We start from the raw sequence: 113947 nt of genomic DNA, 5'->3' as shown, positions 1-113947 counted from the left end.
GTTTTTGTTTTGTTTTTTAACCACCATCAGCAACAGAAGAGATCAAGTCCAGGAAACCCAGATCTGACGAAATATTCTGCTGAATAAACCTGGCTAATATAGACAAGGCATGGAAGTTTTTGAAGGAGTGTGAGTGAATGAGAATGCGAGCAAGGGAGGAAGAACGCAGATCACAGCCTTGACTAATGGCACAGCCCACTATGTTCTTCTACACACATCCTTTGGGATGAATCCAACTTTAGTCCTGCTCAGGGTAAGCCTTTTGATATTGATGGACATAACTAATGTTCAGCCACTGATTTCAATTGGTATGCTCTGGGCAGAACTAAGGCCACATTCACACCATACATTTAAAGCACTAGGGTCCCATAAACAGGCATAGCTCCCTCTCCAAAAGAATTTTGGGAGCTGTAATTTGTTAAAGGAGCTGAGAGTGATTAGCAGAACCCTCTTTCCCCCAGCAGTGGCGGAGCAAGGCTCCGCGCTACCCGGGGCGGCAAAGGAAACGCCTCGGGGGCGATTCCGGGAGTGCCGCCGCCGCTTCTGCAGCCCCCTTTTAAGCCGAAGAGCCCCGTTTAAGCTCTGCGGCTCAAAAGGAAGCTGTGGAAGCGGCAGTCCGACGATGGAGTGCGCCTGCGCGAAATGTCGCGCAGGTGCACTCCGTCGTCGGGCTATGCGCTGCTGCTCTCAGGGTAACGGAGAGAGCAGCAGCGCGTGGAAATGGTGGGAGGGGCTGCCGCTTGTCACCCCCATGTGCCGCCGTTTGCTCCGTTGCCCCGAGAGCAGCAGCACCGCACACACCGTGGGCTGCTGCTCCCGGGGGGACGGAGCGAGTGGGAGCACGTGGGGGTGACAAGCGGCAGCCCCTCCCGCCACTCCCCATGCACCGCCGGTCACCCCAGGAGCAGGAGTGCTGCACGGACGGGGTGCTCCCTCAGCCGTGCGCTGTTGCTCCCGGGGCGACGGAGCGAGTGGCAGCGCGTGGGGGTGACAAGCGCCGGCCCCTCCTGCCACTCCCCACGCTGCCGGTCACCTCGGGAGCAGCAGCGCTGCACGGACGGGGTGATCGCTCGGCCATGCGCTGCTGCTCCTGGGGTGATGGAGGGAGCGGCAGCGCTTGGGAATGGCGGGAGGGGCCGCTGCTTGTCGCCCCCACCCGCCGCTTGTCACCCCCGCCCGCCGCCTGTCATCCCAGTCACTAGGGGCATACTGCCCCCCATCGCCCCTCCCTAGCGACGCCCCTGTCCCCCAGAACTAGTTTTAGAATCAGTCCCTCTCCCCGAGGAACACTGGGAATTGTAGTTCTCTGAGTGGAGGAAGAGTCTCCTAACGGCTCTCCCAGTTCATCCACCTGGGAGATGATCAGTGTTCTCCAAGTGGCATGTGAGAAGAGCCTCCTTCTGTGCTAATAATGTTCTAAGATTCGGAGCAAGCAGGCCAGCATGTTCTGGTCCACTTGACCACTGCAACAAGTGGATATCATAACATGCACAACTACACACAAAGTTGCCCCACACATGCACAGAATCTGCATCTAGGATCAAAGAACACTGAGCAAGGCTCAGTGGTGGACTCTGAAGTCACTTCCACACCACATATTTTAAGCATTATTATACCACTTTGAACAGTCATAGAACTGTGGGAACTGCAGGTAGTCGAGGGCACTGAAAGTTGTTCAGGGACCCCTATTCCTCTCACAGAGCTACAGTTTCCAGAGAGGTTCAACAATCAGTCCTTCTTCCCTAGGAACTCTTGGAATTGAAGCCCTGTAAAGGGAATAGGGGGTCTCCTAACAACCTTTAAGCATTGTGGGTGTTCATTTCGCTATTGCCTTGCAGGGTGGGGAGGTCTGCATCCTAGGATAACATCGCCATGCAAACTTTTTAGAGAAGAGGCCTGTTGTTCTCTTTTTACGACAGATCTGGCAAATGCTAACCCATTTTTTATGGCCCCTCAAAACGTTTCTGTGAGAAATATGAACTAATAAAAGGGAAAACACAAAAGCTCTGAATAGACTCCAAATGTTTAAGATCTCTTTTCTTCTTAAGTGTCAGGCACTGTCCGGCATGTGCTGTGCAAACTCACGGATCAAGATGGATGCTTCTAGGAGCAGGATCGAAAGGCAATACCCAAGACAAATAATTCCCTGGAGCGAAATCTAGGGAGGGTTATATGAGCTTTAAGTGCCTGTAACAGGAGACTTAACAAGTCTTTGTTTTCTCAAACTATTTAGTCCTCTCCAGCAATTTAGTACAGGTGTTGCTTAAGGACTCTTCAGCCTTCTTTGAGGACTGCACACAGTCACAAGCCCTCTTCAGACGGCTAGTTAATCTGTTGACTGAAAAAGCAGAGAGCCACTCTGACATGAATCAAATGTATGTCCAACTGGAGCCTCTACAACATGCCTAGTTTTCTGCTCAAAGGGGGGGGGGGCTTGCAAGTTTTATGCATACCCTCCAACATTTCTCCAATGAAACTAGGGTTGTCTTTAATAATAATAACAATAACAATAACAATAATAAGAATGGGTTCCTCCAACCACTGGGTTCCTCCAACCACTCTGGATGGCTTCCAACATATATAAAAACATAATGAAACATTAAACATTTTAAAAACTTGTATATACAGGGCTGCCTTCAGATGTCTTCTAAAGGTTGTATCTCCTTGGCTTAGGAATCGCATAACTCCATATCCTCCAACATTTTTCTTAGGGCATCCTAAGAAAAAGCAGAACGTTCTGGGATCAAATCAGAAATTGGGATAGCTTCTGTAAATCTGGGACTGCCCCTGGAATATAGGGACACTTGGAAGGTCTATTTTATGTGCATAAACACCAAAAATAATACAGTGACATCAACAGGCAAGGAATTCCAAAGTGTAGGTGCCACCATGCTAAAGTACTGATTTCTTACAAGTGCAGTACCTGTTCTGCAGATCAAAGTGGTCAAGCGGGCACATGCAGGGTAGAGCAATCCTGCAGTGATATGGGGCAGCCACAAAGGCCGCCATAGGAAAAGTCCTCTTTGCCACAATGAGCCCCCCTGCCTCGATGGAAGCGCTGTGCCAGGTGCCCCGCCAGGGGTTGGATGTCAAAGCCGAGGGGAATCCATTGTCACTTTTTGCCAGCACCCTCCCCCCCATGATGGACTGCCCCCTGCTTGTTTAGGTTTTGTTTCCAGCCATGACATTCGACCAAATTATTCTCCGGCAAGGGCTTTAAAGATTCCCAAGAGCCCGTGAATGCCGGGAAGTTCCGATAGTGATCCTATTTCTCAGCTGAGTGCCTGCATTCAGGCTGAGGCCCATTGATATGCAAAGTGCCCAAAGGGTCCCAGCTCTGAAAGATGGTTTGTGTCTCTGCCTTGTGAAAAAGGGGAGTTGGGGCTCGAGGGTCTTTTTTCCTTCCCCCTCCCCAGCTTGACAAAGGGAAAGGCCTGAATCTCCAAAGCCACACAATGCCTTATAGAGTGGAGCTTTTCAAGCATCTGACGTGACCCCAAAACGCATTGAAAGCGAGCATTTGCCTTGCAGACTCATTAAGAGCTCTCAATGGGCTCTTGGCAGAGGCCGGGGCTGAGGCTGGCCGCCCGGATTAAGACTTTTGAAGTGTTACACGAACCCCCTGCTTAAACTAATTGCTGCCCCACCGCTCAGGGGGTCAAGTATTTGCATTCATGGCATTGAACAGGCACCACTTGTGGGGTTGACCAGGTGAAACCGCTACTTCATTAGATGGGGACAATAAAAACAACCCCTCGTGGGGGGGAGGAAGAGGGGAAAGGTAGCTGAAAGGGGAAACGGTCAGATCTTTCCAGAGAATCCCCGCTGCATTCAGAAAAAGCCCTGTTACTGCTGCGAGCTCGCTGGAGTTAAGAGTTGCAAAATGGAGCAAGCCATTTTTAAGTGGGGGACGGGCCAGGCACTTTTGTGGAAGATCTGTCAAGCTATTTGGTAAATCGCCCGCTGGGCCTGTTTGAAAAGCAATGTGTTTTTAATGGTTTGCCATCTATCCAGATCATTGTGACTGTTAGCCTGGGTTCTAATCTCCAAACAGCCAGGAGCGAGGACTGTGTTCTGCAGGAGGGCAATGTGGTACAGAACCCAGCTTCCTAAGAAGTGCAGTTTTCAAGGATGTGGAGTGTGCGCGCCGTTTTTGTTTGTTTAAAAACAAGTTCCTAGTCCCTATGGATGCAAATGGAAGGCTGCAGGGCAACTCCTGCTGAATCTCAGGTGCCAGAGTGAGACTGGCTAGATAAGATTCCCCATGGTCAGAGGGAAGGGCTTCAGTGTGCTCCTCCCCAAGCAGCATAAATAATGCAAAATAAGTAAAAATGAGACCATTATACTGTACAACATAAGAATAATTGTGCAATTGGCTTGATTTGCATAATGCACCACCCAGTTCAGAACTTGATCTTACAAACTTTGGGTTGGTTGCAGGCAGAAGGGGATGTGGAGAGCTGGCATACTGGAAGCAGTACCAGGCTTTCTGGAGCTCAAATTCCCACAAGCCGAACCAGACATTGCATCTCAGCCTAGCGTACCTCATCCTAATGTATGTTACAGGATTGCTGAGAGAATGAAAGTGGGGACCTTGCCCTGCATTCCATCCTAATGAATGGTAGGATTAAAATAGCATTCTTCAACCTGGGGTCCTCCAGATACTATTTGACTACAACTCCCGTCATCCCTGACCACTGGCCATGCTACCTGGGGCTGATGGGAGTTGCAGTCCAACAACATTTGAAGGGCACTAGGTTCCCTAGCCCTAGTATAGATTGCATGCAGAGCCCAGAGAGAAAATAAACTGATAATACTGAACTGGGTAAACTGTACAAAACCAGTCAGTGGTTTTCCTTTATTTACAAGCCTTTTTCATAGCAGGGAGACATGCAACTACACTTTCAGGGAGGGGAACTCCCTCAGAACTAACCAGCCAATCAGAGAAGAAGTTACCTCAGCAAGAAACATGATGTTCTGACTGATTGCGAGGCAACACCTCTAGCACCCTGTTGACTATCTGACTATCAACAAAATTAGCCCTTAGGTACTAACTGAATGATTCTTGCTGTTGTACTTCCAGCATATGTGGTATCTTATTCCTTGGGTCGCATTGTCTATTCCAGTCCTTGACAATATAGTGAGCAGTTTATTCCAGCCCAATATGTCAAAGGCTTTTTCTAGATCAGTTAACCCTAGTTGTGATTCCTTCTTAATTTCTAGATATCTATTGGTCCCTATTTGGATTACAAGCATGGCTTCCCTGGATCCCCCTTGCTTCCTAAATCCAAATTGTATCTCAGTTGTTCATCATATTTCATCCCAACCTTTCTCTGCATAATCTTTTGCTGGTATTTTGGAAGCACAGGTTAATAACTCTGAGGCTCTTTGCATTTGCCTTCTGCCTGTAAGAACACAGCTGTCCATGGAGGCACAGGTCAGTTCTGTGTCCAGGGCGGCTGTCTACCAGCTCCATCTGGTACGCAGACTGAGACTCTACCTGCCCGCGGACTGTCTTGCCAGAGTGGTGCATGCTCTAGTTATCTCCTGCTTGGACTACTGCAATGCACTCTATGTGGGGCTACCTTTGAAGGTGACCCGGAAACTACAACTAATCCAGAATGCAGAAGCTAGACTGGTGACTGGGAGCGGCCACCAAGACCATATTACACCAGTCCTGAAAGACCTGCATTGGCTCCCAGTATGTTTCCGAGCACAATTCAAAGTGTTGGTGCTGACCTTTAAAGCCCTGAATGGCCTTGGTCCAGTATACCTGAAGGAGCGTCTCCACCCCCATCGTTCTGCCCAGACACTGAGGTCCAGCACCGAGGGCCTTCTGGCAGTTCCCTCACTGTGAGAAGCAAAGCTACAGGGAACCAGGCAGAGGGCCTTCTCGGTAGTGGCACCCACCCTGTGGAATGCCCTCCCATCAGATGTCAAAGAGATAAATTACCTGACATCTGAAGGCAGCCCTGTTTAGGGAAGTTTTTAATGTGTGACATTTTAATGTATTTTAATCTTTGTTGGAAGCCACCCAGAGTGGCTGAGGAAACCCAGCCGGATGGGCGGGGTACAAATAAATTATTATTATTATTATTATTATTATTATTATTATTATTATGGCCCAAATCAACTGGTATGTTTTGCCACTCCTGTCCATTTCTCTGATTAATTTAAACAGATGTTCCTTGCCAGGGGTCAGTAACCTTTTTCAGCCATGGGCTGGTCCACTGTCCCTCAGACCATGTGGTGGGCTGGACTATATTTTTTGGGGGGGGGGAAGGGGAATGAACGAATTCCTATGCCCCACAAATAACCCAGAGATGCATTTTAAATAAAAGCACACATTCTACTCATGTAAAAACACCAGGCAGGCCCCACAAATAACCCAGAGATGCATTTTAAATAAAAGGACACATTCTACTCATGTAAAAACATGCTGATTCCCGGACCATCCACGGGCTGGATTGAGAAGGCAATTGGGCCACATCTGGCCCACGGGCCTTAGGTTGCCTACCCCTGCTTGAAACCTTCTCCTGCAACTTTCATGAGTTCAAGTAGGAAATTATTTGTTGTTGCTGTTATTGTTATGTCTTCCTATGCTCCTTTTAGTATAAAGCCACTTCCAGGCTCATTATTTTGTGAGGATGATTCAGGAGAAAGTTTTTCTCCTGTCTATAACTTCTCTGAATGCTATTTCCATATTTCTGCAGTCTTTTAGTCTTCTGTCAACAAGATCCGTTGCTCACCTCCTCTCACCACTTAACATTTGTTTACAATCTGATAAACCTTAAGAACGCAGGGAGCTGCCTTATAAGAATATAAGAGGAACCCGCTGGATCAGACCAACGGCCACCCTTTCCTCACACTGGCTGACCAGATGCCTGCGGGAAACCCGCAAGTAGGACCTGAGCAGAAGACCCCTTTCCCCTCCTATGACTTCCAGCAGCTGGTAGTCAGAAGCATATTTTCTTTTATCTTTCCAGAAGTGATAGCTCAGCTGCCAGCGCATGAGACTCTTAATCTCTGGATTGTGGCTCCGAGCTGCACGTTAGGCAAAAGATTTCTGAATTGCAAGGGGATTGGACTAGATGACCCTCAGGGTCCCTTCCAACTCTATAATTCTATGAAAAATCTTCCAACATTCAGCTTCTTTGAATGCCTGCGAGTTTAGTGACATGAGAGAGGGAGAAAACGTTTTTCCATCCGCTTTCTCAATGCAATGTATAATTTGATAAGTTTCTATCATGTCACATCTTACCTTTTCTTTAAAGAAAAATGCCCCAAATTCTGCAACCTTTATTCATAGGGGAGTTGCCCCCGACCACCCCCTTGATCATATCACTTGCCCTTTTCTGAAACTTTTCCAATATCTTTTTTGAGGCAGCATAACCACAACTGTGCGCAGTACTCCAAATGCAGTCACAACATAGATGTACAACTGGTGATGTGCAGTGGGAGGCATCTGGCTCTGACAACTCAAGGGAAGATGCCTGTGAGGGTTTGGGCTCTGGCCCTACAGGCTTTGGTGGTATGGGAGGTTACTCTGAGGAATCCTGTACAATGGTCTCCCTGCCTTGGGTGGCCAGCTCTGAGCACTGAACCTGATCCCACTCCCCATCTGGTGCTTCTGCAGCCTCCCACTTGGTGTCCCCATTACTGCTAGATTCAGGGGTCACGAGAGCTAGGGCGTCAGAGCACTTGAATCTGCTTCAATTGCACATGCCTGAGGTCCCAGTATGCATGCAGTAGTTCCCAGGTTCAATCCCCAGCAGCCCCAAGTAGGGCTGGGAGAGAACCCCCACCCCAGAGAGCCCCTGCCAGTCAACATAGACAATACTGATCTGGATAGTCCAATTGTCTGACTTAAGAGAAGGCAGCTTTCTAAGCTCCTACATAATATTGCCCTTATTGAGAACTATAAGGACTAGAATCTTACATAATGTTTAGGGATAGGAACATAGTAGTAGAGCTTTTGCCTTGTGTGGTGAAGGTGATGAAGGTCCTAGGTTCAGTCCCCAGCATCTCCAACTAGGGCTGGGAGTGTCCCCTGCCAGAAACCCTAGAGAGCTGCTGCCAGCCAATGTAGACAGCATTGAGCAAGTTGGGTCAGTCATCTGACTCTGTACAAGGCAGCTTCCTAAGTTTCTATTGAAATACTTGTGAATGTTTTCAGCTTGATCGCCGGGAAGGAGCTGCAAATCACCCCTCTGCTGGCAACACTCTCAGCCTGAGACAAAAAAAAAAGGCACAGAAGCATTGTCAAGAAATAAATAATGAAGGAAGGGTCACTCACTCTCCACGGCTGCCCCAGCTTCTTTTCCCCAAAGCTCTTGCAGTTTTCTGTTGGGATTCCCACTATTTAAACATTTGGGGCTAAAGTGTCAGCTATATTCACCCTTTCTGGCAGGGTCAGCAAGCGATCATCTGACCTTGTCACTCACCCATCGTTGATTCCATCTCGCCGGCTTTCTCGTCATGTGACCCTGTCAAGTGTTTGGACAGAGGGCAGCGTTCGCTGTCGAGAGAGATTAACTTGCACAGAGAAAGTTGCCCATATGGAGATGAATGTTTGGAATATACACTGGGCTTCTTGACTTCTGCTCAAGCCAGTTTCCTTCAGTGGCGACAGAGGTGGGTGGGAGAATTGCAGGGGAAATGCATTCATTTTCTTAGATGGGTAGCCTACCCTACACCCAAGACAGGAGGTGGGCAGCAATATTTAGATCTGGTTCATCTCTTTAACTCTTAAACATAGAATGGTGTGGAAAGAAGCCTCCTAGTGATTGTAGTGATTGCCAGTCCCTCAAGCAGCTACAGGAAGCATGGCAAGGAAAGAGTGCCTAACAGCAATCTATAGCCTTATCCTTCCTTCATTTGTCCAGTCCTCTTTTGAAACTTTATGAGGAATGGTTGAGGGAGTTGGGGATGTTTAACCTGGAGAAGAGAAGACTGAGAGGTAATATGATAACCATCTTCAAATATCTGAAGGGCTGTAACATGGGAAAGGGTGCAAGTTTGTTTTCAGCTGCTTCAGAGGATATGACCTGAAGCAATGGATTCAAATGACAAGAAAGGATATTCTGACCAAAACATTAGGAATAACTTTATGAGGGTAACAGCTGTTGAGCAGTGGAACAGACTCCCTTGGAAGGTGGTGGACTCTTCATCATTGGAAGTTCTTAAACTGAGTTTGGATGGCCATCTATCAGGAATTCTTTAGCTGTGATTCCTGCATTGCAGGGGATTGGACCCTTTGAGTCCCTTCCAATTCTACAATTCTATGATTCTAACTTGGTGGTCCTCATTATACCTTGAGGGAGCCCCTTTGACCCAGAGGACTCCATCACAGAAGCCTCTGAACAACTTAGTTCATCTGGGTCCTGGATATGCAGGCACATGGAGACCAAGATTAGTTTTCAGAACATCCTTTTAGGAACGTACGTGTTTGGCTGCTGAATCACACCAGAGGCCCAACTAGCCAAGCATCCAGTTCCCAATTGTTTAACAGCAACAAGGCCTTCTAAATTAGGCTGTTGTAATGAGGAAAGATTGGAGGAAGGGAATTAAGTGGGGGGTGGGGTGGGGTGGGGGGAGACAGTTATCTGGTACTGGAAAAGAATCCAGAGCCTCAATCCTTCATTTTAAGAGCATGTTGTGTCTGCTCCACTACTATTTTGGTCCTGGTTCTAGTTAGTGGATTTTGGGATTGTGGGGCTAAAAATAAATAAAACAGACCACCACAAGCATAATAACTGTCCATCCATGGTCTAATGGGTCAACCATTGCTCAGGAAACTACTATTCCTTCATTCATTCATTCAATTTATATCCCACCCTTCATCTTTAAATAACACATTAACAACAACAACAACAACAACAACAACAACAACAACAACAACAACAACAACAAACCATTCAAGAAACAGTTGAAAACATTATCTTAATCAGTGATTTCATGGTTACCAGGGACAGTTTCTTTTAGCCATCATATGCCTGGGTAAGCAGGAATGTTTTCAAATTCCTCCTGAAAGTTCATATTGATGGAGACAGACACACCTCACTAAGAAGGGCATTCCACACATGGGGAACCACCATGGAAAAGGCCCTAGTGGGTCAATGCCAATGGAAAAGCCCCCAGTAGTGGCAAAACCACTTTCCATATTCACAGAAAGGCAGTGTTAGGGAAGTGAATCTTGGTTTGAGAGCAGAATTTTACCGGTTGCAATCGCACACAGATGCTTGTAGGTAAGACAATAATAACATTGTTTATTGTTTACACCAACCTGGTGCCCTCCAACTGTTTTGGACCAGAACAGCCATGCTCGAATTAGTCCCATCATCATTCACCCATGCTGTCTTGGACTGATGGGAATTGTAGTCCAAAACATCTAGAGGGGACCAGATTGGCAAAGGCTATGTCTCTATGGCCACGCTAGCTGGGGCAGTTAGGAGTTGTGGTCTAAAACATCTGGAGGGTACCATGTTGGTGAAGTCTGGTCTAGGCACATATCTTGGGTCTCAGATGAGCTGAGTGAGAGCTCTTGGAGTGCCTTTTTCATACCTGTTTATTAATGATTCAGGTAGAATTTGGCATAATAAGGGTATACAATCTGTACATTCCCAAAAGGAGGAGGAGGAAAAAATGGTTTCAATTTTGGCACTGGGGCTTCTTCCCATCCATCAAAAATATTCAAGGAATTTAAGGCAGACCTCAAGCCAGAGAGAACCAGGATGGGGAGGGGACAGAAAGGGAGGAGAGAGAGAGAGAGAGAGAGAGAGAGAGGAGCAGCAGTTATAAACCCGCCAAGTTCAGCAGCTTGTCTGCTGGTTTGAATTGCTGTGTAATCCTCTGACATAGAATAAACTCGTGCCATATTAAAAAAAAAATGCCCAGGCCTCGGGAGAAGAGAGTAACTATAGCCACATGTCTGTGGGCTGTTTCCAAACCTTGTCAAGTTGAAATATGTGAAGTAAGTCCATTTAACCACTATCAAATGGTGCCATCTTAGATGAGTGTATAAAGAAGAGAACTGAACTGGAAAACGAAAACCAACTGCGCGTTCTGGGGCTCAAATAAGTTCAGGCACTTTGCCTTAATGTCTGCCTAATTACTACACAAGCTGGTGTGTGTGTGTGTGTGTGTGTGTGTGTGTGTGTGTGTGTGTAATGGAAATCCAGCTTTCTAATGGAGCCAAGATCATGTTTTGGTAATTTGACTTCCTGCCCCCACCTCCTGCATTTCCATTCTCATTCTTCAAATGCATTGATGATTTGACATTATTTGCCCAGCAAAACAATGGTGGCTAATATATTCCTCTGTAGTCCACCCATAGACCATCTGCTCCAAAGATCTGAAATTTCACTGAGGCTGCGGGGGGCTTGGTGGGATGGGTCGGGCTCTGTCCTGGTCAGGCACACAGAGCTTGGCATTGTTCTGCTCCCTCTTTTCTGCTTGATGGGAAGTTCAAAGCTGCCTCCCTGAAAGCTCTGTCCCTTCCCTGTCATTATTACAGGAGGCCTGCCGTGTCTTTGTCAAAAATCTGTTTATCGACAATTTTTTAAATTTTTGTTCTTATGCATGACCTGAACTCTTCCTTGAAAGGCTCGAGAAACAACAGCAACAAAACAAAAAATCCTTATAACATGAGGGAAATGTTTGAATGGGTGGATGGGTGGTGAGTGGAGGTCCAGATGCATTTCTACCTCTGCTGTTTAAATGGTCACCTCACCTCAAAAAGGATGTTATAGAGCTGGGGGGGATGCCCCCTCTCATACCACTAGAAGTCATGGGCATCCAATGAAGCTGAATGTTGGAAGATTCAGGACAGATAAAATAAAGGACTTTACACATATCTTTTGAAGGTGACTCAGAAACCACAGCTAATCCAGAATGTGGCAGCCAGACTGGTGACTGGGGAGTGGCTGCCGAGACCATATTACAGCGGTCCTTAAAGACCTACATTGGCTCTTTTCCAAGCACAATTCAAAGTGTTGGTACTGACCTTTAAAGCCCTAAACGGCCTTGGCCCAGTATACCTGAAGGAGCATCTCCACCCCCATCGTTCTGCCTGGACACTGAGGTCCAGCTCCAGGGGCCTTTTGGCGATTCCCTCCCTGTGAGAAGTGAGGTTGCAGGGAACCAGGCAGAGGGCCTTCTCGGTAGTGGCGCCCACCCTGTGGAATGCCTTCCCATCAGATGTCAAGGAAATAAACAACTATCAGACTTTTAGAAGACATCTGAAGGCAGCCCTGTTTCGGGAAGTTTTTAATGTTTGAAGTTTTATTCTGTTTTTAGTGTTCTGTTGGGAGCCATCCAGAGTGGCTGGGGAAACGCAGTCAGAGGGGCAGGGTGTAAATAAAATTTATTATTATTATTATTATTATTATTATTATTATTATTATTATTATTATTCCACGGAACTTACTCCCACAGGAGGCGGGGATGGCCCCAAACTTGGATAGCCTCAAATTAATGAAGGAAAATAAAGCTACCAATGGCTTCTAGCCTTGATGGCTATGCTTTCCTTCTATGGTCAGAGGCAGCAATGCTTCTGACTACCAGTTTCTGGAAGCCACAAGAGGAGAGAGTGCTCTTGTACTCAGGTCCTGCTTAGGGGTTTCTCATTGGGACATCTGGTTGGCCACTGTGAAAACAGGAACCTGAGCAAAATGGGCCACTGACCTGATCCAGCTACTGGGAATCACACGTTGCTGGGAATCACATGTGGGGAGATTACCGTTGCACAGCCAGGTCCTGCTCATGGTCTTCTGATTGGTTAGCTTATGTGCAAACAGAATGGCTCAGCAAGATCGACATTTGGCGAACTGATTCAGCAACCAGGTTCTTCTTGCTTATCTTTCCCAAAGGTATAATGTGTCTGAACCTTGAGGTTGCACATAACTAAATGATACCTAGTTAATCAGTTGCTGGGAATCACAAATGGGAAGAGCATTGCTGCTGCTCTCAGGTCCTACTTGGAGGCATCTGGCTGGCCACTGTGAGAACAGGAAACTGAGCTAGATGGCCTTCGATCTCTTCTTATGATGCTCCCAGCCCTACCTGGATAGATGCCAGGGATAGTACTTGGAACCCTTTTGCTTGCATATCAGATGTTCTGTCATTGAACTGAAGTAAAGGGAGCTTCCAGAAATGAAATGGAATTAAAGGTGAGAAAATGGAGAAGGGGAAGTATGGCATGAGTTGGTAAACAATAGGAAAACTTTCACATGATGCCTACTCAGGCAAATTCTATTTTCATGGACCTAACTCCTGCCATAACTGTGCATCCTCTGGCTGCCCACCACGGTCCAAGGTGTATTTGGAATGTAAAAAGTTGAAGACAACAAGCTCATCACCAAATGTAGCTTTATGTATACCTAAAGGGCAGCCCATTCATCACACTTGGGAGGAAGGAACACAAAGCCAGCATCTTACTGTGTACAGTTGTCATGCTGCATGAACTGAGCATGTCTGTTCAATTAACAAAGCAGCCTTGGAATTCCTTCTTTGATTAGATACAGAGACATGTGGCTGAGCAGAACGTGCCAATTTATCTTGACTTCTTAAAAAGAAACAGGCCTCTTCTATCAAGAGTGTGATGGAAGAGACGCAAACAGGGGCGTGAGTCCTCTTCCTGAAACACAGCTTTGTGCAAAAGGAGTTCAGCCTCTGTTCATTTTTCGCCTTGCAATCGCAGAACAAAAGGTTGAAACTGGGTAGGGATAACCTAAAACTCTTAACTTACATTTCCCACAGAATAGAAAAGCAACCAGTAGCGGTTGAAAAAAATGTTTCCCCGTTTCCATCTCTCTTTAATTTTTCTAATTGACTGTGTTTTGCCTCAGTAATGTAAACACTTAGCCAAACCTGACTGGTTGCATAGCATGCTATCCTATTCACTGTGTGATCCCTGACTGGCTGCATCATCTGACCAACTTTCTTGTTCCTGAATTAAAACAGCAATTACCAAGGAGGGCAGGGCAGATTAGGGATGCCTGATTGTCTGGAGTGTCTGGATTACAAAGTGGATTTAGCTGATCCCTGCATCCATATGGATCAAGATGTGGCCTGCATTTCCATCAGTAGTATTGCCTAATTCTATGAGGTGGTCTGGAGGGACGTGGGTGGTGCTGTGGTCTAAACCACAGAGCCTAGGGCTTGCCGATCAGAAGGTTGGCGGTTCGAATCCCCGCAACGGGGTGAACACCCATTGCTCGCTCCCTGCTCCTGCCAACCTAGCAGCTCGAAAGCATGTCAAAGTGCAAGTAGATAAATAGGTACCGCTCCGGCGGGAAGGTAAATGGCGTTTCCATGCACTGCTCTGGTTTGCCAGAAGAGGCTTAGTCATGCTGGCCACATGACCCGGAAGCTGTATGCCGGCTCCCTTGGCCAATAAAGCGAGATGAGCGCCGCAACCCCAGAGTCATCCGTGACTGGACCTAACGGTCAGGGGTACCTTTACCTTTATGAGGTGGTCTGGGCGCTGACTTTGACACAGACACAGAGGTGGGCTCAGTTGCCCACTATATATAACCATTCACTCATGCTCTCATTTCAGGAAATGTGGGTCACTGAGTACAAGGCATGTGCTCTGCCACTAAGCTGCAGCCCTTCATAGAAGCTGCCTTATAGACAGCAGCTCTCCAAGGTTTCAAATGGGGGACATTTCCAATCCTACCTGGAGATGTCAAGGATTGAAGCTGGGACCTCCTGCAGGCAAAGCAGATGATCTACCAATGAATTATGGCCGTTCCCCAACCTCATTGCTGAACACTCAATCAATCAGTCAATCAGTCAATAGTAGTTGGGGACAAGGTTCCATAGAAGACAGCTGAGGTTACATCACCCACTTGCTCTTCTAAGGTGCAGCTGCTGGACAGTGTTGCTGGATAATATTCTATGTGCACAGCATAAAGAGAGTGGACAGAGGAAAGTTTTTCTCCCTCTCTCCTAACATGAAAACGTCTGGACTTGAAGATTCAGGACAGATAAAAGGAATGCTTCGCGCAGCACATAAATGATGGAACTTGCTCCCCCTTGGGCAACCACTTGAAAGGTTTAGAAAGACGAGACAAATTCAAGGAGGAGAAGGCTATTAATGGCTGCTAGCAAGGATGGCTATACTCTGTTTCCATGATTGGAGGCAGCAATGCTTCTGAATTCCAGTTGCTGGAAACCACAGGAGGTGAGGCTGCTGTTGTGCTCAGGTCCTGCATGTGGGCTCTTCATTAGGGCATCTGTTTGGCCACTATGCAAACAGGATACTGAACTAGTTGGTCATTGTTCTGATCCAGCAAGACTCTTGGCAGGGGGTTGGACTGGATGGCCCTTGTGGTCTCTTCCAACTCTGTGATTCTATGATTCTTGGAATCTGTCCTGAATTAACTCTCAGAGGAGGATAGGGAGGAAAGGAGACAAGCGGTGTCAGCAACTTGAACTTTGGATGGATGGTTCAGATTTGAAACCCTATTCCAGGAGTCCAGGAGTCCACTCCTGCAACAGAGCCACTCCCTAAGACTTCTAAAGCCAACCGGCACACACACATCGCTGTGGGAGAGATAGAGAGAGAACAGCCGGTGTGCTCTGCAAAGGAACTACGCTTGAAAGTCAAGAAGGAGGAAATCATTTGTCTCACTCTTTTTCTGCCGTGAATGGAAAAAATTCTGGGACCACAAAACCTCAACACTGCTGCCTTTTCTGTGCTTCCCGACATACTGGGGACAGATGCTGAGGAGGAAGAAAGGCCCAGGAACAAAGCAGAGGGATTTGCAATGATGTTCTGGTTAAGAGGGTGGAAATAAAAAAAATAGGATTGGGGTGGGGGGAAGGAGGCCTCCAGAACAGGCGGCCTTTAATTAAGGACCTTGGAATCCATTCCCAGCTGGTTAACATTGCTGCCCCCATATTGCAATGGTTTAGGAGTAATGCTTTGCTGAAGTAATTCTTCTTTGCTTTCATCATGTGCTCACCCTTTCTTTATTACACACACACACACACACACACCAATCTTTTTGCCCTGGGGTATCAGGGAGGCCTGCATCCAAGTTCCTCACAATATCTGGTTTATCTCCAGGTTGCAATAACACTTACAAATGGTGCTCTTCTGGGAATTCAGGTCAAGAGCTCTGCCACCCTTGCTGGGATAGTCAGAGGATGCTTCTTGAGCCAGACACTGCCCCACATGTCTTAACATATCAGGGTTTAGTGAACAACAGTAAAATGGCATTGGAAATAATACCAGCAGTAATTCAACGGACTGCATGATTAATTTAAACAGACCCAAAGAGCTGCTGGCTTAATAATGGCCTGGAAATCCATAGTGAGGGTGTCTCTGCTGAATCTCTCCTGGAAGAATGTTCCACAGCATGGGACTGGTGGCACTCAGCGCCTACATCCTAATGGAGGCCAATAAGGCCTTTGTAACTTGAGGGACAGTGTGGTGTAGTGGTTAGAGAGTCAGACTGGGACCTGGGACACCAGGATTCAAATCCCTATTCAGTCAGGCATTGCCTCTCAGCTTAACCTACCTCACAGGGTGGCTGTAGTGATTAAATGAGAAGGGACAGTACCAAGTATGCCACCTGAAACCCCTTGGAGAAAAGGGTGGGATATAGATATAGATAAAACATGAGGGACAGCCAGCAGTTCTCTTCCGGTATATGTGTGTTTGTGTTTGATATATAGATCTCTCCCCCCCCTCTCTCTGTCACACACACATTTTCTTATAGCTTACTCTAGTCCCAAGAGGTTTTCAAAGTGGCTTGCAAAATATTTGCATAATGTTGCTAAAAAAATAATACTATTCAAAACACATTTTGTACAAATAATCACAACTAGCCACATGATACCCAGTTTGCTTTTTTCCCCATTGACCCTTCTCTCATGCCTTTGTAATTTGGTGAGCATATCGGGTGAGATGGTTGAACAAACCATGGCTAAGGAAGGGTGATGGCTTTGTGTTACATAGTTAAAAAGAAGCCAAGGTTCATCAGTCAATAACAAACCATGATTTCAGACTGTGGGCTCTTGATAGTAAAGAAACCCATGTTAAGCTGCTGGGCCGGTTTCACACAAAAGGCTAAGCCATGATTTAATGAATCATAGTTTAATGAGCCACAGTTTAGTGTTATGTGTGAACCAGGGCATTGAATTCAATGAACTCAACAGAGGAATAAAAGCCCCAAAGACAGCGAACATGTACAGGTAGAAGAATCATAAATACAGTATTCTTCTCTAAAAAGTGGTCTCCACTATTAAAAGTGATTGGGTGATTTGCCATTGTTGAGGAATTGCCCCCTCCAAACTTGACTCTGTCTCTGTTCCCCCACCCCTTCCACTCTTACCCTTGAAGTACAAAGCCCAAATACTGCTTCTGCCCAAATATGCAACCCAGACCCAGATTGGAGAACAACTAGTGGATTTTACTAGATTAAAACCAACACGTTTTCTTAATTGCTACCAGACACTCAAAGGGCAACTTATTTGCTCTGCACTGGAAGCAAGGGAAGCTTCCTTTCTTCTTCATACAGAGGGAGCTGGTGTGATTTGTTTATAGCTGATCAGCCATCTTGTAAGGATTTGCTACATTTGATGTTGGGGGCAGGGAGCAGTATCAGTGATACTACCCATAGGTCTATAGCCAGGATTGGGGGGGGGGGCAGGCTTCATGTTAGGGGGATGATAAAACTTCAGTTAGATGAGTATTTTTATTGATATATTTGATCTGGGGGGGCCATCTGCCTCCCCATCCCCCCTTGGCTACGCCCATGATACTACCCACCCCTTAACACCTTGAAACATGGCTAGGTCTCCTCTTACCAACCTGCAAGAAGGGAAGCAGAAAAGGGCTGAGAAATTGGACCAAGGCAAACCCGGGAGACAGCATCTCATTAGCAAGGAGTGAAACTGCTAAATTCTTTGTTTTGTTCCAGTTTCTATTCAAGCTTCTGACCAAGAATTGCTTAGGTTCAGCAAGGGTTCGGCAAGCAATGCAACACAGTCTGGAATTTTTTTGGTTTGGGTTCCCACCAGAAAGGAGCAATTAAGAGTAGCAATTTGTTACAACAAAGCATCAAGCATAACCCCAAATGAATATGGTGAAGTATGCATGAAATAAAATTTAAAAATAATTGAAAAGCTGAAGAATGTGGAGACTTGGAAGCGGTAAGCTTGTTTTTGATTTGTGCTGTTTAATTAACATTTGATTGTACCCTCCACCCTTAAAGCAGCAAGTTCCCTGTGTGCTCGCTGATGCTTCCCATTTCCCATGGCAGGGATGAGGAATGTCAGTGGCCCTCTAGTGCTGGACTTATGGACACATCTGCAAAATCCCATACCCTCCAACCAGGGCCGTCTTAAGTTTATCTGGCGCCATGGTGCAAGGATCCCTCCGGCGCCCCCACCCGCACGTTTCCCTCTGGGTGGCTCTTCCGACGGGACAGAGGCTCCAGCCACGGCACAGCATGGTGGAGGTGGGCGAGGGTGGCGCTGCTGGAGGGCGGCTCCTCTGGCAGGGAGGAGACTCCGGGCGTAGCGCGGCATGGCAGAGGTGGACGAGGGCGGCGAGTTGATGCTGGGAGGCACCTCGTCCAGCCTCCGCCTCTTCCCTGGCGCCCTCCAGAACATGGCGCCATGGTTCCCCGTACCACTAGCCTCTATGGCTAAGACGGCCCTGCCTCCAACATTTATCCAATGAAAATAGTGACGTCCCATTCCATAATGGTAACTTTACTATTTATACCCCACACATCTTCCTAGGCAGCTTCCAACATATATAAAAATATAATAAAACATTAAACATTTTTTTAAAAAAACTTCTCTATACAGAATTGCCTTCAGATGGCTCAGGGGCTGAATAACTCCATACCCTCCAGCATTTCTGCAATGTACATAAGAACATCCAGGTGAAAAGTGGGACATTCTGGGATCAAATCAAAAACATGGATGGCTTCTCTAAATCAGGGACATCCCTGAAAAATAGGGACACTTGGAGGGTCTGCTATCCATTTAAGGCATTATCATACAGTCATGGCTTCCCTAAAAGAATCCTGGGGGCTGTAGTTTGCTAAGGGTGCTGAGAGTACCCTATTCCCTTCTCTGAACTGCAATTCCCAGAGTGGTTTAACAATCAAGCCCAGAGAATGCTGCAAGTTGCAGTTCTCTGAGAGGAACAGGAGTCTCCTTACATGGGCCGGCCCATCCGTGAGGCAAACTGAGGCAGATGCCTGAGGGGGCAGAATCCAAGAGGCGTCTCCCTCCTGCTGCCGCCAGAGAGGTGAGGAGAAGCAAGATCATGCAACAGCCCTGCGAGATCATGCAGAGGCCTCCAGGGGGCTCTGCACAATCTTATGGGGGTCAGGTCTCGCTAGATCTCACCAGAATCCAGAAGCCAGAGCCATGTGACCCTGGTAAGTGAGGATTCGGCAGCGGTAACAAGAGAGGTGGCAAGGGAGGCAGGTGGCACACGGCGCTTGTGCAGGACAGCACCTTCCCGTTTTGCCTCAGGTGGCGAAACAGGACAGGCCACTCCTCCTCTTAACTGCTATCTCAGCACCCATAATAAAGCACAGTACCCAGAATTCTTTGGGGGAAAACCACAACTGTTTAAAGTGGTATGATACTGGTTTAAATGTATAATGCAGATGGAACCCAAATTCCTGACCAGTGGCTATACTGGCCAGGGCCAATGGAAAAAGGAGTCTAACTGCATATGAAGGTCCACCCCCTCCCTGCCTTACAAAGACTGGTGAAGGAAACCCATCCCACCCCTACCTCCCAAAGGATGCTAGAGGCCTCCCAGACATCAGTCTGACATGTATTCGTATCACCACATCTGAGTGTCATTGCTTTTTAGCCAAATCTTCATTTCAAATTAGTAGCGTGAATTTACTTTATGGCTCTGTGCCAGTTCAGACTCAAGTTGCATTCCATTTAAAGTAGGAGGAGTATTGGGGTTTGGCTTTTCCCTCACATATTAGATTTGACTCCCTATTTGTTACACCAAAGGTCACCAACCTTTTCGAAGCCAATGGGTGTTTTTGGAGTTTGATGTAAGTGCTGTTGGTGTCAGATACAAAATGGCTGCCATGTGGGGGAGGCATGGCATGGCATGGCACAAAATGGCAGGCACACCTAGTTACCCATGATAGGTAAATAGAACCTCCCCTGGTCCCATAGAGTACCTATAGCTCAGGGAAGGGCTATAGTCTTCATCTCCTACATCTGCCTGGACATTATTGGAGATGCTGGATTAGTCAGATCTTGATCTGATCCAGTAAAAAACGTTCTTCTCATTCCAACAACTGTGTAACTCTACAGCATGATGCCATAAATCCTCTTACTGCATTTTTCAAGTGTATGTTTCTGTCCCCCATTCATTTTCCTTCTGGAGCGAGCTGCATATAGAATCATGAAACTGCAGACTTGGAAGGAAACCCTATGGTCATCTACCGGTAGTCAAATGCAGGAATCACAGCTAAAGTATCCATGTCAGGAGGACATCCAACCTCTATTTAAAAACCTCCAAGGAAGGAAAAGTCCAACCCTTGTTAAGAAGGTCCATTCCACTGTTGAACAGCTACTACTGTCAGAAACTTCTTTCTAACGTTTATTCAGGATCTCCTTTCTTGTAATTTGAATCTATTGGTTTGAGTCCTACCCTCTGGAGCAAGAGAAAACAAGCTTGCTCCATCCTGGGTGTGGTAGCCCATCAGATATTTGAATATGGCTCTCATATCACCTCTCAGTCTTCTCTTCTCCGGGCTAAACATACACTCCCTCAACTGTCCCACATAAGGTTTGGTTTCCAGACCCTTGCTCATCCTTATGCTTCCTCCTTTCTCAGAAGAGAAAAAGAGAATTCATCACACAGACACACCCTCCCTTCATAGATTTTCATCTATCCGCCCATTGTAATGGCAGGGAACAGTAAATGGATGGTGAGGGTGTTGCTCTCAAGGAACTCAGAAAATGTGCTGAGCCACCAGAAGAAAAAATCAAACATCAGCAAAAATGGGCCACCACTTCCTGGCAGGCAAGGCAGAGAAAAGCAAATCTGTTGCTACTATATGACCCACGCATCTCCTACCTGGCCAAGCCAAAATGTTAGCTCAATCCATCATGCAGGCCTAACATGACAGCCTGTGGAGCTGTTGCATGTTTTAAGGAGAGCAGGAAAGGAACAAGTGGGTTGGAGTGAGGACATAAGGAGAGCCCAAGGGAAATCTTCAAGCAGGACTGGAGCATAAGACCAACCCTCTGCCGCCTGTGGCTGCTTAAAGGAGATTCTGATTCCTCCTGGGGAAAGCGACACACTCCCCTCAGAGGTCCCCAGAAGGTGGGCTGTTAATCACTTTTAGTGCCCCATTTCTGATGAACATTATGAAGGCTATAAAAAGTTTATTACGTAAATGCCACCTGAAAATGATCTGGCTCCTGAGGAGGGTTGTAAGAAAAACATACACACACACACACACACACACACACACACACACACATTTCCTTCACAATTGGAGCTTGTAAAAAAGCCGCTGTTTCTGCACAGGGCTCTGAGGTGGTTTCCTTGAGGGCTGGTTATTTCTTTTCTTTTTAAGGAAGTTGTGGGTGGATTCATAGGAATCCATGGGAGTGGTGAGCAAGGGAATTGGTTGCCCTCTCCTTTCCACCAGATGAACCATTGCCCCCCCCCCCGATTCCCAGCTTTCATGTTTTACAAATAGTAAATTTAACATGCAGCACCTGAAAAATGAATATTTGTTTCTCATTTCTTTAGTGAGAAATTTCCCTGTTCCCACCTTTTGGTTTGTTTGTTTGTTTGTTTGTAGTATTTACTCAACAACCACCACCACCACCACCCAAAAAAATCTGTGTATGGTCATGAATGGATTACAGCATGTATCTGCAATTTTGTATGTTAAAAAAATGGAGCTCTACCTCACCTTTCAACTGATAGGTCTTTTCTGAACTCATTTATAGCTCTGGTGACAGAGAGTTCCACAGTCATAGAATCATAGGATTGTAGAGTTGGAAGGGACCCAGAGGGTCATCTAGTACAACCCCCTACAATGCAGGAACCACTGTTGAGTCAACCACACTTTCTGAGGGTTGAGGCAATTAAATTGTACTTTCCTTGCGGAAAAGACACATCCTTTTCTTTATAGTGTCCTGAAAAGTACTACATGCATTGCTAACGCTGTAAAACTTTCAGACAACATGCCTACGGAATCCACTCATGCAACAACATTAATAGAAATTGCAATCTATGATGCCTGCCTTAACAAACGCACTATAAATAGTAAACATGCTACATTGGGACCTAGGAAGCTGCCTTCCGCTGGGTTAGATCATTGATCCACCTAGCTCACTGTTGTCTACACTGACTGGCAGCAGCTATGGAAGGCTGCAGATAGTGGGCATTGTGAGCTCGACCTGGAGATGTCAGAGACTTGATCTGGAGTCTTCTGCAAGAAGGTAGGCAAGATTGAAAGATGGAAGATACACAGGAAAGCACAGTATCAAGGGAGACAAGAGCATTGTGGCAAGTAACATCTGTACTCCTATGAAATACAAGTCAGGAAAATAAAGCAGGAGTAAACATGGACAGGGTCATCTTCCAGCAAGTTGACACGGCTTAAAAGGCTTCATTAAATCATTCAAATTTACAAGCAAGAAGCAGCCTGAATGATGAGCAGATAAAAGAGTCTGCTTGCTCACTGCTTCCACTTGTGCTTAAACAGCATTGCAGACACAAAGCAGAGAGCAGTTTCCAAAGAGGCTCTTTCTAAGAAATAGAGCTCAAAAATCTGACTTTTTAGTGCTCCATGCTGTCCAGGAGCAGCTTGTGGGTCAAACAAGGCTACGTAACAGAAAGCCAGCATTGTGCAGTGGCCAGAGCGCTGGGCTAGGACCTGAGTGACCTGGGTTCAAATCCTCACTGAGGCATGAAGCTTATGGGGGTGACCTTAGGCAAATTGCAATCTCACAGGGCTATTGTGAGGATAAAATGAGGATGGGATGAACCAGATGCCAGATCTCACCATAACTTGCTGACTCTGCTGGAAACATGGGTGCAGGGCAGCCTTCCCACCCCAGCTAGGCTCAAGGCATTCAGTTGCTGCCACTCAAGAGCCCTTGGGTAAGGGCCATAGCTCAATGGCAAAGAATCTGCCTGCATGCAGAAGGCCCCAAGGTCAATCTCTGGCATCTCCAGGAAGGGCTGGGAAAAGAATCCCTGCCTGAAACCCTGGAGAGCCAATAAACAACTTTATTATTTTCTCCCTTATAAACATCTCTCTCTTTGTGATTGCAACAACCGTACCCTATTTAGTCAAGATTTGCTAGCTAAACACCGCTTGCTCTGTATACAAAAGGGTCTCAACAGGTAATTGACCCAGTTATCCCAATAGTGAGCACCTTGTATTCAGCCAGAAATGACTCAGCAGCCAATGCAGCTGTTTTGAAACAGGGGTTATATGAGTTCTAAAGGCAACCCCAGCCAATAATCTGACCTCTGCATTTTCGACAAGTTGAGAGCCGGCACGGTATAGTGGTTAGAGTGTTGGACTGGGACTGGGGAGTCCCAGGTTCAAATCCTCACTCTGCCATGAAGCTCACTGGGTGACCTTGGGTCAGCCATACTCTCTCAGCCTAAACTCCTCTGCAGGGTTGTTGTGAGGATAAAACGAGGAAGAGGAGAAATGTGTGTGACACATCCTCTGAAGAAAAGTGGGATATAAATCTTATAATAATATTCCTGAGTCATCTTCAACGGCAGCCCCATGTAGAGTGTTGCAATAAAGATCACTATATTATCTGTGGATCCTGCCTAATACCCAGCAGAGATATCTTTGCAATATGCTCGCTTTTCCCTCCACTTGCACGCAAACGTCATAAAGACAGGAGTTTCACCGGCTGCTGAGAACAAAACTCTGTTCTTTTATTTCAGACCTTCTCTGTGTTAACAACCGTATCTGTGTCAGGGGCAAATATAGCAATTGTAGCTCAGTTGTATGTATCCTTCATATAGGAACACAGGTGTGTGTGTGTGTGTGTGTGAGAGAGAGAGAGAGAGAGAGAGAGAGAGTAAGTGAAAGAGAGAGAGAGAGCATGTGTGTGTGTGTGCAGGTATAGCTGCAGCAGGAGGGGGGAGAATCAATAACCTGATTTACTGAACGGTGTTTTAATCTTCCTGCCGACTGTCCTGCCCCCCACCTACCCAGAGACTGACACAGTGACATTTGGCACAAAGGCGAGCCACCTAATGCGAACATGACTTAGTAATGCCAAACAAGGGAGAGGGGCAGGAGGGAGGAAATCGATGGCCAGCGATAAGCACCAGTAATAAAATATTGATGAGCTGGCTGTTTGGAAATGGCAACAGGAGGCTGTGGTAGGAAGGTGACTTTTTTCGTCATTTATTTATTTAGTGCAAATGAAAAAGATGGCATACGCTTCAATGCAGAGCACACGAGGAGGTAGTAAGAAGGAGGGGTGGGTGAGCAGGGATTCAGTTTGCATCTGAAGGTGAGACCAGCTGATTTGCACTCACTGAAACAATAAATGAATGAAAATGCAGCCAGCTCCTGAAATTTGCCCATCTCCGAATTTTGCACACGGCAGTTCTCTGGCCGAGTAATGTGTACAAAAATGCATATGCTACGGTAAAGTGTGCAAGTCAGTGTGTATATTGGGTTAAAAAAAAGGCATTATGTTAGAGGAAATTGCTTGGCAGAAATATGCATATGAAAAAATTGCAGAGAAATGTGTGTATATGTGGAGAAAGTCACACAAAAATGTTGATGAATTTTCATGAAGAAAATTATATTAAAAAATTGCAGGCTGGTGTGGAAATATGGAGAACTGAAGACTGGAAAAATGAGGAACAGAGAATCCAAAATTGGCTGATTCATGCATTCCTTAGAAGAGGCCTGCTAGATCAGGCCACAGAAAGCCGATCTAGTCACAGAATCACAGAATGGTAGAGTTGTAAGGGACTCTGAGTGTCATCTAGTCCAACCCTCTGCAATGCAGGAATCTCAACTAATACATCTATGACAGATGGCCATCCAACCTTTGCCTAAAAATCACTGATGAAGGAGAGTCCAGCATCCTGTTCTCACAGTGGCCAACCAGATGCTCCAATAGGAAGGACCTGAGTGCAACACAATTATTCCTACCTGCGATTCCCAGCAACTGGTAAAGTAGGGAGCTATATACAACCTCAAGATTTAGAAGCAGTGTACCTTTCAGGAAGATGAGCATAAGAAGAGCCTGGATGTTGATTCAGGCCCAAGACCCCTTCTAATTCAGCATTCTATTCTCACACTAGGTAACCATCAGAAAAGGAGAACCCAAGTGAAACTGAGAACAAACTGAAATTGATAGATTTGCCCATTCCTAGAGCTGTGCAAGAACACTATACATTTCATATTGGGGGGGGAGGGTCTGCACAAAAGCAATTCCAGGCAGAAAGTGCTCCTCATATATGTGCCTCTCTCTCTCTCTCTCTCTCTCTCTCTCTCTCTCTCTCTTTCATTTTCTCTCTCCTCTCCTCTCCTCTCCTCTCCGCATGCTGGCGTTTTTCAAGGAAATAAAACCAAATAGCCATTTGGTTAGCGGATGTTCACTTATTTGAAACATCCCTCCCCGGCGTACTGTGCCTTTTTAAAGCATCCTGGCAGGATCCCTTTCTGCTTTGAAGATGCAAATTGTGAAATATCATTGTCATATCTGCTTCCCAACCCCTCCCCAAATGTGCTTCCTGTTTGAGATGGGATTGTTGTATTTATTTGTTTAGGAAGGGGAGGGGGGCTTTGTTTAAAATTCTCCCAAGTTCCTTTTTATTGTGAATTCATTTGTCCTCTTGCTTCTCTTCCCTTTCATTCTGGGTTCATTGATATATCCTTGACACAAGACAAGACATCTGTTTTCTCTGATGATGGCCCTTTGAATTACTCCTTCAGTCTCTCTGTCCTCATGTGCTTTTTTCTGCTACTAAGCAGTAACAAGGCCCTTTCAGATCTTTGCATCTTCCCGGCGAGTTTTACATATGGAAATGGCACCATATGCTCGAGGAGGAAATGTACCAACATCACTGTGTATTTCTAAACGCAGAGCTTCTCTTAATCTCCTGAAACTACATGTTACCCTCATTGCTGTTGGTGCTGCTATTACTTCTTGAGTTGGAGGTTGAAAAAATCCACAATGGATTGCATCCAACTGAGTTCTATGAGTCACTCCATGGAAATGAATGAACCCAAGTTAATCGTGGTCATTCATGTCAATGCAGTTCTTCATGCAACTCATAGTGAAACTATGGAACTGGCTCTCACAGGATGCAGTGGTGGCCACCAATTTGAATGGCTTTAAAAGAGGATTGGACACATTAATGGAGGAGAAGGATATCAATGGATACTAGCCACAATGGCTTTGCTGTGCCTCCATGGTTGGAGGCATGTGGTGCTAAACACTCCTTGCTATAAACCACAAGAGGGGAGAGTGCTGTTGTGCTCGGGTCCAGTTTGTGGGTTTCCCACAGGCATCCGGTTGGCCACAGGATACTGGACTAACTGGGCCATTGACTTGGTTCAGCAGGTTCACCTTATGTTCACGTGGGTCTACTTTAAGTATGACTAATAGCTGTCAACCCTCCCTGCTGTGCCCCACTGCTATATACATAGCTGTCAACCCTCCCTGCTGTTTCCCAATGCTATAATAAGGGAATTTCCCGCAAAAAAGGGGAAAGGTTGACAGTTATGCACAGCACATTTGTCCCTGTTGGGTGGATGCTTCCCTGATTTTGTGTCTTGTGCAAACTGTTGCATTTGCTTTGGGTTGTGCTTTGTGTGAAATCCACTGACCAGCCCCTTCCTCAGAGGAGTGTCCCTCCCACTTCTCAAAGATGTTTCTCAGGTGCAACTTTCCCCAACCTGGTGCCCTCTGGGTGTGCTGGACTGCAACTCCCTTCAGCACCAGCCAGCATGGTGGTAGGATGTCAGTACCGATGGCAGCTGTAGTCCAGAACCTCTGGAGGGCACCAGTTTAAGGGAGGCTGTATCGTGTCTTTCAGTGAAACCCCTCTGACGCTGCACTCCAAATTTACTTTGAATTTAACTTTTAGCAAAATGTTGCAGGTGGTACTGGCAGCTGTGAACTAGGGCAATGGGTTTCACATTCTTAGCAAATGCCATTTTGGCAATGTATGGACCACCTTTTGCCCAGAACCACTCAGTACCTGTTATCCCTCAGCCCCTTCCCACCTGTGACAACAACCTTGCTTCGACCCAGAGCAAATCTCTTGGACTGCAAGAAGCATCAGCAAAGCTGGGGGAAGTGTTCTGTACTCTTCTCCTTTGCTAACAAGATTTATGAGCACAATGAAACAAAGGAAAGTGCACCATGTATCAAAGTCACACGGACCTGCAATCAAACCCCATAAATAACGCTGGGAGTTCGTTACTACTATGTTTAACAAGTCACAAATTTTCTTGCCTTACACAGAGGCTGTCTTGCTCATGCAACTATCCAAAGACTGATGAAGGGTTACTACAGCTCTGTCATGTTGTAGTAACCTTCTCTTCTAGCCCCTGTAGACAGGCTCTGACCCACAGGACTTCAGAGGAGCTCAGATTTAAGCACAAAGCATAGGCTGATAGATTAAGAGACTGAAGCATTAGGTGTCTGATCGGGGAGCCAGCATATACCGGTAATCCTTTGTTTGTGGGATGTGCACTTGCTGCCAATCTGATACCCAATCAAATTCAGTGTGCTGATACTAATATATATGTCCCTATACATTCCAGGACTAGGTAATTCGAAAGATTGCCTCATTTGTTAGACACCAATTAGATTACTGCTGACTGCAAGAGTTTCTCTTGCAAGGTTCAAAGATCTCAAAAGTCCACTCTGCAATTACTTGGAGCAGGGCTTTTAGTGTGGCTGCTCCTGTTCTGTAGAATAGCATTCCTATGAAGATGTGACAGACTCTCTGCAGTTTCTGGAAAGTTGAAGGCATTTTTGTTCCAACTGGCTTTCCCAGCTGGATAAATGGGAAAGTGTTTATTTTCTATTGTTTTTATTTTATGTGCTATTTCTTCTAGCTGTTTTTATTGTGTACAATGTCTTGAGAAATGTGTGTGGAAGGTGAATAATAATAATAATAATAATAATAATAATAATAATAATAATAATAATAATAATAATGGTAGTAGTAACAGATGGAGCTGAGGCTGACTTTTTTCTTACTCTATTAAGCTTCTGTGGTTCTGGTGTGCTAGCATTTTTCCCACCTGCAATTCCCAGAAACTGGAATTCAGGGGCATACTGCCTCCAACAGTTAGAGGTAGAACACAGCCATTGGTACTAGTAGCCTTTGATAGCCTTCTCCTCTCCTTGAATTTGCCCAATGCTCTTTTCAAGCCATCCAAACTGGTGGCCCTGTAGGAGTGAGTTCCATAGTTTAACTATGCACTGTGTGAAGAATGACTTACTCTTGTCTGTCTTGAACCTTCCAACATTCATTGGATGCCCATGAATTCTAGTGTTATTATGAGAGGGAGAAAAACTTTTCTCTATCCACTTTTCCGCACTATGCATAATTTTATATGCTTCTCTCATGCCCTTACTCATCTTTTTCGCTAAACTCAAAAGCCACAAATGTTGTAACCTTTCCTCACATGGAACCTACCCCAGACATGATTACCAGGCACCACCAAGCCTCAAGGTGAAGTCATGGCTGTAAGATCTTACATTTGAATGAGTCTTTTTTAATGTGATTACAGGGAACATTAACATGCTGACAGTATAAAAGAAACTTTTAAACTCTGTCCCTCCTTTTATATAAGCCACATCTATAAAAAGTGCATTAAAAATTGGCCCAATCACTGTAATATCACTTATACCACCTCCCATTTAAGTAAGACTGTTTCAAGTCCTTGGTTAAGAAAGACCAGGCCTATATTTATTAACACTCACTGCAATAGTCCTCCAGGAAGAGATTGTCGAAGCCTGTGCAATCATCAAAAAGAAAAATCCACCTCAGATGGGGGAAATGACATCAGCGATGGGGGTTCCTGGCTCTCCTATCTTCTCCATGGAACAGCAGGCAAACCCAGCACTGGTCACAGAATTGTGGAGTTGGAAGGTACCCTGAGGGCCATCTAGTCCAATTCATGGGTGTAGCAGGGGGCAGCTACCCCAAAAAAATCAGGGGGGAAATACTTAACTAACTAACCAATTGTATCACAGATAACTCTGTCCCCCCCCCCAACATAAAGTCTGCCCCCTAAAATAAACCCATGGGCCAACCCCCTGCAATGCAGGAATCATATCTAAAGAATCCCTGATAGGTGCCCATCCAGCCTCTGCTAAAAAACCTCCAAGAAGGAGAGTCCATTGCTTTCCAAGGCAGCTGTTCCACTATCAAACAGCTCTTTGTGTCAGAAAGTTCTTCCTAATGTTTAGTTGGAATATCCTTTCTTGCCTTCTGAATTCATTGGTTGCTACCCTCTGAAGCAACAGAAAACAAGCTTGGTAGGATAAAAGTTAGCAGACTAGGTCTGACTTGAAGTCTCCGGGTTTGCCAGGTGGCAGATGAATCTCCAGATGCGTTGAAAGTGTTTTTAATCAAGAAGAAGAAGAAGAAGAAGAAGAAGAAGAAGAAGAAGAAGAAGAAGAAGAAGAAGAAGAAGAAGAAGAAGAAGAAGATTGTGCATGCAGCTTACAAAATTCAGTCCAGCAGATGCTGTCTGAAAATTATAGCATTGATATTCTGGGTGGTCTGATGCCCTCCACTTCCCTTTCCCAATTAATCTCAGTCTTCAGGGTGCTGATTGGGGTGTTATTGTTTTGTTTGGATTATGTCTTTTGTTTTTTTATCTTGTATTTTTTTGTTTTGAACCGCCCTGAGATCTATGAATGATGGGCAGTATACAGTTTAATGATGATGATGATGTTTGCTAAACTATGCATTTTAATTATGTTCAATTGTATTTTTAAAATTGTTCTTATTCTTGTTATGTCACTGCACGTTTTTATTTGTTTTTGAACCACCATGGTGTATCTTCTTAAAATGAAAGGCCGTATATGAAATATTTTTAATAATTTCTCTGTGTGATAATGTACACATCTAAGAGTTTTGGCTCAAATCTCCATATGCCTGTGTGCATTCAAAATGTTGGGTTACAGCCAATGCTCATTCTATTCAGAGTGGACTCATTGAAATCAATGGACATGGCAAATTTTAGTTTACTGATTTCTGAGTAGCCCAAAATGCCATTATAGCTCCTAAAAAGCTGTCCTCCATTCAAACTCTTCCTCTTTCCTAGATCTGCTCCTTTCAGAAACCTTTTGGAGGGGAGGCAGAGAAACTGAACAAAAGCCAACCAAGTTACCCATGACAGCACTCGCTCCCGGCAAAACCCAGTCTCAGGAAGTGGCCTTACTCCACCCCAGCGCTATGCCCTAGTGGAGGGTATTTTGCTACAAATGATGAAATCCCCAACTTAGTTCAGACAGAAGATGTGTCTTCTCCCTCCTTCCTGCCTCCAGCCCACACCCCTCGCATGAAACGGTCCCCTGATCAAAGCTGCGGGAATGACTGGCACACAGTAATGAATACCCATCCATCCCGAGCTGAGAAAAAGGGGCCCGCATCGAAGGCAGGGCCTTTTCTTCGCAAGAGGTTTTCCCAGCTTGAAACTCCACTGTCTGTCAACTCCAATGATATGGCTGGCACTGGGGCTCTTTCCACTGTATTGCATTCTTTTATGTTTGTAAGAGTGGGGGTCGGATAAGAAATTCTGAAGAAAGAACTGAAATGAAACTTTTAATACTGTAACATTACAGAAGCCAGTGGAGGGCCCAGGGTGAGGGTGCAGCAGCATGAGAATAAAAGGGGGAAAGTGGAGTGGGGAGAAAAGAATGAGATTAATAATATGAAAACACACATGCACCAAACAGAAAAATTCTGTACTATAGTCAGAAACTTCTGGAGCATGGCAGGAAGAATCTTGCTCACAACACCACATATTTAGAAGCTGCAGGCAGGCTGAAGATTACATTTCCCCTTCCAAGCTCTGTAGCAACAAGAGGAAAGACTGGGGGGAAATATTTGAGGAAGATTTCCTCACTCTATCATTGTAACACAAAAAATAAGAAGATCCTGCAGGATGATGCCAGTGACCCATCTACTCCAGCATCCTGCTCTCACAGTGGCCAACCAAATGCCTCTGGGAATCCCGCAAGCAGGATCTGAGCTGAACAGCACTTTCCCTTCCTGAGGTTTCCAGCAACTGGTATTCAGAAGCAGCCATCATGGATAGAAGCCATTGATAACCTTCTCCTGCATGATTCTCTCTAATCTTTTAAAACCAGTGCTTTTTTCAGGGAATACTCAAGGGTACGCAGTACTGGCACCTCTTTTTTTTCTTCTTCTTCTTCTTTGTTAAAAAGTGTGGCACTTACTGTAACAACTTCATGGTGAGTACCGGCTCCTCTTTTTCTAGTAAAAAAAAAAAAAAAGCACTGTTTAAAACCACCCAATTTGGTGACCATAACTGCCTCCTGTTGGAGCAAGTTCCATAGTTTAACTATGTGCTGCATAAAGAACTTTATTTTTATCTGTCCTGATTCTTCCAACATTCAGCTTCACTGAATGTCCACAATTTCTCATGTTATGGGGGGGGGGACTTTTTCCTATCCTCTTTCTCCATGCCATGCATAATTTTGTCAACTTCTATCATGTCACTACGTACTCAACATAGGAACAGAGGAAGCTGCATTATAGCAAATCTGAACATTCGTCCATCTAACTCAGTATACTCTATGCATTCCAGTGTTTGGGGCAAAGAACATTGCCAGCCCTAACTGGAGATGCCAGAAATTGAACCTGGGATCTTCTGCATGCAAAGCAAATACTTTTCCACTGAGCCACAGCCCTTTCCCAAGAGCCCTCCACTCCTTTGTGACATTCCGGAAACTAGACATCACCATTTCATTCCGTTTGCTAGGACTGGCATTACCTGTAGATCCAGCAGCCAGGACAAATATGCCATCCATCCAAAGGAAGTGCTGATGTCGGGACTAAATGGATCTTTGTGCCAAATTCCGTGGGTCACTTGTTATGTTCTTAAGCAATGCAGGAACCACTCACTAGAAATTTTAAATCCCTCTTTTTTTGTCTTTCAAAAAGAGAGGGGAGAGAAAGAAGCTACACAGGAGATAGTGTGAAATCCATCTGTTCTTTTTATCTCCTCCTCCTCCTTTTGAATGAGGCTTTCTTCTTCCTTAATTTGATCCGTGTTGCTATCAGCAAAAGGAGCACTGAAAAGCCATACACCACATTCAGCCAAAAGCAGATAATGGAGAAAAACTCATAGCCGGAAGAATTTCATACGCCTGATCTGATCTATCCTTTTCTTTTTGAAATGGAGAGTGGCTACTTGAGAACAATACAAAAAACCTGATTCTATAGACTCACCTTACTACAGGTGAACATTTGCCCTAACTGGGGGGCATTTTGCATGCCAGATAGCATCCTCTTCCGTTATTTAGAAAAACGAGGCTGGGTTTGGGTTTTTTTTTAATAAATAAAAAGTATAGTATCTGATTGGCAGGCCAGCCTGAGAATAAATAAATTTGTCATTCTTGTAGGGCAGGTGGTGGTGGGGAAGCAGATATGAAGTTGTAAATCAACATAGCGTCCCTTTTCAAATGCAATGCTAAATGATGGTTTAGCATTACATGACTGAGCCTCAGGCTTGAATGATTTCTCCTCCCCTCTCCTCTGCTTCCACTTTTAAACTAACCACAGCTCCCCATTTTGTCCAAGTATGGGAGAACACCATGGTTTATAACCCTGACTTGTTCAATAACCATAGTTCAGACTAACCATTTTCCAAGTTTGGACATTACAGGGAACTATAGTTAGTTTACAACTGGAAATGGATGCTTCTAGTCTTCTCCTCTTGCAGCTGTGGCAGAGGAGGGCAGTGTGAACTGTGCATGTTACACACCTAGGGTTACTTTAAAGATGGCACAGGAGAAAGATCACCAAAGAGTTGTCGTTCTGTATGCTCCAAAGGTAAGTGCTTAAGAACACTGACAACACAAGGGGCTTAAGTTTCAAGACAATGGTGTTCAGGTTCTGTTACCCACAATGGAACTTCAAGGGAAAATACTTAAGTTACTCCAAAAGAAGTTACTGGAGCACTCCAAATCATTTGCTTGTGTATGTACACAGAAACTAGTACATCTAGCTGAAAGATCTGAATAGATCATTGCAGTACCTAATCATTTGTATTTTCTAAGATTGCTGTATAAGCTTAGAAGGTAATCATATTAATAGTATTAGAAGGGGGCATGGCTGTGAGGGGGTATGGCTGTGGCTGTCTTTAAGGGATCTGACACTTCTGAATTTGCCCTGCGCTACTGGGAAGAACCAACCACTGAGTTCTACAAGGGCAAGGCAGACACTAAGAAGGAAGATGACAGCTGCTACTATATCCGAGAAAGGAAGAAAGGCAGGTGTGAGCTGGTCAAGGGCAGACTGAGACCAGTGAGGCAGTGGCCCATCAGGACTTACAGACTATCCTCCACTGCCTAGAAGGGCAGAATATCAGTTTTGCAAATAATAATAATAATAATAATAATAATAATAATAATAATAATTGTGCATCCCTTGGCTCTAAGGGTCTAGTCACTGAAAACAGGCACCCTAAGATGACAAGAGCATGGCTTCCAGTTTCAGTTTTGCATTATAGCTACCCACAGGCCTGGCTGAGAATTGGTGCCAGAATCCCCATGTTGCATACAGTTTGTCTCACTTGCTTGAGCTATCTAGTGCCATTTGTTCCATAAGCAGCACCCACACCTATATGTCCTGGGGTATGCACAGTTTGGAGAGGTGGGTGGCCTTTGCCTTTCAGCCAGAAGACTGAACAGATGGTCTTCTTTGACTGCTCTTGCATTTATGGTGCTGAGTTGGGGAACCTCTAATTACCATAAATATTTTGTACAGTTTAAAGCTGGTAGGGGGGGGGGAGATAGGTCACAGAAGGATTTTCCTCCCTTTTTGGTGTGACCAAGATTGGACAAAAATAGATGTTCCCAGTTCACAGAAGAGCTCTCTCTGCTCTCCACCCAAACCAAAATGAGCTTGTCACCCCTTCGGCATGTCATTTATCATCAAGCAGTGTATAATTATAATGGACTTTATTGACATTGTAACTATGAGTGCACAGGTGGTATTCATTTTCAGCACTTTAATTGAAGACAATGAAAGATCTTGTAATACGGAGCCGACATGGTGGATTAATCAGACTAGACCTCAGCTTTCAATAGCCATGACCTTCAGGTCATTAAATTACCGATCAGGAGTTAAAAAAAAAAAAATTATGATACAGAAGTGGAATACTATTGATTTCTTTTATTTTTAAACATAGAGCAAGTGGAAAGATGAACTGGCTTGCTTAGTTTTCATGAGGATCCAAGGAGTAAAGTACCTTCATGGATACTAATAAGAGGTGCAAATATAAATTGTAATCCTGGTGTCAAATAATGTATTGCACACAGAAGCAAAATTTGCACAGGAATCTACCACTTAACCCAAACTGCCATACCCTAGCTTTGAAGAATGAACACACTCACTTGGAATTCAACTCAATTTCAGTGAAGCTGATTTCATATAAACAGGTTTAGGTGTAGGGCAGAGACAGCCCAGAAGCTGAATAAGGCCCTTGCTATAGGTCATTACCTCTCCCTAGGCCACACCCTTTCTCCCTAAGCCACACCCTCACTAGCCCTGTTTTGCATCCTCCTTGAGTGTCAGGACTCTGCTCTTGAATAAATCTATGTTAGCCATCATTATCTCCACCTTGTACATGGCTCCTTAATATTAGCACCGGAATTGTCTCAAAGAACATGATTCTGGGGCCATGGAACTAAGGGGAAATAATGGAGAATCACAAATCATACAACCTGCAATGCTGCTCATGGTGGCTTTATGATCCGTTCATGCTTCAGTGTTCCTTGGGGGATCAGGAGGCAAGCCATCCAGTAAAGCTAAAAGTTGGAAGATTCAGGAGAGACAACAAGAAGTCCTTCTTCACATAGCATATGGAATTTACTACCACAAGTAGTATTGATGGCCACCAACTTGGATGGCTTTAAAAGATGATTAGATAAATTCATGAGAGATAAGGCTATCAATGGCTGTTAACCACAGTGGCTGTGTTCTACCTCCTGTCAGAGGCAATTGGCCTCTTAACACCAGCCACTGGGTAGTGCAGGTTTGTGTGTTGGGGGGGGGGGGCAGCGGTGCTGTTCTGCTAATGGCCTACTTGTGGGCCTCCCAGAAGCATCCAGTTGAGCACTGTCATGGGCAGATTCGGTCTTTCAAATTTCAGAGGTGCCCTGTGTGAGGTCAAAATTTTTCACCTCCCCCACTTCCTTTCTGCTCACTTCACAACATCATATTTGTGACGCCCTGCAGCACTCCCTAGGCTTAATGCCACTGCAACTGAACTGGTTGTAGTGCCCTAAATTGTCCTCTGTCACTGTGAGAACAGGATGCTGGACTGATGGGTCTTTGCTATGATCCAGCTGCAGGGCTCTTTTAACTGAATCAGGGGTGGCCAACTCCCAAGAGACTGCGATCACAGAGTTAAAAACTGGCAGTGATCTACCCCCTTTTGGGGTGTTTGAGGTCAAAGTTGTTGAGCTTTTTTTAGGAAGGAGGAAGGCCCATTTTGGGGGAGTTCAGGTCAAAGTTGTTGAGTGGCTTTTTTTTAGGAGAGTCACAGTTGTTTAGCTTCTTTGGGGGGAGCTGATGATGTACCAGTGATCTACCACAGATGTCCAGTGATCTACCGGTAGATCACGATCTACCTGTTGGACATGCCTGGTAATAGATTATGCCTGGACTAGTCAGCGTCTCTTACCTAAGATCTAGAAAAGACTGTGTCCTTGTCTTTAAAGGGGTTTACAGTTCTGCAGCAGTGTGGACAGAGATTTCATTGTCTTTGTCAAAGGCAATTCTGAAGAGACAACAGACAGTCTGACTACTGTTTTACTGGAAAACCAAGTGCCCTCTCTTACTGCGGCCCCTATCTCTCATCCATTGTCTTTGAATCTCCCTGCCTTTCTGCGACACCCTGCCCCCATTCAATTTACAAGTCACAATGCTTTTATTCCTCTGGTTACATTCACTTCTTCGTCCTGTCTGCTTCCAACTGGAGAAATTAATCTGAATGACTGTGAAAAGGGACCTAAGCTGTTGGTTCATGAAATCACTCTGTTCACCACAGTGAGAAGGACAATTCCAGTCACTGCCAGTTCAGGAAGTGGAAGAAAAGTAAAGACAAGGCTGAAACAAATGTAAAAAAGGTAGCAACAGAGACAGTGGCCATGTGCTCTATTTTACAGATGACACTTTCTATTTGTAGCCCATTCTAAAAATTAGAAGAGCCTGGCTGCTGGATCAGTCCAAAAGCCCAGCTCTCCAGCATCATCTTCCCACAGTGGCCAACCAGATGCCCCAATGGGAAGTCCTCAAGCGGCAGGTTTTAGTCCAGAAACATCTGGAGGATACCATATTGGCTACCCCTAAGTAAAGGTAAAGAGACCCCTGACCATTAGGTCCAGTTGTGTCCGACTCTGGGGTTGCGACGCTCATCTCGCGTTACTGGCCGAAGGAGCCGGCGTAGAGCTTCTGGGTCATGTGGCCAGCATGACAAAGCCACTTCTGGTGAACCAGAGCAGCGCATGGAAACGCCGTTTACCTTCCCACCGGAGCGGTACCTATTTATCTACTTGCACTTGGACGTGCTTTCGAACTGCTAGGTGGGCAGGAGCTGGGACCGAGCAACAAGAGCTCACCCCGTTGCAGGGATTCGAACCGCCAACCTTCTGATCAACAAGCCCTAGGCTCCATGGTTTAACCCACAGCGCCACCTGCGTCCCTACTGAACCTCATTTCACAAAGAGAGCTAGGAAGGGAGGCAAACACATCAGAACTGCTCCAGTCGGATCCCAACCCCACTGCAACATCAAGTGCCATGTTAGCCCAGAAGGGCCAAACACCATGAGGACCTAAGAAGAGCCTGGTTGCCAACTTATGTCTTCCAACATCCTCTTCTCACAGTGGTCTGGAAAGCAGGGCATGAGTGCTTTGCCACTTGTGATTCCCAGCAACTGGTATTCAAAGACATAGGCTGTGTCCATATTTAAAGCACATTCTACTCCCATGCAAAGAACCCTAGGAAGTGTCATTTGTTAAGGGTGCTGGGAATTGTAGCTCTATGGTATATACATAGCCATATTGCTTCTGATTCCCATAAAAAACTATATGAAGGAAGAGCAAGGCCCATTAGCAGTTAGCACCAGGACAATAGACTCAGCAGGCCCACAGGTCTCTCGGTCACAGTCCTCCCAGCTGTAGAGATATATAATTCTATTCTTCTAAATTTTCACCAATAAGTATGTAAACCAGCATATGCAAAAGTGAAGCACAACTGTGTTATTTTCTTTTCTTTTTGGTGTGGCCTCCCTAGGAAGAGGAGTAGGAAAATCCTCTTGATGTTCAGCAAGCAAGCATGCTTGACCCAGAAGAAAACTTTTATGGGAATCAGAAAGTACCATATAACATGTTCCAGCCTATTACAAGGACAAGCAAGGGAGAGATTTCACAACAGTTTACAAAAAAGAAGCTGCTGCATCTCAGTAGTAGAGCATATGCTTTGCATGCAGAAAGTCCCAGGTTCAGTCCCCAGCAACTCCAAGTGGGACTGAGAAAGATCTAAACAAAATAAAAAATTCCTTCCAGTAGCACCTTAGAGACCAACTAAGTTTGTTCTTGCATGCACACAAAAGCTCATACCAAGAACAAAACTAAGTTGGTCTCTAAGGTTCTACTGGAAGGAATTTTTTATTTTGTTTTGTCTATGGCAGACCAACACGGCTACCTACCTGTAACTGAGAAAGATCTGTATCTGAAATCCTGGAGAGCCACTGCCAATCAGAGTAGGCAATACTGAGCTAGATGGGCAAGTGACCTGATATAAGACAACGTTCTATACTCCTAGAGAGAAAAAGAGAACGTGACCAAACACAAACCACATGGAGGACAAAGCTATCAATGGCTACTAGCTTCCATAGAGGCTAAATGCATCTGAAAACCAGTTGATGGAAACCACAGGGGGGAGAGTGCTATTGTACTCAGGTCCTACCTGAGGGCTTCCCATAGGCATCTGGTTAACCACTGTAAGAACAGAATGCTGAACTAGATGGGCCATTGGCCTGATCCAGCAGGCACTTCTTATGTTCTTACGAAAAAGGAAGGGAAGCCTCAAAATGATACTGAAAAGTATATGAAATATTAGTCTGTTCTACATGGGTTCCCAGTCCTCCCCCATCCCCAAAAGACTAGTTTTGGCCTCTGGGTGTACTTATTGTCCCAGCCTGGTCATGATGCTGCAGAGATATAGTACCACACTCTTTTATACTTATTATATGTATAATATACATATTTTACATGTAATTTTAGTATGATTTTGCATATTAGTCACACTTTTAAAAAAATACAAAATATCACCTGTGAGCAAAGCTTGAGTGGGTCAAAACAGCTAAATTCTGCATTTAAATCCATTTGAAACAGATTCCCTCTCCGTCCTTGCAACCAACTGTATTATCTGTATCTGCTGTTCAATAACCTCCAGATAACCTTAACGCTCTTTACCTTTGTGGACAGGAGATCATCCATCCTAAATGTCGTGGCTTTTTGTTTCCAGGAGCTTCAGTGAGTTAAACATCTATTTTAAAAATGTGTTACCTGTGTCAGAATATGGCTGCCATGTTGAGCCCTGAGCGTTTGACACCTGGCATGTTTGGGGGAGGAGGCAGATGTTTTCTGATAGCGTTTCTGTTGCTGCTGCATCGAGAGCTACGCCAGCCGTGACCTCTGTGCACTCACCCTTGACTTCTTTATCAAGTCCAAGACACACACAATGTCTCGCCTCCATAGCTGTTCATATTCATCAGGGGCTGGTAGTTCTGACAAGTCAATGCTATTGTGGGGGAAGATTTAAAAGACAGAAGAGGAGAGGGGATCACTTTCATGCCATTGTTGTCACATTTAAAGCGGGGGGGGGGGGAAGCAGGCACAATTTTCTTCCTGCATCAGAGATGCTGTTTCCGTGATGAGGAGGGCAAAGTCTCTCTGGCCATACAGCTGATCTGGGGAGTCAAGCATGGCGTGCGCTGAAGCAAGAATGGGTTTTCTGGAAAAGCTGGTTATGACGACGTGTCGAGAGCCAGACGGCCTTTTCATAACTGGCTTTCAACAGAAATTCATTTATTCAAATGTAAACCACACCAAGGCAGCAAGCAGCTGGCAAGTGTGTGTGCTCATTTCAATTCTAGGTGTTTGGCTGGTGCGGGAATAGGACTGGAAGAATGGCTGGGTACAAACCATACATTTAGAGCACATTGTTTTCGCCCAAAGAATCCTGAGAACTGTAATTTGCTAAGGGTGATGGGAATTATAGCTCTGTGTGGGGGTAAACTATAGTTCCCGGGTTTGTTTGGAAAGAAATAATGTGCTTTAAACATATGATATGTATGAAGCCACCATTTCTAGTTATGACTTAAAATATTTGGAGGCCTGAGGCAGAAAATCCAAATAGCACACCACACTCTAATGGTGGTTAGAATATATATTGATAAACTGATAATTTGCTACCCCTTCCTGGTGTTGCCAGCTCAAGTGGAATGCATCATGACACCCAAGTGGGGTGAACCCTAAGCATTTCTGAGCTATCTGTAAAACAATGCTTATATTTTAGTTACATTTTTATAAACTGGGAAGGGCCATACAGTGGTATCTCGAGTTACAGACGCTTCAGGTTACAGACTCCACTAACCCAGAAATAGTACCTCGGGTTAAGAACTTTGCTTCAGGATGAGAACAGAAATCGTGCGGCAGCAGCAGGAGGCCACATTAGCTAAAGTGGTACCTCAGGTTAAGAACAGTTTCAGGTTAAGAACGGACCTCCAGAACGAATTAAGTTCTTAACCGGAGGCACCACTGTAAATTGGTAATAATCTGTTCTGCATGCAAAAGGTCCCAGGTTCAATCCTCAACATCTCCAGATAGGGCTGGGAGAGTCCCGTCTGAAACCCTGGCAGCACAGCTGCCAGTCAGTGTAGACAATACTGAGCTAGATGAAACAATGGGCTGACTCAGTATAAGTTTGTTTGCTTGCTTTTAAAGGGTACATTTTGACTTTTATACCTCACCCTTCTCCTTCTCTCAAAAGCCACCATCTGTTTAGGCCAGGCATAGGCAAACTCGGCCCTCCAGATGTTTTGGGACTACAACTCCCATGATCCCTAGCTAACAGGACCAGTGGTCAGGGATGGTGGGAATTGTAGTCCCAAAAACATCTGGAGGGCCGAGTTTTCCTATGCCTGGTTTAGGCCCTCCGGAGAATGAATGTGAAGGGAAAGGGTTGTCACCAATGTTAGTTCTACTCAGAGTAGACACACTAGCATTAATTGACATGGCTAAGATAGGTTCGTTAACTTCAGTAGGTCTACTCTAAGTAAAAAGCATTCCACTTAGCAAAGATTCCAACTGAGAAAATCTTTTGAGTTTGGAACTTCGTTTACATCTGTCCTCCCACCAGCCTTCAATTGGATATTATATTTGAAACACTCATCCAGTCAAAAACATGCATTGCCAGAGAGCAGAAATGTCTTGGATAAGCTTGAGGTTCAACTCTTTAAGAACCACATAAACCCACACAAAACTCTACTCTGAGTAAAACTTAGTTGGATTTATTCCAAAGGGTGTACAAAACATGACAAATATTTGGCTCCGCAAGCATTCAGCTTCACAACTAGTTTTGTTAAATCATACTACAGTACAGTATTTATTTCCATTTATAGACCACCCTTCATCCATCAACAGTCCTATGGCTGATCACAACAACAAACACATACCCAACAAATTAAAATTCAAAATCACAATAACCTAAACAAGAAACTAAACCAAGTTTTTTTATTGTTTATAACCCATGGCCATTACAATATAGACACAAAATACTTATGTGTAAAACAAAGAAAAGGGTCATCAATCCAGTAACACAGGTATAAACCCTGAAAATAAGCAGGATTTAAAACATTCGTTTACTGTAGTTAAAAACTTCCCTGGATATTTAGCACTGATCTGACTTTGAAACAGTTTGTGCAGAGTAATCACTGAATAACCTTATCTTCTAGTCAATGGCAATGAAGTTTACACCCACTCACTCACACACCCTCTTGATCAAAGCAAAATTCAGTTCCCCAACAATCCCCCAACCACGTGGAAATCTCTCTCCTTTTGCCACTTTGCTTCCTGCTACTGGCCCTTTAAGGAGCTGGTGCGAGGAACACAAGGCAACCGTCGCGAAATATTTGCCAGCTAGCGCGCCTGCGGGCTGAGAGCTGATGCGTTTTCCCGCCCAAACTGTGGTGGCTGTTTTTGTGGAACGGGACGCGATTGTAGAGAGGCAGTGCAGGAGAGCACCTCCTTTTTATATATATATACTTCGCATGAGGAAAGAGTGTTGTTTATTCAAAACATCCATATAAGCCGCATTGTCTGCCAAAAAGAAAGGAAAAAAGAACAAAACCCAGAGTGTATTATTTTTTATTTATTTATGAATTGTTTCCTATAAAACATCCTGCAGCGATTTAACAATAAAACTGTACAAACTGAAACACATGAAAGGCTAATAAAAATAGCACATGCCCTGTCCCCTAATGTAAACTTGTGAGGGAAACATACACTTTTTTCTCTCTCTGAAGAGATCAGGCGTATGTACATAGTTTCCCTCTTTCTGTTTTTTTTTTCAAACCTTTTGTGATTATTGTTACCTCAGAATCACAAATACCCTTGGTTGTTAATAGAATATTAAGACAAATACACATACACAGCTGTAATCAGTGCTAGTGCTACTCAAGAGTAGACCCATCAGAATTGCTAAGGACCTCTTGGACTGGGGTTTTGTTGGGAGTTTTTGTTACTGCTATTGATATTTTTTGTATATTTATTTTTAGATCTTATGAATTATGTGCACATTGTTCATTTTGCTTGTGTTCTTTTTGATGTGTTTTATTTATTGTTTATGACTTGTTTTATTTGTAATGTAAATCTTTTCATGTTGTCAGCTGCCTTGAGTATGGCTTTAACAATGGAAAGGTGGCATACAAATAGTATCTTAACACCTTTATGTAAAGTCTGAGGCAGCAAATAAATGATGTAAATAAATAAATTCACAAATACACTTAGGGTATACAAATTTAGCTCTCACCTTTTTCATTTAATCTTAAATATATCCAAGGCTAAGCTCCAAATGGTACTGTGACTCTTGACAGCCTCTCCTCACAGATGCTTGAAATGGCATCTGTGATTAGAGAGTACCTCATAATTCTATTTCTGTGAAGGATTTACCTCAGGAGCTTCCATTTTTTCAGTCTTGGTACACAGAAATTAACGTTCATTACTTAGACCTACCTGTGTTGGATAGGTAGCTGTTGTTCTCATATACCCTTTTTCATATACAGTACAGTACTTTTCTTTTCTCAGCAAAAATGACAATTTTAATCCATCATCGTAAGATCAAACAATATTTTCTTCCTCAGACACAGTGACTTCTTGCTTGCTCTACCCTAGTTTTGGCCCTCGTTTTTGCCCACTCCATATTTAATAATCTGGAATAATCCAGAGAATCTCTTTCCCCACTCAGTTGTTGTTGTTTTTTTGCTCAAGGTACAAACAATTATAATGTAGTAGTAGAAATAATAATAATAATAATAATAATAATAATAATAATAATAATAATAATAATAATAATAATAATAATATCCTAGTTTCCCCTGATTAGCATGCCTGCTTCATCTAGCAATCACTAATGAGGTGAACAGCCCTTCAGCAAATCTCATTGTGTGAATATAATACAGGGTGAAAACAGTGTTAAGAAATGCCCAATCCACATTTTGGCTGAAAAATCCTATACCCACTCGTTGGGAAGTAAGCCTCATTGAGTTAAATTACTTTCAAGTAGACTGTAGGATTGTATTGTAAACTGTCTTTACAATGTAGCATCCCCATTTCCATCTTTTCTTAACTATACCGTACTCTGTATTTGGGAAGGGGGGGTTCCATTCCTTCTAGGGTTGCCATATGTCCTCTTTTTCCAGGACATGTCCTCTTTTTCATGGGTATGTAAAATGAAAGTCGTTACTGTATAGCAATCCATAATTAAAAGTAGAAGTCAACAAATGTGTCCTCTTTTTTGCTCTTCAGAATATGGCACCCTTCTTCTTCCTCCATTAAACTGGCCCTCACAAAATTGGCCAGCAAAGTCATGACTTCTTTAGTCCATCCTTTTTACATCCCTCATTTGTCTTAGTGCTTACTGAAAAAGGATCTATGAATAGATTTCTGTTTTCAGTTAAAAGCGGTTGCAACATACTCAGCTAGCAGTTATTCCGCTCAATTAACTAGGGAGTATTGGGGTGCAGTTTTATGTCTAACCATATGTGTACCCATTCTTAACACCCTCACAATTCCCAGAGTTCCTTGCAGGGCACAATGGCCGTTAACTGATTTAGGTTGGCAAGATAAGACAATATCCGCACTATCAATTTAAACTGGTTTAATTGTCGCCCTTTCATACACAGTATCCTGGTAATTGCAGTTTTCTGAAAGCTAGTGGACTTCTAACAGAAAAACAGCTTTTGCAGTTGATAATACAGCATGCTTAGGGGAAATACTGAACCCCCCCCCCCCCCATTAAGATATACGCTAGAGTTCTTGTTGATTTTGGTGTCACAGTTTGGCTTATTATCTTGGCAGTGCTGGCAACAAGCAGCTTCATACCTACGACTCCTTTTAAATCTCATTATATCCAGCATGAGATGCAGAAGATTCTTAACCCTCCTTTAGTGATTCCACACTGTTTAATATTACAATTCAGATGCATCCACCAGTAACACTTTACATATTTTAAAAACTTTGTCTTTTAAATGCCTCTTTGAGGTAATCTGATTCAGTCATTAAAAAAAAAAAACCACTAATCCATTTTCAATGGGCAATGAATTATTTAACACTGTATTTGAGGGAAGAATATACTATTGATAGTTGCCTAGGAGGCATAATTGGGCTGCATCTTGCTGCCTAAGACAGCTGGAAGTTTCTGTTTCTTTCCAAGTTAGAATTTTTAAATATGGAAATAGGGCACCTTCACTTTCGAAGGATCTATAGGAAAAAATAACTAGAAGTTAAAAGGGAAGACTTTCAGAATATATTAGCTGGATACACTTTATCCATGTATTATTTTTTTTTAATCAAAAGTTGTGAAATAACCATGGTTCTGTTTGTTATGTATTATCTCTAGACAGCATTCTGGAGAATGCTTATCTAAGATATGCCAGAGATGGCCTGATGGATGAAAAGTAAAAAAAGAAAGCCCAACTAAACACAACTCTGATATCTGTCAGTGAATATGAGTACAGTCCAAGGAAAACAGCTTTGAGAACTAACGTTACAAAGGGCTTTTAGGCACACTGTCAGTGTATTGATTGTGACTCCTTTCTGATGCCAGTATGTGTGAGGCTTGGAAGTTTTGAACATCCCACAAAAAGTCTTTTTGACTTTACAATCTGGGTTTTAAAATGAATGTTTTACAATATACCAGAAAGTCACTAAGGAACCACAACACTTTTTGGCTTCTTGGTGCTGCAGACTTATGGCAGACAATTTTTAGAATTCAGCTTTTGTTAACTCCTAAAAACCCTTTTACTGTTTTTATTGGTTTCTGCTGTTCATTTTTTTGAAAAAAAAAAAAATTATTGCTGCTGCCATCAGTCGTTCCTTAATCCTTTTTATCTTTTTAGAAATAGTGAATGCCAGGAGAATAAACATAAAGGAATAGGCTGAGTGGGTGGTGCTAGTGATAGGGTGGGGGTGGACAAATGCCTTCTCCAAAAATTCCCTGTACAGTGTCTGCGCACTGTCTGAAATAGAAATATAGAATGTCAACAGAATGTGAACTGTTTCAAAATGTCTAAGTTTGTAGTAAATTCAAAGAGCTGCTGTAGGCTAGTCCAGAGGCTTGGGCTAGAGTGCATTTGGTGAGGGGGGCTTTTGAGTCTTTCTCTTTGAGAAACCAGGCACATGGAACCAATTGCAAAGTTCTTTGGATACTGAGCACAGCTTCTTGCTGTGGTAATTTTAACTTTTCTTGAGATGGGTTTTTTATTTTAGAAGAAGAAGAAGAAGAAGAAGAAGAAGAAGAAGAAGAAGAAGAAGAAGAAGAAGAAGAAGAAGAAGAAAGTTTCTTTAAAATATATATAATTTATAACATTTTTGCCCCATCCTACCTCCTGGGAGTTCAGAACTGTGGACAGTGGGTGCCTTTATCTTGTTTTCATTTAACATTTAAAAGTTGAGTAGGTTGGTAAGAGACTGTGGTTTACTTATTTAGCTTCATGGTATAACTGAAGATTTGACCCCAGACTTTTCTAATCTCACGTCCAATAGTCCATGCACAACAGGAGCTGGATTGTTTTACACAAAATTGAACAATGGGGCAAGATGAGAGCTGATGGATAGAAAAATGACATAGGGCCAAAGCTGATGCAATGCACTTCCCTCATGGGCGAGTATCCACCAAGAATATCCACAGATAAAAAGTATCAAAGTAGTCATGTGCTACTGGAAGGACTTTTTTATTTTTTATTTTGTTTTGACTATGGCAGACCAACACAGCTACCTACCTGTAACTAAATCCATATAGGTTATTACTGTTCTGTATTTACTACTTTTGCACATCTTGAAATCTGCAGAAACTGCCTCACGCATATCATGTCTATCATGAGCCAATTTCAAGCTTGCAAAAGTGCCAACATGATCTGAAAGTGTTACATTTTAAAAAGTGAAATTAAATTTAAGAATGTATTTTTTTAATCATCTGATCCAATAAAAGAACATAAGTGTTTTTTGACAAGTTGAAACAGTTTTGTTATCTATGTTTGGCCATTACAGCAAAGAAGTCATCCAGAAAGCATGTGCTACTGCTGTATATCAAATTAGCTTTTTAAAGAAAATGGCTTCTCTGTGGAATGCTCTAAGTTATTGTTTTGATTTTGCTCTCTTTAAAAGCTCTAACATACTTTTCTGTAGTTTCAGATAAAAAGAATGGCCTACTCGGTTTCAACACAAAATTTTGTAGCCATTTCAGATGTGCATCCAAATCTTGCTCGTCCTGTAGGTCGTGGTGACATGTCTTTTTTGTTCTCAAGTGAAACTGTATATCACTATATTATATTACTGCAAAATTATGTAATTGGTTTGTCTTTATATACTCACAGCATTGGCATAATTATTAGGCACAAAGTATGTTAGCTTCTCTTTGTGTACCCTCAGAAAGTGAAAACTGATACTTCTGTTGACCACAGAGTGTGGATGCCACAACTATTGATGTTGACTGGACAGTTCATTGACTGAAGTATCAGAGACTTCTTTGTATTTTCTTTAAATAGATGTTGTGTTGATAATTTCTACAGAGTCTGCATTATAGTATCACAATACATTGGAAATGTATTCTTTTGGACTATGGACACCAGATTGGAAGCTGTGAGCATTACTCATTCATGCACAGCTTCCCTTGACTTCCCTTGAGCATTTGAAAAAAATGATAATTGAGGCAAAAATTTCCATCTCTGTCTGTTGTTTCTTAACTATTCAATGCATGTCAGTGTTCCAGAGAGAGCAAGGATTTGCAACGATACTGGTGTATGTGCATATCTCTGTGTACTCTGTACTTAACAAACACACATTGCACCTTTCAATCAGATCTGCTCAGAGTTGAGTCCTGAGGCATTTTGCCCCTATAACTTCTGCATTATGACTTCCTAGAACTCATTATGATCAATGACATGTGAACCGGCTCCTAATCTGGATTTCATGTTAAAAATGAAGGTTGAATATCCAAACTGCCTGTTACATCCAAAGATCTTCAGCCTGATTCTATACTGCAACCATTAAAGCAGCTAAATCTATGCTGCTTTCTCCTATTTGTGATTAATAAGCTGTAGTATCTCTTGTGCTGTGCATGCGCGCTCACATGCTGATAGCTGTTACAGTACAAGAGTTGCCAGTGGCCTTACGTTCCACATCAATTCATGTCCACACCCTCCTGCAAAGCCCCTTGGCATGGCACAGCTGCATCATGCAGTTGCTGAGCACTGGTACATTCGTACCAACATCTCTAGCTGCCCAATTCACGTCTCAGGATCAACTCAAAGGACCAGATCAAAGGGATAAGGCAGGAATGGGGAACCTGTAGCCCTTCAGAAGTTGTTGGACTCCAGTTCCCATCAGCCCCAGACAATGATGTTAGGAGCCATAGTATAACAATATTTGGAGTGCCACGTGTTTCCCATTCCTGGGATAAGGTGCTATCTGCACCTGGTACAGTAACGATGCTGAGACAATGGCACTGGATCCCATACTTCAATGTTAATGCATTGTGGAGGTTTAGCATGGGCTGTTGAAACACAAATTGTAAGAACCAGAACTTAGAAAAACTTTAAAAATTGTTGCATGCAGAATATGGGTGGCAACTACGTACAACACATTGAAAATGTATATATAGCTTTATTGTTTTATATTTAGACTCTTCTCTCATTCATTTTTGATGTAGTAAAAGAAGTATTATTTTGCAGATGGCTGTTCTTGTGCGAGTCCTAAACCTCAGAATAAAACATTAACTCTGCAGTCGTAAACATGCTAATCTGGGAGAAGTAAGCCTCACTAAACTAAATGAGGCTTACTTCTGAGTTGACATATTTAGGATTGTCCTGTTAGCCTCATTTCATTCAATGTGGATTACTCTCTCAAGGAAATGTGCATAGGATTGCAACCTAAGGATTACTAAGTATTTTAGGGACCAACAACAGAGAATTTTGGGGCTGAAACTCAGATGGCTTACTTAAAGTCCTGACAGGGGCAAGAGAAATATATTTGTATCTCCCAGGACTTTACTGTTCATCTTAACACAAACGGCACACATACTACCATATTGTGAACTCTTTGTTGATTTTAACATAAAATAAGAGTAGTAATTTCCTCCTATCAAAAGTTAAAGGATGTATTACAAGGCCATAGATTTCTTCAAGGGATGTTTCTTTGGCACTGAATTGAAAACACATGAAAGATTCTCTTGTGGGGTGGATGTATTTGGCCAAAATATTTTATTTAGTGTACAGCATTGAGAGTATCAATGTATGGACCAAGCAAGAATTTAATTGTAGTTTTACTTGATAAACAAATACTGCTTTCAATCTGGAAAAGAAATATGGTTTATTTAATGTCAGACATTAAGTAATTCATATTGAAGGAAGCTAGTAGTAGATAGTGTGTGATTTTTAAGTTTTTAACATTTGATGTTTTATTATGTTTTTATATTCTGCTGGAAGCCACCCAGAGTAGCTGGGGAAACCCAGCCGGATGGGTGGGGTATAAATAAAATTATTATTATTATTATTATTATTATTATTATTATTATTATTATTATTATTATTATTATTATTAGAACTAGCTCCAATAAAATCAATTCTACAACATTATTTCAAATAATATTATATATAACTGAAGCACTATATCATTGTTTTAAGTTATGTGAATGCCAAAGATCAAAATGAAGTAAGATGAAGATATAGAGTAAAAATAAAGAGTTTGGAAAGTGTCAGCACAAAATACTGGCAAATGGACACAAAAGTTTATTTCCTCCTTTTGATTAGTTAAATATCTACAAGAGGATATCTACAAGAGGTTTAGGAATATTTCTCAAGCTTTTAATTTGGAATTATGGAATTTCACTTTGTTAAAAGAGTCAAATAATGTTGTAAATATAAATTTTAAGAAGACTTTGAAATAAATACTATTGTAAGCCTTAGAGTTTTAGAACATATTGGGGATTGCAAGAACCAGCTCTCTATTATCAGCAGAATTATACGCAAGATATTCTGCCTATTAATTAAATTACCGTGAGTTAGGAAATGGAACATTTTGAATGTGAATTAATAGAATGCACTTTAAGAAAGCTTTCAAAGGCCTGAGGGAATTATATTTCATTGCAAACATAACCTGGGCGAGCTTATCCAGATAAATGCTGCAATAGTTTTCTTGCCCCATCTAGTGACTGAACGGCACATAGAAATCTGCAAGCCTATTTTTCAACAGGTGTTTTGTTCATTCTGTTTTCCTGAAACCCAATTCAAGAATGTAATGTGGTGGTGCTGGTTTGGGGGAGGGTGGTAAAGCTAAGAGACCTAATGTGTGGAGACCTTTTTGGAACTCTTTCTTCATAGATGACATGGAGGTCCAGCCCAACATTAGACATAATAAGGCAGCTGTCTCAGGCATGTGGTTCTGAATGTCATGAAAGGGTGGCAAATGGTAGGAAATGCCTTCCATTTTAAAATTCATGGATGAGATGGCAAGTCATCTTCATCCTTTGGCACATTAGTTTTCCATCAAAATTTCACCACCCTTATCACCATGGAATTTCAATGTCATTTAATAAACAGACAATTCTGAATTTTGAAATAGAGATATGACCTCTTATCTTTGGGTTATTTTTTAACTAAGCCAGCCAGTTCACTAAACATCACAGTGTTATTGTTTCAACACTACTGATACAAATCTGCAAAAGAATCTTTGTTTGGTGGTTGTTGTTGCCTTTAAGCATAGGTATTTCTCCTAAAAGTCTAAACGTGCATATTTTAAGGGCTTAATGCACAACATACCCAAATTCATTTACTGCTTACCCATGCACCTACTTTTTTAAAAAGCAGAGCAGTTTCTGAGAAAGGGAAAATTCATGTGGAGAAGTTGTAGAAAGGGAAAGTTTATGGGACCCCTACCTTCCTTCTGTGTCAATGTTCGCAACTGTCATCTTGGGGAGTTGATTTAGCTTAGCAAAAAATGACTGTTGGGGTTTTGCATACATTTGTATGTAACATGCAGCTAGCTACCCTGCTGAAATCCTTGAGAGTTCACGATGGTATAGTAAAAAATAGGAGTTTCTTTTATAGTGAAGAAAGATAGAAACGCTCCTTTTATGCCACTGTGAAGGCATGGGAAATCACATTGCCTCCATCTGTCATGGATGCTTTAGTTGAGATTCCTACATTGCATGGAGTTGTACTAGATGACCCTTGGGGCCCCTTCCAACTCTATAATTCTATGATTTAGATGACTCGGGAACTTGTACCCTAATTGGTTTGACATTGACATGCCCTTAGCCTATTCCACAGTGTGCAAAAGCTGCTCACTGCCAGTGCAAGTGACAAAAAAAGTCTTTGTTTTCAGGTAAACATTTTCCTTACAGAGACAGACAGATGTGGGGTCTTTATATTATTTCCCAGTCTTCATCTTTTAATATATTGAGAAAACCACTTAGGTTGTTAATTTACTCATGCTTCTGTAGAATAAGTGCATTAAAATAGAAACAGTTAAATATCTGTATGCTTTTTATTACTGAAGGACAAGAGAGTCTGTGAAATCAAATACATCCTGTACATCTGTATTTGATGTATATATTCTGTAATCTCCTTTTTTCCCCAGAGTATAATTGGCATGGTGATTGGGAAAACAGATGCCAAAGGCTTTCCAGACAGAAAAAGTAAAGTTATTTTAAGCCACAAATTCTCTTTTTTTTCTGGCTCTATCTTCAATCAATGGTTTTTCTAGCCCAAAAGCATGTGCATCAACTGGTGGGGATATTTTATGCAAAAACTATGTTGAAATTAAAGTGTAGATTAACAAAGCTCTAAGAGAGAGTAACAACATGTTAATTGAAACAAGCATCTCATCAACTTTATCCCTTGCCGAAACCTTGCTTAACGTTTTTAAGGGCACCTGCATCTGCTAGGGTTAGTTAACATAGCACTGAATCTCCCACTATTTTGTAAGCATCTGATGATATCTGATGATAGTTGAATATTTCATTCAATGCAAAGTTTTTGCCAAAACACTGAGGCACTTGCACTGCTGGTCTCTGCCTAAACTGCAATTGAACTAGCCATGGCACCATCTTTCTCCCATTCATGAAAATATAATGGTTTAATTTAAAAAAGAGTGCCCTCTAGTGGTAGTTAATGAGATTGTTCTACTTTGCTTTATACTACTTGTGGGGAACTTTTGGCCCTGCAGATGTTGCTGAACTACAACTCATTCCCAGCCAGTGACCATGTTTGCTGGGGTAGATGAGAGTTGTAGTTCAGCAACATCTATATGGCCAAAAGCTCCCCACACCTGCTTTATATCTGTTTCTCATTAAGTGATCCTTTGTCCAAATCCAGCTTGTCAAGCTTTTACAGCCACTCCTCTTCCTTGCTTATCATGATTTCTTTGCTCCTGCTGCTGCTATTGGCACCCCAGCACTGACCTCCATATTTCTTTATCATATGCCATATGCACATCATAAGGGAAAGCTGATACTATGGTGATGACAGCCTCCACAACCAATAGGTGTCTGAGACAGACAACAGTTCCGAAGTCAATTTGATTGAGTTGGGCTGTTTTCTGCCATGACTTAACACTGGGGAGAATGTAACAATAAGTACACATAATATTTTCATGTGTCTTACATGGAATTAAAACTTTTAACTGGATTCTAAAACTGTCTCTGTCTCTTGTTGCTGCAGATATTGGATCAGAAAGGTACACTTTTGGCTTCACTATCCGCGATTCGCCATCTTACTTCATAAATGTACATTCTTGGGGAAGAGAGGACTATATTAAATCACTTTCAGAAAGCTTTAGAGTTGGTGACTGTGGTGAGCTGGAGTTTATTCTGAACATATTTCAATTTCAGTATGTTTCCCTCCTCTTTAAATCAATATAATGTGTTGTGGTCCTAGTGTGTTATCCTTCAAAGAGTTGTGGACTATTTAATTGGAACCAAATTTTTTAGTTAGATTTAGTGAGAGGGGGGAAAGTAAACTAAAAAAAAACCAACAAGATTCAATCTAATAAAGCTGTCATCAAGAGACATGGACTGAAAAAGTAATCTCCCAGATTCCCTCTCAGATGCTAAGTTTTTACTATTTCAGTCTTCTAAAAATGGTCCATAAATTTAATAATAATAATCCAGCCAGATTTAAGCAGTTAAGGCTGAAATTGTATGCAGGTACCCAGGAGTAAGGCTGACTGAAAACCATTAGAACTGAATTGCCAGTGTCTTGCTTAATGAACTTGTAAGCAGTCATTTAAATCCATACTTATGTCGCTTTCCACTGTTTTCTCTTTTATAGTCATAATTGAAAATCCTTTAGTTCAGACAAAAGAGGTTGAAAAGGAAGAAAAATTCAACGCTACAACTCCTAGGTAACTGTAAAGTCAGAATCTTATACCCTAAATAAGACTAAAACATGTTTACAAGTGGCATATTCAGATTGTTGATATCAGATGATACAGATGTTACTCTTGAAAAAATTATATAGCTGTCTGGCAAGGGATTAGTGTCCTACACTAATGCTACAAAATGACCTGACAGCCAAGCAACACCAAACAGTTATCAATAAGACTTTGTGTCCGGATTTTCACTTTTTGAAATATGGCAACTCTAACATCTCTTAACTCTGAAACTATTGTAATACCCTGCACTGCAGCATAGAAATGAATCTTAAACTCAGGGCTCATCCACACTTACCTTTTGCCCTGTGCTTTCTAGGAACAGGTCCACAATTTAAAGTGGTGTATCTGAGCCCCCCCACCACCACTACCACCACCTTTTTTTTTTGCCGTGGCACTTTCCCTGAGAAAACCTGCTCTTTAATGCTTAATCAAAACAAATATCAGTTTGGGTCTCCATAGATTGCCATTTGCTCTGATTCAGCAGTAAAGAGTGGTGTTTTCACAGGCAAAGTGCAGGGCAAAAAAAGCACGCAGACACAGAGCTTTAAAGCATGGACGCAGCACAAAAGGAAGTCTGGAAGAGCCCTCAATCAACATATAGTGGGAATTATTTGGCTCCATTCAAGTATATTGGGTAGAAAACTTCAAAACCCCTGCATTTTGCAGTGCCTCACAAACTGAGTAATTGATTCATCAAACTGGGGTTCATAGTTAATACCCCAGAATCCAACATTGTCTGAATCACTTCGAACCGGATCCAAAGTTTGGCAGTGGTTTTGCAACAGTTGTTCTCACACCAACCCTGTGAGACTGAGAGATAGTGAGTGGCCTAAGGTTGGCCCATGGCTATTTGTATAGGGACTCTATCAATTACATCACACTGGTTCTCTACTTGCTGAATTGCAGCTTTTTTCATGTCTTGTTTTGATCAACCGTAGGTGTTAACAGCTCTTAAATCACCTTCAGTTACTCACAACAGATAGCTGAATTGCAATGTCAAAAGTATTTTCTTATTGCAACACTAAAATATGCAGAACTATCTGCTTCCAGAGCTTAGAGTAGGTCAATCATCCATTTCTTTCCCCCCCCCCAACCATGAAGCAGTGCCAGTGTCAACTCTGCCAGCCAATGACTTGACTTCTGTTTGTACAAAGAAGCCACTATTCTCTGGTATCGATTGTAATGTGCTTTTCACAACACCAATATAACATCAGTATTACAATAACCCATAACAATTCAGAGTTCATAATATAGGAAAAAAGCCTTTAGTAGTGATGAGTAATGTATTGTTTGTGTTGTGTATGTCAGCTGCTACAAACTGCTCCTCAGTGAGAATCATTCTGTGGTTAAAATCTGTCCCCACTATGAAGTTGACACCAAACTACTGTCACTGTTGAATCTACCTGTGAAGGACCCTCAAGACTTTTACTCTCTGGCGGACATTGCAGCCAATGGACAGAGCCTGGAAGGAAGAATCATTAATATTCTTGCAGCTGTCAAGTCAGTAAGTCAGAAAAACTGTGACATATTGGAGAGCTTCTACTGTAGCATGATGGTCAAATTAATTTATGTATAGTTAAGGATTTATTGGACCATCTCTGATTGGAGTTGTCCCCTTTTGTCTTGGCCAGCAGCCAGTTGGCTTGATTTAATGCTAAGGAAGGTTTGCAAGTAATATGAATGAAAAAAATTCATAAACAGCACATTTCACAAAGCCTTCATGTACCTAGGCTGGCACCCTGAAACAGCACAATATAAGGAAGTTCATTTAAAGTCTTTTGGCATTCACACACAGATTAGTTTTTAACTAAAAGATTAAGCATGAATGGTGAATTGGTTTATTGATTTAGCACATGTCTCACTGACCCTTCATCTTTGTCCTCTTAAGAATGTAGGAAGAGCCCTGCTGAATCAGCACACAAGCCAATCTAGTCCAGCATCCTGTTCTCATAGTAGCCAACCAAATACTTAAGGCATGGGTAGGCCAACTAAGGCCCAGGGGCCAGATCTAGCCCAATCGCCTTCTAAATCACGGATGGTCCGGGAATCAGCGTGTTTTTACATGAGCAGAATGTGTCCTTTTATGTAAATTCCATCTCTGTGTTATTTGTGGGGCATAGGAATTCGTCCCCCCCCCCAAAAAAAATATAGTCTGGCACACCACAAGATCTGAGGGACAGTGGACCGGCCCCCTGCTGAAAAATTTTGCTGACCCCTGAATTAAGGGAAGCGCACAAGCATGACATCAGCACAACAGCACTTTTGCCACTGATATTCAGGAATATGCTGCCTCCAACAGTGGCGGTTAAACATTGCTGTCATATAGCATTAATAACATGAAACACTTTATGTTTTTTTCTTACATACTCCATTCAACAAGGGCACAATCCATTAAGAAGTTCTCTTGCACAGGCCCCATTGCAATTAGCAGGACCTATACAATACCATGCTAAATGCTTTTATACTCTACTGCAAGAGTACTCATGTAGTCTTTTGAATGTAAAAATGCAATAAACTGGAGCAGAGCTGCTTCATCTCCTTCAGCAATGCCCTACCATTTTGCAAGTCCTTCATTGGATTCATTTTTCTGTGAAGAATGAGGTGCACATGCACACCGAGAGACTTTAATTGCAGCCAGCCCTGCTGAAGTGGTTGTAGTGTGGACCAGTGGTGGAAGCTACCCACTGTGACTGCTGGGGCAGAAGCCAGGGAGGCTAAGAGTAGACAAAACCAGGGCCAGTGGCAGGCAAACCCAACATATTCTAGTTTTGTCCCCACCCTCCTCCCTACAAGAGCAATAATGATACCAAGGGGGAATAAGCTGGAAGCCAATGTCCCCCACCACCGGACCTGTTGTGTGATTACAAAAGCTGGGCACCACCTCACTGCCGAGCGGTAGCAAGGTTACAGGGGGAAGAAGAAGAAGAAGAAGAAGAAGAAGAAGAAGAAGAAGAAGAAGAAGAAGAAGAAGAAGAAGAAGAAGAAGAAGAAGAGTTTGTATTTGATATCCCACTTTATCACTACCCTAAGGAGTCTCAAAGTGGCTCACAATCTCCTATCCCTTCCTCCCCCACAACAGACACCCTGTGAGGTGGGTGGGGCTGAGAGACTACAGAGAAGTGTGATTAGCCCAAGGTTATCCAGCAGCTGCATGTGGAGGAGCGGGGACGCGAACCCGGCTCACCAGATTACGAGTCTACTGCTCCTAACCACTACATCACACTGAGGTATTCACCCTGGGTTTGTGCTCCTTTGGAGAACTGAAGACATGGTGGATACTGTTGTACCTTTAAGAAATATGGTTTATCAACATATTTACACATTCAGTCTGCATGAAGGGAGTCCAGATTTTACAGCAAGGTCATTTCAAGAGGGGGTTGTTCCCTATAGTAGTATAGCACTGGAGGCAAAAGTATTTCTCCTAGCCAACCTGCCCAAAATGCATCTCCCTTCCTCTTCCCAACACACCTTGCTAAAACACTCTTTTCCTGTCACCCCACGCCTAGCTACCTTGGCAGTCTGTCTACTCAGGCTGAAAGATACTCGGAGTCCAGTGTGATTTTCATGCTCTTTATTCAGCTCATGGTAGTGAGGAATGTAGTTCCCCCAAAACGTTTGCTTTATATACACTATTTACACAATGGGCCCCACGTGATTGGCTAATTCCGGGATACTCCTGTATGCCAATCAGAGTGCAGATTCACTTCCACCTGGAGCTGGATTGGGTGGCTCCTGCAGACCAATCAGACTGCTGCAATCTCAATCCTATTGTTCTGGGACCAATCAGACTGCTGCAATCTCAATCCTATTGTTCTGGGACCAGTCAGACTGCTGCAATCTCAATCCTATTGTTCTAGGACCAATCAGACTGCTGCAGTTTGGATCCTATTCAACTCAATACATAACAAGCAAGGTCATTTCAAGAGGGGGTTGTTCCCCATAGTAGTATAGCACTGGAGGCAAAAGTATTTCTCCTAGCCAACCTGCCCAAAATGCATCTCCCTTCCTCTTCCCAACACACCTTGCTAAAACACTCTTTTCCTGTCACCCCACGCCTAGCTACCTTGGCAGTCTGTCTACTCAGGCCAAAGATTCCTCTTAGAATGAACCACCAACACCTTTGTCATGTTAATGTCTCTATCCCAGGTGAGGCACTGGCTTGGAAGAAAGCTTAGCCGGTACTTTTCCACTGGACTCCAGTTCTTCCCTTCAGTACTCCAAAAACAAAAATTCTTCCATTTATTAATTTCTAGGGTTTGGGGGGGTCCCCAATCTATAACACCACAAAGGGAGTCAGGTGGCAGCTGGCTGAGGGCAGTGTGAGGCAGTCTAATAGACCAGACATCACTGGTGTGGATAGCAGAGACATAAATATGGGGATACACTATTGCTTTTGACAAGGTTGGTGTGTGCGCAAGTCGAAGATTGCAAATCATTTGTTGTTCACTTTACAAAGGTTGGAGAACCAAAGTACTTCACCACTTCGGACAGACGAAAGGGTCACAGATGTGAAGTAAGGCTGTATGATGAAACCGAGTCTTCCTTTGCAATGATATGGTAAGGTGTATTCTAAATCACAATCCAACTATACCCATTAATACAAAAAATAAGAGGCTACACTGAATGTAAGTACATATTGCTATCATTAATTGAAGCTTCTTATTAATTGTGTGGTGTCTCTGATGATACAGCAGCATATATTTAATGGCAGCAATATCCATTAACTTCTATAACATACAAGGCTGTCCAATAGAATGGTCTTGAATATATTACCCATTTCTGTGAGTTATTGACAATTTCTCCCCTAAGGAGAGGCAGAGTGAAACAAAGCTGCAAATCAATTACAAAAGGTCATGTGGAGATGAGGAAATAAAAGAAGCCATTTAGTCAGTCAGGCCATTGATGATAATTCCTGTTCAAAGCAACATATTGTCAAGTAGCAACTATAGATTAACCTTTGCATAAATGCTTATTATCAAGACTTTTATACATTAAAAATGCTTCAAAATTTCTTAGAGAACGTGTAGCAAATACTGTATTAAGAATGTAAGAGGAGCCCTGGTTAAGATTTCTCTTTCAAGAGAAAACTAAATAAACACCACTGCTCTTTTAGAAAAACCAGATTACCTAGACAGAGAGGGAAGAATCTGGATAGAAAAGGAGCTTTTAATTTTTCAGTCCTTGTGTCTGGGCCAAGTGACATTTCCATGTTCTGAAGCCACAAGGCACAATTTAGTAGTTGTGATATGCAAGTGCTCCTGCTGTTCTAATATGCAGATAAAGCTCAATGAGCATAGAAGGTGCTCTCGTCTTTATCAGCTAGTGAACATTCTGTGAACATATATTTTCATAGAGGAGAATGGAAAGCTTCTGCATGTGTGGGGATTTGAATTTGAATTTTGAAACAAGCTTTATTCTGGTTGCACACACTCAACACATAAATATAGGTTAACATTTCAAGAACTGAAATGTAAGTTAAGAATGTAAATTGATTAGGTGCAGAGCAACTGCTGTTATGCTGTTATGCAAGTCTGATATTTGAATCCTCAAGTATTATAATTTTGCTCAGTTTCCCTTAGTCACTCACCCACTTGGTCACAGCCATGATGCTTTTTGTATAGTTTTGACCTGTGCTCTTATGCTTATACAGTCTGGGTTCAGCATATGCCTCATAAACAAGGGATTCCCTGCTCCAGGTGTCAACCTCTTATAAATAGGACCTCCACACTTGTTCTGCAGTTCCCTTCCTGAGTGCTTGTGACTGCTTGTTTTCAGAGGCAGAGTAAGATATACAGTATCTGTTTAACAATTTGCTTAAACCAAAGGAAAAGCAGTGCCCAACCTGGTGATTACAGAATGAACAATGCAAGTATGGGACAAGGTGATGGTAAGGGAACACTGAGCTACTTTAAATGAATTCATATCTCCAGGGCCTGATGAACTACTGCAATGTGCTCTACATGGGGCTACCTTTGAAGGTGACTCAGAAACTACAACTAATACAGAATGCAGCTAGGACCTGAACCAATGTATCCAAGTTACAAGAAAGGAGACCCTGATTAAATTCAGGAAGAACTTTCTGAAAGAGCTGTTCGACGGTGGAATAAACTTCCACAAGAGGTGGTGGACTCTCCTTCCTAGGAGGGTTTTAAGCAGAGGTTGGATGGTCATCTGCCACATATGTTTCAGTTGAGATTCCAGCATTGCAGGGCATTGGACTAGATGATCCTTGGGGTACCTTCCAACCCTATGATTCTATGACATTTGTTACTTTTTATATCGTTGTACTGTATCATTTTAATATTTGGAAGCTGCCCTTATATAAGAGTGTCAATATATTCTACCAACACAAATAGAAAATATTAACATTTTAAATAAACATTTGTATTAATTGAATGCTACTATTTTTCTAGCTGGGACAATGAATCTATCCAGCTTGCACAGAGCTGGATGCCACGAGAAACAGGTACTTCTCAGTTTTTTATATATAGTATTTTCGCTAGTGTAAAGCTTTTCCTGTAATAACAAAATAATAATAAATAATATTTTTCTTCCCAGTAATATTTGCATCAGATGTAAGAATAAATTTTGACAAATTTAGAAATTGCATGGTTGCAACTGTACTCTCAAAATCCATCATTACTACTAATCCCGGTAAGACACAATTCTAAAACCTTGTTAAATTGTCATAGAATGCCTTATATTACCCTAATGCTTTTATTGAAAAATTATCTCTTTATTTAATATATTTATATTCCATCTTTCTCCCAAGTTGGTATTCAGGGCAGCTTAGAACATTAAAATATGATGGCTTAGAACTTTAAACGTAGTTCTACTTGTTTAAAATGTACAGAATAATTCCCTGCCCATTTGCAACATTGAATTTATTTATGGCAATAGTTTAATACCACCTGTTTTACTAGCAGTGCCCAACTCTATATCCATCAGTACTTTCTTTTTTCTTCTTTGTACATTTCAAAAGTTCCATCTGAACTTCTATTTCTTCCTAAACCCTCACCTGTGTTCAGTCTATGATCCTTATCTATTGACAACACTACAATCCATCCTGTTGAACAGACACAAAGCCTTGGCTTTCTTTAATTTTCCTTTATTCCCCATATTTAGTCCATTCTATGTCATTACCATCCTCACACTACTCAGCCATCTGGAGATTTGCTCCTTTATTCATTCACTCACTCTTGGAGCTACCTCCTAAAAAATGAGATCCCACTTCCCACTTTTCCTTCAAAACCCATCTTTTATATAAAGCTTTTGGTAGAACTCCTAGTCCCAATGCCCTGCTGTAAACTAAGTACTTAATAGAAACATTTTCTGTTCCTGTTTACCCCTGCTTCCATTTCCTTCTTCTCCCAGTTGTCTCTCCCTGTGATGAATTATAGATTGCAAGTATTCTGGTTAGTACCCTGTCCTCTTGTCCTCTATAAGGCACCATACACATTTATGATGCTCTTATATATAAATGAATATTTGTATACAAAATACGTACCTTCATTACATATCTTTAGGTCCCAGACAAAAACATTCCTCTTCTCCCAGGCCTTTGCCTAATTAAACAATCTATGGCCTTTTAATCTAGGATGGGGTATTGCTCCTTTGTTATTATGTATATTTGTGTTTTTATACTATAAACTGCACTGTGATCCTCAAATGAAGGGCAGTACAGTGGTACCTCTGGTTGCAAACGGGATCCATTCCGGAGGCCCGTTCGCAACATGAAAAGCCCGCAACCTGAAGCACCGCATCTGTGCATGTGCGCTGCACGATTCGGCACATCTGCGCATGCACAAAGCGTGATTTAGCGCTTCTGCGCATGCGCCAAAACCCAGAAATAACCTGTTCCAGTACTTCTGGGTTCAGCGCGGAGCGCAACCCGAAATCGCAAATGCAACCCAAGGTATGGTTGTATACTTAACTTGCTTACTTAATAAATAAATAAATTTCAGTCCCACATGTCCTTATTAAAAAAAGGATATAACATTATGACTGGGAAAGACCTCTGCTTATAACAATGGAGGGCTACTTCCAGAAAGATTAGACAATTCTGGGATACATTTTATCTCAATGTATGATCTTAAGGCACGTGAGGCCACCACCTTGCTGAAGCTAAGCAGGTCTGGGTCTGACCTTGGAGTCTATGACAGAAGAAAGGTGGAAGATATGTGTAAGAAAATACATAAATGGATCAACCACCTGCATTACGACAAGGTGGTCTTATAGGTTTCATCTCTATCAACACAATCCTATATGTGTTAATTCAGAAGTAAATCCTGTTGACATCAATGGACCGAATGCCTTGTGTGTAAAGAATTACAGCAATGTCTTTTCTGTAGCAGACATCAACCAAATACATGGAGCTAACCATTTAGCTAAAACTATTTAGGCATTATGCAAGCTTACCTTTATTAATACTGCTTTAAAAAATATTTGTTTCAAGATACACCAGAAGCAATTGTTCTACACAACTTTATAAGAGAAAGTGCAGAAATGTTAGATTTGGATGATGAAATGGGCGATCATTTCAGAGATTCCATAAATGGTGAGTGTTTACCAAGTAGTCCTTTAATTTGATAGAAATATATTTTAAAAAAATAAAAAATTGTCCAGCAGCACCTTAGAGACCAACTAAGTTTCTTCTTGGTGTGAGCTTTTGTGTGCATGTACACTTCTTCAGATACCTTTTGTGAGGTTGATGGACTCAATGTGGTGCCTTCCATGGTTCTAGATTCAGGTACAGTATCTGAATAATCTGATAGACTGCTATGTATTGCTTAAGGCCTCAATTCTGGATTTACCCTTCTAAATGCAAACAGTTCTCAGAATGCAGGATAACTTTTTTGTTTATTGGGTTTTTTACGGACAGCATGTATTCAAAGTTATTGCCACATACTTCAGAGGCAAATGTATGTTAAAAGTTCTCATGTACAATCCATTTGATGCTGTGTGCCATTCTGAGAGCTATTAACTGGGAAGTATGCTATAAACAGGGAAGTGTTCAACTATCATGGCTCAGAGAATAAAGAGAGGACTTCAGTCTGGGAAATCATAAAAATTAATTAAAGTTTAACTGTTCTGGTTATAATACAAATGAATAACAGAGTCTTTTCTGTCCAGTGGCATAATATTATGATTTTAAATGCTTTTTTCTGATGGTAAACTATAATTTATTGAAGTCCAAAGTCCACTAGTCAGTGGGAAGTTTTTTTTTCTGTCTTTAAGCTTCAGATCAAGTCCCTTTTTTAAAAGACAATCTTACTTCTTTTTCCTGTTATCTTCAGTACAGGCAATAGTTGACGTTTATACAGTGGAGCAATTAAAGATTAAAGCTTTGCAAAATGAAGCAAAATCAGAACCTTTCTGTGGCATTATTTTTGCCTACATTTCTACGCTGAATATTGATAATGAGACAACTAAAATAATACGAAACAGATGGTAAGCACCTCATTAAGTGTCCTGGACATTTATCCTGCTCCTCACTCCCATTCCAAATCAGCTTGAAAAACTCAAACCACTTTTTCCTCCTAACTCAGCATCAAAGCCTTTTCTGAAGTTCTCTAACTTTATCTAACTTGCATGTCCAAAGATTCTTTGCTCTTCAATCATCCTTCTTTCTTGCCTTTGAGCAAAGATAGCATGTCTATTCTATATTATACATTATGCAACAAAAAACATACAATTTAATTATTATACTGCCTCATGACAGAGTAGGGTTCTGGGTGGTTTAGAAAGTGTAAAAACCAGTTACACAAGCATTAAGATACAAATGATTAAAATACCCAATAAAACAATCTTATTCCATTATAAAATAAAATATGTCATTGTTTTATTGGGAATCTTAATTATTGATATTAATATTTTAACCATCCATAATTAAAAGAAACCCATTAAAACAATGTATCTATTAAAACAGGAGACTCAGGTCTAGAGATCAAGGGAGAGCATATAAAAAACCAATGGAATGCCAAAAATATGGGTCACCTCAAGCATTTGTGGCCATCTTCTCCTCCCATGGCAGTTTTATTGCTGGCCAGTGTTGTATTTCAATTGAAATTGAAATACACTAAAAAAGCAGCTAAAAAAGCCAATGCAATTCTGGGCTGCATCAATAGCAGTATAGCATCTAGATCAAGGGAAGTTATAGTACCACTGTATTCCGCTCTGGTCAGACCTCACCTGGAATACTGTGTCCAGTTCTGGGCACCACAGTTCAAGAAGGATACTGACAAGCTGGAACGTGTCCAGAGGAGGGCAACCAAAATGGTCAAAGGCCTGGAAACGATGCCTTATGAGGAACGGCTTAGGGAGCTGGGTATGTTTAGCCTGGAGAAGAGAAGGTTAAGGGGTGATATGATAGCCATGTTCAAATATATCAAAGGATGTCATATAGAGGAGGGAGAAAGGTTGTTTTCTGCTGCTCCAGAGAAGCGGACACGGGGCAATGGATTCAAACTACAAGAAAGAAGATTCCACCTAAACATTAGGAAGAACTTCCTGACAGTAAGAGCTGTTCGACAGCGGAATTTGCTGCCAAGGAGTGTGGTGGAGTCTCCTTCTTTGGAGGTCTTTAAGTGGAGGCTTGACAGCCATCTGTCAGGAATGCTTTGATGGTGTTTCCTGCTTGGCAGGGGGTTGGACTGGATGGCCCTTGTGGTCTCTTCCAACTCTATGATTCTACCAAGAAGTATTCTGCACTCAGTTGGTACAGCAAACCCTTAATCTCATGGGTTTGAGCCCCATGTTGGGTAAAAGATTCCTGCACTGATGGGGTTGGACTAGATAATCCTTGTACACCCTTCCAGCTCTACAGTTCTAAGATTCCCCTCAAATCGCAATGGTCAGACACCAGGAGAACACCAATTTGAGGAACACATTGGATTCAACACAATGGATGTGATCCTGATAAGCTGAGGAGTACATGGTTAGTAGTTGGTGGCACAGGACAGGTTGTTGCAGTATTCCAACAACAACAACTGCAGAGGACTGTTGTTATTGGGCAGTACAGAGTATATAAAGGGGGGAAACTAGTTAAAGCAAAAGTGATTTGATTCATTTGCATCTAGTAGAGAAAATTGGTAAAGCAAAGTACATTTACAGGTAGCTGTATAAAGATGGTATGTAGTATCTTTGTGAAAAGCAACTTGTTCTTAGATAATTGGACAGGTAGTGGTTAAAAACAATTGGCTGGAAATAGAAAAGCCTATTAGTTTTTATGCAGGTAAGAAATAAATTCCCAATCGCATTCCCAAGGACTATGTTTGGAAAGACCAATATTATTATTATTAAACAAAATTATAGACCACTTAATAGCATAAAGCCACTGAAGTGGTGTACATGGTAAAAAACACACACACAAAAACACAGAAACACTTGTATTAAGGACAATAAAATCAGTTCAGCAAACTCTAACTCATTCACACACACTCTAAAAACAATGACACAATTTCGTCAGATATAATGAATAGGTATGTTAGATGCGTAATAACTAAACACATTAATTCATTTAAAATCTTGCCCTCTTTTTTTCTGCAGTAGCAAGTGCCACTATGTGGTCAATGAAAGAACAAACTCATGCTCCTTCTGTAGCAGCTTTGTCTCCTCCTCAGATGCCACACTACTCTTTGCCAGCTTTGATGTACTAGTTGATTTGACAGACCACACAGGCACTCTCCATTCTTGCAATCTCTCAGACACAGTGGCTGAAGAAACTTTAGGCTGCACGGTAAGAATGTATTAGAAATAGATCTCTTCTACTCAGGTTTATGGTTCAGGTTGTGTTTAGCACCTATCGAGAGCCTGAGGTTTAATGCATTGCACAAGTACTGCATCTGATGAAATAGACTCTAGCCCCCAAAAAGTTATGCTGCAATAAATTTACTGATCTTTCAAGGTCCTTCAGGGCTTGATTGGTTTTGCTGTGAACCTATGTATGCACTTCTGAAAACTCTCATATTCCTTTTGACTCATGCTTCACTTCATGATTCTGTGCATTTCATACCAATTAAGTTGTGGTCACTCCATTAGGTCCAGGAGTTCCAGACTCTGACAGAGGCTCAAAAAACAGCCCTAAAATGGCACCTTCTTCTAGAACGAAGCAAAATTTATTTTAAAGTAAGTATAGAAATAAGGAAATACACACCTGAATGAGCAGCAATCTCCATGACAACCCTCACCCTATTAACATCTTCTGAGGAATCCATTATCAAAGTTTTTAAGTGAATCAAGAACTGAGATTTGAAAAAGGAAGGCATTTTCTATGATTGCCAATAATATAGATCAGTTTATCCAGCAAGTTTTGCAGGAGGCAACACCAAGTTTGCGGGAGGCAGGTGGGGGAATTGTCAGCTTGTACATTTTCTGGTACGAACAGATTCCTGCATGTAACTGCTCATCAGAGCAGATAAAGTTGAAAGTAGCTGGTGTGTGTGTGAAGATTTTCCATGAGAAAAGGTCAGAAGGACTAATAGCCCTCTTCTGCCCATCTTCTTCAAACTGCCACTGCACAACATATGTAGTTCCAACTTAATATAAAGTTGCATTATCTTCTTGCAAACTGTATTTTTTTTGTTTTGTTTTGTTTTTAAATCTAATTTACTTCTATAGGTTATTCTTTCGACCAGTTCACGAACCGGACTGAGAGTTAGTTTGCTTTCTTGCAAACTAGCAGATCCTGTGGAGGCCAGTCAAAACCTGCCTGGAAAAGACCTACCTTGCCCAGCTTCAGAACAGCTCAAAGGAGTCTAAGTTGTTGTAATATGGTGAATTTACATCTTGGGGGGGGGCGTGTTACATTCTCATTGCAAAGGTGTGCTTCATGTTTTAAAACTGTGTACTATCATTTAAGCAAGAGTTTACCTTAGTCCATCCTTCACCAAATTGGTGTCCAGCTCCCATCAGTTGGAGCTAAGGCTGGCAAAGGCAGCCTTAGTCTGACTCAAGAGACCTAGGTATACTTTCTACATTCCCTCTAAAACAAAGTTTCCATTCCATGTATAACATATTTGAGGAAAAATATACTTATGAAATTATTTTTTCTGCAAGCCTATTTCTTTTAATTTTATATTATATGAAAAGCAGGAACTGTGTTCTGTGGGATTTCAGACAAAATAGATTAAGTACATTGAACACTATAAATGCCAAGTTTTTTTATTTCACAGAAAACAGTCACATGAGGCAAGTTGATAAAAGTTTTGTTTTATTTACACCTCAGTATACAGTTGCATCAGACTTCATTACAAAATATATTCTAAATTTCACCATATTTCTATTTTGTGTGTGTTTATTTTAATATAATTTTCCCTGTTGAACTCTATATAAGCAGTCTAGTCTGGTAGAAAAGAATAATTCTTTCATTCTTTGGCTGTGCTTTTCAGAAAGGCCACACTTAGTTTATAAGAAAGGCTACACAATCATTTATGATGACAAGTATAAGCCACAGTGAGTATAAGCTTGCATGTTCCCCCCTCTTCCTATGGCACGTCCATCAATAATTAGGAAGCTTTCACTTTCAAACCATAGTTTAGTGTGTTGTCTGAACCACATGTTAATGTTAACTATTGTTTGTTTTTTAAAAAATCAGCTTCATAACCTATGGTTTGGAGTTTGCTTTTTTCAACAAACCACAGTTAAGATTAACCACAGTTTGGGGGGGTCTAGATGACAGCAAACTGTCGTTAATCTTCTAATCTGAAAGTGAGCTACTTGTTGCTGCACCAAAACCAAAGAGGAGAGCAAAGAGTGTACAAGCCTGAGGCTTGTTGTGACTTGTCCTTCTTATGCTAGGGCTTAAGTGTAATGCCTGAACACTGTGAATATATTAAGTGCCCAACAAGATGTGCTCTCAGCCCTTCTCCCACTCTGTCAATGTGGAAGAAGCTAAAACCTGAATGAGGGGAAAGCCAATTTTACTTGGTTGCTATATAAGGATAATCTAAGATCCCAGTCTCTCCTGTCCCACAGGAAAGGAATAGTCTAGTGCTCCTTTGCTCTACAGTTTGAATCTGCTCTTAAGGTAAAAGGAAACATCCCCTATCAAGGCCGGCATTTCTGCTGAACTACTTGAAACCGCATGCTCAGCACCCCCTGGATCCCAGCTTCTATTTCATCATTCTCTTGCACAGCAGAAACCCCTTTTGGGCTTCCTGTTAGGATGACATCCCCTTCTTCCAGTGTGACAATTCCACTGATGTAGCTGATGATGTAGGGGATAGAGAAGATCATGTCTGATGTATCTCCTTCTTGCCGCATCTCCCCATTTACCTTTAGCCAGATCTTCAACCGGTGTGGATCTGGGACTTTCTCTTTGGGCACAAAGTCACTGACTGGACAGGAGGTATTGAACCCTTTGGCCAATGTCCAAGGAAGCCCTTTCTTCTTGCATTCTTCTTGGGTATCCCTGGCTGTCATGTCCAAGCAGAGGGCATAGCCTGCCACATGGTCCATTGCTATTTTCTGGGAAACTGCCTGGGCTCTCTTCCCGATCACCACCCCAAGTTCCACTTCATGGTGCAGCTTATTACAGTAGTAGGGTTGGATGATGGGAGAGCCTTCCCTGACATAGGCGGATGATGGCTTGAGAAAGAAGAGCGGCTCAGTTGGGAGGGTGTTCTTCAACTCTTTGGCATGCTCTGCATAATTCCTCCCCACACAGATTATGTTCTTGCCCCACTCCCAGAACCTGGCCAAAGGCTTTGAAGAAGTCATTTCCCCTCTCAACAATTATACTTCTGCAGGACAATGAGCTCTGAGTAGGGCAGCTAGAACTTCGTTGCAACAGACGCAATTTCTTCACTTCAATCTGGCTGCTTGCTTCTCAGCTTGGGGAGAAAAAAGCAAAGATCTGTGGGTAACATTCATACATTCCCTTCCCATTCAGCTTCTTTTGCTACCAGAAATTCTAAATACAGCTGTCAAGCCCATTCTTTGTACTTTCACAATGCATTAGCCTCATTCACACATAATACTAAGCCAAACTATAGTTTAGCATGAATGAGCAAGAATTCAGTCCACAGTGAGAAAATCCTGGCCACTTAACTACTCCCCCAACATACTACCTAAGACATGGTGTGGCTTAGCATGACATCCGAACTCAGGCTTGTGGCGTTTCCCTCAAACAATCTATGAGCAGTTAGCAAAAAACACATTGGTTACAGTTTGCTTGAAGTGAGACAAATCATCATCCCAGGTTCAAACATTACACAAAGTGATGGCACGACAGGAACAGGAGGAGCAAGGCAGGCACGATTTTCTCACTGCACCAGCACACTTGCTCATTCACATCATAGCTTAGCAAATCAGACTGTAATATTCACTAATTTATTGTAAGTGCAGGAACATGGGTGAAAGCTCGGGACTCCCTGTTTTATGGCTATCCAGCTCAGATTCCTGTCACCTGGCATCAGTTTGTCAGTCACAGATCCTAAACAAGAACTAGAACATCTCCAAATATAATAGCATGAGCGTAGCCATTATTTTTGTTAGGGGGGCAGGCCTATTGTTGGGGGGCAGGACCATAGTTTGTTATGTATTTTTATTGATTTTTATTTATTGGGGGGCAGCTGCCCCTCGCTGTCCCCACTTCACTAAACCCATGTATAATAGTCACAATAAGAAAAAAATATTCTGTCCCTCGAGTCCCCCTGCCCACACAAATAGCAGCTGGCTAAGATTCTGTGCATTCTGCCCTTTCTCAAATGCACTAATCATTTTAAATGTTCCAGGCCCTGAAATATTCTGGGTGTTTGGGCAAGCCTTGTTTCATCACCTAAGAGATCTACTTCCCTAAACAGGGGCACTCTGCGTGCGCTCAAAGACTCGTTATAACCCTAGCAAGGCCTAGCTCAACCGTTTACCCTTTGCCGCCTCCGCCGTCAGATACTGTACTTCTGCAAGGGCGGTCTTACTATTTTCTAAGCGAGAGTCGCCCGCTGCAATCCCGCTTACCTTTCACAGTCACACATCCCCACCAGGGTGGGCTGCATCCCTAAAGGGAAATTGCCGCCGCTCCACTGCGCCCGTCTCGCCGCCTTCTTTTTTGCAAGGACGCCTGCCTGTCCTCCAAACATATAAACGCCCCGCCCGGCTCAGAGTCCGGGGAAGCGATTGGCTGGCTGATGCGGGTCAGGGGCCAAAGGGAAAGGGGCTGGAAGGCATCTGCACCAAACAGATCGCCCGGCCGGTGCTTGTGTAAGGGGGCGCGGAGGGTGCCTGGTTGCAGCCTCCGCCTTGGACCATGGTCTGCGGGGGCGGAGGGAGGATCGGCGCCGCTGCCGCAGCCGCTGTGTTGTTCTTGAGGCTCCGATCGGGTAAGTGGAGCCGCAGCAGAAGGAAGCGTCGCCTCCCCTTAACATTGCAGGGTTTGGAGCAGCGTTATCTTGTTAAAAGTTATTATTAAAAAAGCGCCTTTTTCGGTGAGGATCCTCTTGCAGCTGCTCTTGGACGGACGTGTCCTTTGGAGGGGGAATCTTGTGCTCTGCGGACACCCCGAGCCCTAGCTCGCCAAGTCGCTCATTTTCCTTGCGGTCGCCCGCAGAGCACGAATTGAAAACCGCATGAAATCTATTGCATGACACTCGGCTTTTAAATGATGAGTTAAAAAATAAGTTAGTCTTCACTGTAAGGCAGGAGACCTTCAAACCCCTCCAACCCCCCCCCCCTTCCTAAACCCAGTCTGGAATATAGACACACTTTCTCAGGACATATTTACAGTGCGCGTATACTGGTATCTATTTATAGCTATTTCTTTTCGCTGGGAATTGTCGTCTTGTGGGTGCAGACGCTGCAGATCTCTAACTGAGAATATGTGTGACCTGGATGAAATAGAACTCCCCTTGGGGGGTATCTATAACACTTAGACGAATATAGAACGAGTATAGCATACAGCAGGCATCCCCAAACTCAGCCCTCCAGATGTTTTGGGACTACAATTCCCATCATCCCTGACCACTGGGCTGAGTTTAGGGATGCGTGGCATACAGTGTAGACACACGTAGCAAAAGTGGTGTCGCTGGTGCAATGACCTTTGAGTGAGACTGACCCACAAGTTGCTAAATGTGTTGGCGGTGGGGGGTGGTCACCCCATCGCGGGGATTCGAACTGCCGACCTTCTGATCAGCAAGCCCTAGGCTCAGTGGTTTAACCCACAGCGCCACCAGGAATTAGTGCAGCCTTATTTATGAACCAGTTGTTTTGGACTACAACTCCCATCAGCCCCATACAGCAAGCAGGTAGGATACCATGGCTGATTGGAACACAGCCATGCTTGGCTGGGGTTGATGGGAGTTGTAGTGTTAAACAGCTGAAGGGCAGCAGGTTTGGGTAAAACTGCAACAAGGCATCGCCAAGCCTGAGTGAAAATGAGCTGCAATGAAATTGTCACTCAAAAAGTCTGAAATCGTGTTTTGACATTAAACAAAACTTAGTCTGGTGTCTCTTGATTGTATGGGCATGCATGACATCTCATCAAGCTGTCATCTGTGAAGTATTAAATGCCATTTCACATTATCTCTCAAATGCTATGATCACATGCCAGCTATCAAATATTACTGGCCTCTACATACTATTACATGTTTGCAATTGGACAGTGTCTTTTGCATGTTAGCTTCTAAATGTTGTCAGGTACCATAGAGGTGCTTAATATCTGGACAATATTCCACAGCAAATTTGATAAAAGATTATTTTGAAAAAGAAACTAAGTTCAGTTCTACTTCTGGAAGATATCTCTGGAAGATATTAAATATGGAGGAGAAGAACAAAGTAGGTTTAAGGAGACAAGTGGATGCTTACAAAGTGCTATTTCTCAGGGTGGGGACACATGCCTGTATACTGAAGGAATATACCTAAAAGGATGTGCAAGGTGAATAGGGAAACTCTGAGTTGCTATTAAGCTCCCTTCAACCTGCCACTGTTAAAAAAAAAGGGGGGAACCTCGGCTTTAAAAACCCTAGCTCATTTTGCACTCCTGGTTATCCATCCTCCCAATGCTTTGTTTTTTAATAATCACTTTCGTTTCTTTTTCCATGGCGTCTTTCACTTTCACATTTCCTGGCCAGGCCCCATGAGTTTCTGCTGTTGTTTGCCAACCATGTGAGACTTTCATAAAGGTTTAACCACCCCACTCAGCTTCTCTAGAACAGATAACTAGGAATGTGGGAGATACCCCAGGGAAATAGCCCCCCCCCCAAACCCTACCCCTCAGTACATCTTTGTGGTAAGCCAGACTTGCTGACAGCACAAACAGTGATAATCGCTGACAGCAGTGTTGGATGGGTGGAGCTCAGTCTAGCTGAGACATCTGCACAGCTGGATTGTGGAGATTGTAGGTGTTGAAACAGCCGTCCTAGTGTCTAGAGCTTGGCTAGCTCAGTGATGGCTTGAAGACTCAGAGTCCTGCAGGTCACAGGAAGAAAGAAAGGATCCTTCATCATTGCACTGCACTGCTTGTGTGCTTTAAGGCAAGTTTGTAAATCATCCTTGTTCTATGGGAGCCTGTAGTAAAATTGTCTCCCAATAATATAACTGTGTTAGGGACGTGTGTGGCACTGTGGTCTAAACCACAGAGCCTAGCGACGGGCTGAGCTCTCGTTCGGTCCCAGCTCCTGCCCACCTAGCAGTTCAAAAGCACATCATAGTGCAAGTAGATAAATAGTTACCGCTCCAGCAGGAAGGTAAACGGCGTTTCCGTGCGCTGCTCTGGTTTCACCAGAAGTGGCTTAGTCATGCTGGCCACATGACCTGGAAGCTGTCTGCGGACAAACACCGGCTCCCTCAGCCTATAGAGCGAGATAAGCGCCGCAACCACAGAGCTGTGTTATAGGAGCTGTAATTTTAAGGACCTGTGCTCGAGCTTGCTCTTTCCACCTTCCTCCTCTTCTTTTCTTCCTTGTGTGTCGTATCTTTTCATATTCTCAGTCTGATACCAGGGACCGTTGTAGTACTGATTTTTCTATGCTGATTTGGCAGCCATGTTTGGGAGCTCAAAAGGGCAGTGTGTAAAAATGCCTTACATACCGGTAATTAAAATAAAATAGAAAATTCTTTTCAGTAGCACCTTAGAGACCAACTGTGTTTGTTCTTGGTATGAGCTTTCGTGTGTATGCACACTTCTTCAGAAGTGCCAGGCAGGGGAAAACCTGCAATCTGGGTCACTGATGACTGAGTGAGTCCTGTAAAGATTTGCGTGGACCAGTAACTCTTGCTAACTTAATAGGAAATTCTTTCCAGTAGCACCTTAGAGACCAACTGAGTTTGTTCTTGGTATGAGCTTTCGTGTGCATGCACACTTCTTCAGATACCAGCACCTTAGAGACCAACTGAGTTTGTTCTTGGTATGAGCTTTCGTGTGCATGCACACTTCTTCAGTATCTGAAGAAGTGTGCATGCACACGAAAGCTCATACCAAGAACAAACTCAGTTGGTCTCTAAGGTGCTAGTGGAAAGAATTTCCTATTTTGTTTCGACTATGGCAGACCAACACGGCTACCCACCTGTAACTCTTGCTAACTTAAATGCTGCTTTGAGGACCCCTGGAAAGTGAGGTTCGAGGCACCCGTCTAGACTCAGGGAAATGTATGGCAGAATCAGGGAAAGACATGGAGGTCTGTGGCTTAGTAGGTAAGCCACTTGCTTTGCATGCAGACGGTCCCTGGTTCCCTGGTTCAATCCCTGGCAATTCCAGGTAACGTTTGGAAAGACCCCTTGGAAAGAACCCCTTCTAATTAGTGTAAATCGGGGATAGGCAGACTTTAGTGTTGTTACTGGGTTTTCCTCCCAAAGCTCTGCTGAGAGGCAGAATTCCTGCCTCCATTGACTGCCAGCTGGCAGCAGCCATTCCACCAGGTTGCAGCAGATGAGGTGGGGGAGAGAAAGGAAGCAGGGTGGTTATCGGACTACAACTCCCATCAGCCCTCTTTGGCATTGCTGCCTGCTCAGCCTACTGGGAGTCTAGCGACATCTGGAGAGGTCCACAAGTTCCCCCACCCTTGCTTGGAGTGGACCACCCTTCTCTTCTGTCTCAGCCCCGCTTCCTTCCCATCTGCCAAATGGGAATAATGCTGTTGCCCTACCGTATAGGGTTGTAAGGATATTAATAATGTGCATGTCGCCATTTGAAGAGCTTCCCTGTTTGTATCTGTTTAATTTAATTACTTTTTTCCCATTGGGCAAGGCAGTTTCTCTCGTGAATTAAAAAAAACTTACAACCGGAGAAGCAAGTCTCTTTGTGGGGAGACAAACGGGTTCTTCCGCTTGCTGAGAGGCACTGGTGTACAATTTTGAAGGGACTTGGAGATGACTCAGCACAGCATCTAACTGGACGACTTTGGGAAATGAGGTCACCTCATTTATTTATTTTTACTTTAAACTATTGATGCTACTCCTCTTGGTGGCTGCTCAAATGCAGATTGCATTTTTGTGGAGAAGCGATCGTCCATTAAGTTTGAAGCATTAGTATGACAGAATGTAGGAAATGGCCTTAGCTGACAGGTTCAAGCAGCGGTTCCCAAACTTTTGGGGACCATTGCCCCCCTTGGTCCCAAAAGCGTTATTCAAAATAGCCATTTGTACAGCACAATAAAATATGAAACAGTAACAATTAACTGCATATTTATTCAAAAATACATACCGGTATATGCAAAAATAAATAAATACTGTGACCTAATCTTGTAACTAAAAAAAAAAAGAATATTCAGTAAAGAATATTTTCTAATGAAAGTGTAAGGCTGAAGGAAGTTTATAGCATAAATTATTTATATGTAGCTACTTACCACACATGCAGAGACCTTCACCCACCACAGAGATGTGGTAACTAAATTATAAGAAAATCAATAGCCGCCCGTTACCAATAATTGGTTATCTTGTGACATCTCAGAATCGTAAATACAAACAATTGGGACCGAAGGAAGGAATTAGCTTTGAAAACGATAAGAGCAGTAAAACTTCCAATATGAAGCAAGGAAGGTGTTTCACTCTGGTGTCTAGCCTGGTCAGTTGTAAATACCATACTTTTCCGTGAATAAGACTATGGTTTTTTTTCTTTCAAAATCATTCAAAAAAGTGGGGGGGGGGGCGTCTTATACATGGGTAGGGCATAGGGTGGACGTTTGTTTGCTGCTGCGGCTGTCAGCGGCTATTGTTCGTGTTATTGGTTGTTGCGTCAGTGGGTGTTGTTGATTGGCTGATGCTCCGGCAGTTGGGTGGTTGATTTGCAGCTTCTGCCAACGATGGGGCAGACAGGAGGCGGATCTTGCGATGTGTGCGGGTGAGCGATTTTCGGCAATCCCCCCCTAAAATAAAGCTCAACAACTCTGGGCAATCCTCTGCAAAAAAAGCTCAAACAACTCTTTGCCATCTCCCTCTGTTTTCTTAAATTCAAGACCGCCAAAATAGGGGTAGGATTATACATGGAGACTGAAAAGTACGGTAAGTGATCAAGGCGCTTGGAGGGACCCCCTGCTGCCTCCTTGTCTCTTAGCAGCACCCTAGGTAATCCCACCCCCAAGACCAGATGGACCAATGGCAAGAGTTGGTGCAAAGCAGCTTCTTAAGGACCTTCCTGCCTCTCTGTTGACTGTTTAACTGTCACCCTCCCCAAAATTCTCTCCCCCACTAGCTAAACTGCTTCATTGGAAGCAGCATTCGAATATTTCATCAGTCTCCGCCCAGAGCATTGTGGGCGCCCCACCCCCCCCCACCCACACATTGGCTTTCACTGCTAGACTCACTGCCTCTGCTAAAATTTGTCCTTCTTCTTAATCTCCTGAAGGTTTGCCGCAATTTCCCACCAGCTTCCTCCACACCGAGTTTGAAAGCAGAGCATCCAAGGTCATCTCGCAAGCCAGCATGAAGGTGGAGCTGCTCCCGGCCCTCACAGACAATTACATGTACCTGCTCATCGACGAGGACACCAAGGAGGCTGCCATAGTTGACCCTGTGCAGCCCCAGAAGGTACCTCTTCTCTTTCTGGGTTTAGAAGCTTTGGAGAACACAGTTTAGTCGATCAGATCCACACTTGTGGAGTTGGTCAGTGTACACAGTGCCAAGCTAGATGGATCCAATCCTCTTAACTCTGGATAAAGCAGCTACCTATGTTCCTAAAGGGAAGGGCCGTAGCTCATTGCTTAAGAGCATCTGCTTTGCATGCAGAAGGTCCTTGTTATCTCCACTGTAAACAACAGTGCTTTTAATGGATGGCGTGAATGTAGCCATAGAAAGTGTTGTGAAATCTTCATGCCATTCAGCAAGGGATGGGGATGGGGGCATTTGTCCTTCCAGCCTTGCAGAACATGTCTCTTAGCCTCCTTAAGGACTCACAGAATCCACTTAAGCCACAAAGCTGGTTGTGACTCAAATAGATTTTGTGAAAATGTAAATATCTTCCTCTTCCTCCTGTGTCTGTAGGTTGTGGATGCAGTCAGAAAGCATGGAGTGAAACTGACCACTGTCCTTACTACGCATCACCACTGGTAACCCTTTTGTGTTATATGATTTAAATAAAGGAAAGGTCTTGTGCTTTGGTGATGTATGTGCTGTTCAGCTTCATGCTGTGGGAGGCTGCCATGGTATACTTTAGTGATTCCCAAACGTTTTTGGGCCACGGCCCCGTTGGTTCCATAAACATATCCCCCGTGCTCCCTACCCTATAAAAAGCATTATTCAGAATAGCGGTTTGTACTACACAGTAAAGAAGATTGTAACACAATGAAATTCAAAAAAGCATCCATTAATTGCACATTCATTCAGAATCTTGTTAGAACTATTTAGTTTAATTAATTCAACAAAACCCTGTGACCCAATTGCCTCTCAACATTCCCTTACACACACACACACACACACACAGAGAGAGAGAGAGAGAGAGAGAGAGAGAGAGAGAAATCTCACTGTCCACTCCAAATTTCAACCAGTTTCATTCCTGTTCGTTTCCAGTCAAGACACTTTTTAATTTCTCCCCCCCCCCAATTTTTTTAAACAACAACATTGACAAGTCAGTACTTCTCATGGCATTTCAACCAGCTTCAGTTTTGTTTGGAAATCAAATTTAAGGTCTATGAGGGGGGATCATTTAATTTTAACACTACATTGGCCTTAATAATTGTATTTTGAAGTCAAGAAGGACTTCCTCCTCTCAATCGAATTGCCTTCCCCTGAGCCTCTTTTCTTTGTGTGCCTCACAACATGTGTGAAACAGGATGAGCTCCTTGCTGTAAAATCAGTGTAGTGCTTGCTATCCAGGCCAGGCCAAGGCATTTTGCTGCCTGAGGTGAAACAACAACACCCAACAACCTGCTTCCAAGTCAAGGTGTAGAATACCCAAGTCTGACCAACGCCACATTTAGAACATACATTTAAAGCACTTATGCCACAACTTTGAACAGTCATGGCTTCCCCCAAAGAATTCTGGGAGTGGTAGTTTGCTAAGGGAAATAGTTAAGCTGCTCTGGAAATGGTAGCCCTGTGAGGGGAATAGGGGGCCCCTAACTACTCTCAGCACCCTTAAAAATTCATTGGGCGAAGCCATGGCTTTTAAAAGTGGTGCCATAGTCCTTTAAATGTACAGAGTGAATCCGGCCCTAGTTATTTTGTCCAGAAAATTCCACAAGCACCTTTACCTGGGAATAAAAAATACAGTGATTGTTGTCTAACTAAGTTCTACTAAGAATAGACCCATTGCAATTAATGGACCTATATTAGTTATGTTGATTAATTTCAACCTAATGATAAATTAAAAAGTAAGAATTTGCTGTCCTATCAAGATACCTCAGATTGGCTGCCTCGTTCAGGCCAGTGGTGGAGCCAGCCCCTACACACATTACAGTGTTTGTATCCTGTGCGCCAGTGTGGTACCCACACCTATTTTTACCACACCTACATGCAGCTCCCCCAGAGGGTTGTCCATGGGTGGATGCAGGCCCTTGGACCATTGCCCCCACCCCCGTAGCCACCCCTGGACTACAGGTTGAGGCACCAGTTCCATTTTTTTTTAAAAAAAGAAAAGAACCAATGTCTTAACTTTAAAGAAAAGCAGGATTCAGGCCGTTTGCTTGATGCGCGTTGTAAGAGACTGCCTCTTGTGTGTTTTGCTCCAAAGTCTGACCATTTTGACCTTCTAGGGACCACGCTGGTGGCAATGAGAAACTTGTAAAGATGGAGCCGGGGTTACAAGTGTACGGGGGAGATAGCAGGGTTGGAGCCTTGACCCAGAAAGTCTCTCATCTTATGTCATTTCAGGTAAAAAGAAAGAAACGGGGGAAGTACGTTTGACCAAAACATCCTCTGAAATCATGTGTTCCTTTTGAGCACTGAGGCGCACAAAGGCCCCTGGAGCATGGCAATTGCGTTCTTGTCACCGTTTCCTCCCCACACAAATGTCTTTTGCACGTGGCAGCTCTCTGCTTGTGGAGAATGGGCTTTCTGACCTGAAATACCTGCTCTTTTGTCTTTTTTGCTTAAGCACAGGAACACATAATGCACAGTTGCGGTGCTGGCTCAGAATGGCCCTTTTCGCCTGCCATAAGCATGGAGCTATCATGAGGAAGGAGAGGTTTGGGGGGGAGCTTCCTCCTTGAGCAGGGTGACTCCCCAGCCGTTTGGCCTGTTTGAAGATGGGGGGCAAACACTCTGTGGCACCAGGTGCCTCCCGTTGGAGTCGTGCAATGCACCAGAAGTGCCACAGAGTTTCCACCCCTCTGATTTTGGCCCTGTTTTGCCCATAAAACAAGCAGATGTGCACAGTGCAAATGAGAAGACACACAGTCTGTTGCCACATCAGCTTCTTGACAAAGACTTTGCGTGCACAAAGGCCTTCTCTAAGCGCTAGTGTCACAGCAACCATGCACAGCCCAGCCTCATAGCAGCTTTTGCCCAGGAGGTGTTCTCAAGTAGTGGTTGACTGTTTAGGGCATCTGGGAGAAGCCACGAGGAGGTCCTGTCCTCTTTAAGAGGCTGCCGTGTCAACTAGCCCAGAGGTGGCCTTCATCACAGGGGCGGCTAACCCATGGTCTTCCAGAGGTTGTGGGACTCTTCATCGTCCATGACCATTGGCCATGCTAGCTGGGGCTGATTAGAGCTGGAGTCCAACAACATTATCTAGAGGGGCACAGGTTAGCCTCCCGTGCTTTACAGGGTAGATAGAGCGATATCTTGAACTATATCTACTTTTGTAATGATGTAGGTCAGGGGTGGGAAATCTGCTGCCTTCCGATCCTTGCTGGACTCCAGCACCCATCACTCCCCACTTTCAGTCATGTGGGCTGCTGGCAGTTGGGGTCCAATATCATGTTCCCCAGCCCAGATACAGGCTTTGTGGAGTATCACAGACCTCTCCAGCAGGGGAAATGGGCGCATCTCGCCGGCTCCAAATACTGGTTACTTGCGCAGGTGCTTTTGGTAGCTGGGGGCTTAGGGTTGTATCTGATGCTAGTCCTGCTCTGAGTAGACCCATTGAAGTTAATGAACATGGGCTAACATAGCTCCCTTAATCTCAGTGGGTCTAGACTGAGTAAAACTCAGCTAAAGACAACCCTGATGGTCAAACTAGATGTGATGTTAACCAGATGATTGATCCTTGCCTATTTGCTTTCTTTTTTAAATTTACTAAGTAGCTGTGGAAGGAGGTGGATTGAAACTGCAGTGGAGGTCCAAGGGCAAGACCCTCCTCCACTGTACTGTGGTGTGGATTTACGGGGGCGGGGGGGGGGGGCGGCACATAAGTGGTACAACTGCTAAATACTAAAGAAAAAGCAAACCTTTGCGGAGGACCACTTGTTTGATTAATGTCACATCTAATGCAGCCTTTAATGGGTGATCCCATAGCCGGCCCACACAGGCGTTCATTGCCCCCTATGGACAAAGCAAGCCTCATTTCCCCAGTCGCTGCACATGGTGAGTTGCTGGAAATGTCAGACCCTTTCTCCTGCTGGAATGACCAGCACGGGTGCTTCTTACAGCTGAGAATTAGTCAAGCTTCCCATCTTGCCTGACAAGGAGTCCTCTGCAACCAAGAAGTGGGCGCATGCCATGGCTACTCAAAACACAATATACTAGACCATAGTCATTGGCTTGCGTCAGTTTTTAGGGTTCCTTTCCTCCTCATCCCCACCCCTCTGCTTCTCTTCACCCCTGTGGGTGTTACCAATCTGAGATTCACCATGTTGGTGCGGAGCAGTCGTGCCCTTAGAGGGCAGTTGTGGTTTATCTGCCCCATTGCTTTCCCCCTCAATGACTTGAGCTTTTCCACCTTTTTCAGGTTGGATCTCTTAACGTGAAATGCCTCTCGACTCCCTGCCACACCTCTGGACACATTTGCTATTTTGTGACCAAGCCAAACAGCTCCGAGCCGCCTGCTGTGTTCACAGGTGAGGATTTGGGGGCACTTCTTTTGCCTTGACCTCAGCAGCTTGAGCAACATGGGGGGGGGGTTGCAACCTAACCACCACCACCCCGAGAGTGCAGGGATTGCCTTTGTGAAAATATTATTAAAATGATATTGTTTGAAAAATATTCAACTAAGTGCAGTCAAAATGATCAAAGGGATCATGAGGGAAGGTTGCAGCATTTGGGACTTCTGTAAACTTTTGTCATGTCCCTCCGCACTCGCCTTTTCTCTGATGATGTATGGCATAGAAGAAATGGATAGAGAAAAGCTTTCCTCCTTTCTCTCATAACACTTGTATTTGTGGACTCGTGATGAAGCTGAATGTTGGAAGATTCAGGACAAATGAAAGAAAGTCCTTCACAGAGCACAGAGTTAAGCTATGGAACCTGCTCCCACAGGAGGCAGTAGTGGAAGCCAACTTGGATGGCTTGGATAGAGGATTGGGCAAATTCATGAAGGATGAAGCTATTAATGGCTCCTTGCCACAATGGCTGTGCTCTGCCTCCATGCCTGCAGGCAGTATGTCCCTGAATACCAGTTGCTGTGAATTGCAGGTGGACAGAATACTATTGGACTTGGGTCCTGCTTGCAGGTTCCCCACAGGCATCTGGCTGGCTACTGTGTGAGAACAAGATGCTAGACTCAATGGGCTGCTGCTCTAATCGAGATGACTCTCGATTATGTAAAGATGCTCTCTCTGTCCTCCTGATGTCTTAATCTAGCTTCACCCAATGTGTTTGTCTGATTGGGCGTTGGCCACCCCACTGCCTTTATCTGGGTGTAACCAAACACGTTCAGCTGGTTAGGTGTTGGCCAAAGCATGTGATCTGCCACTTTGCTTCCTGAATCCAAGAATTGCCTTCTTCATCCTGACACATTTTCTCACTTAGCCCTTTTTCCAGTGTGAAAGTGTCACCCTGAACGGATCTGTGTCCCTCCCGATCTTCTAAATGTGGGTGCTCCATAGTGAGTGTTCCTTCATTTTGTTACCCCCGCCCCACCTTCAGAGTTTTGCATTTTTTTACGGTGCCCCTGTAAGTTTCTTAGATTTCCAAACGTGCCCAAAAAATATGAGGACCCATGAGACCAATCTTTCTGGAGAATGGGATCTTAATCTGAAGATCCCATTCTCCAGAAAGATTGGTCTCATGGGTCCTCATATTTTAGGGCACATTTGGAAATCTAAGAAACTTACAGGGGCACTGTAAAAAAAAATCCATTTTATTTTAATCTAGTAATATGCCATGAAAACTAAGGAGGAAATGGAACAGGGAGGGGATGAATGCTTGCAGGATGGAAGAATGGAGAGCAACCTCAGGAAGCAATGGAGGGCCACAATCAATAGCATTTGAGGCTGCACACAGTTCTGGGTCTGCTGGTCACTCAGCTGTAAAAACAACAACAGTCAGTCACGGTATCTGTACCTCAGATAAAATACAAAACCGTGTATACCTCTGGATAGAAATGTATTAATTGTGGAACTAAACTGACAATATCATCATACAAAAAGTATACATAGATATTTCTTCAGAGGCAAAGCCTATATATGCTTTAAAACATCAAAGTGCAATATACAAAGTGCAATATAATGTAATGCAAAAGTCTATAAGACGTATGGGTCTATCTTCCCAATGTTGGAGTGGTATACAAAGTCATTCAGACGTGTGGGTATGTCCTCCCGATGGGTGGCCAGCTTCAAATCTTCCCGTTTCACCAGCAGTTTCGTCAAGGTCTGGACTTTATAATGAAATCAGAACTAGGATATTAAACATAGCTAAGCTATTCAAAGTGACTCAGACTCCCATCATTCCAATATAGCTAATCTATGAAACGGGAAGATTTGAAGCTGGCCACCCATCGGGAGGACATACCCACACGTCTGAATGACTTTGTATAACCACTCCAACATTGGGAAGATAGACCCATACGTCTTATAGACTTTTGCATAACCATCTTTAACATTTATATTGCACTTTGTATATTGCACTTTCAATCAGCACTTTGATGTTTTTTGTTTTTTTTAACAGAAATTTATTGGTTTTTCCACACAAAATGCAAATACAACAAAAAAGAAAATAACAAATAATGGCAAACATTCAAATAAAAACAAATACTACAAATAACATAACAAAAGAAAACTAATACATACCTCACACACAGGAACACACCAACTATTAATTATACTCTTTATTTCAAATTTTCTATAAGGGGGATTTCCCCCGTCCTCTCTCCTGCATTCAGTTCTAATTTACTTTAGTAACTTTATAACTACTTTAACTATACATTCACCATTATTCTTAGTCTTCATCTCAACATCTTATTTCATTTAACTTCAAAATATAAAAAATAACATCATATTTCAAATCTTCACTTCTTATATCCTTTCTTTCTCTTAACTTGATAACACTGTTGCTCTTATTATTTCTAATTTCTACCTTATACAATAATACACATTATCATAAAAAAACACCTAGATATTTCTTCTCTTTTCCAAATCAATTTTACTCTCTGACGTCGGGGTATCGTGGTAAGCCTTCCCAATTAAACTCATAACTTTGATGTTTTAAAGCATATATAGGCTTTGGTCACTCAGCTGTGGCTCAAGTCATTATGCTGATTCTTTGTCACTTACTGCAAGCTTCTAGTCCCTAGTGTTGAAGTTTCTCAGCTCTGCCTCAGCAGAATCTCCTTCCTTTCCCATCATGGTGATCCCAATTCCTGGTTCTCTAGTGTGTTCATTCTTCTCTCTCTCTCCCTTCTCTAGGTGACACACTGTTTGTTGCAGGCTGCGGGAAGTTCTTTGAAGGAACCCCTGAGGAAATGTACAGAGCCCTTATTGAGATCTTGGGGCGACTCCCTCCAGAAACGGTACTACGCAAAGGCTCCCTGTTTGGGTCGGGTGTGTTTGTTCCGTACTAAAGACAATTAACTTTGGTAACTGTGTTCGCTCTTGGGGGACTCTTGCCAACCAGGGCAATCTACATCTCCCAAAACTTTTTGAGGGAAGCAACAACAGATAAGCCAGGGGGGGCTAACCCCTCATTTGGTGGTCTGACCTACCTGGCAACAAGCACATTTTCCCATTCCCCTCCAAAAAAATATCCCACGGATTCTGGTGGTGTTGGCAAAAAGAAGGCACAGAGCTAAGGTTGGGAGCCCAGCACCCTGATGGGGAATACAGATGATTCCCCCTCCCTCCCTGGTCATCAGATTGATGATTTGATGCACAGGGGCAGAGGTGATACCCCGTTTCTCAGCTGATCTGTGCAGGTCAGCTGGTGTGTGTGTGTGAAAGAGATTGTGCAAGAGAGTGTGTGGGGTGAGCACACCCACCACTGGCATATGCCACCCCACCCCAAGGGTTAGCCAAGCATGAATGCAGCCCTGAGGCCAAAAGAAGGGTTAGTTACATCGAGATGAAGCAAATATGAAAAACAGGGCATCCAGTAGCCCCGCCCAGCTCTTGCATTGTCAAACCAGGAAGCAAGATAACCGTTTCCCAGGGAACAGTTAAAAGACAGGCCTGGCCCTCATGTTAGGCAAAGCAATGGAAAAGTATGAATTGCTTCCCCATTGGGGCACTGGGCTGGCCAGAGAGGTTTTAATCCCTCTGTCCACCTCAGAGCCATCAGGTATATAATGTTGTGAGATGGGGGGAGAGTGGGCTGCATGCCGAGACCCCTCTAATTCTTGGAATAGCCAGGCTAGCTTCCTGGTGAGCTGATAGCCTAGGTAGCAGACCATTAAGGGAACAAAGGAAGTGACTTGGCACCAGAGGAAAAATGGGTGGGGGCCCCCTCCACCAATTGGCTGGCAAAGGGACAGAGTGGAGAGTAAAGTTATGTGAGCATCAAGCAAAAGCAGCAAGGTGCCTGACCAGGATCATGTGCTGACTGCTTCTTCCTTCAGCATGACAGTCTGCTGAAAACCTCAGAATTAGGCACAAAAAGGAGTTGTCTTGCAACTTAGGGGTGTGGGAAGCTACCTTACACTGAGACAGAACCAGTGGTCCATACAGCTCAGTTGACACTGACTGGCAGCAGCCCTCCAGGATTTCACGCAGGGGACATTCCTAACCCTACCTGGAGATGTTGGGGTTGAACCTGAGACCTTCTGCATGCAAAGCTCTACCTCTGAGCTATGTTCCTTTCCCTAAAAATACAGAAAAGTCCCAGTCCCCATGGCTCTGAACAAATGGCTGGTTTAAATAGGAAGCTGCCTTCTGCTGAGTCCTTATACTCTCCCATTCCTATTGAGGATTGAACTGGGGACCTTCTGCCTGCAGAGCAGATGCTCTATCACTGAGCTACTGCCCTTCCTCAAGGCCTTCAGTGACTTTTAACTGCCTTCCTCTTCCTCCTTCCTTTCCAGAAAGTCTACTGTGGTCACGAATATACCATCAACAACTTAAAGTTTGCCCGGCATGTTGAGCCCAACAACAGCGCGATCCAGCGAAAACTGTCCTGGGCAAAGGCAAGACGGGCTTCTCGTCCCTGGAGAGGAGAGCAGTCAGTGGGCAGCCTCTGTTCCCTTCCGCACCCCATGCCATTGGGGCAGGCAGTGCCAGTTTGATTCCTTTACTCTGGCCTGAGGCCAAAATGGGCAGGGGTGGGTTTTGCAGGGGTTGGGAGGGTGAGGGCTAATGACTCATTATAGGTGGGTGGGCATGGCAGGTAACTGAACATTGAGCAAACAATGAGAGTTCTAATGTCAACAGAGGCTTCTTCAAACGGTATACTGTTTTTTTCCAAAAGTGACAGCCACCTGAGTGCCTTTGCTGTCATTGACTAGGTCTCTGGAAGACGGGAGCTGTTTTTCCATTCCTTTCACCTCCCTTACAAAAAGGGTCAGGGGCTTGATGCTAATTTTCACCAGCCGCCTTGTACCCAGCCTCGCTCGGGAATCCCAAGAAACCAAAAGATCATTCTGATGAAATCACTTGTTAAAGATAGCACTTTAGAAAAATGCATTTCACCATCTTGATTCAAAATAGCGTCCAGCGGTTGGCGCTGTGGTCTAAACCACAGAGCCTAGGGCTTGCCTATTGGAAGGTTGGCAGTTTGAATCCCCACGATGGGGTGAGCTCCTGTTGCTCGGTCCCTGCTCCTGCCAACCTAGCAGTTTGAAAGCACGTCAAGTGCAAGTAGATAAATAGGTAGCGCTCCAGCAGGAAGGTAAACGGCGTTTCCGTGCGCTGCTCTGGTTTGCCAGAAGTGGCTTAGTCATGCTGGCCACATGACCCAGAAGCTGTACGCCAGCTCCCTCGGCCAATAAAGCGAGATGAGTGCCGCAACCCCAGAGTTGTCCGCACCTGGACCTAATGGTCAGGGGTACCTTTACCTTTACCTGTATCCAAATGTTGACAAAAACCTGCACATTGATCTCAGGAATCATAATTAAAAACATAGATAAAAACTAGTTTTAAAAGGTTTGAGTCTGTCATCTTGGTTCAAAATGACATTCAGTTGTATCCAAACTTGGAGGAATATTGGAAGGTGGTGGATGCTCCTTCACTGGAGGTTTTTAAAAAGAGCTTAGTTAGTCATCTGTCAAGGATTCTTTAGCTATGATTCCTGCATTGCAGAGCGTTAGCAATTCTGTGATTCTATGAACACCTGCTCTTTGATCTCAGGCACCATCATGCAACATTTGGTGGGATACCTTAAATATCCCAATGCATCGTGAACAGACAGAAGAGTTTCCAAAATTTCTACCGTGTTTCTCATAAAATAAGACGTGCCTATAAAATAAGCCATAGCAGGATTTTCAAGCGTTCACAAAATATAAGACATACCCTGAAAATAAGCCGTATTGCTGGGCAGTTCTGGAGGGCGCCAAGGAAGAGGAAGAGGTCTGTCGGGTTGGCGCCCAGAACCGGATGTTGCTGCTGCTGCAGCCCCGATCCAGTGGGACCCGGCAGGAGCTGCAGCGCGCGCCGCATGGAGCCCCGATCCAGCGGGACCCGGCAGGAGCTGCAGCGCGCGCCGCATGGAGCCCCGATCCAGCGGGACCCGGCAGGAGCTGCAGCGTGCGCCGCATGGAGCCCCGATCCAGCGGGACCCGGCAGGAGCTGCAGCGCGCGCCGCATGGAGCCCCGATCCAGCGGGACCCGGCAGGAGCTGCAGCGCGCGCCGCATGGAGCCCCGATCCAGCGGGACCCGGCAGGAGCTGCAGCGCGCGCCGCATGGAGCCCCGATCCAGCGGGACCCGGCAGGAGCTGCAGCGCGCGCCGCATGGAGCCCCGATCCAGCGGGACCCGGCAGGAGCTGCAGCGTGCGCCGCATGGAGCCCCGATCCAGCGGGACCCGGCAGGAGCTGCAGCGCGCGCCGCATGGAGCCCCGATCCAGCGGGACCCGGCAGGAGCTGCAGCGTGCGCCGCATGGAGCCCCGATCCAGCGGGACCCGGCAGGAGCTGCAGCGCGCGCCGCATGGAGCCCCGATCCAGCGGGACCCGGCAGGAGCTGCAGCGCGCGCCGCATGGAGCCCCGATCCAGCGGGACCCGGCAGGAGCTGCAGCGCGCGCCGCATGGAGCCCCGACCCAGCGGGACCCGGCAGGAGCTGCAGCGCGCGCCGCATGGAGCCCCGACCCAGCGGGACCCGGCAGGAGCTGCAGCGCGCGCCGCATGGAGCCCCGATCCAGCGGGACCCGGCAGGAGCTGCAGCGCGCGCCGCATGGAGCCCCGATCCAGCGGGACCCGGCAGGAGCTGCAGCGCGCGCCGCATGGAGCCCCGATCCAGCGGGACCCGGCAGGAGCTGCAGCGCGCGCCGCATGGAGCCCCGATCCAGCGGGACCCGGCAGGAGCTGCAGCGCGCGCCGCATGGAGCCCCGATCCAGCGGGACCCGGCAGGAGCTGCAGCGCGCGCCGCATGGAGCCCCGATCCAGCGGGACCCGGCAGGAGCTGCAGCGCGCGCCGCATGGAGCCCCGATCCAGCGGGACCCGGCAGGAGCTGCAGCGCGCGCCGCATGGAGCCCCGATCCAGCGGGACCCGGCAGGAGCTGCAGCGCGCGCCGCATGGAGCCCCGATCCAGCGGGACCCGGCAGGAGCTGCAGCGCGCGCCGCATGGAGCCCCGATCCAGCGGGACCCGGCAGGAGCTGCAGCGCGCGCCGCGTGGAGCCCCGATCCAGCGGGACCCAGCAGCAGCCGCAGGATGCGCCACGTGGAGTCCCGAACCAGCGGGACCCAGCAAGAGCCACTGCGTGTGCCGCGTGGAGCCCCGAGCCAGCGGGACCCAGCAGTGCTCTGTACGGTAGCAATTTGAATCCTCCTCCTCCTGTCGCGGCTCGGGGCGATCTGCTGCTGGGCGCTTTGTCAACACTTCAGCAGCAGCAGCAACAGCCAGTTCCGGGCGCCAAGCCATGGCAGGAAGAGAAGGAGGCTTGCCAGGTCGGCGCCCAGCAGCCCCCCGAGCCTCCGGGAGCCAGCAGGAGGAGGAGGTGGCCTGCCGGGTCGGCACCCAGCAGGGCCGCGCGCCCCGAGCCAGCTGGACCCAGCAGCAGCCATGCTGGACACAGCAGGAGGAGGCAGGCGCCCAGAACCGTACGGTACTTAATAAAAAAATAAGACACCCCCGAAAATAAGCCATAGGCTTATTTTCCTGAGTAAAATAAATATAAGACGGTGTCTTATTTTAGGAGAAACACGGTAGTAGATGAAAAGTGAACATTCAGGTTCAGGGGATGAAGGCATATCCCAAAGCACTTTTGGAAGTCTCCTTGCAGTGGGGTTGGACTCGATAAACCTTTGGATCCCTTCCAACTCTACAATTTATTATTCCCCTAGGCAAAATATGATGGTGGGGAGCCAACCATCCCGTCAACCATTGGCGAAGAATTCACCTACAACCCATTCATGAGAGTCAGGTAATTTGTGTTTGAAGATGACGCTTTGGGAAGGTGAAGGTGTGTGGGGAGGGGTATCCTGCATTCTGAGGACCTGCGGCTGTGGGTCCATGGCTTGAGTGGAATTGGTTTCGTGAGATGGGAGTTGTCAGTCTCTCTGAAAGCGACAATCTTAATTTGCTGATGTCCTGCATCTAAGAACTATATTTGTCTATTTTTGAAAATTATACATTATTTTTAAGCAGGCACAGCGCTGGGATGGGGGGGGGGGTGTTGAAGCCCAGAGCCTTGATGAGTATGCAAAACAGCCCCATCCCAGTCATCACTTTGAGGATCATTTGAGGAGCACAGAAGGGCAAGAAGCTCCTTCAGCTGTTGCAGAGGGTCTGTGTGTGTGCATGTGGCCCTTGGGTGGTTAGCCAAGGGTCAATGCGGTCCCCAGGCCAAAAGAAAAGCTTGTCATACATACATGTGTTGCGTTGTTTCTTATGAGCCAGCTAAACAGGCAGTTTTTCACAGCCTGGTGGTAGTTGAGTCCATAAAGTCAGACTGAGTGTCCTGGACCCTCTGCCTTCCTTCATTTCGCTTGTTGTCTGGTTTTCGCTTACAACAGTTTTGTGCATATGCAACACTGGGCATGTCCATAATCACATGCTACAGTCTCTAGGTACTATTAGTTTTCCAAAATTGTATGGTTACTCGGAGTAGAACCATCGGAATTAATGGACATGGCTAACTTAGGTCCGTTTCTTTCAGTGGAAGAACTTTCTGAGTAGAACTTAGCTGGGTAATACCCCTTGTAATTTTTATTCCCAGGTAGAGGGTGGCGCTGTGGTCTAAACCACTGAGCCTAGGGCTTGCCGATCAGAAGGTCGGCAGTTCGAATCCCCGCTACGGGGTGAGCTCCCGTTGCTCGGTCCCTGCTCCTGCCCACCTAGCAGTTCGAAAGCACGTCAAAGTGCAAGTAGATAAATAGGTACTGCTCCGGCGGGAAGGTAAACGGCGTTTCCGAGCGCTGCTCTGGTTTCGCCAGAAGCGGCTTAGTCATGCTGGCCACATGACCCGGAAGCTGTATGCCGGCTCCCTCAGCCTATAGAGTGAGATGAGCACCGCAACCCCAGAGTCATCTGTGACTGGACCTAATGGTCAGGGGTCCCTTTACCTTTACTAGAGGTGCTTGTGGAATTCTCTGAACAAAATAACTTGGACCATATTCACACCATGCATTTAAATGGCCACTTTAAACAGTCATGGCTTCCCCCCAAAAATCCTAGGAGCAGGTGTTTGTTGAGCAGCATGGCTTGTCTGTCAGCCAGCACTCCTCTCCTCCAACTGAGCTGTGATTGGAAAGTTGTTAGGAAACTCCCCACAGAGCTGCAGTTCCCAGCACCCTGAACAAAACTACCATTCCTAGGATTCCTTAGGGGAAGCCATGACTGCTTAAAGTGGCATCACAGTTCTTTAAATGAATGGAGCAGATGGTGCCGTAGATATTCCATTTTCAATAAGCCAAATAGCCTGTTATCTCCTGCCACCTACATGCGCCATTTTCCTTCTTTTGGCAGGGAGCCGACAGTGCAGCAACATGCCAGGGAAGGAGACCCCATCCGGACAATGGGTGCAATCCGGAAAGAGAAGGACAACTTCAAGGTGCCAAAAGAGTGAAATCCCAGCTGCTTTCCTGCTTCCCACCCATTTTTTTTTTTTAAATTGATTTAGTTAAGGAAAATGAAGTTTCTCATTGCTCTGTTATGTTAAAAATAATTCATGTCTAGGGATCTTTTTTGTTTTTGTCTTAAAAGGAGGTGTAAACAAAGCACTTTGCTCTTATAGGAAATGTCCTATAAGGTATTTAAAAGATGTTTAAATTTTAATTTTTCTTGTATTCCTGGATTTGAACCACTTGTAACAGCAAGTTCATTTTTATTTTTTTTTATTTTTTTGAGGGGTGCATGGAACTTGGGAGAGGAGCGACCTGGAGGTTTCATAGGTTGTCAGGACAAAATTCAGATCAACTTTTTGCCCTCGCTTGTTTTGACTTCAGGGGAAATGTTTGTATCCTCTGCCTCAGATTGAAAAGTGGATCTGTGCTAATTGTTTTTTTTCCTCCTCCCTGCATCAGTTGCTTGAAAACCCCATTTTGTGAAAAATCCAGCTGGCTTTGTGAGGCTTGGAACAAACCTCCTTGATTTCACTCACATTCACACCATCCATTTAAAGTGCCCTTATCCCTCATAGCTTCCCTCAAAGAATCCTAGGAACTGTAGTCAGTTAAGGCTGCCCAGGGTTATTAGGAGACCCCTCACAGCATCCTTAACTAACAATAGTTCCCAAGATTATTTGGGGGAAGCCATGGCTGTTAAAGTGGAAAAGGTATGGTTTAAAAATGTTGTGTGGATCCCCACATTGGCAGTATAACAGTACCCATTTCCCTTCTCCCATCATCTTGAGTCGTTGGCCCTGCTTGGAGTCCAGTAACATCTGGAGGGCCACTGGTTCCCCATCCTAAGCCGTGTCAGCATGGGAACAGCTTAGGGTACAACCAAAAATCTGTATGGGGGAATGTAATGTTGGCTGCAGTTTTGTGGACCCTTCCATCTTGTAATGCCACAGTTCTGCCACTTGAGGACGAGGAGAGGGAGAAGGGATGCTGAATGAGCACGCTTGAGTGTCCAGGGAGAAAACCCTGTGCGGACATGCCTCTAGCTAGCCAGCCAAGAGTACAGCAAGATTGTGCCCCTGCTTTTGAAACAGCCATGGTACGTGCATGTTGTCCACGCTGGAGATTAGCTGCGTGCTGAGCCACCAGTGCAGACAGCGCAGCAGCAAAACACCAGCATGGAGCATGGTGGGAAATTGCCATTGGGGCAAATAACTAATCTGAACATATCCGTTTGGCTGCATTGTTCTTTTGGATCTGGCATCCCTATCCAACTCTAATGAAAAGCAGGATAAACAGATTGTGGAATCAAGAGAAGGTCTGACTACCCCACTCTCCCCTGTCTCTTTTCTAAAAAGAAAAGAGTGGTATCGTTTTCTTTTGAGTGTGTCTACACTGCACTTTAAACAAAACAAAATCCCCAGACCTTTTTAATGGGTGTGTCTCCCAACCAAGGAACTGTGGGAACTGGAAGTTTGTTTGAGGAAGCAGGGGACACTTCTACACAGCGTACTGCAGCTCCCAGAGTTCTTTGCAGGAGGAACCAGTTGACAGTTAAAACGCCTTTGACAGCACCGTATACCTTCTCACGGCTCATGTTGGGGCCAAGAAACCCCTCCAGATGGACAAACCACTTGCCAGCCCCCTCAAACCGCACCCCATGTTCCTTGTTGATTCAGCTGACTCGTGTACATACCTACATATGTGTATATACAGAAAACTAATATATTGCTATAAAAGAGATGAACTACTAGGATCAGAGTTAAGAGGTGGCACCAGTAACGGAGGCCAACTCATTTTAAAGCTGTTGCAATTTCCGAGACCCCTCCCAGAACCCACGGAATTGGGGTCTTGTGAAAGCAGTAGGGCTCCCTCAGTGCAGTATTGAGATTCCAAGAAGCCAGGAATGTTGTAAAAAACAGTTGAAAAAGGAGTGTATCCCCCCCCCACACACACACCAGGAACTATAGAACTGGGGATAATTTAGAGGGGGTCTTGCCTGCCCCTTTCTAAAAGCCACTGTATAGTGGCTCCCCAATCTGGTACCCTCCATGTTTTGGACCACAACTCCCATTAGTCCCAGGTGACAACTGATGGGAGTTGTGGTTCAAAACATCTGGAAGGCACCAAGCAGTCTGCTTTAGCTACTGCTACGACTGTGTGTGCCCACCAGCCATGAGTGGCTGATTGGGGCTGCCACAGCAAGAGAAACTGGGTAGGCACATTGCTCTTCTTTGCCCAGGAAGCATTAAAAAGAATGCTACCATCTAGTGGTGTGGAGGTGTGCAGCTGCCTTAAGTGTAAGTTGTGTGGGGGGCCTTTTATTTCAAATGTTGACAATGGTGTCCTGCTCTGCCAATAAACATCTCTTGCGCTAAGCTGCGGTTCTGCCTCTAATTCTTGGAGCCGAGACTTTCGCCACCAGCAAAGACAGGCTGATTGCAAGTGTCGGGAAGCAAACACAGTTTCCCCCTCTTATCGTGACACTAGAACTTGTGGACATCAAATGAAACAATGAAATAAGTTCAGCGTCCTGAACCTTTAAGAACTGGATCTGAATGAGTGTTAATTTATCCCTGTGATTTTTGTTTTAAATGAGAAACTCCATGAGGGCCTAATCACGGAGTTTCTGCTTCCAATTTAGCTGCACCCTTAAACTGCTTCTTCACAGTCTTATCTCAATGGTTCCAAACTTTTTCAGGCCATCTCCACCGTTGGCCCCATAAGCTCAACTCCAGTACCCCCTACCCTATAAAAAGTGTTACTCAGACTAGCAGTTTGCATGACCCACCAAGGAAGATAATAACACAATAAAATTCAAAACAGTAACAATTGTGCATTTATTCAAAATCCAATTAAAACTATTTAATTAATTCAACAAAACTACTGAACTTGATCGAGTGACACCAGCTTTTCAAAGTCCGATAGGCAAGGGGAATCTGGAGGTATAAATGACTAAGTCTCCTTAGGTAATCCCACCGCTCCTGGAGAAAATATTATCACTTCTCCCCCAACCCTTATTGTACAGCTGTCGGAGGAAGGTGTGTGTTCTGGGGTGGTATTTAGTGCCATTAAGAGACATTTGAGTGCAAAGATGCAGCTGAAAGGGATCTCTCCAGACACAAGTGTTAGCAACTCGTCAGGAGCAGGGCATCTTTGAACCAAGTGGACCTGGCTGGAAGCTGCTTCTCAGCTTTGTGGGTGCAGAGAATAAGGAAGTAATAAGGCAGGCCTGACACATTTAAAGTTTCTGGCTACAATTCTTTTAAACGCCGCACTTCAGTGTTGTAGGTGACATTTTGCTGCCAGTCCAGGATGGGGCATGAAATTCCAATCTTTGCATGGAAAAAGGTAGGGCAGAGATTGATTTGGGACTCTTGAGAAGATGATGCTGGAGTGTATGGACCACTGGCCTGGTCCAGGAGGCTCTTCTGAAGTTCTTAACTCTTTATCCTATAGATTTATAACAGCTGTTGTTTTTTGTTTCTAATGGAATTCGATGTAGGCAAGTGGCAGGATTGAGACCAAAAGCACAGAGCGCTCTGGAAACACTGAGCTAAGACAGGTGTACATACTTTGAACCCCAAGAACGTGTTCCAGCCCCCTTTTGGGCAGACATTCGAGAGCCCCCAACCTGCAGCAAGCCACAAAATGGGCTGTTTCCAACTGAAAAACTGCAAGAGGCTGGCTGACTGGCCCCTGTGACAATCACTCAAGTAGCATCTATTAGTATTGTGTTCTCCTTTGCATCGTGGGGTATGGGGAGAGAGATCTTGATCTAGGACATTTTTTAATGGTAGCAGCACATAACATGCCCCCCACATATCATTGGACTCCAGATGCTGCCAGGACGGCCAACAGTCTTGGGTGTCAGGCGCTGGAGGGAAGGCAAGGTTATACGGATGAACACAGCTCTCCTTAAAGCCAAACCCTCAGCCCGTAATTATTTTTATTCCAGTCTTTGGTACTAAAGGTGGATTTGCTACATATTTTGCCACCTATGAACAGTCTCTGTCCTTCCAGTAACCATTTCGGAGATGGAAAAGGAATCAAGAAGGCATGATTGTGACACCTTTTGTGCCATCAGCACTCCCAGCCATCTTCACCACTTGATATTCAAGGTGGCGCCTGACTTCTCCACTGCGTGATACCCCGTGTGCAGTATGTCTCGAGTCTGTCCTGAAGCAGGGCCACCCAGCCACTCCCCATAGAGTGCCTGCACGGCTCCGTTCAGCTCCGGGTTTTCAGGCTGGACCGATTCGTATAGCCTCTCCACCCGCTGGAGAAGATCCTTGCTGGGCTCCCCTTCGGCTTTGATTTGGCCCCCTCCATTTAAGCAGCCTGGAAAGAAAAGGGGTGGGTGGGAAGAAAGTGGATCCCAGGGGAAGAGGCGAGGCGAGTATTTAAGCTAAACCTGCATTCCCCAAGCTGGTGCCTGCCAAATGCTTTCAACTACAACTCCCATCAGCCAGAGGCACGCAAGGCTGCAGGTTCAAAATGATCTTTGCAGGCTGGTGCTTCTGGGAGTTGTAGTTCAAATCTGGAGGGAAGCAGGTTGAAGGAAGGCCAACCTCAACACCTGAGTTAACAAAAACAGTTAAAACACATGACAGTCACAGGAACAGAGTAGTTCCAGGTATTGTGCCTGGAAACGCACATCTCGTGTCAAAGGCTGGGGCAAATAGGTGTGTTATCAGCATTCACTGAAACCAGTGAAGAAGCCAGGCACACCTCTGCAGGGAGGGAATTCCACAGCTTAGGGGCCGCCACAGAGAAGGCCCTCTCACAGTCACTCCCCTCTTGAATGAGGGAGATGGAGGGCCCCCTCTGCCGACATCAGCGCCTGAGAGGGTCTGTGAGGAAGGAGGTGGCATTTTAGATTTTTATTTATCAGTTCTATTTCTATACCGCCCTTTATCCAAGGATCATAGGGCTATTTACAACACAGTCAAACCTCGGTGGTCAAACGTAATTCGTTCCGGAAGCCCATTCAGCTTCCGAAATGTTCAACGACCGAAGCGCGGCTTCCGATTGGTTGCAGGAGCTTCCTGCACTCAAGCAGAAGCTGTGTCGGACGTTCGGTTTCTGAAAAAACGTTTGAAAACCGGAGCATTTACTTCCAGGTTTTCGGCGTTTGGGAGCCGAGGTTTGACTGTATAAAAATACGTAACACAGTAACAAACAAAACAGCAACCCACTTCTTTTTAACTGGTAGGAGTGAAAGGGAGAATTCTTAGGATGTTGCCAGAGAACTCCAAGCAACATATGCAGCCTTTTCTTATCCCCCCTGCCGTTTCCAACCTGCAGGTGGCCTCACCTGAAGGACAAGCCATCACCTCGATGTAATGATAAGGCAGCTTCCCCCGCTTCAGTTTCTGCACCAAGTTCTGGATGTTCCGAAATCCGTACGCCAGGGCAAAATGCAAGAGGGTTTTGCCATCCTTCTCCAGCGTCACTTCCTGAAAGTCCTTGTTTCTGGGAAAGAATTAAAAGGGGGCAGGGTAGAACCAGAGATTTCCTACTGCAAAATATGGTCTCTTCAGACACGCTCCCAAGCCACATTCCAGCTGCTCAGAGCGGAAACCGGCAGCAACGGAACGTGGGCGAACAGTACAACTTTGGTGGGGAAGTCAGCCTGGTTGGAAAATGAATGCCTCCTTCCAGGCCATGGCTCTCTTGCACCTTCCACGGCTGCTTGCAATGGCTGCTGGCTCTTTAGCCAGCGAGGGAGGCTGGAGCAAGTGACAGGCAGTAGCAAAGCAGTAACAGCAGCAGCACTCCTAATACTTTCTTACTGGAAGAGAGTGCAGGCTGGGGAAAATGGGCTGGGCTGGGATCCTTGGTAAGAGCTCCAGGTGGTATTGCAATATCCTTACTTCAGTGCCTTATAGCGAACTTCTTCCACTTGAATACCGAAGAGCTCCCTTGCGGCATACTTATAGATGTGCTCCAGGTAGCCCCCAGAACCGCCTCCAGAGTGCCCGAGCAACTGCTCCTCTTCAGATACACCACTAAACCTATGCAAGGGAGAAAAGAAACAGCGTTGGGCACCATGCAAAACTCGAAATGCCCAGCTGCATGCCGATAAAGGCCAAATCCTGATTAAAGTTCTGCAAATCGAGCACATGTGAAAGAAGCAAACCGGATGTAAGCATAGCAAAGTTAAGCGACTTCGGATCTTACATGCTATCCAAAGGGGCAGGATTCACTTCTGACAGGGTTACCTTCTCCTGGTCCAGCAACTTCACAACTTCTCCTGAAACACAGAACAAATGCAAGGGAGTTTGCATTCTGGATGGAACGGAGGCAGGAAGCAGTGAGGAGTTACCAGCCAATGAATGAATCCTCTCTCCAGTTCAGGGATGGGGAACCTCAAGCCTAGGGACTGAGTGCGGCCCTCCAAGCTTCTCCATTTGGCCCCCAGGACACTCCCCAAACCAGCTCCAATCAGCTCCCCTGCTCAAGAACTTTTGCTTGGCTGGAATATGTCCTTGAAAGGCATAATCCCTCTGGCTCGCCAGGTTGGAGTGATGCTGCAGGTTGTATGTGTAGAAACCTCTGGCAAGATGAGGGCTGGACTCCATTAACTCAAATGGGGCAGGGTGGAAGTAGTTGCTAATGAATGGGCAGTTGCACCTCAAGCCAGGGGAGCAGGCAAGGGAATCTTCTGGGTGTTTCTAACTCAGACACTGACTGCATCACAGTTCCTGGCTCCGCTTTACCTGTAGTAATCACACAGTCAACCTCACGGGTCTGGTGCTCTTGGATGAAGAAGTCAGGTCTGGAAGCTTCTAACTTCTTGTCGTAACAAGGCATCACTGTCACGTGGTAGATCTGGTCAGGTGTCAAGTGCTATAAATGGGGAAGAGATTGGGATACCTGATCAGCAAAAACTAGTCCTGATTTCATGTTTCTGACAGTGGCACCAGTAGGGCACGGCTAAAGACACACAAGCACAGAATGAAGGCAATAACCACTTCCTGTTTGTTTGGGTTTTGGCCCTGGTAGGTGACATTCAGAGGTGTGAAACCTCCATCTAGCAACCATTAACTAGTAGCAGCCTTTGCAAATTTGTCCAAACCAGCCTTTGCCAACCATCTAGTGCCCTCCAGATGTTCAGGATCACAGCTCCCATCAGCCACAATGGCACTGGCAGTGGATGATGGGAGTTGTAGTCCAGAACATCTGGAGGGATCAAGGATTGGGCAAGGGCTGGTCTAAACCCAGAGAAGTGAGAGTAGGTCATTCCATAGGGTAATAACAATTCTGGGTGGCTTGAGATGGTTGCCCTTAAGAAGAAAACAGCAGCAGCAGCAGCACTGCCCTAGCATGGAAAGGGAAGGGTCTGAGCTCCCCTTTCTGCAGAGGATTGTTTGGGTGAGAGGGTGACCCCTTTTCTGGCTCTCAGCAGAGGCGATCTGACGGGGAGGTCACAAACTGAAGCCCAGCTGCTGCTCCCAGACTTTCTAGGACACCAGTTCCCCTGCAAAAAGTGCTTGCCATGGAACACACACTTGCTGTTTGGCAAAGTGCCTCTTGACGAGGGAGCCCATCACTTGCTGGGGAGACTTGGCCGTGCTGACGTGAGGGATGATGAAACTCCCGTGGGTTTTTTCAGCATAACAGATCCAGCCTGAAAGAGGAAGAAAAACCAACATCCTTAAGTCACAAATCTTCCTCCTGGCTCCAAAGGCAGCACCTTGCTGGCCTATTGGAAGTAAAGTAGCTGTTACAGCATCCAAGGCCAAGGGATTAAAAGGAAAAGCTGCTCAACAATGATGCATTGCCAGGGATAGAGCTGAACTAGAAAAAGGACTAGAAACCCCAAAAGGGAACGGAATTGCAAAAGCATGCAACCAGCTGTAAAGAAATATTGGAATGTCCTATTCATAGTCCACAGCAAGAGCAGGGAGCCTCAGGCCCAGAGGCCAAATGTGGCCCTCCAGACCTCTCTATTTGGCCCTTGGGATTCTCCCCAGGCTACCCGCTTCACGAGCTCAGCTTTGCATCCTCTCTGAATGTTTCTGCCTGGCTGGAATGTGCCCTTGTACTCTGATAGCAACTCTTGCTTGCCTGAAAGCAAGAGTATGTATAAGGGTATGTGAGTGGGAGGAAGCCTACTGCTTAAAGGCAAAATTCACATTCATAGCTCCGCCATCTTTTTCTTCTGGCCCCACTCATCACTGTCTTACAATCTGAGGTTCGTGGATGATGGGTAGCACCAGTTGTAGGGCCCACAACCCACTCCCCCCCCCCACACACATCAGCCTTACCTGGGCAGGCACCAGCCAACATAGGCAAAGCCTTCTTGTCTTCCTTTTGCCTCCGGAAGCGCTGCACAAACTCTCGCTGGCTCTCCAGTAGGCTGAAGTTCCTTGAGAAAGTCGTGTCAAAGACATAATGCACCCCTAAGACAGGGAAGGAAGAGAGGTTAGGTGTTAAGGAAACCACATTTGTGGAGTGTGGGGAGGCTTCCTGAAGCTTTCTATACAGGTGTCATTGGACCAATGATCTGATTCTGTGCAAGGCAGCTTCCTTTGTTCCAAATGTCTTAAGCAAAGGGCTACAGCTCAATGGTAGAGGCCCTGCTTGGCATGCAGAAGGTCCCAGGTTCAATCCTCAGCATCTCTAGGTAAGGCTGAGAAAGAACCTTGTCTGGAACCTTGAAGAGCTGCTGCCAGTCAGTGTAGACAATACTGGACTAGCTGGATTGGTGGGCTGTTCCTAAGCTGTGTCAACTCAACACCCTCTGCAACACGGGCGAATGAAACCAAGTGATAGGCAGAGATGACTTCATTAGTTTGGTTTGTTTTGTTTTCTTATCTTCCCCCTGCTTTTTTAAAAAAAAATATACTACTATTTTACCGTGTTTCTCCTAAAATAAGACATGGCCATAAAATAAGCCATAGCAGGATTTCTATGCATTTGCGAAATATAAGCCGTTCCCCGAAAATAAGCCATACCCCAAAAATAAGCCATAGTGATGGGGCACCTCCCATTAAAACAGCCTGGAAAGGCATGGCTATGCAGCGTACTGATGCGATGCGGTTAAAATAAGACATCCCCTGAAAATAAGCCATACTGTGTTTTGTTGAGGGGAAAAAAATATAAGACGGTGTCTTATTTTAGGAGAAACACGGTAAATGTAACAGAGGGGAAAGAAAGAAATGTCATCAGTTGATAATAAGTTCTAACTTAATTAATATGGGCAGTCCATATGTTCAAACAGGCATCAAATTGAGAATGGTGTTTAAAAGCTATTTGTTAAAAGGGGGGAAAGGCAGCAAGGTCTTCAGCCCCTGAGTAGTTTTATTCTTCCAGCCTCGCAGCAGAAATGTGATGCTCAGGAACACAGCAATCCGTATGATCCCAAGTGTGTTTAATTACTAAATCATCAAGCTACATACTTCAGAAGAGACACTGCTGCTCACCTAAACTTTTAAAGAAAGCCACCAGTTTCTTGGCTGCATCTAAAGGAGTCAGTGAAAACTTTGCCGCCAGCGAAGCTCGGGACTGGGGAGATATGGATACCACCACCAGCTTCTGGGAAGCAGAACCTGATGTCTTTAAAAAAAAAAAGCATCAACATGAAATTCGTATTTGCTGGAGTATATTTAAAATATATATGTTGAGAATCTAATCTCTAATGAGAAGTGGAAGACAAATGCAAAACTACCAGCAGCTTTTTTTAAAAGGTCTAGATAATTTTGTCTGAAGCCAACCAAAATGCAAACAGCTTGCTAGTTGCTCCTGGCAGTGGAAGAAAATCCAGCCTTCTCAGTGGGGAATGGGCTGTAACTCAGGGGCAAAGCAACTGCCTTGCGTGCAGAAGCTCCCAAGTTCAATGCATGGCAACATCTCTAGGTAAGGCTGAGAAATTCCCTTGCTGGAAACACTGGAGAGCCACTGCCAGTCAGTGTAAATGGACCAATGGTCTGGCTTTCTATATAAAGCAGCTTCCTACCTTTATGTCCCTAGATCAGACCCCTATAGCTGCCTTCTCCTGCACAAGTGGGCAAGAAAGAGCTCATTTTCTAGGTCCTCAGGCCCTATGACTCACATGCTGACAGCACCAACAACTTACTTTATTAGCATTTAAGACCCTGAGGAGTTCCTCGTGGCTCTGCTGTGTGATTAAGACACTCTCCGCAGACGTGATGCAGCCGCTACATGCCAAGCAGTCATTGAGGGTGATTTTGGCCTTCTCAAGCTTTTGTGACCCTCCGTCCTGAAAGGGAGAGTTGGTCAGAGGGGATGGAGATCAGCTTCCAAGCGTTCTCGAAAAGTACCTCCAGCTTTCACTAGCAGTCATTCAGGGGTTACCTCCCCACCACTGGACGATGATGTTGGAGATTTTATAAATAAAAGCTTCACAGAGGGGCCCAAGGACTGTAACAAGTTTTGGCTCCAGACTGTAGGGCCAAACATGAGAAATTTGCAGTCCAAAGAGCAGAAGGGAGTAATTGCTCTTTTGAGAGCATCTAATAATAATAATAATAATAATAATAATAAAGAATTTTTATTTGTATCCATTAACTAGAACAATTTTATTGACTACAACTGAAAAAGTCCTTTTTCCTGGAGGGCTGCTACCCAACTCCACCACTATCTCCCTTTCCAAGAGGTTTCTGAACTCCTAGCTGGGGCTGCAGAGCTGTAACCGCTGATCCCCAAATCTATTTTGTATCTCTTATGACAGGGCACAGCAATGGCATCACCCACTTTCACCTCTGGCCCTGCCCACCATTGCCACGTGGCCCCCAGAAGCTTGATGGTGGAATGCAAACACACACAGCTTTAAAAAAGCTTCCCCACCCCCATCTTATGATGTGATCAAACTGGGGAGGGGAAACTTTACCTTGTCAACTTGAATATAAGTCCCATCATCTTCAATGCGGATCTTTGCTGCTGCTTTCCCAAGCTTCTTCTCAACTTTGATGGGTTTTATGCAATCCTGAAAAGAAAGCGAACTACTGAAAACAAACACCAAAACACACACACAAACACCACAATTCGTACTTCAGTAGGAAGCAGCAGTGTTTCCTCCTAGACTCCCACTGGACAGTTCAGAAATTCCTGCATCAGGCATTGATAATCTGGTTGGTAATGTCAAGTGTATTCCCACCCCGTCACACGCACACACACCATGGTTAGAAGAAGAAGAAGAAGAAGAAGAGGAGGAGGAGGAGTTTGGATTTGATATCCCGCTTTTCACTACCCGAAGGAGTCTCAAAGTGGCTAACATTCTCCTTTCCCTTCCTCCCCCACAACAAACACTCTGTGAGGTGAGTGGGGCTGAGAGACTTCAAAGAGGTGTGACTAGCCCAAGGTCACCCAGCAGCTGCAGGTGGAGGAGTGGAGACACGAACCCGGTTCCCCAGATTACGAGTCTACCGCTCTTAACCACTACACCACACTGGCTCTCTAGGATAAAACAACTTACCCCTAACAGGATCGCTGAGAGGTTTGCCAGGAGAAAGAATGGATGCACTTTACTTTGAGCACTTTACATTTTTTTTACACTTTACATTTAAAACCAGTCCCGTCTTCAATTTGCTGAGGCCAGAACCTTTGATTCCTTCCTTCCTTCCCATGACAACCCTGACCAGACCAAGGCCACCCAATGAGTCTCCAATGGCTGAGAAGGGATTTGAACCCAGCTTTCCCTAACCCGACCCTCTAATCATTACACCACCCTGGCCCCACATGTTGGGGCCGCTCACTCTGAGCCTCAGCAATGGGCGCGCATGCGTGTGCTGCTACTGCTGGCCTACCTCACATGGTTGTTGTAAGGTTTGCAAAGAATAGGACACCGCCTCTCATTCTCCTGCCTCCACTTTCTCTCTTCCTCCTCCCCCGCCCCACTCACTTGCGAGGGCCCGATATAGTCGTCCAGGTCCGTCAACTGTAGGACTCCGCTGAAGGGCGACACAGTCGTAGCCATCTTCGTATCTCCCTTCCCCGCCACACTGCCGTAAAGCTCCGACGAGGAAGTATATGCTCGTACAACACTGTCTGATAAGCGATTTCCGCCACACTGCCGCAAAACGACCAATGAGAGCTAGGAACGCGGAGATAAATAATGTAGAGCAACTCCCTCACCTCCTTAATGAGGGCTCCCGATGTTACCTTGGCGTCCGTGTTTTTTTTAGGTTTTCTGCCCGCAGAAATAGACGGAGAAACCAACCGATTTAATCTAGACGTGGTTTTCAGCAACCTGCCTATTGATTTCTATGCCATTTCATACTTACTCACTCGGGGAGGGAGGGAGGGAGGTGGAGAGAAACCCGGGAGTTGAGCCCTGTATGTCAATCTACACTAAGTCTATAAAGGAAGAAAAGAGAACTTCCAAAGAGTTAGAGGTAGAGTGCTCAAAGTAACCATCATTTCAGGTTCCCGATGGCAGCCCCGTCCACGTGCGGGGCAAAAGCCAGTGAAATACCGGTAATGCATCTGAAAGCTTAAACCAAATTAGGCGCGAAGAAGAACCTGCAATGAGGGAATGAGCCTGTCGTGCAGAGGTTAGAGTGAAGGACCTGGACGGCCAGGGTTCAAATCCCCACCCAGCCACAGTGAACCTCAGGAGGGTCACCTTGGTCCAGTCAATCACTATCTCTCAGCCTAACCTACCTCACAGGGTTGTGTTGAGGATAAAATAAGGAGGAGAACTTCATAGGTTGCCATCTTGAGCTCCTTGGAGGAAAGGTGGAGTATAAATGAAATAATAATCCTTCTGAGTTCTGGATGGTGGTTGCTGGAAACCACAAGAGGGGAGAATTCTCTTGGGCTCAGGTCCTGCTTGCAAATTCCCCACTGGGCATCTGGATGGCCATTGCGGATGCTGGACTAGATGGACCCCACTGACTTGATGCATAAAGCTCTGGATGTCACAAGCAAATAACTAACTAACATACACCCTATCCTTTCCTCCTCGCTTCATAGCTCCCATATTGACTTTTGGGATAAAACTCTGAGCTTTTTAAAAATAAAATAAAATAAACATCTGTAATCATGTGCATCGAAAACTGGGTTATGTCTGCTTTGGTTAACCAGTGCATAAGAAGCTCATAAGCTCTCTGCCTTGTTGTTGTTGTTGTTGTTGCTGCTGTTGTTTGGGGGGGGGGCTGCCTGCGAAGCAGCTCTGGGATCCTCACACAAGATATTGCAGAGCCATCTGAGTATCTCAGAGCTGGTGCTCCAAACAGGCCTTGAGAACCTTCACTCCTGGCTTAGATGATGAGCCCCTTGGGGACAGATATTTGCATGTGGACAAACTGCTTCAAGTCATAACTCATAAACTGAAATAATAATAATAATACCCACTCAAAGCCTACAGGAAATCTTGGAAAGTTAATGTTTGGGCCTTAAAAGATTCCCAGTGTTTGGGCAGCTCTAATAGCAGCTCTAAGCTTAAGGAGAGTGCAGAAAATGCAATAAAATTACTCTGGAGGATGCCGAATCCAGCTAAAATACCCTTTTTATTAAATAGGCTGCAACCAATAGGAACATGATTGTACAGCTGCCACCTTGTGTTTTCAAAACCTCTGGCTTGTCCCTCGAGTATGTTTCTGAGCATATTCAAAGTGCTTTTCCCTGGGCATAACACAAATTGTTTCTGTTGGTGCCTAAAGCAAGGTTGGGGATCATCTGTGACCCTCCAGAAGTTGCTGGACTACAACTCCCATCGTCCCTGGCTATTGGCTGTGCTGGCTGCTCATATTATGATCCAGTTTTGGAGCGGAACTAGATAGCGAACTTTAAACAACAGCTTTGCTGCATGTGTCAAACTGATCAGGCTCGAGACACACAGCCAGACCCAAGTCTTTTCTTTGCAATGGGAATAGCAGGATAAACAACCAGGCCATAAATTGAGGTCTTCCTTTGCAAGGGAATAAACAAATAACCAGACCAAAAATAACAGTTAAAAGTTTTATTTCCTTAAAAAAAAGTGTTACATGTTCTTTTCCTTGTGGAGTTTGAGGACTCATCCACACTTCCCTTTGCTCTGTATTACTAGGTGCAGTCTGGGATTTCTAGGTCCACGTCTGAGCACTTTTCTTTCCCTTTCACTGATTTCTCCATGAAAACATGCTCTTTACCGCTGAATCAGAGGAAATGGCAATCCAGGGAAAACCCAAATTGCCATTTGTTCCGATTCAGTGCTAGAGAGTGGGTTTTCCTGCATGAAGTGGCGTGGTGGGGGGAGCTCTGGGGCACAGACTGGGAAAGTGCAGGCATGAGCCTAGAAAGTGCAAGGCAAAAGGTGTGTGGCTGAGCCCTGTCTCTGGGGGAAAGGGGAACAGAGGTTGGAGTGAGGATATTAACCTGCTTAGCACACTACCTCTGAATTCATGAACATTGAATATATCAGACCCTCCAAGTGTCCCTATTTTCCAGAGACAGTCCCGGATTTACAGAAGCTATCCTGGTTTCTGATTTGATCCTAGAATGTCCCACTTTTCCTTAGGACACCCCTATTTTCATTGGAGGAATGCTGGAGGGTATGGAGTTGTGCAACCCTGGAGTCCCCTGAAAGCAGCCCTGTACAGGGAAGTTTTGTAATGTTTAATGTTTTATTATGATTTTATATATGTTGGAAGCCTCCCAGAGTGGCTGGGATAACCCAGTCAGATGGGCAGGGTATAAATAAAAATAAAAAAAATATTTTAAAAATCATTTTATCATTATGATGATGGAATAGGATGTTCCTATTTTCATCAGAGAAATGTTGGATTGTATGATAAATTCACACACAAGTATACGAAGTATCCAAGCTAATAATCATTTAGAGAATCATTTAGTGTAGGAAAGGTGAGTACATTCCCCAAGACACCAGCAAGTGAGAGTGCTGAAAATCCTTCATTAGATAACCACCTAATTGTGGAAGGAATTTGCGGAAGGAACATGGCTCACTTTACATGCAGAAGGTCTCAAGTTCAATCTCGGGTATTTCCTGGGAGGAGTGGGAGAGACTCCCTGCCTGAAGTTCTGGAGAGCTGCTGCCAATCAGTGCTGGCAGTACTAAGCTAGCTCACCAATGCTCCAATTCAGTATAAGGCAGCTTCCTATTTTTCACATCAATTGTCTCTACATGCCTAATAAGGTTATGCAATTGGCCATTGAATATCCACATTAAATCGCCATGTATTGATCTCAAAAGCACAAAGGACCCAGCTTTTTATTACCTGCACAAAGTTTGCGAGTGGACTGAACTCTTTAAGGGGTGGAGGCGAAGTTTGAAGGGTGGAAAAACACAATGGTTGGTGAGGCACCAAGAAACATCCAGATGCTTTTTCAAACTCAGATGTACAAAAATAAGGAATGTTTACTAAGAAATATTAAATATTTTACTAAACATTGTGGAAAGCAAGGTTGGGTTATAGGAAAACAGTTGTAAGAAAGCAAGGGAGGACAAGGGAGGTGGGAAACAGGATTGGATGGGTCCATGCATATGAAGGGGCACCTCCATAGATGTCCCCTGTGGCATTTCCAAGGATGGGAGTTACAGCAACACCAGTGTGGTTACCTGTTGCACCAGTAGGAATGGGAATTGCAGAACCACCATTGCCACTGCCTGTTGTGCCACTGGGGATGTCAGTTGCAGAACCAGCAGGAATGTAGCCTGTCGGGATGTGAGTTACAGAACCACCTGTTGCACCACCAGGAACATCAAATTCAGAGACAGAAGGAATTTTGCCTGTTGCACTACCAAGAATATGAGTTGCTGCATCCCCGGGAATATGAATCAAATCGCCACCAGAGACATCCTCTGTTGCGCTACCAGGGATTTGGGTGACATCCCCACCATTGATGTCGGGAGTTGCACCACCAGGGAGGTCAATGGCAGAGCCATTGGGGATGTTGCCTGTAGTGCCACTAGGGATGTCAGATGCAGCAGCACCACGCATGTTGCCCGTTGCTGTAACAGGGATCTGAGTTGCATCACCACTACTGAAGGTGCCTGTTGTGTGATGAGGAATTTGAGTTGCAGAACTACCAGGGATGTTGCTTGTGGCACCACCAGTGATGTCGGTTGTGGAACCACCAGTGATGTTGCCTGTTGCTCCACCAAAGATTGATGGAGCACCATGGGGGATGTTGCTTGTTGCTGGACCATGGATGTTGCCTGTTGCATCACTAGTGATGCCATGTGCAGAAGCACCAGCAGTGTTTCCTGTTACGCCATGAGGTATCTCTGTCGCAAAACCATCATCAATGTTGCCTCCCATGTCTACAGAGTTGTGATTTGCAGAACCTCCAGAGATATTGCCTGTTGCACCACTGGCGATGTCAGTTGCAGAACCACCAGTGAAGTTGCCTCCTGTTTCTCCAGGGATGTGTGTTGTAGGACCACCAGGAATGTTGCCTGTTGCACCACCAGCAGTTCCAATTTCAGAACCACCAACAGTGTTGCTCCTTGTTGTTGTTTCAGAACCTCCAACGATGCTGTCTGTTCCCTCTGCAAGGATGTCAACTGCAGAACCACCAGGAATGTTGCCTTTTGCACCAGCGGTAATGCCACTTGCAGAACTATCAAGGATATTTTTTGTTGTGCCACCAGGGATGAACATTGGAGCAGCATGTGGTATGTTGCCTGTTGCTGCGATTCCAGTGTCCGTTGCAGCACCATCTGGGATGTGACCTGTAGCACCAACAGTGATGTCAGTTGCAGAACCACCATCAATGTTGCCCGCTGTGCCTACAGAGTTGTAAGCTGCTGAACCCCCAGAGACAATTGCTGTTGAACCACCAGCAGTATTGCTTCTTGTGCCTATAGAGACGGGAGTTAAAGAACCATCAGTGCTGCTGCCTGTTGCCTCTCCAAGGATGCCAGTTGTGAATCCACCAGGAATGTTTCTTGTTGCACCACTAATAATATCAGCTGCAGAACCATCAGCACTGTTGCCTGTTGTGCCTACAGAAATGCGAGTTGCAGAACCACCAAGGATGTTAGTTGCAGGGCTGTTGTCTGTTGCTGCACCAGCAATGTCAGTTACAGAACCACCAGTGACGTTGTCTCCTGTTTCACCAGGGACACGTGTTGTAGGACCATTAGGAATGTTGCCTGTTGCTGCACCAGCAATGTCAGCTGTAGCAGCTTCACGGATGTTGCCTGTTGCTGCACCATGGATGTCAGTTGCAAACCAGCCAGCAGTGTTGTCTCTTGTGCCTACAGAGATGTGAGTTGCAGCACTACCAAGCATGTTGCCTGTGATGCCATGAAGAATGTCGGTTGCAGCAGCATCAGGAATGTTGTCTGTTGCTGCACCAGCCATGTCAGCTTCAGAACCACCATCAAGGTTGCCTGTTGTGCCTACAGAGATATGAGTTGCAGAACCACCAAGGATGTTGCCTATGGCTCTAACAGGAATGTCCATTGCAGAACCACCAGCAATGTTGCTTCTTGTTGTGCCTACAGAGATGTGAGTTTCAGAACCACCAGCAAGGCTGCCTGTTGCCTCTCCAAGGATGTCAGTTGTAGAACCATCAGAGCTGTTCCCTGTTGCACCACCAAAGATGTCTGTTGCAGCACCATCAGGAATGTTGCCCGTTGCTGTACTAGCAATGTCATTTACAGAACCACCATCAATGTTGCCTGCTGTGCTTACAGAGTTGTGAGTTGCAGAACCTTCAGAGACATTTCCTGTTGCACCACCAGGGATGCCAGTTGCAGAATGACCAGCAGTGTTTTCTCCCATTTCACTAGGGATGTCAGTTGCAGAATCACCAGCAATGTTGCTCCTTGTGTCTATAGATACATGAGTTGCAGAAACAAGGATGCTGTTTGTTGTACCACCAGGAATGTTAGTTGCAGTGGCATTTGAGATGTTGCCTGTTGCACCATCAGGGGTGTCAGTTGCAGAACCACCAGAGATGTTGCCTGTGGCACCTCCAGCAATGCCAGTTGCAGAACCACTATAGAGCTTGCCTCCTGTTTGGCCAGGAATATGTACTGTCAAACCACCAGGAATGCTGCCAGTTGTGCCTACAGAGATTTGAGTAGGGAAACCACCAGTTATGCTGCCTGCTCCACCTCCAGGTTTGTCAGTTCCAGCACCTTCAGGAATGTTGCCTGTTGCACCATGGGTTATCTGAGTTGCAGAACCACCATCAGTGTTGCCTGCAGTGGCTACAGAGTTGTGAGTTACAGAACCTCCAGGGAAATTGCTTGTTGCACCACCAGGGATGCCAGTTTCAGAACCACCAGCCAAGTTGCCTCCTGTTTCACCAGGGATGTGCGTTGTAGGACCACCAGGAATGTTGCCTGTTGTATCAACTGTGATGTCAGTTGCAGAACCACCAGCTGCATTGACTCTTGTGCCTACAGAGATGTGAGTTGCAGAACCACCAATGATGTTGTTTGTTGTGTCACCAGGGATCTGAGTTACAGAACCATCAAAGATGTTGCCTGTTGCTCCACCATGGATGTTAGTTTCAGAACCTGAAGTTATGTTGCCTGTTCCCTTACCTGGGTTGACAGTTGCAAAACCACCAGTGAGGTTGCCTCCTGTTTCTCCAGGGATGTGCCTTGTAGCACTACCTGGAATGTAGCCTGATGCACCTCCCAGGATGGGAGGCTCTGTATCACCAAGGATCCTGCCTGTGGCACCTCCAGCAATGTCAGTGGCAATACCACCATAGATGATGCCTGTTGCCCCAACAGGAATGTGAGTTGCAGTGCCACCAACAATATTGCCTGGGACATTAATTACAGCACCCCCGAGAATGTCACCAGTTGCTGCTCCAGGAATATGGGTTGCAGCAGCACCAAGGATGTTTCTTGTGATGCCTCCACTTCCACTTCCAAGGATGAGAGTGGTGGTCTGTCTCGAGACGTAGGATGCACCCCCTCCTAGTACACCTCCTGTGCTTCCTGCAGGGTGGAGAGTTGCCGCATTGCCAGTGGTGCCTCCTTTCTGCCTCCCAGGGATGAGGGTCGCAGCACTCTGGGTGTCCCCTGTAGCAGCTGCAGGGGCATCAGTTGCAACAGTGGTGGCATCTCCAGGACCATGAATTGCAGCTTCTTCAAAAGTGTCCCCTTTGGTTGTTTCAGGGGAATTGGCTATAACACTTGTAACATGTTGAGTTTCAGCAGCTCCAAGGATATTGCCTGGGGAGCCTCCGGGGATGTCTGGGGCTCGTTCAGGGATTTGCATTGCTGAAAATGAACATGAAAAAAAGAGAGAAAATAATCAGTTTGGAAACTTCTGAGCTAAGTGGACCAACAATCCAACTTGGTGCAAGGCTGCTTCCCGTGTTCCTATGTTCTGCTCACTTTTCTTCTTCTTCTTCTTAAGAACTTCGTTCTATTATTCATACCTACCTTGCATCACTTCTTTATCCACCTTCCCTGAAACCCAGCCTTTCTTTGGCCCTTCCTTTTGTTCTGGTTGCATTTTTCCTTCTAGAGGTCCATAGCTCTCCTCCCTCCTCTAATATATCATCGTAAACGTCTGGCCCTCCAAACCTCTTTACGTGGCCCTCAGGACCACACCCAGGACTACACCACACCCTCTTCCCAGAAACACCCACTCTGTTCAGGCCACACCCATCACTGCCCCTGCTTCATATCCAGGTAGGGTTGGGAGAGACTCCCTGCCTGAAACCCTGGAGAGCCTCTGTCAGTCAGTGGAGACAATACTGAGTTAGATGGACCAATGATCTGACTTGGTATAACTATGTGTCACTATGCCTAGTGAGTCCTGCTGAATAGCCTAACATTAACTCGCTATGTGGGCTGAACTTTTTTAGGGGTCAGGGGAGAGGAACAGAATGGTGGGGGAGGCACTCGGCAAAGTCCAGCTGCTTTTCCAAACTGGGATGTTCAGAAATTAGGAATGTTCAGCAAAAAATATTAAATATTAGATGATAGAGCTTCCACCATACCCTTCTTTCTACTCCTACTAAGGAAAATAAGATTTATGAAGAAAAGAAACGAAATGCTTTCTGCAGAAGCCACACGTGGTCCTCTTTTCACATAACAACCTACATCTTTGTTTGGGGTTGCCATAAGTCCAGAATTTCCCGGACATACACGGAATATTGCAGTTGGCAGCAGTGTCCGGATGAAAACCGAGGAAATGTCCGGGGAAATCCAGGTGTATGGCAGCGTCATTTTTGCCAATTTCCCATAAGATCTTGTCAAAAAAAAAGCTCAACAACTTTTCTGCCCAGATCTTCACTGTTTGAAATATGGCAACCCCATTTTGTACAAATTTCTCGGTAATGTGAAGCTAGAAGGATACCAGAATACTTTGATGTGCACCATTGGCTGGACGGATGATTTATTGCATGATAAATATATCCTGTGTAATCAAACACAATAAATTCAAGATTCCAGAGTAGCAGGATGCTAGAAAACTGCTATCGGTTATCTGGGAAGACACTGATACACAACACTGTAGTCTGATTCCAAAGAGTGTCTCTTATTTAGGCACATTTGCAGGTGGGTTGTGAAACAGAGGTGCACTATGGGGAAATGGTTACAATAAAGCAAGGGAGGAGAAGGCAGGCAAAAAATAGGACTGGGCAAGTCCATGCATATACAGAGGCACCTCCAGAGACATTTCCAGGGATGTGAGTTGTATTGCCACCAGTGGCAGAAGTTGCTCCAGCACCCGGGATACCGTGACTGTATGCTGTATCCTTTCCAGGAACGGGAGCTGTAGTTCTTCCAGGAATGTTGCTGTTTGAGCTTCCATGAATTGAAGTTTCAGTAGCTCCCGGGATGTGAGCTGCAGAACCACCAGGGATGTTGCTTGTTGCTCCACCAGGGAGGTCAATTGCAGCACCACCACCAGTGGTGTTGCCTGTTGCTCCTACAGAGATGCGAGTTGCAGCAACATCGGGGATTTTGCTTGTTGCTCCACCACGGATGTTGGTTGCAGAACCACCAGGGATGTTGCTTGTTGCTCCACCAGGGACTTGAGTTGAGGCTCCTCTAGTAACGTTGCTGGTTGTGCCTCCGGGGATGTGAGTTGTACCACCATCAGGGATGGTGCCTGTAGAATTTCCGGGGATGTGGCCTGTGGCACTCTCAGGGCTGTGTGTTGTAAGAACAGCAGGGACCCTGCTTGTGGTTCCTCTTGTGACGTCAGGGGTATTGCCTATGGCACTTCCAGGGGTGGGAGTGGTAGTCTGCCTTGAAGTGCAAGATGCAGACCCTCTAGTTGTCCGTCCTGTGTTATCTCCTGGGTGGAGAGTTCGGGCACTGCCAGAGATGCCTCCAGCCTCTCTCCCAGGGAAGAGGGTTGATGCACCTCCTTGGGTGCCCCCTGTGGCAGCTGCAGGGACCTTGGTTGGAAGAGTGGTGGCATCTCCAGAACTGTGAGATGCAGATTGTCCAGAGTTGTCACCTGTGACATTTGCAACGTTTTGAGTTTTGGCGCCTCCAGGGGGGTGATTTGCAGTTCTGTCAGGGATTTGTGTTGCTGCTGCAAATGGAAAGAGAGGAAGTATCAGTTTGGGAACATGTCAGCTAAGAGGAGCAACAATCTGACTTGGTGTCAGGCTGCTTCCTACGTTCTGCTCACTTTTCTTCTTTGTTTTGGTTGCTAAGAAGGGAATGCCACCCTCAGACTGAAGGAAGACCCTCCCCCTTAGTAATGAAAGGTTACCTGTGGGTTTGGGTTGATGATCACCCAGGAGGCAAAGGCTTTTGACCTCTACAAGTTCTTCCTGCCATTTAGTAAGGCTGGGGTGAAGTGCAACAATCTCCTTCATTCTGGGATTAAAAAATAAGTTTTGAAGCATCAGTGCAGTATTTTTTAGAGTGGGACATTTTGAGCAACATAAGATTCTAGGGGGCTCTGTTCAAAAATTTATCTGCACCCCCTCATTCTCTCCCTCTCCCCCCTCCCCCTCCCTCCCCCTATCATTTTCAACAAAATTCAAGGTGATATGATGTAGGGGTGAATGAATCTGTCAATGTTGGTTTCTCTCAGTTTCTCATTCCCCCCCCCCCAGTCTTAAGTTCCACCCCATCAGTTTGCAATATTTGTTTATGCACATTTTTAATAAGCCATCCTTTCTTCTGCATTTCTGGATGTTATTTTCAGCAATAGATGCTTCTTCTTCTTCTTCTTTTCGGCACACTTCCCCACACCCACAATTATGCCACCTCTGACTTACGTGGAATGGAAGAGTTCACAAGTTGCCTTGGAGGATGATTGGGGGTGGCGGGATGTCCCAAGAGTCGGTAGGAAGTTGGAGAGCAAAAGGTGGTAGACTTCGTTCCACTGAGAGGAGTCCATTGAACCTCCTCCTTTCTTGAGGAAGAGAAATACATTGCCCAAAAGCTCTTGCTGGCTTTCAGGGGCGAGAGCAGCCAGTGGAGAAGGTCCTTCACACATAGACAAGATTTCTGTGGGCTTGTAGCTCTGTGTGGAAGACACAGGGATGAAAGAAGTAGGCTTCACAACAGTCCAGAGAAAGAGAGAGCTTTCAGGATTTCTGTAGACCACGGAGAAGCTCAGGATTCAACCAGTGGTATGCTTAGGCTCAATAGACTTGTTCACAAACCATATCAAGAGATATGAATGCAGGGAGGGAGCTGGATTTCACAAGCCTATTCCACTAGATCACCTTTACATGTTGATGGAAAGCACAAAATAGAGCCCATCAGCAGATCCACACCATACATTTAAAGCACATTGAAGAACACAAGAGCAGCTTACTGGATCAGACCAATGGCCCATCTAGTCTAGCATGCTGTTCTCACAGTGACAAACCAGATGCCCATTGGAAACCCGCAACAGGATCTGAGCACAAGAGCACTCTCCCCTCTCGTGGCTACATCTAAAGCACATCACTCCCCCCCCCCCGAATCCTGGGAACTATATTCCCACCTCACAGAGCTACAATTCCCAGGACCCTACCAACTACAGTTCCCAGGATTCTTTGGGGAAAGGCACATGCTTTAAATATGTATTAAATATGTTTTAATGCATAGTGTGGATCTGCCCTGTGTTTAGCTATGAGGTGCTCTTCATTGGCATGCACCAGCAAACTGTAGAAGTCATCCAAAACAGGCACAAAATGGGACACTGTCTTATAAAGGAGAGGTATCAGACTGTTGGAACAGGTAGATCAAGTGAGACTGTGGCCAATGAAATAGATTTTAGTACATCACAAAATGGCATTGAACACCCACCACCACCACCTTACCTTGCAGGGAGGGCCTTTGAGCCTGGACAAATATTCACGGAGCGAGCCATAGTTTTCAAAGTTCTTCACCACCCCAAGAGCCAGGCTGGCCAGGGTGGAGTTGTGCAACATCTGGGCAATGACAGTTAAGCTGGCTGCTTGGGCTGGGCTGAGGGCAGAAGGGTTCTCCATCTGCAGATTAATTATAAGGAATTACTGAAGGAGGACTGGAAGCTTTGGAACTAGACTGGTTTGCTTGGGACCATTTCTGGCAAGACCCGTTTCATTTCCAGAGGAGGTTTGGCTACCTCTGATACTTCAGCTTCCTACCTGGACTTCATCCAAAGTGGATGTGCACCCCTAGTCTGCATCATTTCCTATGCAATCTATTTTCACTTGGGTCCATTCACCCTGTCAAATGCCATTTATCAAGTTTTGTGCCAGGCTTTGCCTTGTCTTACCTGAAGGCTTCCACTGTTCCCAGTGGTGATGGTGCCCTGGAACACACCAGGCATGGGAGATGGGTATGGGCCGTTTCAGATACCGGTAATTATTATATAAGTAATGAGGGTGTGAGTCTGTATCAAATTCCAGGTTACATACAAAGCTGCCTTATATTAATTAAGGACAATGGTCCATCTGGCTCAGTACAATCTACACTGACTGGCAGAGGCTCTCAGGATTTTAAATAGGACTCTTTCGCAGCCCTACCTGGAGATTCCGGCAATCCAACCTGGGCCCTTTGGCATGCAAAGCAGGTGTTCTGCAACTGAGCTATGCTCCTCTCCTGTCAGGGAGCCTCCTGATTTCCCTTACATTAGCCAAGATGAAAATGCCGAGCAGGAGGGACGAAAATCCCAAGCAGGAGGGAGAAATAGAGGCAGAGAGAGAAGATGCAAAAGCGGGAGAGAAACTGTCAGTGAAAACAAGCAGGCAGAGGGAGGGCAAGGGTTAAGTTCAAACTCCAGCACTGATGCTGTGTATGAATCTCCCAGTGCCCGGCGTTTAGGGAAAATAAGAGAACAACACGAAGCTAGATGTAAAGCAAGCAAGGAGTAGCACGGTTTATGCTGGGGCCGTAAAAAGAGATTAATTGTGCCAACTCACATCCCCATGAGGAGGGGAGTTTTCTTGTGTAAATAGCAATAAAACTAAGACTATTAAACTGTCGAAGTGTTCAGCCTTCTGTGTGAAGAGAGCTGCTCGTTCATCTCTGACATCTCTGACATGTCATGGACTAGTTGGATGCAGATGAATTGTGGGAGGAACCAGCTGAGACTCAGAACCCAGGGATTGCTGGTGAGACGACAATGAGTGGACACAGGGAGGAGGAGAAGACTGGAAAGAGGAGGTGTTGAAAGCTGAAGAGGTAACAGGGCTTAGCAGAAGTCTGTGGCAGAGAGAAGTCCAGAATCGGAGGCAGAAGTGGAGGCTGGAGAGGAAGGAGCCAAGAGGCAGAAAAGAGTCTGCCATGTGTGTCTCCCCCTCCTGGTGCAACAAGCTCCACTGCCCCTTGGTCTCCCAGAACAAGAAGCAGCATTATAAGTATGATGAGAAGTTAGCTTCATGCAGGTGCAGTCTCCAGTTGCTTGGGGAAAGGCCTGGAGAGGAAGGGACTTAAGCAGCTGTGGGGAGGCGGGGACCTTCAGACTCAGTGACTGCTTCATGGGAGCAAGACCTACTGGAGATGAGCTGCTGTGCTCATTAGGCCTGACAATCCTGTGCAGATGCTGTTTTTGCTAATACTGTAAAGAGTTACTCCAACTTGCTCCGTGTGATTTATTGCTGGCTCATTCCTGTCACCTGCACACACTAGACCTTTTCCTAGTAATCAGGCTGTCCTTGAGTGTGTACAAAAGTTCAGATTCTTAGCTAATGGCCCCGTTCTGTAAAAACACCTCACTTTCTGATAATCAGAGGATCTTGGACTAAACAATCAGATGTCAAGGAAAATCTAGAAGCACTCTAACCATTTTTGGTATCCCATCAGTGAGAGCCTTTATAGACAGTTTGAAAATTCACTCAAGGTTATGCTACCAGAGTCTGGTGCCAGCTTCAAAGCATTGTTTCAGATAGGCCAGTACATTTCTGAGCATAATTCAAAGTGTTGGTGCTGACCTTTAAAGCCCTAAACGGCCTCGGCCCAGTATACCTGAAGGAGCGTCTCCACCCCCAGCTGTGAGGGCCTTCTGGCAGTTCCCTCCCTGCGAGAAGTGGGGTTACAGGGAACCAGGCAGAAGGCCTTCTCGGTAGTGACGTCTGCCCTGTGGACATCAGATGTCAAGGAAATAATCAACTATCTGACTTTTAGAAGACATATGAAGGCAGCCCTTTTAGGGATGTTTTTAATGTTTGATGTTTTATTGTGCTTTTAATTCTGATGGGAGCTGCACAGAGTGGCTGGGGAAACCCAGACAGGTGGGCGGGGTAAAAATACATTATTAT

The 113947-nt window shown here is 44.7% G+C and overlaps 5 protein-coding genes and 1 long non-coding RNA gene across 12 annotated transcripts; 2 read left to right on the top strand and 4 right to left on the bottom strand.

The window, feature by feature from the left end:
- Window positions 1-34750: 34750 nt before the first annotated feature.
- Window positions 34751-41370, bottom strand: LOC117056737. Its single transcript, XR_004427753.1, has 3 exons — window positions 41313-41370; window positions 38825-39059; window positions 34751-35058 (listed from the first exon to the last, which is right to left on the bottom strand). It is a non-coding gene; the product is annotated as an uncharacterized LOC117056737 (long non-coding RNA).
- Window positions 41371-41403: 33 nt separating this feature from the next.
- Window positions 41404-65262, top strand: MEIOB (meiosis specific with OB-fold). Of its 5 annotated transcripts, none has more exons than XM_033167338.1 (14): window positions 41404-41508; window positions 46226-46309; window positions 50675-50732; window positions 51757-51888; window positions 52366-52438; window positions 53777-53972; window positions 56925-57025; window positions 58882-58934; window positions 59027-59122; window positions 60924-61025; window positions 61765-61918; window positions 64016-64205; window positions 64508-64594; window positions 65087-65262. In XM_033167338.1, the coding sequence occupies exons 1-14, from the start codon at window positions 41485-41487 to the stop codon at window positions 65225-65227; spliced, it is 1491 nt and encodes a 496-aa protein (XP_033023229.1). In that variant the 5' UTR covers window positions 41404-41484; the 3' UTR covers window positions 65228-65262. The 5 variants fall into 5 exon arrangements, with proteins under 5 accessions (XP_033023229.1, XP_033023232.1, XP_033023233.1 ...); XM_033167341.1 differs by having other exon boundaries at window positions 41445-41522; XM_033167342.1 differs by lacking the exon at window positions 41404-41508 and adding an exon at window positions 42801-42808.
- LOC117056735 (hydroxyacylglutathione hydrolase, mitochondrial) lies at window positions 64508-90735 on the top strand. Of its 3 annotated transcripts, none has more exons than XM_033167347.1 (9): window positions 64508-64594; window positions 74244-74425; window positions 74879-74943; window positions 76588-76705; window positions 78723-78831; window positions 81616-81719; window positions 83223-83324; window positions 86639-86718; window positions 88263-90735. In XM_033167347.1, the coding sequence occupies exons 2-9, from the start codon at window positions 74321-74323 to the stop codon at window positions 88360-88362; spliced, it is 783 nt and encodes a 260-aa protein (XP_033023238.1). In that variant the 5' UTR covers window positions 64508-64594; window positions 74244-74320; the 3' UTR covers window positions 88363-90735. The 3 variants fall into 3 exon arrangements, with proteins under 3 accessions (XP_033023238.1, XP_033023236.1, XP_033023237.1); XM_033167345.1 differs by lacking the exon at window positions 64508-64594 and adding an exon at window positions 68627-68787; XM_033167346.1 differs by lacking the exon at window positions 64508-64594 and adding an exon at window positions 73720-73739.
- FAHD1 (fumarylacetoacetate hydrolase domain containing 1) lies at window positions 65662-68500 on the bottom strand. The gene is made up of 2 exons (XM_033167348.1): window positions 68426-68500; window positions 65662-67299 (listed from the first exon to the last, which is right to left on the bottom strand). Exon 2 carries the CDS (start codon window positions 67184-67186, stop codon window positions 66515-66517), a length of 672 nt encoding a protein of 223 aa, XP_033023239.1. The 5' UTR covers window positions 67187-67299; window positions 68426-68500; the 3' UTR covers window positions 65662-66514.
- A 577-nt stretch (window positions 90736-91312) lies between the features above and the next one.
- On the bottom strand, window positions 91313-100355 carry CIAO3 (cytosolic iron-sulfur assembly component 3). Its single transcript, XM_033167354.1, has 11 exons — window positions 100227-100355; window positions 99216-99311; window positions 98442-98585; window positions 97789-97921; window positions 96631-96765; window positions 95872-95990; window positions 95080-95209; window positions 94541-94613; window positions 94234-94374; window positions 93675-93832; window positions 91313-92698 (listed from the first exon to the last, which is right to left on the bottom strand). The coding sequence occupies exons 1-11, from the start codon at window positions 100299-100301 to the stop codon at window positions 92460-92462; spliced, it is 1443 nt and encodes a 480-aa protein (XP_033023245.1). The 5' UTR covers window positions 100302-100355; the 3' UTR covers window positions 91313-92459.
- Window positions 100356-100670: 315 nt separating this feature from the next.
- On the bottom strand, window positions 100671-107754 carry LOC117056991 (uncharacterized transmembrane protein DDB_G0289901-like). Its single transcript, XM_033167704.1, has 3 exons — window positions 107682-107754; window positions 103884-107516; window positions 100671-100681 (listed from the first exon to the last, which is right to left on the bottom strand). The coding sequence occupies exons 1-3, from the start codon at window positions 107752-107754 to the stop codon at window positions 100671-100673; spliced, it is 3717 nt and encodes a 1238-aa protein (XP_033023595.1).
- Window positions 107755-113947: the final 6193 nt, after the last annotated feature.

The sequence above is a fragment of the Lacerta agilis genome, chromosome 13 (assembly GCF_009819535.1).
Source record: "Lacerta agilis isolate rLacAgi1 chromosome 13, rLacAgi1.pri, whole genome shotgun sequence".
Classification (NCBI taxonomy): Eukaryota; Metazoa; Chordata; class Lepidosauria; order Squamata; family Lacertidae; genus Lacerta; species Lacerta agilis.
Note: the sequence above shows the minus strand (reverse complement) of the source record. Positions and strands in the feature narration are given on the sequence as shown.

What these genes read in the sequence shown, in the direction of transcription:
- MEIOB (XM_033167338.1), top strand. Translation starts at nt 41,485, where the DNA reads ATGCGTTTTCCCGCCCAAACTGTG. An exon ending in GTTTTCCCGCCCAAACTGTG is followed by an intron (nt 41,509 to 46,225) that starts GTGGCTGTTTTT and finishes ACTTTTCTGTAG; the next exon opens with TTTCAGATAAAAAGAATGGC. An exon ending in GAAGCAAAATTTATTTTAAA is followed by an intron (nt 64,595 to 65,086) that starts GTAAGTATAGAA and finishes TTACTTCTATAG; the next exon opens with GTTATTCTTTCGACCAGTTC.
- FAHD1 (XM_033167348.1), bottom strand. Translation starts at nt 67,186, where the DNA reads ATGACTTCTTCAAAGCCTTTGGCCAGGTTCTGGGAGTGGGGCAAGAAC.
- LOC117056735 (XM_033167345.1), top strand. Translation starts at nt 68,715, where the DNA reads ATGGTCTGCGGGGGCGGAGGGAGGATCGGCGCCGCTGCCGCAGCCGCT. An exon ending in GTTCTTGAGGCTCCGATCGG is followed by an intron (nt 68,788 to 74,243) that starts GTAAGTGGAGCC and finishes AATCTCCTGAAG; the next exon opens with GTTTGCCGCAATTTCCCACC. An exon ending in GCCGCCTGCTGTGTTCACAG is followed by an intron (nt 78,832 to 81,615) that starts GTGAGGATTTGG and finishes TCCCTTCTCTAG; the next exon opens with GTGACACACTGTTTGTTGCA.
- CIAO3 (XM_033167354.1), bottom strand. Translation starts at nt 100,301, where the DNA reads ATGGCTACGACTGTGTCGCCCTTCAGCGGAGTCCTACAGTTGACGGAC. An exon ending in GTTGGCTGGTGCCTGCCCAG is followed by an intron (nt 95,991 to 96,630) that starts GTAAGGCTGATG and finishes TTCCTCTTTCAG; the next exon opens with GCTGGATCTGTTATGCTGAA. An exon ending in GGTGATGGCTTGTCCTTCAG is followed by an intron (nt 92,699 to 93,674) that starts GTGAGGCCACCT and finishes TTTTCTTTCCAG; the next exon opens with GCTGCTTAAATGGAGGGGGC.
- LOC117056991 (XM_033167704.1), bottom strand. Translation starts at nt 107,754, where the DNA reads ATGCAACCAGAACAAAAGGAAGGGCCAAAGAAAGGCTGGGTTTCAGGG. An exon ending in GGATAAAGAAGTGATGCAAG is followed by an intron (nt 107,517 to 107,681) that starts GTAGGTATGAAT and finishes GTTCATTTTCAG; the next exon opens with CAATGCAAATCCCTGAACGA.